Raw genomic sequence first — 121,896 nt, 5'->3', positions numbered from 1 at the left:
AGTCTCTCGCACACGGTGGAAACCGCAGCTGGGCGAGGCAGGGCAGCTTGGCCGAGGCCCCCAGCTCCAGATCTGGGAATGAAACTGTGGCCCCCCCTCCTCTCCACGGCACTCGGGGAGCTCCGCCGCCAGGAGGGGGGGCGCAGCGGGCGGACGCCTCGGCCGGAGGTCCTCGCCCCGCCCCTGCCCTTGGGGAGGTGGGGGTGGGAAGGGAGGAGCCGCGCGCATGTGCACAGCTGGCGCCCCTCCGCCCCCCGCACAGCTGGGACGTGGGCCGCGGGCGGGCGGGCGCAGTCCGGACCTGGCCAGGGACGCGCCGGGGCCTCCGCTGCGGGTCCTGGCGTCCGAGCGTCCGTGCGCGCGGTGGCCATGGCCGTGCGCCCCGCGCGCCCCTGCCTGCTGGCGCTCCTGCTGTGCTGCGGCTGGGGGGCGCTGGCCGTGGGGGCCCAGAGGCCGGGCGCCGGATGCCCGAGCCGCTGCCTGTGCTTCCGCAGCACCGTGCGCTGCATGCATCTGCTCCTGGAGGCCGTGCCCGCCGTGGCGCCGCAGACCTCCATCCTGTGAGTGCGCGGGGGCCGGGAGAGAGAATCGGGTGTCGGGGGGCCGGGCGGGGCCCGCGGGCTTTTGTCAGCGCTGGCCCGGGGCGCGGAGGGCGGACCTGGGCGCCAAGCGCGGCCTCCGGAGTTGCCTTTGTTCGGAGCTCGGAATCCCCCGCTGGCCGGGGAAGTCGTCGGAAGCAGCCAGGGAAAGCCCCACTCCGATCGGCTCGTCCCCCTCCCGCTCGCTCCCCTCCTCCGCCCCCCCCCCCCCCCCCCCCCCGGCTTCTCCCGCTTTTCTCCCTCTCCCCCGCTTCCTTCTGCTCCTCCCCCCTCCTGCTCCGCGTCCCCCCTCTCCACCACTTCCAGGAACCTCCCTCGGCCGTCCTGGGTACCGGAGTTTCCCCGCCCCACGGTCCCGCATCTGCCCGCGGCGCCCGGAGCCTCCTGTCCCGGGTGTCCCGGCTCCGCGGGGGCGCATGGCTCTCTTGGCCTTCCGCTGCGCCCCAATAGTGCCTGGCGGCCGAGGCGCCGGGAGGGGCCCCGGGGCTGGTCTTTGGGGTTTGGGCAGCAGGGGTCCGAGCGGGTTTTCCCCTAAAGCCTGTCACCCACTCCTCTCCATCCGGGCGCCGCGATCACGGGTGGGCCAAACTTCGCGGGTCCCGGGCGCCGCCGTCCGCGCAAAGTTGCGCGAGCGCCCCTCTCCGCGGGCTCTGAACCCGCGCGCACCCCAGAGGCCGGATCCCGTCCCCTGGACGTGGATGCCAGGGTCCGGAGACACGAGGACTGACTTGGACAAGGGACTCGCTCAACTCGAATGCAGGCGCGCATGGCAGGCGCCGCCGCTGCCCGCGCCCCGCAGCTGCCCCTCCGGATGCCGAAAATAGTTTCCACTTCTCTTGGCTGGAGGAGTGCTTCTGGCTCCGCCGCAGGACCTGCAGAAGTTGTAAAATTCTGAGTGAACTATTCAGGAAGTGGGCGGTCAGTGCGCCTACTTTTCAGACGAAGCGGAGGCACAGAGCCGTCTCCGGCGGCTGCGGCCTTCAGGGGCTTGGGTGGGGGTCTGCAGCCGAGAAACTGCCCCTGGGTCAGAAATTAGGCCTGTCCGGCATCTGAACGGACGGAGAGTGAGGTTTTCTGGCCGCAGATAATGTAATTCTTTCGTGAGTCAATGGAAAAAGCTTGGACCCTGCAGCGCTTTTACATCTGGCCGGCACTGAATGCTTGCACTGTGCTCTGCCGGCCAGTCCTCACTGCTTTTTAAAAAGAACAATACGTTAAAGCCGGAGTGTCGCCGCCCCGCCGGGGGTCCTCCACAAAAACTGGCACACTTGCAGGGCAGCGAGGGCGGGGCCGGGCAGGGAGGCAGCGTCCACACTCCGGGTTTGCGTGAACTCACCCCGATGCTGGCCTGCTTTGCTGGGTCTCTGGAGTTTCTTCTGGAATGTTGGCAGTGACCGCGCTTGGTCATCCACTCTGTGAGCCGGGCGGAACGGCAGTAAGTGTCCCCCTCCCAGTGGCCATGCGGGATTCACAGCTGTGCAAACCCAGGTGGTGCTGGGAGATGCCCATCCTGCCGCTGTGGACACCTGGGGGCAGGGACCCGGGGCCACATGGAGAGGCAGAGGTGACGGGCTGGAGGATTGGGCGGGAGGCAGTCCAGCAGGGTGCACCCCAGGGAAGCAGGAGTGGGCTCTGGGGGGTCACATTGACATGACCTCCAAGGTCCCGTCTGCTGGCTGGGACAGTCCCTCGTGTAGAAACACTCGATTCATTTTCAGCTTTTCCGCCAGACCTCTGTTCCCGCAATAGGCTATTATTTTTTATTAGAAGTTATTTGATAGAAATTGGGGACTCGGCCCCAACATCAGGCCACGCAGCCACTGCTCCACCCCTTTGCTTCCATGCCCCCCAGCCCATGAGACTGAATCGGGGTTCACAGGGACAGACAGGACCCACACACCCTGGCCGTGTAGGTCTGGATCGGAGGTTGTGCCTCTGAAAACACTAAGACCACCTGTGGTTCAGGTTTGCTGTGACCCTCAGTTCAGGCCCCTTGCCGGGCGGGAAGGGACGCTCCAGAGCCGGGCGTCCTGGGACCCCGCCCCCGACCCCCAGGAACCTTCAGCACCTACATCTCGTTCCGGCAGCTCAGAAGCTCGCAGTTTGAACGTTACACTCTCTTCATTGCTACGGGAGGGGTTTGGCACCATGTTAATCGAACACTAATGTTAAAGGACAGCTTCCCTTGGCCCCTCCTGCCTCCCGTGCCCTCCTCTCCTGCTCCTGCTTCCCTGGGGCCCCCACGGTGAGGTCACGGGACCAGCCCTTCAACACTGACGCCATCCCCTGCGAGCAGGTCAGTCCAGAGCTGCTGGCTGGTCCCAGACTGCCGTCCAAGCGACAGGAAGGTCCTGGTGCAGGAGGGACCTGGGATGTGGACGGGTGACTCCGGGAGGGGACGCTACAGAGCAGCCCCGGGCTGGCCACCATCCCCCTGCCCGGCAGCAGTTCCCGCTCCCCCATCTTCTGGCCACCCCCTGAGTGCCTGGGGCTGTGCCCTTGCCAGGGGCCCAGAGCGCAAGGGCCTATCCCAGGCGAGGAGGAGGAGCGGCTGGGGCCCCGCTGGGTGGGCCTGCGGGAGGCAGGGGCCTGGGTGCCCCCACAGCCCCTCCTGCCTCCCGGGAAGCCCCCACCCCTCCCATGGGGGCCTCGGCTCCGGTCAAGGCTGCTGGGTGTGGAGGCCGCCTGCATCTCGGGACCTCCGGGCCCCACAGGACATTCACGCACGAGGGGACGGCAGCCTAAGCTGTAGCCTGGGCTTCAGTGAAGCAAACTCCTGCTCTGCTTTCCAGCCCCGTTGCAGTGAAGCCAGAATGTGTACCCGCTCAAGTGCATCTGAAAAGTTTCGTGAGAATGTTCTAAAACACGCAGGCGTGGGGCCGTCAGCCCCGTATCCACCGTTCGGCTTCCGGCGGTTTCCATGACCCACCGTGTCAGTTACCCGCGGTCAGCCGCAGTCCGGAGATATTCAGTGGAAAATTCCAGAAATGAGCAGTTGCTAAGTCTTGAGTTGCAGGCTGCCCGTGAACTCTCCCTCGTCCGGCTGTTCCCCTGGGGCCCTGACTCACCCGCTGTCCCGTCTCCATGCCGCAGGCCCCCCACCCCCAGTCACGCAGCAGCCGTCCCGGTTACCAGCTCAGCTGTCGCTCTGGGGCCGGGCTCGTGTTCAAGTGACCCTTGTTGTACTTACTAACGGCCCAGAGCGCAAGCGCAGCGAGGCCAGCAGCTTGGACGTGTCCTCGAGGATCCGGAAGGTGCTTCCTGTAAGTGGCAGTGAGTCCCGTACAGGACATTCTGACGGAGACCATGGTCACGTCACGTAGTGCCGCGTGTAGCCAGGGTCGTTCTACCTGATTATTAGGGTTGATAGTTTCTTGTTGCAGCTGGTTTGTAAATTGAACCTTGTCCTGGGTTTGTACGTAGGAAAAACAGCCAGTGCAGGGTTCGGTCCTGCGGGTGGTCTCAGCCCCCCTTGGGGGGCGGGGGGTGCTGTAGTTTATCTTTACAAAGTGAGGGGCGAGGCACGTCCTCCTCTGCTCAGTGCCAGCGGGCGGGAGGCCAGGCCGCTGAGGGGCCGCCGTGCTGGGCTCAGGGCTCCCACAGCTGCGTGACGCCACCCTCGGGGAGTGACTGCGTGTCCTCGCCACCATGGGAGAACGTGTAGCTGGGGGTCAGAATCTCCATGGCTCCGCGTGTTTCCCAGGTGAGACCTCCCTCCTGCTTGTAGTTTTTAGTGAGTCAAGGAAATGGCTGCCACGGGAAAGCGGCTCCGGCCCCAGGGCTGAGGGTCGGAGCAGCTCTGCCCCACGTGGGCTTCGCCAGGGACCGCGCACCGCCGACGTGAGACGGTTTGGAAGCGCCACTCACTTGCTTCTCTGCGCGGTTCTGCGACTCAGTTTCCCTGCACGATGACAGGGGCCACATGGGCCCCTCTTCTGGGGCCAGAGCAGCAGCCGGAGAGGCCAGGGGCCTGGGTGCCCACACGCAGGTCCCGGGGCCCAAAGGGACAGCGGTCTGTCCTTCCTCCCCACTCAGGGCACAGGTCTCGCCCCCCAGGCCCGGGCCGCTTGCTCCATGGCCACGGGCAGGCCCGCGTGGGCCCCAGAGCTCATTGCCTACAGGAGAAGACAGCGTCGGGAAGTGAGTGCCGGGCAGGTTGGACGAGGTCCAACATTAGCAACGTCCGCAGAAACGAGGCCAAATTCCGGTCTCCAGAGCGGACGTCATAACGGGTCTGAAACTGGGTGAGAGTTGGCTGTGCAGCTCGCCCGTCACCACGTCCCTGCGTCCGTCCGGTGGCTGAGGGGGCGCTTTCCTGTGTCCCCCGCGGAGGCGCCCTTGACAACAGGAAGAACCTGACCGAGAGGGGGTGGGGGAACATGAGGGGCCCTCACTCAGGAACCCGGCCAGATGTCGGGGGACCCGGGTCCCGTCCCCTCTGCTGTGTGGACTTGGAGAGGCCACGGTGCGTCTCTGGTCTTCAGAGCCCAGCACGTGAGGTCCCCGAGCGTGTTCATCATCATGGCACTTTGGGGTCCACGTGAAAGTGAGATACATTTAAAAATAACCTTTTTTGGTAAATTAAACTTAAAAGCTGTTAAACTTGACTGAATTGAATCCTAGCTGGTGAGTCGGGACGTTCTGTGTCCTCCGCGTGGGCAGGCACCTCCCAGGGTCCCAGCGGCGATGGGGGGGGACACTGCGCCCATCCCCCCCCGGTGCTGTGCACACGGTGCTGGACGCCTGTCTGGTGTTTAAAGTGACGTCAGGCTGTTCTCCGTGTGGGCGTCGCAGCCAGTGGGTTTCATCTGAGGCACGAGGGTCGTGAAGTAACATCACCCGCGGCCTAAACTCCTTCTTGCAGTTGGTTTTGAAAAGTGGGAACCGTTCTCCTCCTCCCCAGCCACTGTTTCCCTTCCGCTGCCACAAACGGCGGCGAAGCCCGAGAGGGACCTCAGCCAGACGGTCCTCCTGTGCCGCGAGGCAGTCGGACAGACGGTGGTTTTCCGAGGGACGTCTCGGGTGCCCTTTCCTGGCTCAGGGGCTGTCCCGATTGGTCGGTCGGTTTATTCTGGTCACCGCCGCTTCTCCCTGATTTCTCAGCACCCTGAAAGGGAGAGCAGTGGGAGGCACTGCCCCCCACCAAGCACTCACCCCAAAGCCGAGAGTGAAGGGAAGTGGGGCTGTGTTCCATGTGCCCGCAGGCGGTTTGTCCCTGATCTGACTGCCCACCGGTGATTGGCGCGTGGAGGATGGGACTGTGGCCCCGTCCTGGCCACCTGCCCTCAGCACGCACGGTCGCCGTCCCCTGCTCCGCACCCGCCTGGGACCCCAGGCTCCACGCCGCACGAGCCTCGCGGCAGGTGGTCGCCGGCTTTGGCCTCTGTCCCGATGAAGCTTCTGTGCGGGCAGCAGCCTCCCGGAGACACAGTGAACGCTGGGAAGGGTGCCGGCTCGGCTCTGACATGTGTCTTCCCGGGGAAGCCATCGCCCCTCACAACAGTGAGCCCCCTCCCGGCCGTCCTGGCGGCGGGGACACCGGGCCCTCTGCGGCCGGGGGTGGGTCTCTGTTCTCCTTTCCTGGACTGTCTCTGTCTGGTTTTGGCAGATCGGGGCCAACTGAGTGGAGGAGCGTCTCCTGGGAAAGTGTGGGCCCAGCTGGTCTTAGCTTCTCCCTGAGTGTCGGCTGGGGCTTCCCTGTGCAGCCTCCTGGGGCTGCCTTTGTGGGAAGAAATTTTTTTAATGTTTTTAATTGATTAACTGAATTGAGAGAGAGAAGCACCGATGTGTTGTTCCACACGTCCGCGCGTCATTGGTCGAGTCTTGTCTGTGCTCCGACCAGGGATCGGACCCACGGCCTGGCCGCTGGGATGCGCTCTGACTCCCTGGACACCTGGCCAGGGCCCACGGGAAGAAGCTGAACTGGAGTTCCAGCTTCTGCAGCGAGAGAGCGCTGTCCGCCCCGAGCAAGCTTTGCGGACCGGACGGTCCCCCGGGTCTCCCGCTGCTGCGACATCTCCTGAGGTGGCTTCCCGGTGCCAGAGGCCTGTGCCCATGTCCCTGTCCCTGCTGAGAGGAGACCTGTCTCTGCTCCTGTGTCCGCGTCAGTCTGCACACAGGCGGCTCCGTTTCACTGACCTCTGCAGATGCCCGGCTTGGGGCAGCTGGCTCTTCCTTCCGTGGCAGCCCCGTCCTGTGCCACTTGCTGCTCTGACCACTGTCACTCCCGTTCTCCACTCAGATCCCATCGGCCTCCTGGCCGGGGCTCCACTGGACGCCCGGACCCCGGTGTCGGTCCCTGCGCCGCGAGCTCCTGCCGCCTCGGTCTCCCCAGGCCATGATGGGGGCCGCCGGGCAGTCGCCACCCTCGCTTCCGGTCTCTCAGGCTGCGTGGCTGGCAGACCCCAACGGCCCCACACGTTCTGCCGGCTCCTTGCTTGTTTCAGACGAGAGAGGAACGCGATCCTGCGTGCTCAGCAGTGATAACACCCACTCACTTTGGGGGGTAACTTAAGTGTGGTTAAAAGTAAACAGCGATTAGAACCTCGTGAGTTCACGTGGCCGAGTTGGGATTGAAAAGAAATCAAGGTCTCTTCCCCCTGCTGCTTCCACGTGGGAACTCTCGGCTGCAGCTGCCGTGACCACCGCGCTCTGCATGGGCAGCTGTGCCCGGGGCCTGGGGCCTGCCTGGTGCGGCCGGTCCTCGGAGAGGCCGGCGGGGTGTCCTGTCTGCACGGCACGTGGTCCGAGGCTGCCTCCTGGCCGCGGAGGCGGAGCTGGGTGGCTGAGAGGAGCCAGGTGCTCACCTGCTGGCTCTCGAAGGGAACGTGTGCTGAGCGGGCGGCTCAGGGACCCAGGCGCTGCCCTCCTGGCCGGCAGGGAGGGGGCTGGGCAGTGCCCGGGAGCAGGCGCAGCGCTCTGCCCGCTCCCCCGGGGGATGCCCCTCTGCCTGGCCCCCCTGCACGCGGGGCTCTGGGACGCAGGCTGGGGAGGGACTCGAGCAGCTCGTGGGTTCCGGCTGTGGGGTACGCGGCCCTCGTGGTCTCACTGCCAGGGGACCTCGCGGTCCCACCGGGACGCCTGGGCCCCGCGACGGGCTCAGTGCGGCTCCCCCATGCGCTGCAGCAGGTGCCACCCAGGTAGGCTCAGGTCAGAAACGCTCCCCGTTCTAACGAGAGTTTTGTCATCTGCGGAGTAAAGGCCGTTTGTTTACCCTCCTCGGGGGTGGCTCAGGGACCTGGGAGGCGGACCCACGGTCACAGCCAGGCCCCCCGGGAGCCCCAGCTGAAGGGCGACCGTCACTGAGGCCAGGGCAGACGCGGGCCCGCGTGTGCTCCCCACGGCCCCGCGGGAGGGGGCCAAGCAGTGTCACCCCAGGAGCCGCCACCGAGGACGGTGACAAACCGGCCACTCCCGTTCATGTCAGCGCACACGGTCACAGCAGGAAAGCGTGAAAACACGGACCGACAGCAGAAGCAGCTCTGTTCTCGTCCTCAGAGGAACCTGTCGCCGGGCCGGCGCCCCCGGTCCGCGTGCCGCTCCCCTGCGCTCCCCTGTCGTCGGCCTGTGCTGTCTGTGCGTCTGCGTCCCTGCCCGTCTGTCATGTCTCATCCTCCGTCTTCTGCCTGTCGCCTGTGTCCTGTCATCCGTCGCTCAGCCGCCTGTCTGTGCGCCACTCGCTTCTCATCCGTCCGTCTTCCACCTCCGACGGCTGGGTCATGACAGGCGTCCTGTGCACTTGTCCACGGTCGCCTTTCAGGTCCGGCAGACGTCGTGGCCACAGCCGGCGCTGTCCTGGTTGTCGGCCGCCGAGGGACGTCCGTCTGGAATTGCAGGGTTATTCCTCCCCGTTCTTACTGTGGCTCAGCTCGTTGCCCGCTTTCCTGCCACCGCCAGCGAGGACTCCAGAGCGCCACTGTGTGCCATTTTGGGGTGACGTCAGGGTGCATTCCTACGCTTGCGTGGAAGCCAGGGGTGGTGTCTGCTGGGGACCGTCCTCGGCTGCCTGGCCTTGCGGGGCGCCCCCGAGCCTGCCGCACTGGGTCTGAGTGGAGCCCGCGCTCAGCCGCCCGCGGGGCTTCCCTGCTGCGCACCGTGTGCGCGTTCCGGCCCCTCGAAGCCCCGTTGTGTCCCGTCTGCAGGGGCGTGTAAGGAGCGGCAGAGGGGGCGGACGTGAGTCTGCTCCCGGGCCGGGTGTGGCCGATGCTGTGACCCTGGACACCATTGTGCCTTGAATCGTGAGGACGGGGACGAGGCCGTGCAGAGGAGCCCGGAGGGGCAGGTGCAGTGCTCGGCAGAGGGGGAGCCCCGGAAGCTGCGGGGCGCGTGCGTGCGGCTCTGGGGCGGCCGCCCCTGCCCTGTCCTGCCCACTGCAGTCACAGCGGACGCTCGCGGGGTGAACAGAAGCACACACCAGGGTCGCCAGTGCACAAGGCTCCGCCCCCCAGCCCCACCCGGGTGTCTGGGGAGCATCTCAGGCACCTGCGTGTTCCTTTCTCGTCCCACCTTGGCTGAGGTGCCATCGCGGCCCAGCCCTGGGGTTTGTTGTTACGGGTGATACATCGGAAACGCAGTCCTCTGAGTACGTGCACCGAGGCCAACATCAGCAGAGAGGGGATAGGAGCTCTTTTTTTTTTTTAATTATTTATTTGTTCACTTATTTACTTTTAGAGAGAGGCGAAAGGAGGAAGAGAGGGAGACGAACATCACTGTGTGGTTGCCTCTCACTCGCGCCCCCAACTGGGGACCTGACGTGCAACCTAGTCATGTGCCCTGACTGGGAATCGAACCAGCGACACTTGGCTCGCAGGCCGGCGCTCAGTCCACTGAGCCACAGCAGCCAGGCTGGGATCGGAGCTCTCAGATGCGCGTTTTCCCTTTTGGGGCAGCAGACAGCACCGTGGCAGCTCTGCATCCCGACACATGTGGGCGGCATCTCCACGGCCACGGGCAGGCGGGTGGGTGGGCAGTGGGAAGGTTGGCACGCGTGTGGCCCTCCCGGGGCACAGGGCTTCCTCTTCACGGCTTCCTGCGGGGAAGCTCGTGGCTTCCTGCAGTGAAACGATTTCTAAAAATCTGTGACCAGCTGAGCAGGACTTTAACTTTTAAAAATAGCAATTAGAGTGGCTACCGTGAGTCATTGTTTTCGCCAGTTCGGACTGGGTGGGATGTTTGTGTTGGCATGGCAACAGGAAGCCAAACGTTACTCCTCAGGGTTTGTTTTCTTGTGCGTGTTCCGCTTTGTGTCATTTTCTTAGGTCATCGCCTGTGTCACCTGTCTACCCCCCCACCCCTGAGTTCTGCCACCACCCACCTGTCCACGGGCGCTGTCCTCCAGCCACTTACCTGTGCGCCTCCCCATCTACCTCTGGCCCCTGACTGCCCATGCGTTCCTCACGCATCCATCCCTCCACCCTTGCATCCGCTCATCTGTCCACCTGTCCCACCATCGGTCCGCCCATCTGCCCGCCTGTCGCCTCTCCCTCCCTCCTGACTGGGACCCTGTGACATGCCATGTGGGTGCCCGTGGTCCAGGAGGCCAGGCTGTGAGGCTGCCCAGTCGTGCTGGTGGGCGCAGTGGGCCCCTGTCCGGCGCCTCCCATTCCTGCTGCTTCCCGCCCTCCTCGCGGTTTGGGGGTGCGGTTGGAAGCCCAGCAGGAGGGCTGGAGAAAGGGGATGCTTTCCCTGTGGACTGAGCACCCAGGACGCACTGGCTTTGAAGGCGGCTTCCGGGTCCTTTCCTTTCCTCTTAGAGAAGCCGCCTCCTTCGCCTTCGGAGGTTTCTCAGCGTCCCTGCCCGTCAGCCTCTTCAGCTTGTGCCTGCGAGAGTGAAACCCCACAGAAAGTGGGGGAGTGATGTCTTCTCGGCCATTAGGCACAGGGCGTGCTATGTTAGGGTCCCTCCCTGCCCCATGGAGACAGACTGTGGACTGACCACACAGTCAGCGCGGAGGAGAGAGCCCCGCGCCCAGCCCGGAGCCGCGGGCGAGGTGGGCTGGGCTGGTGTGGGCAGCGACCTCCACTGAAACGGAGAGGTCCCCACTGACAGCCTTCAGGAGGTGCTGCTGGGCCGAGGCCCCGCTTGTGGCCCCCCTCCCAGAGGCTTTCTTTCCGAACAGTTCGGCCCAGACAAGTCCCTTGCAAGCTCCGCTGTGGTTCCCGTCTGCCCCAGGCCGCCTCTGTCCTGTGACGTTCTCCGATGGACGAGAATGTCTCCGCTAGCCCTCCGGGAATGATTCTCGTTCACCTCTCCCCTCTTCCTGGAAACGTAAGGTCCCGGTGTGTCCGAAGCCCCAGGCCGGAGACGCTGGTGGCCTCTTGGGTGGAAGCAGCTCTTCGGTAGCAGTATTTGCTGGTTCTGCGTTGTGATCCGTTTCCCTGGTGGAGGCCGTGAGACACACTTGGCCTGATCTGAGGCCTCAGAGAAGCAACAAGCTCAAATCGGCGTGCTTTGGTGGATCCCGCAGTCCCGTGGCTCAGCCTTGGCGGCACGCCCAGCAGGGCAACAGGATCAGCCGTTGGCTTTGCTGGACGCCAGGGGCAGACATGGCAGGGACAGCCTCGGTTAACCCGTTCCGTGCCCGGGAGTGCTGTGCTCACTGGTCTGCGCCCGGCCCGCCCGCTGCCTGACGGCCAAGTTGGTGGGTCTGCCTGGCTGGGCCACAGGCCCGGATAGTCGGTCAATTAGGATTCTAGAGATTTCTGTGAGGGGGTTTTGGGTGGGATTCACGCTAAGATCAGTAGCCTTTAGTGAAGCAGTGACCTTGCGCACAGTGGGTGGGCCTCCTGCCTGGGGGGTGGGGGGGCTCAGGAAGACCCCCCTTGCTGAGCGGGGAGGACTCTGCGCCTGACCCTGACCCGACAGCATGTCCCCAGGTCCCCCGCCCACCTTGCCGGTCTCCACGGTCCTGTGAGCCCATTCCTTCAAAACCCTCCTGTCGGTGTCTCGCGCTTCCTCCACAGCGGGTTCTGTTTCTCCAGGGACCCTGACCGCCACGGCCCTGGTGGGTGTCACGTGACCTGGGTGCCCCGAAGCACAGCTGGCTGGACCTGGGTGGGTGCCTGACCGAGGACAGCCCACCGCGTGCTGGCCAGCCTCTCGGGTTCAGGCTTAAGCCAGACAGATCTCTGTCTGTGAACTGGAAGCAGGACAGGACCGGGGAGGGAGCGCCGGCCGTGGGAGCCGGGGCCGCAGGCTGGGGCTGGGGGGCCTCTCCCTGCTGGGGGCGCGTCTGCTTCCTGCGTGGCCGCCCTTGATGCCTGACGCGGGGTCGCCCAGCCTAGAGGGGTGGCCGTCTGTGTAACGTCTGTGGTGTGTCAGGGGAGGGAGCCTTGGCTGGAACAGGAGCGGCCCAGATGGAGCCTCCGGTGGCGGATCCTCACGGAGGCTGCCTTGGTCTGCGTGAGCCTCGGACCGTCCGCCGTGTGCCCTGCTTGGGGCGGGAGCCCCTCCTGCTCCAGGGCGGCCCCCTCACCTTGCCCCTTGCGGGCGGTCCCCCGGGTTTGGGGGTCCAGGAGATGAAGATGAGGTGCTGACTTCCGGACTCGCAGTGGAGGCCCGGGAGTGGGGGAGGGAGCTGGACGCGGCCCCAGGGCCCAGCGGGCGGCTCGCCAGGGCTTACGGACGAAGTGAGGTCATTTCATTTGGACTTGGAAGGACGAGCTGATTTTCACTTGTCAAGTGTGGGAGAGCTGCATGCCAGCCGTGGGAGCCGTGCCTGAAGCAGAGACATTGGGGGGGTGCTGGCTGCGGAGGGGGGGCTAGTGGGGGGGCTGGGATGAGGCTCAGCAGAGGCCGCGGTCGGGTGGAGGGAGCCTTGGACGCTGGGAGTGAAGGGGGGCCACGGGTCAGCTTCCCACCTGGGACCCATTTGCACACGGCGCGGTGGGCAGCTGCGTGTGAGCAGCAGAAGGTGTGAGTGTGAGCACACGTGTGTGTGCGCGGGGAAGGAACTGAGGAAGGAAGGGGTGGCAGCCTGGGGGGGCATCTGATGGCCTCCCCGGCATCGCAGACGCATTCGTGACAAACACATGAGTAAGCGGTGTGAACCTCGAACATGGAAATTGCCTGCCAAGCTGGTAATCTGGTTTTTCTCAGTGTAAACAAGAAAAGGTATTACTTTTAATGAAATATGTGTTTTTCCATCCGTAGCTTTATTTTTCAGTTCATACACATTTAGCCAAAGATTAGAATGCTTCCAAAGGTAGCCGCAGTAGTGCATCAAAAATTTAACATGTTAACATCATCTGATATCCCACCAAAATCTCACCGTCTAATCCTCGTGTGTGTGTGTGCATGGCGCTCATGTACCTGTGTGTGTGCCTGTGCATATCAGTGTGCAGCCGCGTGTGGGCGTGTGTACCGCGCATGTGTGTACACCCATGTGTGCGTGTGCAGAAACAATAAATAGTTGGTTTGTTTGAGTCAGGTTCCCAGGGGTTTTGAAATCTGCTGCTCTGTCCATATTTTATTTTACTGTATTTATTGAAAACGGGAACGGGTCCCGCTTCCCAATGTGGGTGCGTCCTCCGTGTGGCTGTGAGATCTGGGGATAGTGGACTTGGGGGGGGGGTGCCCACGCCCCTGGTGTCGAGTGGGACGGGGCTCTGTCCTCTCTGTGGGGACGTCCTGGTGGCTGGGTCCCGGTGCCCCTCCCTCAGAGCCCCAGCCACTCCGGGGCACATGCCCGAGGCCACGCTGCTGGTCACTGCCGGTCGGCCCGACCTGTCCGTCCACTTCTCCCTCGGGAGGCCTGTGCAGGAGCCTTTCTGCTATTTAAGGACTTTCTGCAGCAACAGTGAGGTCACCCCGTGGTGAATCAGTGAGTCCCCTGCCCAGTCATCCCCAGCAGGAATTTACAGACCCAGGGGCGTGGCGGGAAGCCTTTGTGTGTGTGCAGACTCGTCCATCGGAGGTAATGTGCTCACCAACGCCGGCGAGGCCAGGGGCCCCTGCGAACAGCGAAAACAAAGGGCCTTGGGTGCAGCTCAGGCCGTGGGACCCATCAGGTGCCCCCCAGGGCAGACTCCCCGTGGGGCGGCCAGGGTAAGCCTGCTGTGGGGAGCACAGGGACCCCCAGCCCCTGTCGCTCCAGCAGGTGACACAGACCTCCCACCGCACGGCGTCTGGGGAGGAAATCTGGAACGTTTCCAGTGGCCTGCCAGCCACACAGTCGGGGGGTGCTGGGCACTGCCGTGACCGTCCTCAGACCACGCCAGCTGTGGGGACCCGTGGCCGGCACAGGGGACGGAGGCCCTTTGATCTGGCAGGAACCCTCCGTTGCCTGCTCAGGTGTGAGGCCAGTGCCCAGGCGTGTGTTTCTGCAGCCTCGTCCCCGCACCAGGCACGTCCCACCTGCTCACCACGGCCATTTGCACTGTGATCTGCGTGGCCCCCGGAGGCCGGCGCTGGACCGAGGACTGGGGCCCGTCAGCACATCGAGGAGGGCCATGGTACAACGTCCGTGGGCACACGCTGGGGTCTCCCTGGAAGAGAATGCTCCCGCTCCCAGGGGCGCTGCGCCTCGTGTTCGTAACAGGATGGTGGTGCACAGCCTTCCGCTGAAGCACGCGCTCTGGTTTCCCAGGGTCTGGACCGCGGCCGCAGGCGCTGGGGACCCGCCCGGGCACTGACTGTTTCTAATTAGAACGAGGCAGCTGTGTGCTGCCACCTGCACACCGAGTGTGAGGAACGGAGTTCTCGGGTGTCCACGTCACGGTCTCTGCATCCTCCCACGGGCCCCAGAGACCAGAGCGGGCCCTGGACCCCTTGTCCTTGGACTGACCCTGCGCTGTGGGCCCTCTGGGGGGGAGGACGCGTCCTTGGGAAAGTCTGCAGCATGCAATCCCAGCTTGCTTTTTCACGGGAAAGATGCTGATTTGGCTTTTTGAACAGCTGTGGGAGCAGTTTTGGACGTCCCCAGAGGAGCCATGTGCGCGGGCTGGTGGCTGACATCATTCTCTCGGAAGGCGGGGGCGGCAAAGGGATGGAAAACGGCCTCTGGAGCCGACGGCCTGGGCGCAGGGCGGCCTCCGGGATGGAGGGGCCACGCGGGCCCCAGCTCCCACCAGCCGGACTCTCGCTCGGACCCTGGGCCTGGGGCCAGGCGCGCCGGCTCCTGGTTTCATCAGCCTGGGCTCCAAGGGTTGAGGAACTCGGGGGAGCGTCTCCTGGTGGCGCGTTTTTGAATCGAACCATCGGTGCCGTGAGCCGTGTCACAGGAGCCCCGCTCGCTGCTGGCCTCGCGCTGACTGGAGGTTCAGCTGGTGACAGAAGCGAGTGGTTGCCGTGGAGACCGTGTGGGACAGGCTGGCCGCACCCGCGGGCAGGGGCCCCACCGTGCCTGGAGGAGGTGGTGGCGGTCCCCGGCCTCGGGGCAGCACTGGGTGCGCTGCATGCCGAGCCCCGGCAGCCTCTCCGTCCTCACGGCCTCCCTGTGGGGCCTGCAGCTCAGGTGAATGGAGCCCCTGGTGCACAGCACCCAGCGCGGCCTCCTCCTGGCCCTGGGCTCCCACGGGCCCGGGTTTCTGCCCTGACTCTGCCCCGGCACCTGGACCCTGTGTGACGGCCGTGTCCTCTGAAGGCTCATGAGAGGGGGTGCTCGCTGCCACCCAGCCAAGCTGCAGGGCGCCTGTCCAGTCTCTGCGCCCCCGGGCTGGGTGGGGAGCACAGTCCCGGAGGCTCCTGTGCTGGAGGCCACTGTGGGTCCCTGGCCTCGCGGATGTTACCCGAGGAAGCGATGCTTGAGGGGGTCTGTCAGCGTGCGGCCCCTTTGTCACCAGTTAGGAGCGAGATGGGTAGAAGGGCTTCGGTGCCAGGGGACGTGGCCGTGACACGCGGGAACGTTTCTGCCGTATTTTACTTACAAAGTGTCCGTCCAGGCTGGCAGGCGCGGGGGAAGGAAGCAGATGCAGCGATGGGTCCCTCGCTGACAGCCACCTGCGCCCTGACGGGCCCCGGGCCGTCTCGAGCCACCGTGCGGAGGGCAGGACCCGGCAGCCGGGATCTGATGGCCTCACGGGTGAAAGCGGGAGTGACCGAGAGCTCACGGCCCAGAGCCCTGTCCTGGGGCTGAGGGGACGAACCTGAAGGATGGCCTTGTGCGTGGTCACAGCAGCCCTGTCCTCTGTGTTCCCGACTCTGTGCAGACACGTCAGGGACCCGAGTGGCTGTTGACCATGACCTGATGGTGACATGGAGGTGCCGTCATCGTCCCTTTGCAGAAACACCTCATCCCTGCGCACGCGCCACAGCCAGGCCTCAGCCGGGACTCATCTGCTTGACCCGCGTTTCTGTTCTTGTTACATGACTGGGACGTGAAGGCGTGTGAGGCTGCCATACGTGCAGCAGCGCACGCTGAGGGTCAGCAGCCCTGACCACGGGCCCCGGAGGGAGCCCACTGCTGCCCTGCGGAGTCCACGCCGAAGCCTGGTGGCCCGGGTGTCCGCGGAGGGGCGGGAGCAGCCCCATGGGTCTCCAGGCCACCGTCTGCACACCCCACGCCTGCGGTTGGGTGACCGGAGAGAAGCCACCCGTCGGGCATCAGGCCGGCTGCGTCCCCCAGGCCCGGGGCTGAGGGGGTGTCTGGGACTCAGGAGCCCGGGTTCAGTCAGGGCCTCTGCGCCTGTGTCCTGCCCGGGGGCCCACGCGGTCTGGCCTCTGGCCTCCTTCCCCTCGGCAGGTTGGTGTGAGCGGCTCACGCTGCCTCTCGTTGCCTGTGGAACGCGGAAGCTGGAGAGGAGCCCAGAACAAGCGTAAACGTATTGTGTCTCAGAACTCCCTCATTTCTAGCCCTGACCCCCGTTTTTTAAGTCCCCTCCATAATGTTGAGTCGAGTTAAATTATATTTAAAAGCCAGCTGTGTGGGTTCCAGGTTTTAGGGGGGACGTTAATTAAGGGCAGCTCCTTGGGTTGGTTTCACGCCCGAGGCGGGATGACGTTCAGAGCGTCCTGGGCCCGTCTCGCCGCCGTCCCCTCCTGTCTCGCCGCCGTCCCTCCCGTCTCGCCGCCGTCCGTCCCATCTTGCCGCCGTCCCTCCCGTCTGCGCAGCGTCCCCGTGCCATCCTCCAGCCGTCCCCCCGAGTCGCCCCGTGCTGGCCGTGGGCATCTGTTACGTGCTGGGCTCTGCCTGTCGGGCTTCTGGGCCCTGAACTGAGGCCCTGACGCCCCCCGACCCCCCCAAATCGGCGAACGGCCAGACACTCGGCAGTCGCTGAAGTCACAGTCACCCTGGGCACCCCCACAGCACCCGTCCACCCGCGGCCCGTGAGCCCAGAGTCATGGCGGCGCCTGCCCCTCCGTGTGTCCTGCGGCGGCCGGGGCAGCGGGCTCACGGGTCGGTGACCGACGCCGGCAGCTGCTTAGGCAGCGTTTGTTCCACGTGTGACCAGCTGACGCTGCCAAAGCCTGTGGCCGTGCACGGCGGTGTCGGGAGGTGCCCGTGGACCCCCGTGGGTGGGCCCTGCGCGCGTCCCCGTGCGGAAGCAGCGCCTCGCGTGTTCTCTCAGCGTCTGGACAGTGGCGCTAATGAGAACGTAAGTCATGTCGTTCCAGCCAGACGTTAATGGGACCCATGCGGTCGGGGCTTGGATGTTGTCCTCAGACTCGGCCGCCGTCACGAGCCCCTGATGGCCCACCCGTGGTAGGACCCACACGGGGCGGCGCGGAGGCAGCGCACTCAGCCTTCCCAGGGCGCAGGGCCTGGCGCCGGTCACGGTCCAGGACGCTTGTCGTCAGAGGGGGTGGCATCTGCTCTGTGATAATCAGTAAAGGGCTTCTGCACGTGTCCCCCCCGAGGCAGACGCAGAGCCCCGGGTTTCTGTCGTAGCTGCTGCGTTCCGAGGACGTCCACCCGAAATCCAGGTCAACCAGGACATAAAAACAAGGGTGATTCTGCCGCTGGCCTCGCCTGGTTTTTGACGCTGCCCCCCCCCAATTTTTACGTAACGTGGAAACGTCCAAGCGCGTTACAAGCTCCGTCTGTAAAGAAGGAGCGTTCATAGAAATGCGCCGGAATGGAGGCAGGCCACCTCTGCAACGTGCTGTCTGTAGGGAATCATTTGCAGGCAGCTCCCCCGCTCAGCTGTTAGACGCCCGGGGTTCAGACCGACCGGGAGAGAGCCGTCCTCACGGATCCCAGCGTCGGAAAAGGGGCTGCGCTACCCTGACGAGGTTCAATTTTCCTCTGTAATTGAGATACTGCGGCTCTCAAACAGGACATATATTGTGTGGTTTTGTATCTGTGGACAAATCATTCTTCATTTTTTGCCATTGAAAGATATATTAAAACCTGTCACTCTAGCAAATACGAAAAAGTGAAGATTGTCTTATTTTGAAAGACAGCAGATTGAAGGTTTGGCGAGATGAGCTTTGTAACGGCCTTCAGTGTGGCCTCGTCCCCTCCCGGGCCGGGGCGGAACGCGGGTCCCCAGCTTGTTTCCCTTCTGAACGGTGACTGTTCTGTGATCCGTGACGCATCACGGTTCTGATGCTGAATGGGAAAACTGGACCCGGACGCTTCATCCCAAACCCTGCGACTTCCCAGTTTTTTTTGTTTTTAGCTTTTTGGGCAGGGTTTTATGTTCCATTGAGATTTTGCAACAATGGAACTATTAGAACAAAATAATCACCCTAAGAGTCCTTGCCTTGTAAGTTCAGCACCTGCCAGGCTATGCTGTGTAAACCGCAAATCAGCCGGGTTCTGTGGCAGAGACCGAGTCGAGAACCCGTCCGGGGCATTGCAGGCTGTGCGCCCCGTCCCTCCCTCCCTCCCTGCTGGGTCAGAAGCGGCAGGAGGGGACGCTCCAGGGACGTCCACCAGCGATGCCTCTTGAAATGCTTCCCGCTGCGCCTTCGGGCCTGATGTCCAGGAGCCCCGGCTGTGGGTCCCCTTCCGGTTCTGGGCCTCGCCATCCTCCTTGGCTCTGGATTCTTTCTTGTTGGCCAAGTGCAGGGGGATCCCCCCCACCGACACCAGCCACCTCCCCATTCCCTTGGTCATGTCCATAGTCAGCTAAACTGGACGTGGCCCATGATGTGCACGGTGATCTTGCCCAAAAAAGGTCATTTCAGGCCGCCCCTGAGCGGCTTGCTGCCGTGACTGCGCCCCCCTGAGCGGACGCAGCTCAGCCCTGCACCCAGTGCCCTCAGGGCTGGATCCTCGCGATCCATGGCCTGGCCGGCGACGGTCACCACGGAGGTTCACCCTGAGCGCTACTACTGTCCTTGGTGTTTCGTGGGCTAAGGACCTGCCTTTTGGGGAAGATGGGCCCTCCCCAGCTCACACACAAAGGGGCGCAGGGCTGTCCCGGGGACCCGCAGGGCCTCCGCATGTCACTCCACGGGGACGTTGAGGGCGGTGCTCTCCGATGTCGCTCTCAGTGTTCACGGGGCTTCATGACGCCAGTTGTGACTTTCCTAGAGCTTTCTAGACTCGGTCTCCAGCCCTCGCCGTGCCTGCTTCCTGGAGGAATGTCCGGAAGTCCACGTCTGTGCAGCGAGGCGGCCGCAGCGGCTCGGAGGCAGGTGTCGGTGAAGCCCTGCCCCCGTCCTGAGCGCCTCATCTCCGTGGAGGGGGTCCGCTGGGGTGCGGGACCACGGGGGACCATTTCGGGACTGCTTACTAACACGTGAGTTCGCGGTTTTCTCCCCTTTAGCGTTGCCTGTGGAGGAGGCTGTTGGCTTGTCTAGCGATTCTGCTGTGTAGTGACCACGCCGCACCCGCCATGCAAGGCGGCCGCAGGGACCCTCCACAGCGGGTTCCGCAGGGCACGTGGGTGTCCACCCAGCACACGAGCCATCATTTTAAGAGTAAAAACCACGAGGGGACTCCAGCTGCACCTGGTTTTAAATGGAGAGCCGCGTGTGTTTGCCTTCACCTCAGCGTGGGCGGAGCACACACGGACAGAGCAGCGGGCAGGGTCCACTCATGGGTTTTCTTCTTTTCTATCATTTTAATTTCTCTGCCGGTGGGAAGGGGCCTCTCCCTGCTCTCGGCCCCTGCCCCCCAGCGGGTGGAGCGCGGGGAAGCGATCTGACTGGGAGCAGGTGGGGACAGCCCCTGAGCATGGCCTGTGCCCCCGAAGAGAAAGGGTGTGACCCACACGCAGAACTGCGGACTTCCCAGGCGTTCCACTAAAAAACTACAAATGGCACTTTCACTAGGACTTCGTTTAACTCTGGGTCTCAAACGCACGCGTATTTCAGCATGTGGTCAGCGTGCCAGCTGATCAGGGACAGACTTCCTTCCCAGCATGTGAGGTCGTTGGGGTTGCTGAGCATCGTCACAAGGGCCACCCCCCAGGCCAGCCCCCCGCGGGTCGCTCCCTGATGTCGGGGGGTGGGGGTGCCGGCGACGGTGTCGGGGGGCTGCTCTGCACCCTGCACAGCCGCCGCTTGGGGCTGTTTCTCAGTTGCCGAGTCCTTCGTTCCTCGGTGTCCCGGTTCCACGTCGTTCCTCCGCCGTCCCTGCCGTCGTTGGGGGTTTGATGTGGGTGAGCGGGGTCGTCCGTCTGGACGTGAAGCCCTTTTTTTTTTTTTTTGGCTTAAAACAGCAGAAATTTACTTTATTCTGGACGCCAGGAGTCCAATAGCCAGGTGTCAGGCCGGGCTAAAGGCTGCAGGCGTCCCCACCCAAAGGACCAGGGAGCGTGCAGGCCGGGCCCGCCCTCCGCAGCTCCCGCCGCACCCGGCCCACGTGTCCGCCCCCCGCCCCCACCCCGGACCCCCTCCCCGTAGACCCCGGGAGAGTCGTTTCACCCACTTCAGAGTGGTTTACACTGCTCTAACTCTTCACCTTCCCATGTGAGTCTGGGGGGCACTGGGGTTGCTGAGGGGAGCGCCGGCTCCTTCCCCCGTGGGCACCGGGTGCCCAGCCCCGCCGTGGGCCTGCCCCGCGGGGCCCCAGCCGCCCTCGCGGCCGCCGCGTTCAGTGCGCTCTGTCATTCCCAGCTGACCCCCCCTGGGCCCAGAGAGCGCCCTGCGGTTGCCATTCTTCTAAATGTGGTGCGTTTGTTTGAGGGCCAAAGGGCTCCCGGTTCTTGGTCAGACAGGCCCGCTGAGAGCTGGAGCGGGGCCGGCCCGGGGGACGCTGTCTCAGGTGTCAGCCTGGGGGCCCCGTTCAGCCCTGCAACGCCCAGGGGTGTCCACACGTGGAAGGCGCCGGGGTTTGTGCCGAGGGCCCTGCGTTTCCTTCCTCAGGAGCAACCGACCGGCGTCAGCACCTCCCCAGCTGCAGCCACTTCCAGGGTTCTCAGCGGGACGGCAGTCGGGTTCCCACTTGTTTCACAGCACCCACATCCGTGCAGGGGAGGCGTGTCCCTGGGGGATCATCACAGACGCAAGCTGAGTGAGGGTGGGACCCCCGGGGTGCTGGGTGGGCAGAGGGTGAGCCGCCCCTGCCTGAGGCCCAGACGCACGTCTCCCTGCAGCCTCCGAGGCCAGACACAGGCACCCGGTGGCTCAGACACACTCGGAGAAGCCGCTCCCTGTCTCAGAAACGAACCACGTCTGTCAATCACTGACAACGAGGTGGCTGACGGGCTCAGAATCACCACGTCCCTGAAACCGTCGTGAACATTAAACCAGCACAGCGTCTGTCGTAGGAGAAACACCCACGCGTGGTTAGGACCCACGCTGCCCCAGCGTCCGCGGGTCTGCCTCCCTGGACGACGGCTTACACAGACGCGCGGCCTCTTGGTCCTGGGGGCGGGACGTCCCAGGTCAGGGCGCTGGCGGGGAGGGACCCTTCCGCGGTCACGATGAGGGCTCTGGCCCGCCTCCCACAGCTTCTGGGGGTCCGCCGGCCAGTCTGGGCGTCCTCGGGGGCTCCACATGGCTTCTCCCCGTGTTCACCTCCGGATTCCCTGCTCCCAAGGACGAGAGTCCTGCTGGAGGAGGGCCAGCCCTCTGTGAGGACCGTCTCCAAATACGGTCACGTTCTGCGGCCCTGGGGGGAGGACTTCCGCACGAGAATCTGCGGGGACACGTGGAGCCCATCCTAATCCCTGCTGGGTGGTGTTGGAAGGGGTGGGATGGATGAGTAAGGAATTTTAGTTTTCTGAGACTCTTTGATAAAGAAAGTGGTCTTTTGTTTGTTTCCAGAGACTTTCATACTTGCTAAGTTTTTACATTTTAATTCAAGCTGGAGGAGGAGGGGGTAAAAGCAGACACCTCTGCATGGCTTTGTCCTGAGCTCGTGGGCCCGGGTCAGAGCCCCCCGCTGGCTCTGCCTGAGGGGGACCCTGCGGGGCCAGTCCCACGGAAAACACCCGGTTGGAGCAGGAGGCAGAGATCAGGCGTCAGCCGCGCTCCCCACTCACCTGCCGACGGTCTAGACCGAGACCCTCGGTTTGACTTCCTTGAGGAGGGAACACGGCGCGGCGCCCGCCCGTTCTCTGACAAACAGCAGGACCCGAGCGCCTGCGGTCCAGGGGCCGCCTGTGCCCCGTACCTGACGGCCTGGACTCGAGGTTCCCCCGGGTCGGCGGAGGTGGGGGGCCGGTTAGTGTGGGGCCGTCTGCCCGGAACAGTCGCTCGAACCTCCGCGATGGGACGTCTCCGCCCTGTCGTGCAGGCAGATCCCTGCAGGAACCATTCCCCGCCCGAGGGGACTCTCATCCGGGAACGAACCGCGGGATTCCATCTCTTGGTGGCTGCCTCGCCGCGTTGAAACCGAACCTTCACAGACCAGCCGATGGGTGACGCGCGCAGGTGTCTCTCTTAATTCACGTCTCGTCTCCCCACAGGGACCTCCGCTTCAACCGGATCCGAGAGATCCAGCCGGGAGCGTTCCGGAAGCTGAAGAACCTCAACACACTGTAAGTCCCCGCACCCGGCCAGGGAGCAGTGGACGCGGGCCGCACCCGTGGCTCTGCGTTCACACGGTGACCACGCCGCTTCCCCGCGCTGGCCACGGTCCTGGCTGAAGCGCAGACCCCGGTGACAGCAGATACAGAGAGAGGCGCCCCGTGGTGTGGGATGGGGGGACACTGACCCTTGCTTTCTGAGAAAACTTGGACTCACGGAAGGTTAGTTCTGAAGGTGCCAGTTTTCGTGCTAACTTAGCGTTTACAGCTGTTGACATGATGGCCTGTCGCTGGGTCACGTGTGGCGTCTTTCACGACTACAGGGACGCGTTCTCCTGGCAGCCCAGACCGGGGTGGTGGTTCTCATTCTCACCAGAACCTTCCCTCACAGGCTTCTCAACAACAACCAGATCAGGAGCATCCCAGGCGGGGCATTCGAAGACTTGGAGAACCTGAAGTATCTGTAAGTCGGGCCGTCAGCTCTGTACCCCAACGCCGCGGTGTCTGTGTCTGGGCGTCTCATCCCCGAGCTACACGCTGTCTCGTGATGAGTCACTGTAACTGCATCTATTTTAAAAAGGTTTCATCCTAAGGCGGTGGGTGAAATTCTGGCAGGGGTTTTAGCACGAGTCGTCCTAAGTTCACCTCCGAAGCCTTAAGTAAAACGGGTTGAAAAAAACAAAAGTCCTCTGGAAAGCGGTGTGGACGCAGTGACGCCCCTTCTCGGGACAGGAGCGCGATGACACTCAGCCGCCAGCATGGCCACAGCAGCGTGTCCTGCGACACACAGGCCCTCTGAGGGGCCCTTCCGGCAGAGAGGAGCCGGCGCGCTGGGGGCGCCCCCTCCGCTGCTGCCCCCGCCCACCTCTGGGGCCCGGGCCACGCCCGTTGTTCCGTGGTTGAGTTTCGTTTTGTTTCTGATGCCACGTTGTAATGAAGGACGGTCTGAGCATCGAACGCCTCTGCCTTGCACACGTGCGTTTGCGGGTCGGGAAGCGACCTCGCCGGGAGGCGCGGGTTCTGGCCTCGGGAGGCAGCGCTTCCAGACCAGGCGGGCGGGAGAGACGCTGCTGCCAGGGCTTCGGGGCGCAGCCAGTCCCCCTCTCAGGCCCGAGAAACCGTTGTGACGAGAGCCGTTTCACTGAGGGACTCGTATTGGCATTCGTTGTTATTTTCTTAGAATCTTAGAATTTACATGCTGTGTGAACCTGGGCATCTTTAAGCCAGGCCGAGCTCTCAGCACGGGCCCGTGGCCAGTGTTCCGGCTGCTTCGGAGCCGGTCTGGTCTGAGCCGCCAGAGCTGCGTGTGTCACAGTGCGTTTTCCTTCACGAAGGTCCTCGGATGTGTCGTGCGTGGACAGTTTTCTCCGTCCCTTTCGGCGCAGGTGCTAGTGTTTGACTCCGTGTGAGCATCGCTGAGTCTTGCTTCCCCCAGTTCTGAAATGGGGGCAGGCCCCCCAGTCACCGTTGCAGGTTTTCTGGGTTTGCTTTGTTGTGGTTTTTTTTTAAGTGTAACTCCTGCGCCGTTCGGGAAGGAAGCCTGACTCCTTGGGAAGCAGACTCGGGCCGCTGGCAGCCAGCATTCCCTGTGTGTGTTCAGCTTCTGGTCATTTTCTATTTAGTTTGATTTGAGTGACGTAAGAGCGACTCATTATGGACGTTGCAAACGTATTCAGTGTAAAGGGGGGCAGGGTCTTCGTTTTCACGGAAGACGGTCTCTTTGCAACACTACATTGTAAAGCCCGTCTGCCGACCCGCTCACCATGCCCCCCCGCCCCCCGTCTTTACCCACACACAGGCTGGTGGTGCCCCCGTGGCAGATGCGCCGGGCGGGGGACGGGCAGAGCCGTGCTCAGGAAAGGGCAGGCGCGGACCAGGTGGGCCGGGGTGAGCAGGGACAGGAAGGGGTCCCGGACACCCCGTTACCCAGCCGCTCCCAGGTCCCCGCTCCTCCTCCGGGCCCCTCAGCCCTCGCTGGAGAGCGTCTGGCCAGCGCTGTCTGAGGGGCCGCGTGACGGTATCACTTCAGGGTAAGAAGCCCCCGAAACCTGCGGGAGGTTCCAGCCTGCTGTCGGAGGGGTGCTGAAGCGTATGATTAGCAGTTGGGTGTTCCGTCTGTAGGACCCCATCACTTCTTAATATTTCCTAGTGATGAAAGCCACTCTTGAGACGGGGGAGCATTATTTGTAATTAATTATTAGAAGGTGGTTGTACCCAGCGTCAGGGAAGCGGACAGTATTCCAGTGTCTTTACGGACAGGAGCGCATGCCCACAAGTTTGCCCCCATTGTCTGCAGTGCTTTTCCGAGGAGCCCTTGGCCCTCACTTCTTTTTTTTTTTTTTTTCTCCTCCCCCCACCCCGGCCCTCACTTCTTAAAGCCTGTGCCGGCCGATGGCCACGGCGGAGGCCCGCCTTGCTCTGCGCAACGGCACGGACCCTCCCCCTCCAGGAGCGGTGCCTCGCGCCCACCCCGGCTTCCCACGCGCTGGGCCGTGTGTGAGATGCTCCGACGCGCGTCCAATTGCCGTGATTCTGTCAGGCACTGCCGTCCTCTCTGTCGTCTTTCATGGGGGAACCGAGGCAGGAGGGCCGCTCCCGGGTGCAGACCACGCAGCCAGCAGGCGGCAGCCAGGACCCAGCCCCGCGCGGCCAGCCCGGGAGCCGCGGCGCCAGGCCTCGGTTGCAGGCGGGACAGTCACTGGGCGGGTGCGGGACTTCGGCTAAGGTTTGCGTTAGGGCTTGCGACCCGTTGGGGGTCCCCTCCACACGTTCACTCAGAGGCAGGTGAGAAGCACTCGGGTGGTTTGGGACAGTGAAGATGGCAGAGCGGGTCGTGTGCAGGGGACCCTGGCACCCACATTGTCGGTCAGAATGCAGTGACACATTGTCCAGGGCTCCCCTCCTTCCCGGGACCCCCGGGGTTCCCCGAGGTCCAACAACAGACGTGTGAGGACTGCTAAGAGCAGGTCCTGCTCCGACAGATGGACAGACCCCGCCTGCACGGTTTGTCCTTCGGGAGCCCCAAGCTTCCACTGAGAAGGGCACAGAGGGGTGTCGGGGGCCACGCTGCCACAGCCGGGACAACCGGAACGAGTGGGCGTGGCCAGGTGCCACCAAAATGTCATAGAATTTCATACAATTGTCATGTGTCATGAAATACTGTTCTTTGTTTGACGTTTTCAACCATTTAAGAATATAAAAAGTATTGTAGCCTGCAGACCATCCAAAATCAGGCAGCGGGCTGGGCCTGTGCCTCCTCATGGAAGTCTCTGCTGTCTGTTTCATGAGAACGGGCTTCTGGGCGGGTAGAGAGTTCAAGATACGGTCAGTCTGCATGTCCTCAACTCCCCAGATTGTTCCCTGATGTTTGTAAGCTGTATCAGTTACAAAATCTTCCAGTCCGTGCCTATTACGTACATGTTTGAGAGAATATTGTTTTGTTTTCTGTCTTTTATTTAAAGATTTTATTTATTTTTTATTTATTTTTAGAGAGAGGGGAAGGGGGGGGAAGGAAGGAAGAGAAACATCGATGTGCCGTTGCCTCTCGTGCGCCCCCAACCGGGGACCTGGCCCGCAACCCAGGCCTGTGCCCTGACTGGGACTCGAACCGGCGACCCTTTGGTTTTCAGGCCGGCGCTCAGTCCACTGAGCCACAGCAGCCGGGGCTCTCTGGGGCTTTAAACGCATCAGTTGACAGTAATTCATAGGCCATAGGCCAGTCACCGTGGCTTTCCAGGAGACACAGGTGTGGCTGGACCACCTCCACGTGGCCCAAGCACCTTGACTGCCTTGCGATTTCCCTTCGGGAGCGGGCAGGGGGCGCGGGAGGGGAGCCGCCCTTGCTGCGGGAGTGCCGCTCTGTGTCTGGCCCGGCCGCCGGGTGGGAGACTCCAGCCACGGTCCCCGCACCGCCGGGCCTGCTCTAACCCCCTGTTTCTTCTTGCAGCTATCTGTACAAGAATGACATCCAGTCGATTGACAGGCAAGCGTTTCAGGGACTTTCCTCTCTAGAGCAACTGTAAGTGGCCCGCACGTGCCCTTTGCTTCCAGGTCCCCGCCCCCCGCAGGGACGCGGCCGTTGGCTGCTTGCATGGGGCGTCGGGAGCTGCATGCCCGCGGCCGGCCGCACTGACCCGGCCCCCACCTGACCGTCCGTCTGACCCCATCCGTCCATGGGGGGCTCTCCTGGTCTTTGCTGTTCCCCAGGCCCTGTGCCCGGCACTGGTGACGCGGGACGTAAGGCCGAGGGCCTGTGCCGTGGTGCCCGGTGTGAAGCTGGGGTCCTCCAGGGACAGCAGCAGGGCCGAGCGGCCGGGAGCCACTGTCATTGTCCCGTTTCCTGTTTGTGAATCTGCTCGCTGCCAGTTCACCCCTCCACGCATGAGGTCATTGCTTTGGAGAAAACAAACTTCTCGTATGTTCCCGCTCGGTGGGGGCAGGGCCTGCTTGTTTGGCCACATAGGAATTCCTGCTCCGCAGTGAGGTCAGCGTGTTTATTTTTAAGCAGGATTCCTGGTAAAAGGAGTTTTTCTGGTCCGTTTGCTTGGCCGGTCACCTTTCAGTCACTGAGCCAAAGCCATTCCGAGGAGCTTCGAGTCGTCGGTCCCTCCCAGGACAGGAGGCCGCGTCTGCTGCGGCCGCCTCGGCTCCTCTGCGCGCAGCTGGCAGGCCAGCGGCAGCTCAGGGCAGAGCCGGGTCGGGCTGAGCAGAGCCCCTGGCGCTCCTGCTCCCCGGGAAGGGCTGCCCTCCGGAGCCGCCGTGCGCGGCACGGGCTCTGCGGAGTGTGGGCTGCAGAAGCTTCTGCGGACTCTGCTCAGAGTTCGGGGTATCGCTGGAACGTGGATGCACCTGGGAAATGGCCAGACGGAGGGAGAGCCTAGAGAGGGACCTGTCCTTGTGTCGGCGTGCTCTCGGTGGAGCAGGGGCAGTGAGGTCCTTGGAGCAAAAACGACCTAGAACTAGGGGTGCTCATCCACCTGGGGGGTGCTGAGCCGAGCTGCTCGTGAGGAAGAGGGAGGCAGCAGATCGGCCCCCCAGGGTCTGAGCAGGACTTCCCGGCAGATGTCCTGGAGAGGGCGGGCGCATCCAGCCAGGCTGCCTCGAACCCAGGGTCAGGGGTCAGGGGTCAGGGGTCTGTGCTGCTGGGACTTCAGCCCCACCGGGGTCGCCCAGTCATTGGGGGAGGGAGACATAGGACCGGTCCCCACACGCAGGGAGGGCGCTCTGTAGGGACGTGGGCACCCCACCGGGAGCTTGGGCATCGTGCGGTCCCTGCCGTGAGCAGAGGGCCCTGGGCTGGGCAGGCACTGGGGCCGGGTCTCTGCTGACTCCACCCCCATCTTGTGGAGACCCCCACACCCACCCTGCAGGAGGCGCTCGCCCAGTTGAAGGGGAGGCTGGAAGGGCCGCGCCCCTGGAGCAGGGGACGGGAGGGGGGGGCGAACCCCAGGCCCCTGGGCTCTGCTGAGCCTCTACTCTGGTGGCCGCCCGTGAGGCGGGGTCTCAGGCAGTGCACGTGGGTTAGAACTGGGGGCTCACTTCCTGTCTGTGGTCCGTGGTGTCCTCCACAGTGGGGGGTGTGGCTAGCCCACCAGACTGCCAACACCCGTCCACCCGGCTAGGATGGTTCTCAGTGTGGTCCGAGCAGGACTCAGGGTCCCGCCCATCGGCCCCCTTCCTGGCCACCTGGGGTGGGCCCATGGGTGCGAGGCCGGAGCACCTTCCCCTTCCCTCCCCTCCGCTGGCTTCCCCCAGGACTCAGGTCCCACCTGCCCAGCTGGCCTCAGATCCCCGAGCACCACCGCTGAGCATGTCTGTCCACATGTCTGTCCACGCGTCAGTGCCACGTGTCTGTGCCACGCGTCTGTGCCCCCAACTGCCCAGGCCCGGGAGCTGCTCCGTGGCTGCGGGAGACTCTCGTGTGATTCCCTCTCTGAGCACCGCCTGTGACAGAGGCTGGGGAGGGGCCGGCCTGCGGTCCGCAGGTCCCCGGCTGTGGTCCGTCCGCCCCCTCCTTCTCAGACTCCCAGTCGCCTGTCTGTGGTGTCGTCCTGGTGAGCTGGCCGGGGTAGACCAGGCGCCAGCAGGACAGGGGCAGCGGCAGCTGACATTTGGTGACTTGGAAGTTGCAATGACGTGGAAAAGTTCATGTCTGATGAGGGAGGCTGAGTTTTGAGGACACTCGTTGGGTTTGCGCCCACGGTGAAGACCTGGGACACTGGTGCTGTGACCGTCGCTGCGGTCGGTCCCCAGCCTCTTGGAGAAGCTGACATTTGAGACCTGTGCTTGGTGGGGAGGCGACGGGCAGAGACCCCTTTGCCATGTGGACGGGAGGGGCTCTTGGCAGGAGCACCGGCAGGCGACTCACGGGGTTTCACTGCAAGAAGAACGAGCCCCCAATGTGCGAGGGGAGGGCAGCTGTGTCAGGAGGACGAGGAGGGGGCGTCTGAAACGCACGGAGGGGTGAGCCCGGGCGGCCATGGGAGGAGGCGCCGCCTCGCGGGCTTCGGGCCCTCGTCCCCCCGTGGTTCTGTAGTGGCCTCGTAGCTGTGTCACAGGAACGGGGTCCCCCGCCCCCCGCCCCTGAGCACCTGTGGGGTCAGAGGCTGTGAGCTCACCCACAGACGCACTGCAGTCGGGACTAGGCTGACGCTTTCCCTGGAGGGTCCAGGGATCTTGAAGGGGCGTGAGTGGGGCTGAGCAGTGCCCGCCGCCCGTGACGGGAGCTCGGCTGGGGGGCTCGATCGTGTGTCTGGCCGACGCGGCCGTGCAGCCCGGGCGCCGTTTGCCGTCTGTCACACTCACACCTCCTCTTTCGTTATTCGGTGGTTTCCCTCCCCGCGTAGAAAACCCGGAATCCTCCGTTGACATGTGAATGTGAAATGACTCGAAAACAAGTTCTAGACGTGTAAGATGCCATGTGAGTAAAATGAGTTAGGTTGTTTCTCTCTCTGTTTCCGACTTCTCCAGGTACCTGCACTTCAATCAGATAGAGACCCTGGACCCCGAGTCGTTCCGGCATTTGCCGAAGCTGGAACGGCTGTAAGTACCGCTCCGCTCCTCACCGTGACCTTCCGGCGCCCCCCCCCCGACCCCGTGGCCCCGGCCCAGCCACTCAGACGCCGGAGCCCTCACGTTCCCTTCGTCGGCGCGTCGCGATGCGATAGAACCCACACCCACGTCTCTCCTGACTCGTTCGTCTTCCTTTCCTCGGTGTTGAAGAAATGCAGTCGCTGGGATGGTTTTAAAATTAAAAAGCAGATTTATTCAACGGCCTGTGATCTTTCCTACATGGCTAAGATGAAGTTGTAAAGTTGTTTCTTGTATTGTCTCTCTCAACAGGTTTCTACACAACAACCGGATTACGCACTTGGTCCCGGGGACGTTTAATCACTTGGAGTCCATGAAAAGGCTGTAAGTGTGACACCTCTGAGCGGTGATCTCTCAGCTTCGTGCCTGGTCCTCCCCCCTGGGCGTTGGGCGGTGCGGGACACCCCCCGAGGGTAAATCAGGGGACAGACCCTTGTGAGGAGGGTGGACCACCCACCAGAAGGCCTGTGGGGGCGGCCCTCGTTATCTCCTGAGAAGGTGAATTGCACACGTAAGGCCCAGTGCGGTGGCGGCAGGAGAGGCGTCGTGTCTGCCCTGAGCCCCGCGGAGTGCGCTGTGCGGGGTCATCAGAGCCTGAGCGGGTTTGATCGGGGCCCCTTGTGTGCCCATGGCCACAGCTGCCCTGTCACGAGGGGCCACCCTTGCAGCGGTGGCGCCCGGCCCCTGGGCAGCGACGCTCACCTGCGCGCAGCATGGCGCAGACGCAGGGCTTCCCGGGTGGAGGGGCCCCACCTGTTCGTGCTGCTGGGGACGGGGGTGTCGCACTTTGCATGCGCCTTCCACGGCAGCGGTCGGGGAAGCTTTCATCTGTGAGACGTGCGGCGTACGGGGGCGCTTTGGAAAGAGACCCCCATCCCAGGACGCGGTCGGCGATCGGGTCCTTCTGGGTGTCAAGAGGGGCACCATGCGCTAGCAGCCGTGGCGTGGGAGCTCAGTGACGGTGACCGTCCGGCGGCCCCGCCCCTCACAGGCGCCTGGACTCGAACGCCCTGCGCTGCGACTGTGAGATCCTGTGGCTGGCGGACCTGCTGAAGACCTACGCCCAGTCTGGGAACGCGCAGGCTGCCGCCACCTGCGAGCATCCGCGCCGCATCCAGGGCCGGTCAGTGGCCACCATCACCCCGGAGGAGCTGGACTGTGGTGAGTGGGCGGGCCGACCCCCAGCGGCCCCGGAGGGACCTGCCGAGCCTCGCGGGTGAGGCCCTGCGCTGTGCATCTGTCAGACGCTCGCTGTGCGTCCCGGGCGGTTGGAGCGCTGCCCATCCACCGAAGGCTGCAGGGCCGGTCCCTGGTGGGGGCGTCCGGGGGCGGCTGGTCGATGTTTCTCTCTGCCTTTCTCTCTGAAGTCAGTGGATATTTCCTTGGGTGAGGACTGAAAGGAGAAAAGCTAACTCGCTGCTAATAAACACGGGTTTTATTTTGAGGATCCCACAAAAAAGATAGCAAAACGAATTTCCGCCGTCGCCCCGTGGCGCCCTCGCAGACAGCCGCGCGTGAGGGGCCCTGGGCCGGGCTGGGCGGCGGCCTCACGCGTGCGTGGCCGAGGGTCGCCCGCCTGACTGCGCCCGCGCGGCTGCACGCACGGCCCCCTTGGCAGAGGCCACGGGAAAGGGCACACCCAAGTCCGACCGCAGGGCAGGGCCCTCCTCAGAAATCCCCGGGTTCAGCCTCCTCTTCACTTCAGCCCTTTTTTTGATGCTAAAGCTAATTTTTCAGTTATTCCTTCAAAACATTATTATGGTTTGTACATATTAAAGGCAAACAGTGAAAATTAAGAACCAATATGGGTACCAAACCCAGTCTCTGCCTGGCACTCGAAAGCTGATTACCGAGACCCAGGGGCTGGTGAGAAGGGGACCAGGTTCCCAGGGGACAGCAGCCTGAGAAGATGGGGGGCTCCCGCCCCTGAGCCCACCCCCCCGTCAGAGCAGGCAGGGAGAGGGGAGGGGGGCGCAGAGGAGCCCCCTCCACGCAGACACGCGCAGCCCCTCCCGGCAGGGACCGCGAGGGCCGGGCTGTGCCCTCTGAAGTGAGTTCCTGGGGTTCTCACACAGCGGAGGCCGCGCTTCCAGACACAGGCAGGGCGGTGGGGGGTCCGTCACGATTCCTAAGTGACCTGCCGAGGACGTCCCCCCGCTGCCCAGCCTGCCCGGTCCAGCTCCCTGCTGTCGAGGCTGCTTAGCAGGAAAGGTCTGTTCTCTGCTTTCACTGGACACAGTTACGCGGGGAGTGTGTGTTCTGCGCGGCGGTCAGGCACCCCTGCCGTCCGGGGCTCCCCGGGGAGCCCGACACTCGGGGACACGGGGAGGAGACTCGCCCGTGGAGAGGCCCGTCCGTGGGGCCTGAACCTCTGTGATGGGCTGTGGACGTGGAGGGCCTGGTGCGGGTCCTGGTTCCCTCTACGGGGTGAGACCCAGAAGGTCCCCGTCTCCTTGTTGGCACAGAAAGGCCCCGGATCACGTCCGAGCCCCAGGACGCCGACGTCACCTCGGGGAACACCGTGTTCTTCACCTGCCGGGCCGAGGGCAACCCCAAACCCGAGATCATCTGGCTGCGGAACAAGTAGGTCAGGTGTTTGGCGGACGGGGCTCCGGGCCTCTACCCGCTGCCGGGGTGTGGCCACCCCGCCCCCCGCGGGCGCATTGGAACCCTTTCTCTGCATCGTTCCTGCTTGGAACCAGTGGCGGGGCTGCACGGGGACGGGCGCGTCCTCCCCGCACAGGCAAGCCAGCCTGGATGACACCCGGCGGCCCCGCTCACGTGCTCCAGGCCCGTGTCCTCAGTGGGGCTGGGAACCGGGGAGACCTGCTTCTCCACCCGCCCCCTCTCTCTGGCCACGGCTGGCGAGTGGTCGCTGGGGCTTTGCCCCCGGAGCTTGGGGACCAGGCCTCACGAGATCGGATCCCAGCTCCTGGGGACAGACTCCCTGGGAGGCGCCGTGGAGCGAACATGGGTGCTGAGCGCCCGTGTGTGTCTGAGGCCTCCCCGCGGCCCGCAGGCACCCGGGTGGGGAGCACAGGCGTGGGCTGGGGGCTGGGTCCGTGGCTCCAGGGCCATGAGGGTCACGCGAATCAAGTCCTCAGGAGGGAATCCCGTGGGGCCACACCATCGTCAGCTCCCACGGTTCTTCGCACGGGGACTGAGGCCACAGCTCGGGAGCAGAACCCACACCGTGGCGGCACTGAGAGTCCCCGCGTCGGTCTCCCAGCTGTGCCGCGTCATGACCCGCCAGGCGGCCTCCGTGGGCACAGGAGACCCGCATCGCCCCCTGACCCGGCCGAACCTGGGGCGTGGGGCTCCCGTGCACACGGGCCTGCGGGGGGGACGGGCAAGGCACAGCGCGCTGGCCCCTGGGGCCGCGGGTGCAGCCTGGACTGGTTGTCGGAGCTGAGCTGGCGCCGGGGTCAGGCCTGGGGCCGTGCGGGCGGCACGTCAGGCGTCCTCGGGTCGTTCCGGGCCGGCGGGGAGGTCAGTGAGATTTCCAGTCCGGGGTGAAGAGCACAGGGTCCTCGGCTGTCCTGAGGGTGGACTGGGACGGCAGCAACGACATGGGGCTCAGCTCCTCACACCTGCACGTGGGAGTTAAGGTCACAAGGCCACGCGTGACAGCTGGCGCCGCCTGGGCCCTGCACCTGCGCGGTCCTGCCTCCCTGGGCGCCGGCCTCGCCTGCTGGCTCAAGGGTTTACGGGCGGGAGCTGGGCCATGTCAGTCAGAGTCTGTTTACGGGGCCAGTGGGCACCGTGGCTTCCCGTCAGCACCCCTGCACACGAGGGCGGAGCCCCCTTGGGGGGCTCGCTGCAGGAGACCAGAGTGTGAGGAGGGGCTGGGCGCACAGGTCGCGTCCTCGACGCGGTGCCTGTAGGGGCCCCCGGCCTCTGAGTGGTGACCGCAGGGAAACGCGCCCACAGCGGTGGCTTTGTGCCACCAGTTTTTGTCGTCCTTTGCTTTTAGTGACATAAGTGTTCCTGCCCCGTCATCTTGAATGAATTTGCCAGACACAGAGGAAAAGTTTTAAAAGACCTTTTTTTCCACTGTGTTCCTCATTTTTCCCGTTGGAATGAGGAAAGCTTCTGAAGGGTCACGGAGTGCACGTGTGAGTGATGAACGGGTAACAGGCTTAGTTAGAGCGGCACCCACACAGGCGCGTCTCCCAGAAATACCGGTTCAGCCGCGCTGTTCGGGAAGGAACGTGCCGGAGGGCAGGCCCGCCCCTCAGGCGCCCGGGATGGGACGCAGGGGCCACGCCGGGCCTTGGTGTCCTCTGCACTTTGAGAATTCGAGGGCCCCGATTTCTGTCTTGGCAGCAACGAGCTGAGCATGAAGGAAGATTCCCGCTTGAACTTGCTGGACGACGGAACACTGATGATCCAGAACACGCAGGAGACGGACCAGGGCGTGTACCAGTGCATGGCCAAGAACGTGGCCGGGGAGGTGAAGACGCAAGAGGTGACCCTCAGGTACTTCGGGTCTCCAGGTACGTGGAGAGACTGCGCACGAGGGTCCCTCCCAGAATGCGCGGCGCCCTCCTCCCCGTCCCCGCTGGCACAACACGAGGGAACACGCCAGGCCCCGCGGCCTTGGAAGCACCGAGTCCCCGGGGGAGCTGTGACCTTTGCTCTGGCCCACGTCAGCCCCTCATCCAGGACGGGCACTCAGAGCGAACCCCGAGCAACTGTCCACGGGACACCTGGAGAGACGTCACTCCCTCTCCTCCGGCCCCTCCCCGTCACGTGGGCCTGAAGGGGCAGCTGCCGGTTGTCCCCATTTGGCAGGGGCGTCTTCATTGTGCTGAGAGTTTGGTTCCTGCCAAAGAAGCCCAAATCTGGGTTTCGATGTAAACTTCACACGTCCAAAATGCCGGTGCCCGATTTGAAGGCTGCCCTGGGCAAGTGGGCGCAGCTGGGGCCCCGAGTCGGGCTGGGCCCTGCCGGGCTGCACCTCACCACCATGTTTAGTCTGAGCGCCTGGGTGGGCGGAGGGCGGGCCTGGGGGGACTCCAGCTCGGGGTCTGAGTGCCACGGGGGGCCCCCGTGGGTCTGCGCTGGCACACCCCGCCCTGGGGACGGCCACCGGGACGCCCACCGCCCCGCGCTTCCTCCGCAAACCACTCTGGCGTCTGGGCTTCCCGGTGCTCGCACCCCCGGCCCCTCTCAGGCGGCGCTGTAAGTGGCTCCTGTGGTGTCTTTGTTTAGATTCTTAGCTCTCAGACCTGGGCTGACATGTGTGCCGCGCGGTACCTCCCAGCGTGCACGGCCCTGTTTCTTAGGGAAGGAGAGTTCCTGGTGTCCAATTTCAGCCCGAAGGGCCGCAGTGGACTCGCCGCTGCGGTCAGAGCCCTGGTCCAGCCCCTGCCCCCGCCCCCTGCGAGTCACGGGAAAAGGCCCTGCAGCTCCGCGGGCCACTGCCTCTGAGCCCAGAGGACGGGAGCTGCCTGCATGAGGACGGGGAAGCCCACAGACAGCGAGTAGCGTCGCCGTCTCACTGGGCCGCAGAGCAAAGGGAAATAACGGGACATCAAGAGCAGGCTCGGGGCAGCGGTCACCTGCCTCAGACGGGAGTGACGAGCTGTCTCTCCGGGAAGTCCTGGTTCTGCCCCGGGAACAGCAGCCTGAGTTAGGGGACCACGCTGACCGTGTCGTTCTGGCTTCCCAATGCACGCATGCAGGGCCCCCCCACCCCCGACCCGTGACGAGGTCACAACAGGGAGGGCCGGGCACGCGGCAGCCGGCGCACCTGGCCCAGGGCTGGCAGGCTGTGCCACACGCCCGGCTGGCCTCCCGCCTCTTCTCCTTAAAGTCTGGGACCTGGGGATGGTTTTACACTTTTATGGGATTGAAAACCCTCAGAGCTTTCAGGACACGTGGTGTTTGAGGATACGTGGTGGTTACATGGAGCCCAGATTTCCATGTCTGTCAATTAAGTTTCATTGGAACATAACCACACGCGGGCTCTGGCGAGTGGTCTGTGGCTGGTTTTTGCTGCCGCGCAGAGTTGAGCAGCCGCAGAGGCTGCAATGCCCCAAATGTGGGCTCGCTGGTCCTTCCCAGGGGCCTCTGCCAGCGCCGTTCCCACGCTGCGGTGACGGTTTCCAGCCACTACAGCAGCTGACGTGTGAGCCCCCGGGAGCCATAAACGGCTCGGTGAAATTTCTCTGTTTCAAAACTCTGTTATTAGGGGCATATGAGTTTATAATTTTTATCGTCCGTCTGCATTAAGCTTCGATCATTAACACGTCCACCTGTTCGCGCTTGTGGCCTCAGCGTCACCTGGGCTTCGCAGGGATACAGCCGGCCTTGCGCACACTTGGCTCTGAACCTGTGTTCGCACACGTTGGCGGTTTACTGCAAACAGCGCAGAGCCGGTGGAAACGAGAACTCAGGTGGACATTTTCTTAGAATGTTAGCACTCTCCTTAGATTTATCAATTCTGCGTCTTATTTTGGACTATTTATCTAACTTTTTCTGTTTCTTGCCTTGTTTTGGAATGATTGTTTTTCATCTTCCGTTGCCCAGTTCTGGTTTAGAAGTCACACGTTATTTGTTTTCTTCCAGTAGAGTCTAGAAAAATTTAAATGCGTTTTTAAGTTACATAATCTGTTGTTACTCTCCTTACCTGTGTCTCCAAAATGCAAGCACCCCCTTTGTGTTTTCACCTATAAACGGTCATTATTCTTTTGTCCTTGATGTCTGGCTGCACCCATGGTTTCAGCCACGTCTGACTCTCCTTCTTCCTGCATCTGAGCTCTGGCTTTGGGGTCCCCAGCCTGCTGCCTGACATGGGGTGACTCAGGCAGCAGACCCGTGTGAGGACCAGCTTTCGTTAACAAAGCCTCAAATGAGACTCATTCCTCCCTCCTTCTCGGCTCTGCTGCCGGGGGAGGGGCGGAAGCTGACTTCTCTCTCCATCTTGCCCTTGCCGCGGGGGTGGCACTTGGGGGACCCAGCAGTGCAGGGTGTTCCAGCTGCCCCTCCGCCGCCGTCCGGCCTTCGTGCCCCGCGAGGACAGTAAAATGGCAGGGCTCTGCACGGGCCCCGCAGGTGCGTCTGGCTCCGGTGATCTTCTCGCTGCTCTCGGGGAGGCCGTCTCTGTCCTTCCTGTGGTTTGTTGCTTCTTAGGTATTTCACGCACAAGACTTAAACGTAAACGTAAAATTATGTGGAGGAGGCTCTCTCCTGTCTCTTCCCCTCAGCCATTTCAGTCCTGCGTCCGTCCCCATGTCCCCGAGTCACTCATTCCTCTTCTTCCTTCGTCCTCCCGGGGACACCATCGGCACCGCCGTGCCCTGGAGGCCTTCCCTTCGGCACGTGAGGCTTTCCTGCTGTTTTCCTGTGTAGAGCCGCGTCGGGCCCCGTTATTCCAATGGAACACCACCTACTTGATAGGTTCCCTTTGGGAGAACATTGAGGTGTTTTTCCAAACCTTTTGATGTCACAGACCATGTCCCCTTTATCCAGAACAACCAGACGCTGTTTGAAAGGAAGAAATTGGGGAACTTTTTTCAGAAAGGCTACTCAACATCCTGCAGCCAACGGTGTGACCGTTCATCGCAGAAAGTGACTCAGTGTAGCCTCGCCCTTTATAAACAAGTTAGGAAAAAATATTTTGTTTGTAGCTTTTTTGGATTCCAGAATTATGGATGAGGGTTGTTGGTCCAGAGAAATAACGTAACAATTAAAAAAAAACAACCTCTTACGTCCAGGTCACTTTTCATGCTTGTAGAACATTCTGGGGTGAGTTCCAAGCAGGGTAATTCTGGGGAGAGGGTGTTTGGATTTTCGGTTTTGATATTTGAGGCCACGTCGCTCACCAGGGGGGCCGTGGTGTTCACGGTGCTGACCTGGGAGAGGCGTTTCTGCCCAGGCTCACTCGTCACACGCACCAATGAGTGTGTGTGTTTTTCTAGATTTAGAGGCTGAAAGATATTACCTCAGTGCGATTTTCATTTGTGAGTGGAACTTATTCTTCTATGTGTTCTAAAGATACTTTAAAAACACTGTTTTATGCCAGTCAGAACTGCGAGCGAGGCTGAACAAGACCTATCACGCTTAGGGAAGGGGCAGGTGCCGGCCCCCAGCTTCCAGTCCACGACAGAGGAGAGCCGGCTGTCCCCGGCCTCCCTGGTCGCCGACTGCTCGCTGGCCTCAGGCAGGGGGCCATTTTTATTTGCCGTGCATTTCTTTAAAAAAACAAAGAAGACAGGAGAGTATCCCCTTACGTTGGTTTTCCTCATTTAGAGGTCAGTAGAATTGTAAACAGCATGGAAACAGGAAAACTCAAAAGCAAAAACTTCTGCCAAACTCGAGGCAGAGAATTCAGAACCGGTGTTTCCTCGTGACAGCGCGACCCACGTTTGTGATCCAGCCGCAGAACACGGAGGTGCTGGTCGGGGAGAGCGTCACCCTGGAGTGCAGCGCCACCGGCCACCCCCTGCCCCAGATCACCTGGACCAGAGGGGACCGGACGCCCCTGCCCGCGGACCCCCGCGTGAGCATCACGCCCTCGGGCGGCCTATACATCCAGAACGTCGCGCAGGAGGACAGCGGGGAGTACACCTGCTTCGCGTCCAACAGCATCGGCAGCATCCACGCCATGGCCTTCATCATCGTCCAGGGTGAGAGTCCGCGAGCCGGGGACTCCGCAGCTCCCCGAGGGCCCCGGCGCGCCCCCGCCAAACGCACAGCGGGGCAGGGTCCCCTTGTCCCCAGAACTCCCTTCCTTCTTACCCGTCGCACTTAACACCGCCGTCCGACGGTCACATGCAGCCGAAGCTTCAGGAGGACGGGGGCTGCGGTGTCTGCCTGCTATCCACACACCCAGAGCACTGGCGTGTGCAAGCCATGGGCAGACACGTGGCGTGTGCGTGTGTGCACAGGCATGTTGATTTTGGAGTTTCCTGGGGTTGATTCTTGGGCACAGGAGGCCCTGAGTTCGCATAGTTTAAGACGTGTGCTCCATCTTTCCAAATTTCTTGCTTGACTCTGTCATGCGTTTATTAGTTTTTCAGTAAATTGCGAAGTGGGACCTTTGTCAAAGGCTTAGGACAGCGGTTCTCAACCTGTGGGTCGTGACCCCTTTGGGGGTCGAACAACCCTTGCACAGGGGTCGCCTTAAGACCATCGGAAAAAACATATATAATTATATATTGTTTTTGTGATTAATCACTAGGCTTTAATTATGTTCAATTTGTAACAATGAAAATACATCCTGCATATCAGATATTTACATTACGACTCATAACAGTAGCAACATTACAGTTACGCAGTAGCAACGAGTATAATTTTATGGTCGGGGGTCCCCACAATGTGAGGAACTGTATTGAAGGGTCGTGGCGTCAGGGAGGGTGAGAACCACTGGCTTAGGATGATGCAGAAATGCAAACGCCCCTGGCTTCACGGCCTCTCCCTGCCTCCCCGGAAGCCCCTTCCCGACGTGTGTGAATCCATCCGCTCTCTCTGCGCAGGCAGCTCGGTGGCACTTGGCGTAGTCCCTCCCTCGTCATCGTGACTTTTATAAACGGAATCACACTGGGCACACGGTTCTGTAACACCCCCCTCAGCAGTGATAATGACGAACTCCTGCCACTGTGCCCAGTTGCTCCTTGATGACACTACCCACTTGCAAGTCCTGGCGGGTCGCAGTCCTCGCCGGCCTGGCGGCTGCGTGGCACCCACTGGGTACTTCTGCGCCTCGCCCTGTGGCTCTGCGCTTCCCTTGCGTCTCACCTTCCGCGTCTTCCTCGGCTTCTGCTCCCCGTGGCGGGGGTCCTGTCCCCCAGGGCGCCAGTCTGTGCAGTGTCCTCAGCGAAGCTGTCTCTTTAATGTCACCTTCCCCGTGGTTTCCCCCCCCGCAGCGCTTCCTCAGTTCACTGTGACCCCCCAGGACAGAGTTGTGATCGAGGGTCAGACGGTCGATTTCCAGTGTGAGGCCAAGGGCTACCCGCAGCCTGTCATCGCCTGGACGAAAGGAGGTACGGCACCCGCCTGGCCCCTGGCCCTGTCACCTTCTCCCGTCCTTGGGACACAAACTCCAAAACCAGCCCTGTCTTTCCGCGGACCCCAAACCTCAGGCTTCCGGCGGGACCGAGCGATGAGGGAGCCTGACGTGGCCAGGTGCTGAGAGGGACAGGTGTCTGCTGCCCTGGCCCCAGGCCACCGCACGCACAGCGCAGATCTGTCTTTGCTGAAGGGCCGTGGGCGTGGGCTGCGCCCAGTAGCCCATGTCTTGCCTTAACGCCCACCCGATGCGGATGGAACGGGATTTATAACTTGTAAGATGAACTTCAGAAAACCAGCTGTGCAGTGTGTGCTTTTTTAGGCACCTTTTACTCTCAGTGTGATTCCCGGAGTTGAGTGCTGGCCACGCTGGTTCTCTGCATGGCCCGGCCCTCTGTCCCCTGCAGGGCAGCCCGGGCCCCGCGCCCTGGGAAGTCACAGACTTTCTCCCGGGGTGGTGGGGTGGGGGAGGGCCGCTGCCGGCGCTGCTGCCCATCGGCATCCTGCCCGGGACTCAGCTGGGTGACCTTGAGAACCAGCTGATGACCCGCTTCCCTCCCTGCTTCCCCCGAGGGGCCTGTCCCGGGATTCTCTGGGCCTCCCTGCCCTCAGCCCAACCCCAGGGGAAGCTGTCGGGGCCTCCCTGGGGGCACCCCTTGCCGCTGAGACTCCCTAGTCCCCTGCCCTCGGCCCTGTCACACACAGCGTGGGGGCGGCCCCTCCCAGAACCCCGAGTGCACATGGGTGCCACCCGAGTCCCTGCTGTCACAGCTCCTGCTGACGTAGCTCTTGGCTCGGCCCCGATCCTTCCGGGGACTCGCGTGGGGACAGGGCGTGTGCTGTTCGGCCCTGACCTGGCTGCACACGGCTTGTGCCACCACATTGCGCGGCAGGGGACCGGCACCTGCTGGTCAAGGGACCACATGCTGACCCGAGGGCCGGACAGTGAGCCCGGCCCCATCGGGCAAAGACCGGGCTCTGCGGCCCTCCCGCTTCCGCAGCTGACCCGTCACTAACGTCACGCCCACGAGCCCCCAGGACTGACCCCGGCCTCCACGCCCTGCAGGGGGCCAGCTGTCTGTGGACAGGCGACACCTGGTGCTGTCGTCGGGGACCCTCAGGATCTCGGGTGTGGCCCTCCACGACCAGGGCCAGTACGAATGCCAGGCTGTGAACATCATCGGCTCCCAGAGGGTCCTGGCGCACCTGACGGTCCAGCCCCGAGGTGACAGCGGTGGGGACACGGCCGGGGGGGCGCAGCGGCTGCATGTCGGGGTGCAGCCCCGAGGAAAGGGGGGCAGGGCCAGGGTCACAGTACAGTTGCGTGTCGGGGTGCAGCCCCAAGGAACGGGGGGGCATAGTGGCTGTGTTGGGGTGCAGCCCTGAGGAATAGGGGGGCATGGCCGGAGACACAGTGGGTGCATGTCGGGGTGCAGCCCCGAGGAACGGGGGGGCATGGCCTTGAGGCACAGCAGCTCTGTGTTGGGGTACAGCCCTGAGGTACTGGGGGGCACAGCCTGGGGACGCAGTGGGTGCATGTCAGGGTGAAGCCCTGAGGTCCTGGGGGCGCAGCGGCTGTGTGTCGGGGTACAGCCCCGAAGAACAGGGGGGCATGGCTGGGGGCACAGCGGGTGCGTGTCGGGGTGCAGCCCTGATGTACTGGGGGGCGCAGCCTGAGGTTGCAGCGGCTGTGTCCGGAGGCCCCGCCTCCTGCTCCAGTGCTCACGTCGCTGCTAATGACTGAGAGCCGACGCCTCCTGTTTTGAGTCACTGTCCCTTGTCCTTCTGTCCCCGAGGTGCCCACGCTGTCACTTGCTGTGTCTTGCACCTCAGTCTGCGATAATGTTGGTTTTGTGACATCACTTGTCCTGAGCTCTGACTGGCCGACTGGCCATTGGCTGATAACATCACTGTAAAGAAGGGTCCTTCCATGGCAGCCTTCTCTGGGCCGCTGAAGCAGCGCCGGGTCTGGGAGCCCCGATCAGACCCTGGGGGCGTGGCTGTGTCCCCATGTGCCCCCCGAGCACTCCGAGGTCCCCTGGGTCCTCTGCACTCAGAAGGGCCCGGTCACCCCGTGTCTCTAGAAAGACGGGCAGGCGTCTGCAGGGGCCACGGCTGCAGAGCTGACCTGCAGATGCAGGACGTGGGTCCCGGGTCTCACCTGCGGGCTTGCTGGCCCCGGGTTTGCGGGTTTGCCCCTGCCGGTCCTGACCTGCCAGGACTCCGGGCAGTCTGTTGGGTGAGAACATGGGAGAGGGTCCCTGAAAGGCCACCAGGCCCCTTGAGAAAAGCTCCCTCTCAACCCCGGGGTCCTTCCCAGTCACCAAGGCTCGGGTCCTGGGGCCGCTGGGCCTTCGGCTCCCAGCCCAGCAGACAGGAGCTCCTTCGGGCTTGCGGTCTGCCTGTCACGGGGCACGCCTCGGTGCCCTCCAGCTCCTGCCCTCCGTGCGGACTCCACTGGGAGGAGACAGGCCAGCTGGCCAAGAGTCTTCAGTGCATGGGCCTGCCATGGCGAAGGCAGGGGCTGGGGTTCCCCACGATGGTCAGCTGCGTGTCCCTTACCTTCCAGTCACCCCGGTCTTCAGCAGCACCCCCGGTGACCAGACGGTGGAGGTGGGCAGCAGCGTGCAACTGCCCTGTAGCTCCCAGGGGGAGCCGGAGCCAGCCATCACCTGGAATAAGGTGCCGCTGCAGGCAGGGGGGTGCGGGGAGGGCAGGGGGTGGGGGAAGGGTGGAGACTCCTGCGGGGGGAGGCGAGGTGTAGCTGCTGCCTCCCCTGCTTCTGCAGACTCCCCATAGCGAGGAAAACCCAAACTGCAGGCCTGAGCCAAAGACTGCTGGTATCCTCAGTAATAAAAACGAAACGAGACCCATAGACTCGGAATGGTCTCCTCATGTCCTCCCAGTGACAATAGAAAAAGATCTCGTTAGACCCTTAATCCCGTAATCAGTTGAGAAGGTATTTTGTCATTTTATTTTCCTATTGTTTATATAAAGCCGACGTAAACAATGTTAAACAGAGTTCAAACCCACAAACAAGTGCTTTGACACGGGGTGTGTCCCAGAGGACGGGGTGACTGACCTAGGAAGGAACCGCGTGTTCTCGGACGGAGGAGCTCCATCCTCTCCCGCCGCCCCCCTTGGCCTGGACAGCGCTGTCCTTCCCGGTGGGACTCAGGCATCCTCTTCCGGGAGACGGTGCCAGCGCCTTCTCACTGCCGGTCTCCTCCCCGTGGGTGACCTTGGGTCCCCACCCCTGATCCTGGATGCCCACGAGGGTGGCTTGCGTCTGGCTCAGTCCTGGACCTAGTTAGGCACGCCAGGAAAGCTGTCCCCCTGGGTCTGTATACGGTGACTTAGATTAAATCTCTTTCTGGTTCTGGGCAAACCTCCTCCTCGTTCCACCTGTGAGCCAACAGGTGGGATGCACGGCCCCGCTTCTTAGTCTCACAGCTCCTATGACTTCTGCTTTGCTCCAGGATGGGGTTCAGGTGACAGAAAGCGGGAAATTCCACATCAGCCCCGAGGGATTCCTGACCATTCACGACGTGGGGACCGCCGACGCCGGCCGCTACGAGTGTGTGGCCCGGAATGCAATCGGGCAGGCCTCGGTCAGCATGGTGCTCAGCGTGAGCGGTAAGTGGCCGGCAGACGCCCCGCCGCCAGCAGCAGGGCCCAGAGGGCAGCGCAGGGCCATGCGAGTCCGGGTTCGCCGGGTGCTGGAGGACAGCATGTCCGCACCCATTTGCAAGGAGGCCGCTGCAGCACACTCAGCCAGGCAGGGCCAGGTGGGGCGCAGGGGCCGCCGCGTGCTGCTGCTTGGGACCCCGCAGGTCACCGTGGCCAACTCACTCGGCGGCGCTTCCCCTTGGTTTGGTGGTGGGTGTAGCCATCACCCAAACTACTTCTGACATGTTGCTTACAGTCCTCCTTTGGCAAAAGTGGGGGGTGTTAGTGCTTTACGGGAGGCCAGGCCCTTCTCTGCTCCCTCCATCCTGGGGGTGGCCACGCACATTATGGGGCGCACCAGGTCCCGAGCATCTCCTGCGTAAACCTCCCCTTCCTCACCGTGAGCTGGCCGGAGCCGTTTCAAAGCATAGAAACATTGGTTGGAACAAGGTCATTTGACTTAGCAAACTCTTAGTCCTGGCAGAATATTAAATGAAGAAGAAAGGGGAGGGGCAACTGGACAGGGAACAGCCCCTCAGGTCACAGGTTACACCATATGCAATGCGCTTGCACATGTGAGTGCATGTGTGTGCGTGCATGCGTGTGAACGTAATGGTATCTGTGTCATGACATGTGGGGGGGGGAGCCTGTCAGAAGGGCTGAGCAGGCCGAGGTCCCGGCGTCAGGGAAGGACAGACAGAACCCCCAGGAGATTAAACCTCCACACCAGGCACCCCGTGCCCAGCGGACGGCCCCGGGTTGGCCTGAGTTCCCGCCTCCCTCCTGCGGTCACTGTTGCCCATGAGAGCTGTGTTTCTCCTGTCTTTCGGGGGTGTCACGTGATTCCAAAAACAAAACGTCTGTAACTTCCCTGTTTGAAAACAGCTTCTACTAGAGTTTGCGATGAAGGAACAGGCTTTGGTGTGAGAAACAGAAATAGCACTTGGAGAAGGTTGCCTTCGGCCTCGGTGACGTAGCGTCTAGACGCAACAGGGACTGGGGCCAGCTCCTTCCTGGTAACGTGCAGTTTCGTGTTTTCCTAGTTCCTGACGTCAGTCGGAATGGGGACCCGTTTGTAGCCACATCCATCGTGGAAGCGATCACAACCGTTGACAGGGCCATAAACTCCACGCGGACACACCTGTTTGACAGGTACTGTGCGTGGCGGGGCCGGCAGGGTCCCCCGTCTCCCTGAGCCCTGGGGGTCCCAGAGCGTGGGCTGTTCGGGCACAGGGTGTGACCCTGCTTCATCATCTGCAGAAAATGTTCAGTTTAAAAATCGTAAACAAGGTTGGCATCCACCTTCTGGGGGTTAAGATAACAGGCACCTCCTTTCCAAGGGGAGACTGAACTATGATTCACGAACGAGACCTTCCCTAAACGTTGCAACTCGTTCTCCCAGCTTGTTGCGAATGGTTTGGCAAAAACAAAGTATTTCACAAGCCGCCAGTGTTTGTGCCTGTCGGCCGGCTCCGGGTGTCTCTCCTGCGTCGGACGTGCAGTAGAGCGCCAGTGTTTCCTCCGCGCACCTGACTAACGCTTGTCTTTAGTGTCTCTTGGTCTTGTTTGTTTTCTTGCCTTCCACCTGGGATGAGCAAGGTACGGCCACCCCCATAGAGAGTAGCCTCAGCCACGCTAAGTGGCAGTTCTGACTTGGGATGTGCTGGTTTCTGTCTTGGTCACGGTCCCCACCTTCCCTCTGCCCCGATCGCCATTAGCCGTCCCCGCTCCCCCAACGACCTGCTGGCTCTGTTCCGCTACCCGAGGGACCCCTACACCGTGGAGCAGGCACGCGCCGGGGAGATATTCGAGCGGACGCTGCAGCTGATCCAGGAGCACGTGCAGCATGGCCTCATGGTGGACCTCAACGGCACCGGTCAGTACCCAGCTCCGCCACCCCGCTGCGCCTGCCAGGGCGGGGCGGGGGGCAGCCACCCCTACAGCCCCAGACTTCCCGTCCCAGTGTCCATGAAGGCCACAGTTGAGGTGGCAGTGTGGGTCCTGTTGTTCCCACCTTGGGTCTGATGGGGACATGCGCAAGCAGTCCTCACCCACTGGCTGTGACCACCAGGCCCCGGTGCAGGGGAGGGTCACGGGAAAACTGCAGAACAGCGGCTGTGGAGGATGCTGTGTCCTCATGGCTGCTGGAAGGCTGTGTGGAGCTCCAGCGTCTGACTGTCCCGGGTGCTGCTGGGTGGCAGGGAGTGACTGCCACCATGTGGCCGGGTCCTGGCACGTGGCGTTGCCGGGCAGCAGTGCTAGCTGTGCTGCTGGAGACAGCGGGTGGCCGCGGGTTTTACTGTGTCAGGTCGTCACTTTTACCAGCAACAATCTATTTCAAGTTGTACGTGAGCCCACACGCACTGCTGGGGACGCTGCCGGCAGCCCCCAACCTGAGGATGTGGTGACGGGCGACTGAGTTGCTCCGCTTCCTGGCTTTTCTGTTGTCTGCCTTGTCTTTAATGAGCATCTTTCCCATCAGGACAAAAAATTTACTATTCAGGAACCAAAGCTTATTCCTGAAGACAGTGTGTGAGGTGAGGGAGGCAGGAATGGGAACCGTGGGGCTGTTTCTCCCATCCCCAGAGCGTGGCCACCGCTCAGGGCTGCTGCTTGGTCCTGCCGCACTTGGGACCAGCGTGTGCTCAGTGTCCCGGTGTGGCGAGCAGTGTGCAGACGCCGCCTGCTTCCCCGCCTGGAGAGCACCAGCCTCCCGGGGGACAGGGTAGCCAGTCACTCCATCTCCACTGGTCTCTATGGCAACCGCCAGCCTCAGCCTGCAGGTGCGCCCTGAAGCGTAAGGACCCTTTCATTCTGCCCACGGTCTCTGCTGGGCACAGGGCTGGGCAGGGGGTGTCTGTGGAATGACCCAAGTGGGGGGTGACAGCGTGGGGACCTGGTAGCCTGGTGAGAGAGGTGGAGATAGGCGTGAAGGTAGAGGTGACAGTCACCCACGTGGTCTGGGTGAGGTGAGGCCAGAATGACACTCAGGTGTGCACCAGACACACTGGCCGCAGGCCTGCGTGTCCTTGTCTGTGACCCTGTGTGTGATACCTCATGGGACAGAGTGATTTTTCCCGGTAACAGTGCCTGTCCTAAACAGCCCTCGCGTCCTTTCCCTTGTTCTGGGGTGTGCACCTGTTCTCTCACTTCAGGGCTGTTCCCCAAACTTAGTTGTCTGCGTTCTGAGATCGCTTTCATTGCCAAAGTGAACAAGACCAAGGACATGGCCGAGCTGGTCGGGGCAGTTTGCAAAATTCCTGGTGAATGTCTCGTTTTCCAGACACGTGTGCACCGGCGTTTGTAGAGAGGTTTGGCTTTGCAGCATTTTGTCGGGGAAGTTTTGGGAGGCCCTGGGTCTAATTTGCAGAGGCTCTTTCTCTCTTCGCACCCCTGGGTGTTGGTGGTGCCTGCCCTCTGCTTGGGCTGGGCATGGGAAGGTGGCCGGAGGGGCCGTGGCCACTGCTGTAGACAAAGGGACCGTGCCCCCAGGCCCAGAGGACAGGCGGGTGGAAGCAGCTTCCTTCGATGCTCACGACTGAGAGCTTGGAGACCACAGAGAAAAGCTGAACAGAGGCAGGCTTTGCAGGGTCCCTGTTCTGTCCCCGGGAAGCGCGCACGGCCCACCCAAGTGTTCAGGCCATGATGAGTGAGAAACGGGGTGGCCGGGAGCCCGGTGTCACGTCCCTGGCAAAGCGCTCGTGTTTCCGATCGCTTCTCCAGCCTGTGGGACTTCACCTCCAGATCTTCACCGCATCCATGTGGGCGTTTCGGATACCGCCCCTCCAAAGGGGGTGTTTGTGTGTCGGCCAAATGTCTGCAGCGTGGATCTGTATCCGAGTGACACACTTTAGAAAGAAGATGCGCTGAGGACTAAGAATCTGGAGGTGTGGGCCAGTGTGTTGGGGAGCCCACGCGCCCCGGTGTGCGTGCGCATGGGTAAAGCTCTTCTGCAAGCCTGGAGCGCGCGCCGCTGTGAGCGTGCGCCCCTGTGAGCGTGCGCGTGGGCGGAGTTCTGCGGGTCTAGAGCCCGCCCCTGTGCGCGTGGGCGGAGTTCTGCGGGTCCGGAGCGCTTTGGCTGATGGAGGCGGAGAGGCCTCGGCGCCGCCCAGGAGGTTCCTGCAGACGCAGCCGGGAAGCCCTGGAGGAGGGCCCAGAGCCGGCCGCCTGCCGTGCGGGGGCCGTGAGCTCGTCCCTGTCCGTCCCTGCAGGCTACCACTACAACGACCTGGTGTCTCCGCAGTACCTGAGCCTCATCGCCAACCTGTCGGGCTGCACGGCGCACCGGCGCGTGAACAACTGCTCCGACATGTGCTTCCACCAGAAGTACCGGACGCACGACGGCACCTGCAACAACCTGCAGCACCCCATGTGGGGCGCCTCGCTGACAGCCTTTGAGCGCCTGCTGAAGGCTGTGTACGAGAACGGGTTCAACACCCCGCGGGGAGTGAACCCGGGCCGGCTGTACCACGGGCACGCGCTCCCCATGCCCCGCCTGGTGTCCACGACCCTGATCGGCACGGAGGCCATCACGCCGGACCCGCAGTTCACCCACATGCTCATGCAGTGGGGCCAGTTCCTGGACCACGACCTGGACTCCACGGTGGTGGCCCTGAGCCAGGCCCGCTTCTCCGACGGGCAGCACTGCAGCTCCGTGTGCAGCAGCGACCCGCCCTGCTTCTCGCTCGCCATCCCGCCCAACGACCCGCGCGTCCGGAACGGCGCGCGCTGCATGTTCTTCGTGCGCTCCAGCCCCGTGTGCGGCAGCGGCATGACCTCCCTGCTCATGAACTCCGTGTACCCGCGGGAGCAGATCAACCAGCTCACCTCCTACATCGACGCCTCCAACGTCTACGGCAGCTCGGAGCTCGAGGCGCGCGCCGTGCGCGACCTGGCCAGCCAGCGCGGGCTGCTGCGCCAGGGCATCGTGCAGCGCTCCGGGAAGCCGCTGCTGCCCTTCGCCAGCGGGCCGCCCACCGAGTGCATGCGGGACGAGAGCGAGAGCCCCATCCCGTGCTTCCTGGCTGGCGACCACCGCGCCAACGAGCAGCTGGGCCTCACCAGCATGCACACGCTGTGGTTCCGCGAGCACAACCGCGTGGCGACCGAGCTGCTGGCGCTGAACCCGCACTGGGACGGCGACACGCTGTACCACGAGGCCCGGAAGATTGTGGGCGCGCAGATGCAGCACATCACCTACCGGCACTGGCTTCCCAAGGTGCTGGGGGAGGTGGGCATGAAGATGCTGGGCGAGTACCGCGGCTACGACCCGGGCGTCAACGCGGGCATCTTCAACGCCTTTGCCACGGCCGCCTTCCGCTTCGGCCACACGCTGATCAACCCGCTGCTCTACCGGCTGGACGAGGACTTCCAGCCCGTGGCGCAGGGCCACGTGCCCCTGCACAAAGCCTTCTTCTCCCCGTTCCGCATCGTGAACGAGGGCGGCATCGACCCGCTGCTCAGGGGCCTCTTCGGAGTGCCCGGGAAGATGCGCGTGCCCTCCCAGCTGCTGAACACGGAGCTCACCGAGCGCCTCTTCTCCATGGCGCACACGGTGGCGCTGGACCTGGCGGCCATCAACATCCAGCGCGGGCGCGACCACGGCATCCCGCCCTACCACGACTACCGCGTCTACTGCAACCTGTCCTCCGCCCACACCTTCGAGGACCTGAAGAACGAGATCAAGAGCCCCGAGATCCGGGAGAAGCTCCGACGGTGAGTTGGAACTAACCCGGATTTCCTGTCCCGTCGGTACATGTCCGGCGGGCGAGGTCAGGTGCAGAGGGCGTGGGGGCGGCTCCATCTGCGCTGCGGTCTGTGGGTGTGGGGGGGCGGGGCGGGGGGCGGAGAAGCCCGGGGTGGCTGAGCCGGTTCTGCGCGGCTGGGGCGCAGAGATGCTGCTGGGGGCTCGGCAGGCGCGCGCAGAGCTGCTTTAAAGAGACACAAAACTTTCTTCTAAAGACACTTTGCACGTTCTCGGGCCGCAGCTCCCCCGGGAGTGAACTCTTGTTCTCACGTTACTTACTGAGCACTGAGGTTAAGACGTGGTCCCGTTGGTACCCTCCTGTGTGTTGTCAGGAAAAGTGACTCACTCCCTTTATTGCAACTTGTGAAGAAACTGGACATTCTGCCGCCTGAGTGTAACGGGTTCCAGTGTTTATTTAAATTCTGCTATGAGATGCTGGCGTTTGTCATGTGTATTCCGCTGGTGCGGTGACTTTTTCGGTCACTGTTTTGCTTAATTAGGATTTATCTGAACCACCTATTATTTATGTGTTTAAGTCTCCTTTTTTTTCTGGTCCAGAGTGAGGGAAATCACGTCCCCGCCCTTCCCCTCATTGGCAACCTTATTTCAGAACAGCCAGAAAAGCTGTGCTCCAGCCGGCGCTGCTGGCGGGCGAGGGGCCCTGCGCCCTGTTCCCTGAGCAGGCGGGGTGGGGAGGGGTCCTCTTGCCTCTGGATGAGACGCTCCTTGCTGAGCCTGGTGTCTCCAGCTCAGCTCGGTCTGGTGAGCCTGGGCTGGTAGGTCACCAGTGGGGGGAGCAGGAGGAGAGGAGGACCCCACCTCAGGAGTTGCCTTGGGGAAAAGCCCACAGGAGATTCCAACAGACACCGCCCCTCCTGTCCCGCCCAGCCCCGCTGGGTCAGGACATAGTCAGCTTGAAGACTCTTCCTCAGTCTGTCTCCACGCTCCCACTGGGCGTCCTTGGACTTGGGGGAAGCGAGCACCACCTGCCTGTCCCTGAAGGACGAGCGCTGGCTTCCGCAGCGCAGCCCATGCGGCGTGCTGCGGCCCTGTCCCCGGTCCCTGCCCGTTCTGCGCAAGGCCAAGGCGGCCTCAGCCCGGGCTGGTTTCAGGGTCTGCCAGGGCCCTGAGGGGCAGCAGACACGTCCTTTGGGTGTTGGGAGACGTCTGATAAGAATGATTGGCAGCAGATCGTCAGCTCTTCTCTTGTGTGCACGTATTTCTAAGGAATTGGAGGAATTTGATGAAAATGTTTGTTTTTGAACATTTAAACCTTGCTCTTAGTTTTTTATACTATCTGTGTTTAGTATTTTCTTTATAATGAATGTTTTCAATATGTAGTAGAATCCCAGTTTTTTTAAATGTGTCTTTAGCCATATTTAGGTTATTCATGTTGTTTATGATAAAGGGTAGGGAGAGTTTACAAGTCTGATGCTTTCTGGACGTTTACAAGAGGGGTGGTTTTCACTGCCTGCCTTCCTTACGGCCCCTGGCTCTTCCAAACGCGTGACGTGTGTGTGTGTGTGTGTGTGTGTGTGTGTTCTTACACGTATGCAGGGTGGGGCAAGAATGACCGGCTTATTCTTGCGTTAGCCTTTGTTAGCTTTCGTATTGTTTTCCACACGAACAGCGTACGCCCGCCTCTGCCCCTCCCTGTCTGTAACCAGAAGCAGGAGAGTGGCTCAAAGTGCTGGAGCATTTTGAAGAAACAGGGAGCTTTGTGAAGCGAAGGTCGGAACCGCGAGGAGTGGCGGCGGGAAAGGGCCGCTCTGCCAGGCGAGCTTGCTTGCCAGCGCGGGGTCTCGCTGTCTTCCAGGCTCTACGGGTCCCCACTCAACATCGACCTGTTCCCGGCGCTGGTGCTGGAGGACCTGGTGCCCGGCAGCCGCCTGGGCCCCACCCTGCTGTGCCTGCTGAGCACGCAGTTCAAGCGCCTCCGCGACGGGGACAGGTGAGCGCGGGGACGCGGTGGGGACGTCTGCCCCCTGGCGCGCCACTCTGCGGCCCGGGGCGGGGTGGCCCCATGTCCACGCTCAGCGCTGAGAAGGAAGAGGCAGAGTCCCGCTGTGGCCCGTCTGATGGTGGCTGGCCTGTCACCACGGCATCAGAATGTACGCCTGGCCTGTCCCGCCCGCCCATTCTGCGAGTGTAGCTGCTCCTGGAAACAGTCCTCCCGGCTCCCCGGGGCCCGGTTTGGGGCAGCGGGCACTTCAGCAGGTGCAGAGGCTCCGGCTGGTGCCGCGGTCAGTTCAGTTAGAGGGCGGGAGGCGGCCCCTGCCTGCCCCCAAGCCGTCCCGCCGGGCCGCAGGCCACGGGCCGCATGGCCCCGCGAAGGTGGTTGCACTGGCCTCGCGTGTTTACTCCATTGTGTTCTGTCTGGGTGGGACGCGTGAGCCGCAGGCCATCCTCTCTGAGGGGCCTCGGCTTGGCGCCAGCGACGCCTGCCTGTCTGCCTTGCCGGGGACCTGGGTGGGGTCCACCTCACCCACTCCTGTGGGCCGGGGGCCCGGGCTTTCTCTGACCCGTTCTCGCCCTGGGATGCAGGCTCTGGTACGAGAACGCCGGGGTGTTCTCGCCGGCCCAGCTGACGCAGCTCAAGCAGACGTCCCTGGCCAGGATCCTGTGTGACAACGCAGACAACATCACACGCGTGCAGAGGGACGTGTTCCGAGTGGCAGAGCCCCCCCACGGCTACGGCAGCTGCGAGGACGTCCCCAGGGTGGACCTGCGGGCGTGGCAGGACTGCTGCGAAGGTGCCCTCTCCCCCGCCAGTCCCCCGCCCCGGGCCTGGTCCCCCCCTCACGGTGCGGCGCGCACCTGCCGGCCACAGAGACCTGGGCGCAGCTGACGGACGTGACGGGGCGGCAGGGCGGCGGCCTCGCTGGCTTAGCTGCGTCCAGGCGGGAACCCTAAGGGCCTCCACGTCAGCCGTGACGGGGAATCGTCCGTGACAGCGGGGCAGCGCTTAGCACAGTGACTAGTTCTCAGCAAGACGCATAGAAAACCAAGCGCTAGAAGCTGCACCCCCGGTTTCCCCGTGAAACCAGCTTGTGTCGCAGCGTGAGTGCTTGCGTGGAGTTGGCACATCCGCTCTCGCAGGCGAAAGAGCAAAGGGAAGCTGGCAGCGTAGCAGACACGGGTTTGGTTTTCAGAGAGGTACCTGCGTCTCCTAAGTGCCTGGGATGACCCCCAGAGCGGAGGAGGGTGTCTGTCCTCTGAAGGGGTCAGAAGGCCCTGCAGGAACGGGGAGCGTGGTGGCCCCGTCAGGGTGGGACGGGACTGGCGCCAGGGCGACTCCGGATGTGGCCCGTCCATGCCACTCCCAGGGCACTGCCCTCATGAGGGAGGTGGCGCCTGCTTTCTTTTCGACACCCCACCTCTGGCAGCCACGGTTTTTAATTTCTCATTTGAAAGTAACTGGCTTTATTCACATTATGATCAGAGACCTGCGTAGTATGAACCCGAGGCCTTCAGGAGCTATAACCCTGCCCTTCTGTGGGCAGGACGGTGGGGCATGAGAGCAGGTGACCAAGAGGCCACACAGCCGCAGGGTGCGGCCGATGGGGTGGGGCCAAGTCCTGCCCCCACGCCCTCTGCATCTGGATGTGCGGGGACGCTGGGCTCAGACGTGGAAAACACAGAGGCTGGGGCTGCTGCCGCCTCCTCGTTCTGGAGAAACGGTCTCATCAGTGATTAGTGTTGCCTGGCTGCTGGCGCCATCAGTGCTGGGCTCCGGGGCAGTGGTTAGAGCTGTGTTTCATTACTGTCCGTGTGTGTCCTGCGTGCTGAGCGGGTGGGGTCTGATCCTGTGTCTGCCTCTGTCTGCGTCCTCTCTCCTCTGTGTGTGTGTGTACAGGGCTGGGCGGAAGTGAGCGAGCTGTGGTGATAATAAGTAATACAATAAGTAATAAGTAATGATGCGCAAATAAACTGCTTCCCAGCTGTGGGCACACGAAGCACAGAGTTCATTCTTGTATTGTTATGGGTTAACCCTTGTGTTGTGTCTCACTCTCGTGACCCTGCCTGCCCCCGACCCCGCATGTGTGTGTGGCAGCGGTGACGTGTGTCCTGCAGGAGGCTTGAGTGGAAGCAGAACTCGCTTGCTGACGCCTGGTCTCCAGAGCATTTCCATTCTCTGTTGGGACTTGCCTCGCCTTGGTTTTGCTTTAGCTTTTAAGAAAACATTCCCGCCAGATCACCTAGGGCGAACGCTCTCCCGTTCCCATGGGAGTGACTGGGAACTCGGTCCTCGAGCCAGATCCATCTCTTGGAAAACCGCTCGGGAAGCCAGCTCTCCTGAGACAAACGCTGCTTTCCTGGCAACGTGACCAGGTTCCCGCCAGCTGATCAGGAAGGAGCAGGGCCTGGTGTTCTGTCCTTTTGCTCAGAAAACCCCAGGGGCGCGGGCCTGAAGCCGCACCAGGCTCTGCCCTCACCGCATTGGGAGCGTGTCCGCGGCAGGGCCATGGGACGGGGGGACAAGCAGGCGGAACCAGAGCCACGTCTGAAATGCATGGCAGGCAGAGAAGCAGGCTTTGATAGGACTGAATGTCGCCAGTGACTGACTCTTCAGTTCGGCTGTCTATGAAGATCCATTTAAAAGTAACATTTCCTGCGCTGCAGCGCTTAGTCACGCCAGTACTTCCAGTCCACACACGATCTCTGTGCACAGAGGAAGCGAGAGGGGCCGCAGCAGGGGCAGCCTCCTTCTCTTGACCAGAGTTAGAATCGCAACTTCTCTGAGGATCGGTGGGTCACAGGGACTAACGCGCACACATGTGCACACATGCACACTGGCGCACATGTTCATGGATACACGTGTAGCTGTGTACATGCATGCACCGATGCACCCGTGCACATCATACACGCACACACTTGCATGTGCGCCCCCCTTGGAAACAACTGCAGTCGGCGTTGACCTGTTACAAAGAACTTTTGTCCTTCCCTCGGGCTCATCGGTGGTTAACGTTTTATCTCCTGCTCCACTAACTGCTGTGTTCGTGCGTGTGGACACGTGTCTGTGTGTGTGCGTGTGTTTATGTAGACACTGCGTTTATTCCTGATGCAGTGGAGGAGGTTGCAGACGTCACGCCGCTCCTTGGTAACTTTCCTGAGTCGTTCAGGACCAACCTCAGGAGCTCTGCATGGACAAAGCCCTGGCCCTGGCGCCCCGGGTCACGGGCTCCGTCCTGGCCCCAGTTGTCACCGCTGCCCATGAGTGTCCTGCTCTGTCCTTCGGTGGCCTTCCTGTGGTGCCTCCCTTGGCCTGGATGCAGCCTTGCGGGGAGCGCTGGCGCCCCGCGATGAGCAGGGTGGTCGCCTGGCCACCTCGGGAGGCTCCGGATGTCAGCCTGCCCTGCCACTGCTGCCACGGGTGACACTGACTGGATCTCGTGGGGAGAACGTGCCGTGTGTGCTCGGTTAGGAGGATGCCTGTGAGTTCCCCTGGGCAGCCGGGCCCTGCAGTCCCCACGCGTGAGGGGGGCTCGGACTGCCAGCTGGTGATGGACTTGGGGCCGGGCTCTGCCCTCACAGGCCTGTCCTGGGTGACCTGGGCTCTGTGACTGACTCTGAGCCTGTGAGGTGGGCGGAATGTGACGTAGGTCCCGCCGTGAGCCGGCTGCTGAGATAAGTCACATCGTGTGGAGGACGTGCCGCAGGTTCTGCCGGGCAGCGGAGGCAGCCCCTCCGGGAGCCGCACACGGCTTCACTGTCCTGTGCAGTTGCCCCACCCCCACCCCCCCCAGGCCCCAGGGACGCCCTTGAAAAGGTCCCTGAGTGGCCTCGTGTGACCAGGGCCCATTCCCAGCCAGGCCTGTCCTGGGCCCTGACCCAGGCAGTCGAGGTGGGCGCAGCGTGGAACGGGGCTATTTGTGGGTGACGCGCACGGTAGGGTGCGCTGAGCACAGAGCGGCCTGGCGCTGGGACAGTGACGCCCAACGACCCGGACTCCGAACATAGGTGGGAAACCAGCGCAGGGGGACAGGACAGGCCGTGCCGTGGGCCTTGGGGAGGGGGTCCCAGGGGCCGGGCGCGGTCAGGAGGCCTTGCTTCTGGAGGCGGGGGTACCGCTCACACCCCGGCTTGCGTGGGGAGGACGAGGCGCGTGTGGGGGCAACCTGGCCACTGCGCACTGTGACATGTCGGGGCTCGTCACGGGCTGACACGTCCCTTTGCACTTCCTCCTCAGACTGCAGGACCAGGGGACAGTTCCACGCGTTCTCCTATCACTTCCGAGGCCGGCGGTCCCTTGAGTTCAGCTACCAGGAGGACGAGCCCGCCGCGAGAGCCGGGCCTGGGGACTCGCTGAGGTACGGCCGCCCCGAGGGTTGAGCCACCCACATGGCGGGGCAGGCCCTGGGCCCCAGGCGGGGACGTGCGCGGCCTCCACACCGTCTCAGCCCCCGGACGGCACAGGGGCTGGAGGCCCGAGGTGCGAGTGTGTGCGGTGTGCGCAGGCGTGATGCGCTGAGGTCCTGTCGCTTCTTCCATGTGCCCCCTGCAGTGTCGGGAACCACGGCGAGCGTCCCCGGAATGCCACCTCCACCTCCTACGAGCACCCACAGGTGTCGGGGACTAATGACTTCAGGGACTTTGTTCTGGAGATGCGGAAGACCATCACCGACCTCAGGAAGCAGGTACTGGTGTCCCCTGTCCCGGCTCTGCCCCCGCACAGCGCTTTCCATACATCAGGACAGACGTTTCTGTGACCACGAAGGTGGGGGTTCCGCCGACGCCCCTCCCCTGGCTCGTCCTGGGTGGGCCACATGGAGTTGCTCGGCTTCCCGGCGACCAGGACCCTCGCTGCAGCTGCCACTGTGGCCGGGTGTGGGGGCTGCTGGCCGCCGGCTCTGCAGGTCACTGGTGTGAGCGGGCTCGGGAGTGGGGCTGGGAGGGAGCCTCCGGCCTCAGGTCCTGCCTCTCTAGGGACAACTGTTAAGGCTTGGTCCCCGGAGAGTGTCCAGAGCTACTCTGGGGCCCGGCCCGGCGGGAGGTTGGCTGGATTCAAGTGGAAGGACCACAGGCGTTTCCCAGGCTCTCCTTGGAGAGTCAGCAGGGCTTTCCTAAAGAAGAAAGGGCCACCGCTCCCGCCGCTCAGGGGCTATTGGCTGCCTTCCCGGCCCCATCGGGTTCGTCACCAGGAAGAAGCGCCATCCCCTGAGCCAGAGACACAGTCCAGGCGGAGGCGGCACAGGGCACCCCGGGGCCCAGCCCAGGGAGGTGGGGTCTGCGTGGCCTGAGAATGTGGGTCTGTGGCATGGGGACCTCTCTGTCACCACAGGGAGGGGGTGGGAGAGGGCCTCCCTCAGGAAGGCCTGCTGGTGGGGTTGGTGGCCGGTCACAGCCCGTCGCGCCTTTGAAATGCCAGCGCACGTTTGCCACCTGAGCGGTTCCTGCTCACAGTCCCATGGGGATGCCTTCCCGCTTCGTTTCTGAGGTCTGTCTATGTTTTTCATAACCACTAACCTGACTTTGGGGTGTGGGCACTTCTGACCCAGGATAAGGCAGGCAGGGCCGCCGCGGCTTTGGGACAGGCAGCCATCAGCTGCCAGAGGAGCAAGTCTGGGCTTCCTCCCAGACTGGCCTGGAGGGCGTCCGTCTGTGTCCCTGCTCGCCCCGGCACATCCCTGGACTGACCACGCACGTGTTCACTTCACAGATAAAGAAGCTGGAGTCTCGGCTCAACACGGCCGAGTGCACCGACGCGGCCGGGGAGGCCCACGCGGACGGCGCCCGGTGGAAGCAGGACGCGTGCACCCTCTGCGACTGCCACGTGAGTACGGCCCCGTCTCGGGGGGCTGTGCAGACAGAGGCCCCCACTCACTGGGGGGTGTCCACCCTTGCTCCTGGGAGACACAGGCTCCTCCCCCGGCCGCTGTCGAAGGTCGGCCCCTGGCGCACCACGGGGCACTCGCACCTGCAGGGAGGCTGGTCCTGCCAGGCAGTGCTGGGCCCCCGGGCGCGTGGGCCGGTGCTCGCGGTCCTCTGCAGCTGGGGTCTGATGGAAGCCGGCTGGGCGGGAGCTCAAGGCAGAGCACCGGGGGGACAGGCAGGACCTGAGGGGTCAGACCCGGGTGCGGGGTTGGGCCACGAGCCAGCAGCCTGGGAACTAACCGGTCTGCCACCGTCTGCCCCCAGGACGGGCAGATCACCTGCTTCGTGGAAGCTTGCCAGCCCGTTGATTGCCCGGCGCCCGTGAGAGCCGAGGGAGCCTGTTGTCCGTTCTGCCTGAAGGACGCCCTGGGAAAGCAGCCTTAGACCCTTCGCGCCCCTGGGAGCCCCTCCAAGCGTCGCCTGAGGTCGCGGCCCCTGCAGGGTGTGCAGACGGGGGACACCGAGGACTCCCATGGCTCCCAGCCGCGCCGCCGGGCCGTCTGACACAGCGCAGGGGGCGCAGACACGAGTCCTAACTTCACGTTAGATTCTCAGGTTTTTATTTAATTCTTTTAATGAAGAGTTGGTGCTACTATTAAATTGCACAGTTAAGTCATTTAGGCCCTGAAGTGATGCCCCTGCTGCCACGGTTCCTTCTCGACGGAAAGCTGCCCGCGGCCCGACGCCAGGAGCACGCAGACAGGCCGCCCGGAGGCACGCCGCGTGGGCAGAGCATGTGTCTTCGGCAAGCGGGACAGTCTCTCATGGTCGTGTCTGGGTGACGGAGGCTCCAGCACCCCGGTGACCCCGAAACCTGCCCCTGGTCCTCGCGGTCCACACGCACCAGCCGTTCATTGCTCAGAGCAGGTCCCGCGGCTCCGGCACGCTCACGCCTGCGGCTTCTCTGCCCCCGCACACGGGCTCAGGTTATCACGCCCCATTTAGAAACAGGTTTGCTTTCTCCGTACGTGCTGCCGGGTCGTGGACCCTGTGGGAGGCGTCCCTGCGGCGGCGGCACAGGCACTCGGGCCCCGCGGTGGTGCCGGGCCCGGCGCACAAAGCAGCCGCTGTGCCCCCGGTTCCTCTCCGACGGGCGGCTGGGAACTTGCCAGCTTCAGGCTGCGTGGGAGCCTCTGGGCAGCACCCCGATACCTCACCGGTGCATTTTGTGAAAGTTCACCCGTGTTTTCAGCGTCAGACGCGGTGGGAACATCGTTCCCACTCGGCAGGCGGCCTTCCGGAATTCAGTGAACAGCAACTACCGTACCTCAGGTCGCGCGCTCTGTAATTGACCCAAAACCTCCTGTTTTGTTCTGAAAAGTCAAACCCCGCTTCTCAGACGTCTCCCATCTCAAACAGTTTGATTCTCTACCAGGTTCACGGAGAAAATGTCTCGGTTGTTGAACAAAACTTCAGTCTTGACCCAACAACCCTCCCACACGATACCCGCGTAACTCGGTTTTTGAATAAACCGCTTCTTGGACAGCCTTCCGGAGTGAATTCAGTTCGAGGACTGAGGTTCCACGGGACAGAGTGACGTGTGTCCCTGAACGTGCATGTCCAGTCTCGCAGACGCTTTCCCGAGGGCCCGCTGTGTGCCGGGCACCGCAGGACACGGAGGAGAGACCCGCCTGCTCTTCGCGCGGGAGGCCCCGGGGACATGGCGGGGTCAGCACTCGGCAGGGCGTGTTAACCGCGCATGTCGCTGTGTGGGGCGAGAGGCACGTCTCAGGGTGCAGCAGGCGGGCACTTCTGAAGCCTGGTTTCAGCCCAGTGTGGCCCCTTCCCGCCGTGCGATCCAGTGCTCTGTGCCCCGCTGCCCCATCTCGGGGTGCTGCTCAGGCCGGAAGCACATGGCGGGGGGCATCAGCACAGTCGGTTTGACAGCCTCGTGTCACAGGTCAGGCCGGCGGCGTTGCAGGGGCCGCGGGACTTGGTCTGAAACATCGCGTCAAACAGAGCCGTCTGACCTCAGAGACGGTTTCTTTAAACTGGGAAACGGAGAGCTCGGTGTAGAAGCTGGATGGTTCTGTACATGGCGTGGGTGGGAAGCGGCCACAGACCCCTGTTCTGCGAGCCCGCTGGTGCCTGGGGGGCTTCCCTGTGGCTTCGGGGCAGGGGCGGCGCCCGTGGTGAGGGCGAGGCCTGGGTGCGCGTCCGGCGGGCAGTGTCCTGTGCACCGTGGGGCGGCCACGCAGGATGTCCTGCGGCAGGCGGGCAGCCCGGGGACCAGGTGTGGCCTCTCGTGCCTGCCCAGTGGGAGCGGGGAGGGCGCTGTGGCAGGAAGCAAAGTGTTCCTCACTGTCACACTGTTGCCAACGGCCCGATGCCTTTTCTGTGCTAATGTAACCAGCCCATTACCAAAGAAGTGTTTGCACTATGTAATGATGCCTTTCAGCTCCAATAAACAGGCGCCTTTTCCCATGGAGAGCGCGTCTCTTCCTCGTCAGCAGCTGTCAGGGCTGTGCCCTGGAAGGTCAGGGCATGGGGCAGAGAGGAGGCGGCTGTGCACAGGTTTCTAAGTGCCTTTTCAAGGTATTTGACATTTAGAAAAAACGTATTTCCTCGGAGTTTCAGGAAGTCACCTGATTGGCACAGAGTGAGTTTTACGTTAACTTTTTTGGGAGGGTGGTTTACCACCTCACCACCCAGCTGCATGCAGCCGGGAGACCCTGGGGTCTTGCAGATGGACGAGCAGGACTGAGCTGGTTGGGGTTGGGGTCAGAGATCACAGGCCCCACAGCCATACAAGCGTGAGCAGCTGCAAGGTGTAGCTTGTAATTACAGGTGAGAGAAAGGGGTCCCCGCGGCCCCGGGCACCTGCAGGCAAAGAGCTGGTCTGGGGCGTACTGGTCAGACCTGCGCCTGCCCACAGCCCGTGTGTCCCCACGTCTGTCCCCAGGGTCACCATCCTGACAGCGTGACTGACAGCCCTGGACAGCCCATGTCCTTGTCCCCTCCGGTGTCGAGAGTGAGGCCTTTGTGTGTGTTTGCCGTGACAGACGGAGGCCTGGACGGGGCAGCGGCTGGAGTTCTAGGCACTCCCACTGCCGTCCTTGCGGAGAACCAGTCCCATCTGCCGTCTCCAGGCCCGGCTTCCGCATTGGGGGGCCACGGCTCCGAGGAAGGAAACCCAGCCGGAGACCACACCCCCTCGCCCTTCCCCAGCGGCCTCCCCTCCTGTCCTCAGCGTGGCCCTGACCTCACAAAGGGACCTTACAGGGACCCTAATTCTGAGCATCTGAGTCATGCTCCTCCAGCAGTTCTGCCGGGAAGGCCTGTCCAGGACCAGCTGCTGAGGGGGCTTGTCTGTCCCTTTGTCATCTGCAGTGACCGTCAGCAAGTGGGGTGGCTTTTCCCTGGGAACCCACCGATCTTCATTAGGCACTTTCCTTTTCCAACACGGAGCCTCCGTTCAGGTGTCGTGGGACATGCTTCCAGCGTGCCTGACCCAGATCAACTCCGTTTGATGGTTACCAACCCCCGTTCAAAGCCCTACACGCCACCCTGCACCACCGGCCTCACTGTCACATGCCCTGTCGATGGCTACGTCCTTCCTGCGCACACGGGTTTCTCGTTTTGTCCTCACTTGCAAAACAGACCGGGGCTCGGACGCGCTGCCGCTCTGCCCGGGACGGCCCAGTTCAGAAATCACTGCCGGGAATTAGCCGGGTCAGGGCCTCGGCCGCCCTGCTGACCGCAGGGTCCAGAGCAGACGCACGTGGGCGGGGTGAGCAGCCCAGGCCCGCGGGGGGGCGGGTCCTGCCTCCATGGCAACAGCCGAGGAGGGGCGGGGCCCACTAGGCACAACTCGCCTCCCCAGCCTGACGTCCCCGGGTCTGGAAGACACGCACGTCGACGTCGCCGCAGCGTGGGCCCCGGCGGGTGGCGGCGTTCGGGTCTGCAGGCTGGTAGGTGACTCTCCGCGGTGATGGCGCAGTGAATGCACAGCCTTTGTCCGTTAGTGGGTAGTGGACAGTCCCTTAGACTTGCCCCGTTTATTAAGCATGTCATTGTCCTCCGTGTTTTCTGTCTTCTCGTCCCTTTTACGTGACGTCTCGGCACCGAAAGGTGCTTCCTCCAGATTTGCGCCAAGTGTCCCCGTGGGAATCTGATTTCCTGCCATTGTCACCAAGTGTGACCTTTGCTCAGCGAGATGTGAGTGACCCGAGTGGCCCAGGAGCCAGGAGCGGAGGCCAGGGCCCATCGAGATTCCTGAAACCCCAGCCCGCCTGGCGGCCTTGCCCCCGGGCTTCCGGGGTCTCCCCTTCGGAAGTCACTGGGGCGGCTCATGCTGTAACTCAGTGCTGGACGCTCGGTGCCGCTGGGGCAGTCTCTGCCCCGGCCCTTCTCTGCAAAGCCGACCCCAGCGAGCGTCTCCACTGTCCCCTGTGTCCCTGGCTGCCCCTGCTCTGCCCCCCATGGGTTCAGAAGTTGGGCTTCTGTATCCATTAGGTTAACATCTGGTTCCCACAACAGCAAACAAGCCACTGGCCATGTGACACCCGGCATCAGCCCCATCGGGCCATCATGTGACTCTTGTTGGCAGCTGCCCCAGGAACTCCTTGGGGGTCTGGGGCCCGGCTCCTGGGGCAAAGGCAGGACTCAGAGTTCCCAGACACCCCTTCCACACCTGGCTGCCCACTGGTGGGGCCCCCGGCCAGCACGCACAGCTGCCTAGTGACTGGCGTGGGGAGGGGCCCTGCAGGGGACCAGCCACGAGGCCCTGGCCTCCCCTCGCACCCGCACTGCAGCGTCAGCACCCAGGACTCGGGCCCCACGGAGTCCGAGGTGCCAGGCGGGGCAGGGTCGAGGGGAGCCGGGCCAAGCTTGCCTTCTCTTGGCCACCATTGCCCACCTGGGGCCAGCAGGGGGGCCCGGCGTCCCGGGCCACCTGGCAGGTGCACTCCTGTCCTCAGGGTCGAGCTGCCCCCAGGGTCACTTCAGTGACTGCGGCACCGAGGCGCAGGCTGGGAGGGGCACCTGGGGCCGTCCGAGGCCACCGAGAGAAGCACTGGCCCTGGTGCAGGCTAGGCACCTGGGGGGGCTGCTGGGGCCAGGGAGGGGCCGAGGTGCTGTCTGGGGACACCAACCCCAACTCGACTCGGGTGGCACTGCCCCACCCGGCATGTGGGGATGGGGTCATTCCTGTGGGGAACCCATGTGCCCAAGGACAGCAGCTTCGCGTGGGGACAGAGGCACCAAGCTCCCCGCGGGCGGGCCTGCCCTCCGTGCGGCGTCCCCTTCCTGCGTGAGCGGGGCCTCCTGGGCATGCAGCTGCCGGGCCCGTGGCCCCTTGGGAAGAACCGGCTGTTTTCTGCAGGACGCCACGTGCAGACACCGCCCTCCCAGCTGCCCGCTGCCTGAAGCCACTAGAGTGTCGAGGGGTCAGGGCGGCACTGGGCCCACTGTCATCGGACATGTGGGAAGCCAGGGCCCCCCTCGTGGCTGAGGTCCTCTGTCACCGAGGCACTGAGTCCATTTGGGACTGTGGGCCGTGCCGGGTGGCCTGCCAGGGCCTCTGCCAGGGGCTGGGGTCCGTGGGACGTGGCTGTCACACAGCCAGCGGAGTGCGGTGCCCACGGAGAATGATGGGGGCGGGGTTTGGGTAAAGTGGCTGATGTCAAAGTCTCTGGGACCTCACCGCCCCTGGGACTCGCTGGGGGCTGGTGACCCGCCTCCAAGCACAGCGCCTGGGTTGGCTCAGGTCAGGGGACAGCTGGGTCCCGAGGGAATGTGTGCAGTGGGGTGGGCGGGCTCCATGGGCCCTGGGACACAAAGGCTGCCCCAGGCGCTTGGCACTGCACCCGCCAGGAGGGCATTGCTGGGGCAGGGGCTGCGGGGTGCTCTGGGAGCCCAGGCTCTCCTCTGAGGGGCAGATGGAGCTGAAGGCGCCCGCGGGCGCGGGGCCAGCTCAGCCGGCAGGCAGGTGAGTCCTCAGGGGCCAGGATGGTCCTGGATCACAGGCTGGTCTCAGTGCCGGGGGGAGGGGCAGCCACACAGCCGGTGGTCCACTCTGGGGTCCGGCGGGGGGGTCCTCAGCAGGTTCCTGCTCCTGCCGGGGTGCAGGCCGCGTGTCGGTGAATCTGTCCATCCCCGCGCCCCTCCCCACCCCGGTATGGAATGGCAGGTGTGGCGTGTGGGTGCAACGAGCTGAGATTTGGCCCCCAAAAGGAAGGAAGTTCAGCCCCCGCGACAGCGTGGATGGACCTGGAGGGTCTTTACTGGGGGACTGAGTCAGAGAAAGACACGTGCCCTGGGGTTTCACTTCCATGTGGAATCTGAAGAGCCGAACAAACAGAGTCATAGACACAGGACAGACTGACAGCCGCCGGACTGGAGGGGGCGGGTGGCTGGGTGACAAAGGTGAGCGGGAGAAGCGCTCCCTGGCCCTGACCGAGCAGTCGCAGGAGGTCAAGTCCAGCACGGGGAACACAGTCAACAATGGGGCCAGGTGGGCACTGGAAATACTGGCGGGATGACTGTCTAATGACTACACTGTCCATCTGAAACTAATACAAAGTCATATTGATGATAAACTAATTAAAAAATAAAATAAAACCAAAGAGTAACAAAGCATATAGAACGAGGTGTTTTACATTTTATAGGACAAGGAAAACTAAAATAAACTTGTAACTGAAAAGTAAAAATAACAGAAAGGTGAAATAAAACAAGTACAGTGTTTTTCACAGGAAAAAACATAAGTAAAAGCAGCAGCAGAAACCATGTCGTCGGCCCTGGGTGCTGTGGCTCAGTGAATTAAGCATCGGCCTACGAGCCAAGTGTCGCTGGTTCGAATCCCAGTCAGGGCACATGACTACGTTGCACATCAGGTCCCCAGTTGGGGGCGCGAGTGAGAGGCAACCACACAGTAAAAAAAAAAAAAAAAAAAAAAAAAAAGCATGTCATCTCCGGAACCTCCCACGCGTGGCTGGATTTCATTTCCTACCACGGTGGCCCCGACACAGGGCCTGAGACGCAGCGGCCACACCACGGAGCGTGCGCCGGATCGCAGGTGCCGTGACGGGTCAGAGAGCCGAGGCGGGCTCATCGGGTGGGCATTCCCCACACCCGACAGCAGGGGGCACGTGGTGAGAACTGAGGCTGGCCAGGCAGACACGTGGCGGGGGCTCCAGCAGAGGGGACAGGCCGTACCAATCCCAGGGCTGCGTTTCCAGAGGACAGGGCTGGGCAGCTCTGACCCTAACGCTGTCAGGTCCGACACGATGTGTCTAAGAACTTAGAAGTTGTAAGTCAAGCTCACAAACGTGATTTCACAAGGGATCACAGCCACTACCCCCCATCCCCTGGACCACAAACCTGACTTAGCAGGTGAGGAGAACTAGGCTGAGAGGTGACCTGCCCAGTGAAACGAAGACCAGGGTCCAGCCCCACCCTGACTTCTTGGCTCTGAAGGAGCAGAAGCAACATCTAGGGCAGCAGACATGGCCAGACTTCCAGAGACCGAGTCTGGCTCTGCCACCCCTGCTGTGTAGCCATGGGCTGCTGGATAGGTCTGTGTGCCTCCTCTTCTGTAAAATGATGGTAACAACGGAGCCCACCTCCCGGAGCTGTCGCTGGGTCTGACTGAGAGCAGCGTCTGGTGCCAGGAAGCCAGTGGGTGTTAGCGTCAGGCCCCCTGCCTTCCAAGGGCTCCCAGGGATGCCAGGGAGCAAGGCCTTCCCTCAGAGGGGCTCTTGGCTCTGTCCAATAGAGCGCTGCAGGTTATTCTTAACTGGGATGCTCACCAGCACTCCAATGAGGTTTTTGGGGGCCAGCGTGCACCAACCAGGTCTGGACGCTGAGACCGGTACTGAAGTGGCCACAGTCCTGGGTCCCGGAAACCCCCACTCTCTGGAACATGCTCCGTGCCCAATAAAGTCCATTTGTCACTCACGAGTGGGCAGGGCCCACGATTCAGATGCAATGGGGTCAGAAGCACATTTCAGGAAATCCTTCAACGGTATCATTCTTGTGTGCAGAGGGAAGGGGGGACAGACTAGCCAACAATAAGACAGATTTAGGAGACAAACAGCGCTATCAACCCACTGGACCGACTACCATTGACAGAACATTTCACCCCAAATTGCAGAGCACACACGGTTTTGAAGCATATAAGGAACATCTCCCAAGACTGAAGACATTGCAAAAAGAAAGGTATTCAAATGGCTAATAAGCCCATGAAAGGATGCTGCTGTCAGGAGTCACTGAGGAAACGCAGATTCCTAGGTCACGGGTGCAGTGACGAGGCTGAGCGCTGCTGGCGTGCGAGAAGGGGATTAGGGACGAGAACCTCCCGTGGCTGGGGACGGGGGCCACATGCAGGGTCTGACACGGAGTAACACCCGTGTGTTTACTGAATAGTGGTTTCAGGGGCGGCCCCAAAAAGAAAAATAAAGCAGCTTGTCTGGCTTAGTTAGTCTACGGTGGTGTGGTGGTGAGACCAGGCGACTTTCAAAACTAAACAGAAAGGAGCAGAAATGAAGAGCCTCATGCCACCTGCACCCCAGGAAGTTCCCGGGTCCAAGGAGGGAGGGGCCGTGAACAGGAGGGAGGTGAAACTCAGAGTCAAGGGCCTGCAGTGTGGGAATCGGGGTGACTGCAGGGTCAAGATGCTGCTGGGTCACCTCGATGCAAACGCGTGATGTGGGACCAGGGCTGAGGTGCAAACCCCAGGGGGGTGGAACCCGGCAAGCCTCGGGGGGTGACCGCAGGCCCACCAGGTGGTAACATAGACGTGCTGTTCTTGGTGGCCTGCACTCGGGCGTTATTCCCTAGGGGAACACTAGATGACAGCAGACGAGAGCTCGTGCTCCTGAGCCCTGCTCGGGTCTAGGATGCACCTAGATTCCAGCAGAGAACAGCTTTGCGATGACACACACTCAGGTGTTCACTCGCCGCACACGAGATGGCCGCACAGAAAGGGTGTTTTCCGGTTCCCTCCACCCAGATGTTGGTCCCAGTTTGTCCACAAGATGACAGCAGAGCAGAGCGTTTCCTACTGAGCTCCGCCGAGGTCATTGCGAGATGCATCCTGGATGTTAACAGAGAACAAATTTTTACTTTGATGTGGTATCACTTGTTATTTACTAGTTGCACGTGGGGTGGCGGTAGAGAAACTTTATCTTGTCAGCTCCAGGGAAAACTCGTGTTATTTCCAAGATGTGCACTAAACGGCAGCAGTGAGTTTATGTGACATGCACTGAGGTGCTTGTTATTCACGGCTGCTCACTATATGGCGTCAGAGGTATCATGAGGTATCGTTTCCAAAATGCCCACAAAGCGTCAGCAAAGACCACCTTTTCCTGGCTTAAGGGCTGTGCCTACTCCGCATTATTATTAGAATCCAGAGAGAGAGACAGGGAGGGAGAGAGAGAATCCAGACTTGGTAATATGCTCACTTTGATACAATTCCTATTTTAAGGCCTTCACCTGCTTCATCTTGCCTGTTGCTCCCATTTGCTACATGACGAGGCAAGGGCATTTGTTAACTGCATTTTACACGTATTTAAACTGAAGACTGATTCTAACATAGTTCAAAATCCAGAAGTAGGTCAAAATGGGCCAGAAGAGCATGCACACACAGTCTCCTGGACAAACAGAGGGATCCCACACCGTTGCAGGTTTGGGTTGAAAGTTGGGTCAGACTACAAAGCTGTATTCACACCACGGGGCAGGTGTGGAGGGTGAGGTGGGCCTGAGGGCTGGGTTGTGATGCAGAGGTCACTCCCTGTCCTCACTGGGGCCTGCATGGCCCTCTGTGCAAGTGCCCATCTGGGGTGTACCGTCCTGAGCACTCGTGTGAGGGGCACGTGAGGCAACTCGAAACAGCTGGGACCAAGTGACGGAGAAAGGGCACCTTGTGCTAGTGCTCTGGGTTGTGTTACATTAGACGTCACTGGAACTAGAGTCCTGGGAGCAACCACATCCACAGATGCCACATGTGGTGGCCCCGGCACAAGGCCCTCACCTTACCAGGAACCCCGTGAAGACCCCCAAGTCTCCCTACATAGTGACCAGGCCTAGGTGAGATGTTTGGGACCCCCTGTCCACATGCTGCCCCCACCACTGGGCATCCACGAGTTTTCCCACACCTTTCTGCCTCTATCCTCACTGTCACTCACCTTTCCTCACACGGTCCTAACACTAATCCTGACCCCCTGACCCTGACCCTGACTCTGACCTAAGCCCTAAACCTCACCCTCACCTTAATTCTAATCTCTGACCTCCAATCTCAATCCCTCACCCTAACCCCTAACTTTAATCTCAAATCCTAACCCTTCTAACCTTGACCTTGACCATTTGACCTTAAGTCTGACCCTAAAATCCACTGACTCTGACTACACTGACCTTCTTACCCCCGACCCTAAACCCCTAACTCTAAACCCTATTTTAAATCCAAACCTAACTCTGAGCTAACCCTATCTCACTCACCTCTTACTTCTAAAAGTGAACTTACCTGGTCACCCCAAACTTCACAGCCTGCTAAGCCCGACCTCACCCTGGCCTTCCACCGCCCAGATCCTCCATGAGGCTTTCTTGAGGCTCCTCCTGCCTCCATCTGCCCGATACTCACCCAACTATCAGGCTGATCCCACTGTGGTAGAGTCCTCGTTTCTGCTGCGCCGGCCCCACTGTGCGCGGCGGCCTCTGTGCTGCCGGGACGCCTTGGTCCCGAGGCTCGCCGCCCTCCGACCCCCGCACCCCTCACAGACACCACCCAGCAGCTTGGTAGGGTTTTTATTTTATTTTTTTGCTAAGTTTTATTTTAATTCAAGGACTTTGATTCATACAAAATGTCAGTGTAGAAACAATAGCAGAATCCAAAGTTGGGTTGATAAATATCACTCAAGCAGCAAACTAGTCGATCACAGAGTTTTTTTTAAAATTGAGTCCCAGTTGTGGTGCATGGTTGGGACGTCTCTTTTTTTTTTTAAACACTGTTCTTAAATATAAAGTTTTGCAACAAATTTTTGATTTATATCAAATATAATTAAAAATTAACAAAGGATTACATTGTATCAAAAGTACGAAGATATACATCGTCATGCATATACTTGCATATTGTATATATGTATAAATTTTACATGCACACGCAACTTGTTCAAACTATGGCCACTGCTTGAATGGTTCCAGTGCAGACAAGTGGTTGATGCATTCCAGATTTGGCAACTCACTGAGATTTCAGGGGGACGTGATGGCTAAAAAGAGACAGTGCAGAGACAAAATCCAAAGTCAGGAGGACGGGACACGTTGTGTCAGTCCCCACGGCCTGTAATTGTCACCATTCCCACGTCTAGAGGAATCCAGACAGACCAGCGAGGCGGTGTGGCTCTAGGAGGCGGAGTCCCCGCTCCATGTGGCCTGGGGAAGCAGCTGTGCTTCTGCACAGAGTGAGTTCGTGCCAGCGGGTTGGGGGACCATCACGAAAGGTCCGAATCCAGCACACACCACAGCGATCACATGCACGGTCCAGGCTCCAGATCAACTGCATCAGATTGGGTAAAATACTCTTGTTATCTGAAAGTTTCGGGTTGTGCCTTCCAGTAAGGAAACTATAAAGTGGTTTGGTCCCAATCGTGCTGAAGCCCTAGAACAGGTGGCGGTCTTGTGTTTGTTTCTAGTAAACGTGTCTTTTGTTGCATAGCCCTGTGGGGGAACGGCATCCACTCCCTGGGACGGCTCCACACACAGACACATACACACATCACGTGCCAAGTTTCTTCACGGAGAATCACGGGGTAAAAGGCAGTGGGAACACACACGACACAGCAAAGATCGCCGACATTTCAAAACACGGAGGCCACATGGGAATCTGCTGTGTAAACGCTTTTCTTCACACAAGTCTCTCAGTGTTTTCGGCACCACATCCCACTACGTTCTTCCCTCTGGCCAGCAGGCTGGACTTCGCTTGTTCTGCCTTTGTCGGGGTCGCCCCTGCTCAGCAGCGGGACCCAGGCTTCTCCTTCACGGGTCACGTCTGCCAATTCTGACCTCAGTGCAGTTGGGCTCTCCCTCCCGCCCGACGACCCCTGTTCGGCTCCTGCCCCAGTCCCCCCATCTCCCCCATCTGGCGTGAAAACACACGCCCACAACCACAGGCTCTGCTGGGCAGGCGTCCATCCCTGAGGATCGGTGCGGACCACACTGGGAACGCCCCACACGGCACCTGTGCCGGGGAGCTTTCCGGGAACCTTCCACTTGTGGGAGGAGTCAGGAAAGGGAAAAGCCCCCTCACTGCCAGTCACCCTGTCCCGATGGGCGTGGGCTGCATGCTGCCAGCTGATGGCAGCTTTCCACTCGGTTGCCGTGTAGAACAGTCTCCACGATCCCAGTGCAGCTCACATCGCCTCACGTCACTGCCCCCAGGAGCCTGGTGCCAGAGGGCTTGGAGGTCAGGCACTTGGTCGCGAGCAGCGGGAGCCAGGGGTCATGGGGGGGCCACCTGGACGGGACAGCAGAAGGTCTCCCCAGACAAGTCACAGAGCATCTTGAGAAGCCAAGATCGTCCTGATTTTGAAGTCAGGCTGACATGTCCTTCCCTGCTCATCTGGTTTCCACTTTTCTAGGCTGAGCACACGGAATTGACAAAAGAGGGACAGGAGCGGCAACTAGAAACCGAAGTCAACAGCAGGAAGGTTTCCCCGGTTTGGACCCTTTCAGGGTGGATGGTTTCTGGGGTCAGAGAGTTGGGCTGTATCAAGTCCACTTGTTTAAGATTCAAAGAGCCACGTGGGACGTGTGTCCTGCGGACGCAGCTGAGACCTGCACACGCCGCAGGCAGGGCTCCTGCAGCGGCCACTCTGCTCTGTCGCCTTGGTCCTGTGGCCTCGCTGCTGCTGCTCTGCACCCCACTCTGGGGTAACAAGTGCTCCTCAGGCCCCATCCTCCTCCAGGGCCCACGCAGCTCCCTAGACACTAGGGTCCATCCCAAAGGACTTGGACTCCCAAGACCCTGCTCGGCACACACAGCCACTTCCCACGTGGGGTCTGTGGTACGTGGCCCAGGCAGGGAGCACATGAGGGACAGAGAAAGCCGTGGACCTCCCTCACGGAAGAGCTTTCAGTCCATCCGGCGGGAAGCAGGGGAAGAGCGTCCGCTGCTGCCCGTTTCCCCGAGCGTCCCAGGGGCTCCGAGCAGATGATAAAACTCATCCATGGGAACAGGCCCGCGGGCGGGTGCGCGGCGGTGGGGGTCGCGGTGCGCCTAGCACCAGTGGTCTTGGTCGGGGTGGTGGTAGCTGTGCCGCACGCGACCGCCCGAGCTGAGCCCCAGGGTGCAGTGGTAGCCGTTGGGCACGCGGCGCAGAGGGTGGGACTGGGAGGTCAGGGAGGACACATAGGAAGTCCGGGAGGAGCGGCCGGAGTTGGTGGCTGCAGCCTCCTCGAAGGTGAGCACGTCCTCAGGCTGGGTGTGGGCAGTGGCCTTCACTTCCTTTCCAAATGCAGGGAGCCCTCTCGCCTCTCGCTGGAGCAGTCCCCTCCACTGCGGCCACCAGGTTTTCAGGAGTCCACTCTGAGCAGGCATCTCCATTGAGACCCCATCGCCCCCTTGACAGAATTCACAGGGGCTGCTGGCTACCCCCTGTCCCCTGGCTACAGCTGGTCCACAGACGCCCTGTCTCCTGGCTTCTGACACAGCGTGTGCCCTGCAGCTCAAGGAGCACGCGTCTGTGGGGGCCGGGACACCCATGCAGCGGGCTGGGGGTGAGGGCCCGGCTCTCCCTGCAGAGAGCCCTCTTCAAACACCCTGTCTGATCACCAACAACTGGCCCCTGAGCCCTTGGTGTGGACAGTGGCCACCAGCGTCACATGGCCATGTCCGGGGGCCCCCAGCCCGCAGCCACTGTGTATCAGCCCTGCACACACCCTCACGGGTCTTTTCAAAGCAGTGCCCTTACCGAGCCCCGGTTTACGGAAGGCCTCCTGCCCTCCCTAGGACAGACAGATAGCATCACAGGGCGTGGCCGGCACCCCTTGGGGCCGTGGCGGCACGCGCTGGACGAAGCCTCTGAGGCCCTTTCCTGACCACACCTCCTGCCCTTGGTCTAGTTCTTGCCGCCCCCTCCCCAGAAGCCCAGACCCACATCGGAGTCACGGAGTCATGCGGCCTCCTGCCAAGCCCCAGGGAGCACTGGGGTGGTGCGGGCCTGCCCTGCGTCCCTCATTCGGGTGAGGCTGGCAGGGATGTGACCAGCGCACAGCTATTTTTAGGGTCCGTCTTTGTGGAAATTGTTCCTTGATCTGCTGTAGGGAGAGAACAGCCAAGCTCTCCCTCGCTGCCGCCTTTGTCCCTCAGGCCAACAGAGCTGCATCAGACGCAACTCCACAACGGAACCTCGTCCACCAGACCCTGGGCCAGCTCCCCCGACTCCCCTTCTGCCGGCCGCCCGCCTGCTCACGGGCATTTACGAAGCACCTGCTGAATGCCCAGCCCCGAGACTCACCAGGCCCCCTGAGCCCATGGAGGAGGCACAGAGCAGAGGGTCCCTGTCTGTCCCTGTCCGCCAGTCCACTGCCACACCACTGCAGGGCTCCAGGGGCCTGCAGCCAAGCCCCACACTAGCACACAAGCAAGGATTCAAAGGGACGTGAGCACCGTGTGCTCCAGGGCCCTCCCACCGCAACATTGGCACAGAACACGCCCTGTAGCTACGTCAGACCTAGCAAGCCACCAGCCTGAGCTTCCCGGCCAGAGACCAGCTTCCTGGCTCCCTGGCTCCTTCCCTCCCCACCTCCCAGAGGCCCTGAGGTACTAATTTAGTGGCTCTCAGGCCCGTGGCTCCTAGGGCTCTAGGGGGCAGAAGGTGGCTGGGGGCGGGGAGTGGGGGGGCTGTCACATTTTTAAAAGACCAAGGTCTGCTCAGGAGCAGAAGGGCTTCAGGAAGAGGGAAGCTGAGAGCAACGTGGGTCACAGGCACCAAACCCAGACAGCCCAGCACCATCCTGACGAGAGGGAGGGGACAGGAGAGGCACAGGCTCAGTCCGGCATCCCACGCGGTGACAGCCCTGTCCCTGAGTCCTATACCCTGCCACTGCAGGGACACGCGGCGAGTCATCCCTACCCACAGCTCCCCCTGCCTCAGCCTCGTCTCTCGCAGTGGGTGAAACGCACATAGGTCGTGGGTGAAACAGCCCCCACCAGCCAGACTGGGAGCGAGCTCGTCCGCCTTCGTCTGCAGCAGGAGACCCTTCCCAGGAACCGCCCTTTCGGACCCCTGCCCCCCAGCCCTCCGCTCACTTTCCTAACAGAAGCTGTAGGCCCCGGTCCAGAGCCTGAGCTGACACCAGTCCCCATGGCTCCTGGGTGGGGCTCCGCGTCCACAGCACCACCCACGGGCGTGGGAGCTCCAGGACGAGACTCACGTTGTAGAGGATGTCTGTCCAGCCCTCCATGGTGATGCACTGGAACACCGTCAGGATGGCAAACAGGATGTTGTCGAAGTTGGTGATGCCGAAGTTGGGTCCCGGCCAGTACTCCCGGCACTCAGTGCCACCTTCGCACAGCCGGGCAGGGGCCTCCCTGCCACAGGGGAAGTCACCCACCGGCTCTGCGTCTGTGAAGGAAAACGGGGCTCAGGCCGAGCTGGGCAGCACCAAAGTCTCCAGCCCCTCCTCTCCCAAGCTGGAGACCCCAGCCCAGAACGGCAGAGATCCAGCACCCATGGACATGCCCTTCAACTTTCTGCCACCCCTTCGGGCCCCTTTGCGCTCCTATCTTGTAGTCCCCTCTGGTCTGCAGCCTGGCCCTGAGCTCAGATCCACCCTCCCTCTCTGCCGGCACCAACCGCCACTGCCAAACATGCTCCAGACTCAGTCATCTTAAAATCAGAAGCAGCAAACTCCTCAGTCCCAGGTCTTCCCCCTCCCTCGGCCCAAATGCCACACGGTCCTCCCAACAGGTGCACACCTGCTCGTCACTCCGGAGCCAACACCAGGCTGGACTCGGCCAATGCAGTCCCCCTGCTCATCAGGCAGGGGGCCCAGGGCCCGCCCATCCGGTACCCAGAGGATGCCCGGGAAACACCTGGAAACGTGGCTGGCAGCCCGGACCACCAGCACTGAGCTCGGGACAAGATGCCGGCAGCAGGTGCTAGTCCTCCGCCCCAGAACCCCAGGGGAAGGTACAAAAAAATGACTTTTCAACACAGAGAAGTCCTGCCTCTCGACACGGGAGAACTTTTGAGTAATTCTAGGATGAAACCAGCACTCCCAGGTTTAGGAGGCCAAGCTGACCACATGGGTTTATTCTTCTTCCTTCAAATATCTTAATAAACTACTCAGGAAGAAGATGGCAAAGTCCCTATTTGCAGCCAACTGTTTCTCTTGAATAAGTTTTATTTCCTGCTCTCAAATTCTAGAAGGACTTTCTGCTCCCTTTCTTGTCTCCTGACCCTGAAGATCAGAGCTGCATGACCAGAAGCAACCGACTATGGGTGCCTTTGAAGGGAAAGGCCCCAAAACTTACAACAAAGTATGACATTTCCAGTTTGATCGGAGACTTTTAAAAATCCGGAGTGACTGAAGTTTCAGGAAAAGCTTTCCCCCAGCTCCTGAGATCGTCACGTGGGTCCTCCCTGAACGTTTCTGCAGCTCCAGCTGCCTGTCCTCCTCTCGCCCCCCGCAAAACCCCAGGGGCCCCACAGGCCTCGCCTCTGCAGCCATCCCCAGAGCCCTCAGGGTGCAGCTCAGACCTCCTGCCTTGGCTTCCCTGCCGTCCCCGGCCCCGCTCCCCACGTCCACCTCCTGTTCCTGTAGCAGAAGCTCTGACCAGGTGGCCCCCCAGCTCTCCCTTACTGTGACCACAGCTGTTCACTGGCCACTCAGGCCTCCGGCCACCATCTGTGAGGTGGGCCCCGAAAACCATCCGTTTCTGATACCCTCTGTCCTTCCTGAAAGTCAGTGCCTGCGCTGACCCTCTCGACATGCCGTGTTTATCACGGTAGTTCTGCGTCCCCATGGGAACGTAGCAGCACGGCATTCGCTGGACCCCTGCAGGCCCCCAGCAGCTAGAAAGGGGCCGTCTCCCGGACAGACAGGTGTGGGCCTCACCTGTGCTGTTGGGGAAGCAGGACTTGTGGAATTTGCCCATGTAGAACTCGAGGCCAATGATGGCGAACATGAGGATGGCGAAGAAGAGCAGCAGCCCGATCTGCAGCAGCGGCACCATGGCCTTCATGATGGACTTGAGCACCACCTGCAGACCTGGGCCGGAGCGGCAAGAGGGGCAGGTCAGAGAGCAGGGCCGGGGCGGGGCCTGGAGCCCTGGGGCGGGGCCTGGAGCCCTGGGGGCGGGGCCTGGAGCCCTGGGGGCGGGGCCTGGAGCCCTGGGGCGGGGCCTGCTGTCCTGGGGGCGGGGCGGGAGTCCTGGACTTGGGGGGGGAAAGGACAGAGCCGGGCGCCCTCCGAGCTCAGACAGAGCAGGGCCATGAAGTCCAGGGGGCAGGAGGGCAGAACGTGAGCGCTTGCAAGGGGCAGAGCTGCGGGGAGAAAGCCTAGGGGGTCCCGGGGGAGGTGGGCTGAGCGGTGTCCCAAAGCGGCGAAGGAGCAGGGTGCAGGGGCGTGGGGCGTGAGGACCGAGGCGCAGGGGCAGTGGGGTCTGGAGCGCAGAGGTGCGGGAATGCTGAGAGGGAACGGAGGAAGATGCTGGGAGGGAAGAGCAGGGAATCTGGGGGACTAGGGGCCGGGGATGCAGACGACCCCGCTCCGGGGACAGAGCACGAGTGGGCCTGGGCAGAGGGCGCCGGCTCCCACCGCCCCTGCGTGCAGCTCGGCCGGGGGCTGGATCCGAGCCTGAGCCTCCGCCTGGCCGGGTCGCAGGGCCGAATGGGGGAGCCAAGAAGCGGCCCTGCCTGCGGCGGTCTCGGGGGACACAGCCCTGGGGGAGCCCGAGCACCAACCCTCCGCGCCCCGGTGGTGCCAGCGGCCCCGCAATCCACCCGCCCCCGCCGCTGCGGGCCGACTCCGCTCTGTCCTTGAACCCCAGGAAAAGAGGCCAACAGCCCAGCGCCCATCTAGGGCGGCCGAGCCACCCTCGGGGCTGTCGTGGAGGCGGGGACCCCGGAGAGGCCAGCTCCAGGCCCGTCGCCCAGGCCGGCCGGAGCCTCGCGCTTCCTGCAGACTCACTCGGAACCCCAGACACCAGCTTGAGGGGCCGCAGCACCCGCACCGCGCGCAGCGTCCGCAGGTCGAAGTCGGTGCCGGCCGTGGCCAGGATCCTGGCGGAGACAGACCGGGAGGTGAGAGCACAGCGCGCGCGGGGCCTGCGCCTGTGTCCCGCTGTCCCAGCACAGGGCGCGCCCGGGGCGCGGCTCCTCCCCGGCGCCTGGCCCTGGATCTGCCCTCCAGCTCGTCCAAGGCTGCGCCCGCCCCCAGACCAGCCCCAGCGGCAGCCCAGCTGCCCCGCCAGAGCTGGTGGCCAGGGGAGCAGGGGGGAGGTGGAGCCTGCGCGGCCCTGGGCAGACGGCCCCTCTTCGCTTTGTCTCAGGGGCAGGTGGGCACCAGGGGCCGGAGGTGGGAGAGAGGTCCAGGGGGCTCAGTGAAAGCACCCCAACCAGTTCCGTTCACAGAAACACACGCGCCAGCTTAAAGACAACGCGGAAGGTCCCACGCCCACCTCGGCCCAGACCCCCAGACCCACTCGGGTGGCCGGGCGCTCCCTGCTCCTCTGTCCCTCTGCCGCGGCAGCTCGCCGGCACAGGCCCCCCCTGAAGGCGCTGTCACGAGCCTTCCTCGTCCCAAGTCCAGCACCCGAGGCCTTTCCTCGCGCGGTCTCTTCCCCTGTCCTTTGGTCACCTCTCTCGGCCTCTCTCAGCTCCCCAGGAGCCAGCTTCACCTCCTCTCCCGGACTCAGAGTGGACACCCCAGGGCTCACTCCATATGGGACCCTCCCCCCGTGGCTCTGAATACCACTGTGTGCTTCTTACTCCAAACAGACACCTTCAGCTCAAATCTGGAATTCTCAGCTCAGATATCCAACTGCCTTTTAAACAGTTCCACGTGGACAGCAGACAAAAGCATGTAAACATTACACACCTGAAGAGCTCTGTTTCCAACTTTAATGCAAGTATTAAAAATGTCCCTTTTTGTAAAGTTAAGAGTGGTAGTAACATCACGGTGGCTCAAGAGCTTTTGATTCTCCCTCCCAGTCCTGCTCCTTCCCAGGATCCCCCCTCTCAGTGACCAGCCAACGCCGAGCTTCGTCTCTGATTCCTTTCTCTCTTACACTCCACACCCGAGTCACCAACAGTCCTGAGGGCTGTACCTTCAAAATGCACCCTGGAATCTTGATGAAGACGGCTTTGTGGTCCCTATATGCACTGAAGTGAGGAATAAAATTTGAGGAGGAACTGGGCTCAAAACAAGACCAAAACCCTCAGGGGAAAAAAAAAAAAAAAAAGAACGGCAACAGGAAAATCCATTCAAAACAAAATTCCACTGGACTCGAGGGAATCCGGGATGAGAGACAGTCAACTACCGGAGCCAGCTGTTGGAAGATGAACTGTGTGCAGTGGAAATCAGGAAATCAGGAAATGAAACAGCAGAAACAGCTGGAAGTCTTGGAGATAGACAAATAGTTATTGAAAGTATTAATAATAATGAGTCCTACTCGAGGCTGGAGACGTGGTTTGGGAGCATTAGTGGTTTAGAAAACAGAGCTAAGAACTCACCCCCAGGCGTCAGAAATAGAGAACAGTGAGACTGCAGGTGAACGATACGGAGGTCAGACCGCGTATCTGACACCGAATGTGAGTTCCAGGAAAGAAGAATGAAGAAGCAACACTTGAAGAGACAACAAGTAAGACATTTTTAGAATTAAAGACTTGAGTTCTTAAGTTCAAAGTTCACTACAAGTACCAATCAGATATAACACCACTAGATGTCTCTTTTCCCCAAACCAATCTACATATTCGATGCAATTCCTGGAAAAGTCTCAACATTTCTTGTATGTAGAAAACCCTTAATTTGTAGAAAATCCACCAAAAATTACCAGAGCCAATGAACTCAACAAAGTTTTGGGAAGTAAAGTCAACACCAAAAAACAAAGTGCAACTGCACTCGCAATGAACAATCAAAAAAGGAAATTTTTAAAAACCCCATTTACAACAGCATCAGAAAAAGTAAACTATTTGGGAGTAAAATTAACCAAGGAAGCAAAAGACGTGTGCACTGGAAACCATGAAACATTGCTGAAGGAAATTAAATAACAGAAAGATGTGTCATAGTCATGAATCAGAAAACTTAATATTGTTAAAATGCCAATACCGCCCAAAGCAATCTATAGATTCAATGCAATCCCTATCAATTTTCCAAACACACTGTTTTCAGAAATAGAAAAACTCACCCTAAAACGCATATGGAATCTCGAGAGTCCCTAAATAGCAACAACGACAAAAATCCTGAAATAAAACAAAATCAGAGGACTCACATTTCGTTATTTTGAAACTTACTGTTTTCAGTGAAAAGCCCCTTCACTTCCTTTGTTAAGTTTATTCTCGGTATTTTATTCTTTTTGTTGCGATTGCAAGTGGAACTGTTTTTTCATATTTTTCTAATATTTCATTATCTTGAGATACTTGTAAGCCCAGATTCACAGCAGCATTATTCACGACAGCTAAAACATGGCGGAAACCCCAGGGTCCATGGACGGACAAGTGAAGGAGCAAACTGGGGCCCGTACTTACGGTGGAATGTCAGCCTCAGAAGGAATGAGGGTCTCATGCAGGGTGCCATGCTGGTGAATCTTGGGGACACGAAGTGAAATAAGCCATCACAAGAAGACAGACACTGTAGGACCCCACTTACATGAGGTACTTGGGCCCTCAAAGCCACAGAGACAGAAGTGGAATGGCTGTCGCCAGGGTCTGAGGGGACGGTGCTGGTTGGTGGGACGGAGCTTCGCTTCTGCGAGATGAGGAGTGAGGGGGCCAGACAGAGGTGATGTCCACGCAGCACCGTGACCGCGCCTGAAACCCCTGCACTGGACACTCAGTGACTCAACCACGTTACACAGACTTCGGCATAATTTTTAAAATCAGAAAATCAAAAAGAGATCTTAGTACAGAAACAATTCTATGATTCTAAAGAGAAAAATCACTAACCATAAAGTAATACATTGACAGATGTAACTAAAACAAAATTTAAACTGTACCACAAAAGATACTATAGAGAAAAATAAAAGAAAAACACATTTGGAATATTTATGACTGACGTAATTGGTTTCTAGAATATATAGAGAATTCCTATAAATTCATATGAAAAACACAACCCATCAGAAAAATCAGCAAATTACAAAAGAGAAGAAGATGCTCAAAATTTCTAGCAATCAGGGAAATTCAAATTAAACTAAAAAGGAGACGCCAGTTCACATCCTCCGCGGAGCACACAGCGTGAGAGCCGCGAAGCGCGAGGCCGCTTGCTGGGGGAGGGAACCCGGCAGAGCGTTCCGGAGAGCCTCTGGCTCCTTCTAGAACATGTTACAAGAAGCAGCCCTATAAGCCAGAAGCTTCCCTCTGATTCTACTAGACCCGTCCCACAAACGCCTGAAGGACACACACAGCATGTTCACAGCAGCATCTGCTGGTCACAAGGAGAGAGGGACTGTGACACCACAAGCGTGACGCTGCTGTGAAACGGGGACGTATCTGTGCAAAGACAGGCACAGCGTGATGACAGCACCGTGTATTCCTTATGGACACAGACGCACATCATCGAAGTGGACTCTGCCCCCCACCACACCCCCACCCCAGAATGACGGACATGAGCTAGGCTAGTTGTCACCACCAGCAGGTAAAGGGGAAGGAGAGAGAAAGTATCTGATGGAGGGACTGCGTTCAGGAGATTTCAGTTACACCTGTAATGCTGTGCACGGCTTTCTCGAAGGGAAATTTCCAAACTTACGATTTACAGGGACCTGCAAGGGAGAGAAGCATGCGTGCTGGAGCAGCACGTGGGGACGCTGCCAGCGGGCATGAGTGTAAAGGTGCGAACAGCCGTGGGGGGCCGCGCCGGAGAGCTCTAACGTCCTTCCCAAGAAGAAACGAATTCACGGAGCAGGTCGCTGCTTCCTGTCCACCAGGCATCTGGATACTGACTACAAAGCCTGGGGTGTTCCCAGCCCAGGGACGCTGTCTGAGGGACCATCTGGACACCCGCAGGGAGACACCCCCTACCACCACCCCCGTGGGCTCGGAGAGCACAGACCCCTGGCATGTTCACATACTTGACCCCCAGGAAGCCTTAGAATTAAATCGTCATCGGCAGCCGTCCGTCTCGAGAGACGATGGTGTAGCTTCTTAAGAGTTTATCTGCACCGCCGAGAATGGCTGTGCAGTCCGACTCGGGAGTGACACGGTATCTGTCTCCTCCCGTGTTGAATCGACATCTTGCGATGACGCTGGAGTGTCCTCTCCAGTGAAGCTGAAGCTACAGAGCCTGGGCAGGGTGATATGGAGGGTCTGCTGTTGCCCATGCAGCAGACCCCCCCTCTCTTCGCAGCTGAAGGGTCCAAGGGAAAGACGGAGTCAATACAGCTTGGCTTCAGGTGCGCCGCAGGAGTTGCCGGTATTGACTACAACGTCAAACCGCCTTAGGGACTCCGGCTCCGGATTTTCTGTCGGGGTTTACTCCCTTAGCCTTTCCCCTGAAGAGGTATGCCGCAAGGCAGCGGAGGTTTTTTGGAATCAGAGTTTTTTGAAAGAACACTCTGCTAAAACAATATCGGGCCCTAAGAGTCATCTAAAGAGAAAAGGTAGACTCTGTCAACAATTGTGTTAAAGCTGAATCGCCTAATAGTTTAAACGTTTTACTGATTGATCATGGTTTCCCTTTGGAGTTAAATCTGACTCTGCTTGTTTGGTAACAATATTGTTTCATCACAAAGAACTGGAACGGCTGTCACGCGACCTAGCGGGGACAGAGGGCCAGCCATCAGCTGGACCTGCAACTCTGTCCTGGCCTCGGCATCCCCTGATCTGCGGGGTCACTGCCAGGGGGGCTGGGTGAACACTGACTGCGGGGCTGGGAGTTTGGGCACCGTGACCCGAGATCCCCCGGGCTGGTCCTCCTTGGTGCTCACGTGAGCCACACCCCTCCCGGCTCTCCCAGGTGGGAGGAGGAGGAGGAGAGCCTCGCACCCTGACCCAGCCCGCCCAGAGGCGCTCTGTCCCCTCCCTGCTCCCCCACCATCGGTGGGCAAGTTCTGCTCAGAACAGAACGGTTGCCCAGCAAAGCAGAGGCTCAGGCACCTGGGACATCCCTTCAGGGATCCCCGCCCCCCGCGATGATTGCCCCCGGCTGTCCCGTCCCCGAGGTGGCGGACCACAGCGAAGCACAGGGGCAACTCCCCGCCTGGTCTGCTGATGGCTCTGACTGCCCTCTGATGAGTCTGTGGGCACTCTTTCCAGGTCGCCAAAGACCAGCCAATCCTCTGTGTGCCTGATTTCACGGCCCATGTCACCGGGCCACCAGGTGCCCAGAGAGCTGGACAAACATCGTGTAGCACAGATCAGCATCCAAGTTGGGACCAGCAGAGCAGGGGGCCCTGCGACGAGGGTGGGCGGGCCCTGTCCACGGGCTGCGGGGGAACCGAGGAGCCGAAGGGGCCGCCCCTGTGCCGCTTCCGTCCCTCGAGCTCTGGCTGGTCTGGGCCGCTCCGCTGCGCCTGCGGGTGCTGAGGGACGGCCGTGCCTGCTCAGCCCCCTGTCCCTGCTTGTCACGCCCCAGCAGGTGCCGGGCAGGTGGGGTTAGGGAGTGAGTGGCCAGTGCACGGTGTGCGTGTGCGCGGGGCCCTCGCGGGACGTGAATGGGAGTGGGTGTGAGTGTGAGATTCGGAGCTTGTGCCGGCTCAGCAAGCCCATGGGACGCAGGAAGTGGTCTCAGCGTCCGCGTTCCCTGTGTCGGCCTGCAGGTGGTGCCGTCTGCCTTTGTCACCGAGGAAAGGCTGGTGACAGGGCCCTCCGCTGGGTCCCCCGCCAGCGTGGTCAGGGGCCTCCGAGGCCCAGGAGGTGGCGTGTCCCCCCGCTGGGCCAGCGGTCGCCCCGAGTGGGTTTACGAGGAAGGAGACGCGGTCCCCACAGCAGCCCACGTGGACGCCAGCATTCGGGGGCGACGGCAGCCTGTCCAGTGGCGCCTTCAGACCTGGACTGTGACCGTGTGACTGTGCTGTCACTCTCCCTGAACTCTGATTTGCTGTGACGCAAACGCCCTCTTCCCATGGGGACCCAGCCACCCCTCCACGATGCAGGGGCCGCCCATGACCTCGAGGGCAACGCCCAGGCTGCCAGCCCATCGGGGGGCGAGCACCATGGCCCCGTCAGGCGGCGTCAGGATTGCGAGCCCCCGATGTTTGATGGTCCTGGGGCCCACGTGACACCGGGTGACGATTCTGGCTGGTCATGTGCTTGTTCACACAGCGTATGAGGCCCACGGGGTGGAGCGGACATGTGAGGACAGCCCGAGGCCCCGGCGGCAGAGGGCGCAGGGCTCACGCCGATGCCGCGCACGCGCACGGGCGCCCAGGCCAGGCTCAGCTGAACCACCCCGACAGCAGGGCCCACGGTCCCCCGCCTCCCGGAGCTGGTGGCGACACCCCCCCGCCCCCCGCCGTCTGGTGGGAAAGCTCAGCTGCTCTCCGTCGGGGCGTGCGGGGGTGCGGTCAGCGAGCTCTGCCGGGAAGCCCTCCCTGAGCCGCCTGCAGACGTCCTGTGAACGACAGCCAGCCAGGGCCATGGACTAGCAGGACCTGGGCTGAGAGCGCCCGTGGGCTTGGGTGATGCAGGGAAGCCTGTGCCCCTCCCTACGGAACACCCGGGAATGTTAGGTCCCCCGTGCACGTCACCGGCCTCCTGTCCCCAAGGGTGTAGCCACCAAGAAGTCCTGCCCGCAAGTCACACGCCCCTCTGGGTGCCGGCAGGTTCCGGGGCGGGCACAGTGTCCATGCCTGGTCTGCACACAGGCGGGCTCACCATCTTTGGGGGAGGGGACAGGGCACCTCGCGGGCCGGCGCAGGGCTGCTGTGTCACCTCTGCGGGGGGGGGGTGGGGGGGGCTCCGCGTCTGGGGCTCCGTCACTGCCTGTGCAGACAAGGGGGTAGTAACGGCTGCCTTGGAGTTGAAAGTACAGGACAGAGATGAAAATATCGTGTCCCCGTTTGTTTGGCTGAAAGAAAAGGTTTATAAATGTGTCTGGTACATAACCTCCTCTTCACGGGACCCCGGGAGGAAGGAGCAGACTCGTGACAGACAACAGGCCGATGGGGACCCCCGATGGGGTGGGGGCTTATTCAGCGCAGCTGTGGGGGCTACAACGCCAGGCTGACGTGCCTTCTTGTGGAAGACGGGTGGGAGACGGGGGTGACACGCGCGGCCGCTTTGAAGGATTTGCTGCTCATGTGTTTGCCCTGATCAGGGGTTTGGAACACGCAGGTGTCTTGTCGCTTGGTCTGGTCACCGTCCACGAGGCTCCAGGCAGACGCGGACGATGCCGACCAGAGTCCATGGCACCTGATACCAGACGGAGAGGCGGGCTGGCGCCGCTTTAATAACCAAAGAGCGTGTCCAGGGGAGGCGTCTCCCCTCTTCTCGCCTTGGGACGGCAGCTCCCGGCTGCAGCTGCGAGGAGGCCACGCTCCTCTGATGAGCTGGGAGCCGCGCTGGCTGCGCCGAGTCCCGGGCAGAGGGGCGCGGCTCCTACTCACAGAGGAGGGTCTGGGATCCGCAGGCTGGGTCCTGTGGGAGGGAACGAGCTGAGCGCCCAGGCAGACGGCGCGCCCGGGCTCAGTCCGTGGGTGCTCCCGGCGCCACGCGTGGTGGCTCTGCCAACAGAGGCCTCCCAGGACAGGGTCCTTTCAGCTCTGGGGTCACGAGGTCGGCCATCACTCATGTGGACAGGCCCCAGGTGTCTGCAAGTGACGTTCTAATATAACGCCACCCAGGGTCTTGCGTGGAAGGTAAGGTTGGTGAAAGGTGTGTTTAGACAGACTTCTCCCCACACAGAACAGAATCGTCGCTTTTCTGACAGCAGCGCATTTGAAAAGCCAGCGATTCCTGCCAGCTTCCCGGTCACCCCTGCCCGTCCCCAGCCGCTGCCGAAGCCTCGGGTTCGAAACCCGGCCATTTAATGAAAGACGTCTGCATTCTCTCTGCATTCCCACGGGCCCTCCCGTCTCCTCTTCCGTAAAAGTGGGTTGAAGCGGGGGCAAGTCACATGCTTGTGACACCGAACGAGAAGGAAGCAGAGGGAGGCTGCGAAGCGGTGGGGACCAAGCGGGAAACAGGGCGCAGAGGACCGAGTGTGGCGCTCCGGGTCTCAGCGCTGCCTGCGTGGGGCTCTGAGTGGGGGGAGGCGCCCACCTGCTCCGGGCCCTGGGCTGCGGCTCCGTGCCGGGAGGGGCCGGGGTCCTGGCGTTTCCCACAGCCCGACAGGGGGGCTGCCTTTCCGTCTCTCTCCGTGGTCGGCGGTGAGGACTTGGAGTCACAGCGTGTCCTGGGGACAAGCACACACCTGGTTATCACTGTCGTCGCCCGGAAGAACCCACGCGTGCCTGACACATGTGCGTCACCACCGTCACTGAGGGCAAACGAGAAACGGGCGCCACCTCCCAGTTCGTGTCAGGCAGGCAGCCGTGTGGCCTTGGTGGCGTCACTCAGAACGTCCCCTAAGGGCTATGACGTCACTGCCGGGCGGTGGGGGGAGGGGCGGGGACCACACAGCCCCCTCACAGCCCCGCCCCCAGCCCTCGGCAGCCCAGTGGCGCCTCACGGACTCGGTGGTTCTTCCAGGTAAGAAAAGGACACAGTCCTAAATCCCAGCGACCGTGAGGACATGCAGAACTGCTCAGCTTACTTCCACGGGCTCACCTTCACGCCCCCCGTTCTGCACTTGGACGTAGTTTTGAGCTGCGTGGCTTTGTCTGCGTGGGGATCTGAGGGGCAGCGTTATACTCGCTACCGAGGAGGTTACCATAAAAGGGGAAAGCCCACAATCGAACAGGAAACAACTAATGGGTCAAAGAAGAATTAAAAAAGGTAACTAAGCCCTGGCCGGGTAGCTCAGCCGGTCAGAGCATCGTCCTGATAGGCCAAGGACGTGGGATCGATCCCAGGCCAGGGCACATGCACGAATCAAGCAATGACGCGGCGGTAAGTGGAACAATAAATCGATGCCTCTTTCTCTCCAGTCAGTGTAAGAAAGGAAATTAAAAGCATATTGAGACCCATGGAAATGGAAGCGCCGCACACAGAAAGCACGGCGGGGAGAGCGGACAGCAGCGAGCACCTACGTCAGAGGCGAGGAGACCCCTCACCTGAGCCACTGACCCACAGCCCAGGGCACTGGAGGAGGGGCCAGGACGCTCACGGTACGTCCGGTCCCGGCAAAGCCTGTGTCGCCGCCACCCCTGCAGACCCAGGCGCTGGCCACCCACCGCCCCGGAGGAGCTGCGCTGTCTGCAGACCGGGTTCAGGGCTGCCGTTCCTGCCCGCCGTCCGGGACACACAGCCCTGGAAGCTGCAGGGTCTGTCCGAGCCGCAGGGCCCCTGCCGGGCTCTGCAGAGGAGCCTTCCTGCCCCCGAGAGCCGTCTGAGAAGGACTTGTCACGTGTCGTCTGCCCTTGGCGCCGTTTGGCCGGGGCGGGCGGGACCGCAGCCCCGTGGCACGTGGCTGTCTGACTCAGCACTGGACTTGGAGTAAGTTGTCAGCATGGAAACACACACGAGGCATTCAGTGCCGACACAATTGTTTCACGCACACGGAACCAGACTGCGGAGTGGCATCAAGTCCCAGGTTCATTCCCGTGAGAAGCTGACAGCAGTCACCTCAAAGCGGGACTACAAGTGTGTGTGTGACCGTGTGTGTGTGTGACCACGTGAGCATGAGTGTGCATGTGATTGTGTGTGGGTGTGCGTGTGTGTGCACACATGTGATAGTGAGCATGTGTGTGGTGTATATGAGTGAGTTGTGCGTGTGTGTGGGTGTGAAATGTGCATTGTGTTCATGTGATAGTGAGCATGTGTGTGTGTGCATGTGATAGTGTATATGTAAGTGTGTGACTGCACGTGTGTGCATATGTGTGTATGCATGTGTGTGTCTTTGAGTGTGCGTGCGTGTGAGTGTGCATGTGTGTGTGTGAGTGTGAATGAGTGTGTCTGCATGTGAGTGCGTGTGCCTGCATTTGGGAGGCGGCCCCTCTGTACCAGCCTCCGCAGAAGGAGCAGCGCCGTTCCCCAGCTCCCGGGGAGGGAGTGAGCTTCTGCCGCCTGAAGGGTGGACTCACCACCAGCAGATCGCCGTCCAGGTGAGACCTGCCAGGACGCAGACCAGCAGGGTGCCCAGCACGATGGACACCAGGGACGCCTTCGGGAGCCTCCCAGAGTCTGGAGTGAGAACGAGCCGGTGAGAGAACCCTCAGGCCGCAGGCGGTAGTTGACCTACACGGCCCTGACCCTGACCCCGACCCCGGCCCTGACCCCAACCCTGACTCTGAGCCTGGCCCCGACCCCAAGCCCGAGCCCGAGCCCATCCGGGTCCCGCCAGCTGCCCTGGCATTGACAGCAGGACTCCAAGGGGCACAGACCCACCTGGAAGCAGCGTGTCCACAGACGCGGTCCCTGCACGTGGGGGGGAGGGACAGCTTGCAGGGGGGGGAGACCTTTGTGAACCCTCTTCCTCCCGACCCGGGTACAGCGAGCCCCGGAGCAGACGTCCTGGGGACTATGGGGAGGGACCGGGGGCCCGGGGGCAGCATGGCACTCATTCCCGGTTCACTGGGGCCACTGCCGGCCCAGCAGGAGAGGACGCCCGCTGCTGCTCGGACTCTGACTTCGTGCACGGCGCGTGGCCGGCGCCACAGGCACTGGGGACCGAGGGGATGGCGCTCGCAAACAGCCGGGCCGTCCGGTGCGGGCCTGGAATGCGTGTGCGTGCGTCTGGGAGGCCCTGCTCGCAAGGCCAGGCTGGCAGGAAAACCCCACCCCCATCGAGCCCCATCCTCTCTGCCTTGCCTTCCACCAGCTGTGAACCCCACTGGCTTTGCTGGACTGGGGGCTGCGCTCAGTTCTGTATGGAGCTCCCCCTCCCTGGTTGCAGTCATGTGACTAAAACCTGTCTTCCCATTGTAACGAGTTCTGTGCATTGTTTTCCCTTTACGAGAGCTGGAAGCTGAGTTATGAGTCCTACATCTGTGACCGAGTGGCTGTGTGACCCTGAGCAGGTCGCTCGGCCTCTCTGTTCTGTGCGCAGCATGCACCCTCCTGCTGAGCACGCAGGAGACACTACACGGCCTAGGGCAGCGCCCGGCTCGGAGCCTTTCCCAGCAGCTCCGTGTCTGTGGCTCCGGCTCAGCTCAGGTGGCAACTGCCTGGCTACCTGTCCCTCCAGCGCTGCAGGAAGCAGCAGGGTGGGCACGCTATGCCACCAGCTCAGCAGAGCTCAAAGGGTGACCCTCAGTCACCCCAGGGAGTGACACCCCTCCGGTTCGGGGCACTGGCGTGAGGCTCACCGACACAGGTCCTTCCGTCCTCGCCCAGCACGTAGGGGTCCGTGCACTCACAGCGGAAGCCGCCCCGGGTGTTCCTGCAGCGGGCGGATGCGTGGCAGGGGGGCTCCGTCCCACCTCCACACTCGTTGACGTCTGCAGGGATGACACAGAGGTTGGGACTCGTCCGCGGAGTGACCACAGCCCCGCCCTCCACCTCAGCCGCGGTGGCCAGGGTCCCCTAGCAGCCCCTTCCCCAGGGAGCCCCGCTGCCGCGCTCCATCCCATCCAAGAGGAAGAGGACTGTCCCCTCCCTGCCGAGGCTCTGAGGGTCCCCGAGGCCCCTCCGAGGAACACTGGCCTCCAGACCCTCACGGTCAGCTTTCTGACCACCCTGGCCCGGCCCCTCCTCCTGCCGCTTCTCTGGAGCCGGTGCCCCCAGCCTGGCTCTTCCCACCTGCACACGGCGTCTCTGTGGGGCAGGGCGGCCTAGTGGGCTGCGTGGGGGAGCAGTCAGGACACCCCTGCAGGGCAGGGAGGAGGGGCCTGCAGTTGCTGCTGGCAATGACATCACGCTGAGGACTCCAGAAAAGAACCAGCTTTAATGAGCCCATGGGGGGCTTCAGCCCCGGGAGCCATGCACCCCAACTTGGAGGGGGGCAGGGGCAGAGCTCGTGTTAACTCTTTCTACACTGGAGCCGAGAGGTTCTGTGTTCACAGCGAGGCCCTGTCTGCACCCACAATGCCGACGAGGGGTCCCCCTGGGATGAGACAAGAGCAGCTGGGCTTGTCACCATCACGTGAAAATCCAGTCACAGTCCCTGAAAGTGGCGCCCCCCCAGGGGGTGTGGGCCATGGGCACAGGGCAGGGAGGGCTGCTGGGGGGCAGCCCAGCCACCCTGCGTGACCCGTCCAGGCCCGACCCCTTGTCCAGCCCCCTCGCTGCTCCCCGGCCAGACCCCTCCACACAGAGACCCCTGTAGCCACTGTGACAAGGGCCGCAGACAGAGTCCATGTGTCCGGTTCTGGAGGCCAGAGGTACAGATGGGCCGCCTGGCTCCGGGGGCCCGCGGGAGGGTCCCCCGCCCAGCTTCCGGCGGCACCGGCAGTCTCGGAGTCTCTGCCTTGCAGCTGCGTCTCCCATGCCTGGTCCCCTCTGTGTCCCTTCTCTTCAACTCAGCGGCACCTGCAAAGGCCCCCATTCCCTATAAGGTCACATTCTCTCGTCCTGGGGGCCAGGACTTCAACCTATAACACCTTTTTCAGGGGGACACAATTCACCCCATTTCACTGCAGCTGTGATCAGTGTCTTCTCCTCAGAAGTCCACGTCAGGGACGGTAGAAGCTGGTCCTTTCCCCAGTGGTGGCACCAAGGAGCCTGTGATAGACCCACCCTGGGGGGACGCTGCTCCTCACAGAGAAGGAGAAGCGGTCGCAGGCCCACGTGTCCCCCCTGCCTGAGTCAGTCTGCCCTGAGGCCGGGACTCCATCACCGCCTGGGGAATCGGCTCTGCTGCGTCCAGGCCCCCTGCCGGCACGCACACGCTGGCAGCGTCCCCAGCCCCGCGAGCACATCATGCCGATGGCACGTCTCCTCTCCCTGAGCTGACACCCGTCACACCGCCTCCTGCAGTAAGCTGACCGAAGGGCGGCAGAGGCAGAGCTCTTCCCCACTTTGAAACCACGGCCGGGAGCTCCTCTCGGGCACACGGACACGTGCCACGATGCGTTTGCCAGCTCCTCCTTCCTGACAGCTTCTCGTGCAGCTGAGTTCGAGGGACGAGTGGGACAGAGCGGGGAACACGGTGGCAAACGTCCCTCACATTGTGCCTTAACTGTTCGAAGAAGCCACAGCGCTGCTCCCTGCAGCCGGGACGGTGACCGCGCTGATTCAGCTGAGAACCCTCGGGACAGCCACACCCACACGGCCCTCCCGGCTGCCCTGGAGTACACTCGTCCCTGTGACTAAGTGGCGATTTGGAAACTTCTTGGGTAGGGCAGAGCTCACGTGGAAATATCTGTGCATAATGAGCTCACTTATCCCATCGCTGCTCCGCCCTGAGCTTCTGTAATGGGTTTAGTTGAAAGATATTACATCTTAATTTTGGGTCTAATAAGAAAAACACAGAGTTATATAAATTAAAAAGTTGGTGTCTTCTCTCTGCTCCTCCTATCTCACCGAGCCAAGGTGACCCAGGTTATCAGCTCGTGTCTGGGTGACGATGGTTGTAAACAGGTTACGAACAAACAGGCTCCCCCGCTGCTTCAGCCGCGCTTCCTCGGTCCTCACTCCGCGTGTGGCCCTGGGATGTGCGGTTCCCCTGAGCCCTGGACACAACCCCAGGTCACTCAGCGCGAAAGCTGATCGCGTGGGAGTTTGGACGTGAGCCGGCTGCTCCAGGTGTGTTAGCAACCCCGGGTGTTAAGGGCGTGTCCTGGTTTCTGTTCTGTGCCTGGAAGGAACTTACTCGGACAAGCAAGGAGGTGAATGATCACACCCTCCTCCTCCGTTGGAAACCCTGCGAGTCTGGGCTGTATGGGTCGCTTCAGCCTGAGGGCCCGGGCGGCACCACACGCTGGCAGTCACTCCCGCACGCCTGTCTGGTGTCTGGGCCGCGTGTCCCAATCAGACCCTTGTGCCCCGACTGTCCTCAGTCACGCCTGACGTTGCCGCGGAGACAGCCCTGCTTCTTCGCTTCTCCGCCCTCTCTCTCCCAGATCAGAGGCAGCGGCTAGGCCTGGGCCTGAACTGGCAGCCGATGCAGCGGCTCCCGGCGGCCTTTGCGCCCCAGCCTCTTCGTCTTTCCTTCTGGGCCTGAGCCCAGAAGCCGTTGGCCACTGTGGCCCTCCCAGGACGAAACACCCAGGACTTCCAAAATCAAACAGAGAAACACGCAGCGTGGAGCCTGCCGTCTCCCGTGAGATCGGTGCACACTTCAGGGCACACGTACATTCGCCTGGGCATGTAGCCGTGCAGAGCCTGCGTCTCCTGTGTGTTTGGCCCACACTCCAGGGCACACGTGTGTTCACACAGGCATGCAACTGCCACACTGTTTGTCTCCAGAATCCTCTCATCTCCCCCAGCTGACACTGTGAAGCGGAAAACCTCGGCCCATTTTCATCTCTGCTTGTGGACCAGCCCGATTCCTGCCTGGGTCCACCTCTCTCCTCGCCAAGGCCATGCTGGACACAGCTCGTGAGAAGGAGCCCACGCGAGGCTGGAGGCCTGAGGCCAGCCGCCTCTCTGGACCACGGCTTGCTGCCCAGCCAGTCTGCCTTTCAAGGACAGCGAGGGGTCTGAGCCAGCGTGCCACCCATGGCGCTTGTGCCCGGCTTCCCACGCGCCCTGCTGCCCGCAGAGCCAGGGCCGCACACTGAGGCTGTTGAGAGCATTGCTCAGCGATCAGCACCAGCTGCTCTCACAGGAAGTCCTCAGGCATTTAGGGGACCAGCGCTCCCCAGAACATCCAGAGAAACGTCCTGTTCTGTGGCCTCTTGGCAGGGGCCCCTCACCTGCAGCTCCGAGTGGCATCTCCCCTCCTGGCTCCCCCTCCTGGCTCCCCCTCCTGGCTCCCACACCAGCCCACGCAGTCGAGGGAGGTGAGAGGGGGCCACCTCAGGGACCTTCTCACAGGGCAGCTCATTTCCCACCACAAGTCTGTGCCTGGCTGTCAACAAGACTGGGAAAGGGGCTGCACACCAGGGACTGGGGACCACGGGCGCAGAGACAAGCTCTCTCTTGGTGGGGTGTTCCTGCCCCACCGACCCGTTCAGTGGAAACACTTCTGTTCCTTTAGAGAACTTGGCTCTAAAGTTCCTTCCTACAACCCTCCCCCAAAGCGACTAACTCCTCGTCCCCTCCTACGTCGTCCTGCTGGGCACGTTTGATGAGACTGTCTCGATGCTCCGTGACCCAGAAAGGTGTCAGCTTGGGGACCTGGTTGGCTGAGGGACAAACACATGATTTCCCAGCCACAGCAGTTCCTGGGAGGTAACTGCTCAGAAGCACGTCTCAGTGAGTGGCATTTACTTCCAGTTTGTATTTGGAAGAGGCAGATTTGGGGTGCAGTCATTAAAGACTCCCTGCTAAGTGACTGACCTCTGCAAACAGGGGGCGGGGAGTCCCAGCCTTGGGGGGTGCAGGTGAGCTGCTCCTGGCCTTGCAGCTCAAAGCCGTGGCGGCAGAAGAACAGCAGCACTCGCCTCCCAGCGCCGCCGCAGAGCACGGCATCCCCGTTCTCCACCGTCACCGGGAAGCCACACGCGTTGCCTGTGCGGGGTTGGGAGGTGGGTGCAGTCAGGCACAGGCTCTCCGCCACCCCCTGCCGCCCCCCACCCCGGCTCCTGGGGACTTCACGCCGCACGTGGACAGTGCGGCTTCCCTCCCAGCGTCAGCCCTCCGCCTGCCGTCCAGCGCGGCACGCAGGGCGTCCCGGCCCCTCCATCCTCTCCTGTTCGCCCATGAGGCCCCTCCAGCCAGGCTCCCCGCTCCAGGACTGCTCTTACCAAGGCCGCGGCCAGCCTCAGCCCATCTCGCCCGGGCTGGCTGTCGCCACAGTGGGTGGCTGCCCACTCCCTCCTTGGGGGTCCCTTTGTGGCCTGTGTCCCCAGAAGACAGCCCACCCCCCCCCCGTCCTGCCACGGGCGCCTGCTGAGCGGCCGCATCTCCAGCCTCGTGCCTGAGTGAGTCTCCCCGGGGTGCTCTGTGGCGTCTCCACTGCCCCGTACCCCCCACCCTCCGTGACAGTCCATTCACTCAGCACCGACACAGCCACACAGGACAGTGTCTTCCTACAGGGAGGGCCCGGCTGGGGACACGTCCTCCTGACCCTGCAGACGCCACCGAGGGCGCAGGCTCGGTCTCCCCGTGAGACGCACTCACGCAACCCGCCTCGCGGAGAAGCCTGACTCTGCGATGGAGCCTGCATCGCTCCCGTGAGGGGCAGAAGGCCGGTTACCTGGGGGAGCCGCCTCCCTCCACGCGTCCAGGTCCAGGCCGGGGATGTCCTCGCACGGCTCGAAGTCCCGGGGGAGCTGCGCCATGCGGAAGGCGTCGGCGGGCGCACGGGGGAGGCCCGTGTTATCGCAGATGACCCTGGACAGGGAGTGCCGCTCCAGCTCCCGCCTCTGCGCCTCGGTGAATACGCCGGTGTGCTCCCACCAAAACCTGCACCGGGGGGCGGGGGGCGGTAACGGGAGCCGCCGCCAGACCCGAGCCCCCGTGTCCCAGACGCCCACCAGGCCGCGAGGAGATGGCCGTGCGTGCACATCGTCCTGCTGCGTCTCCCCGGGGCCCTTGGACACTAAGGACGGGCTTGCAGGGAGTGGGGTGGCCGGTGGCCCTCCTGAGAGAATGTGGGTGCTCTTTAGGAATCCGACGTAGGCACAGTGACTACGAGGAAGGAGGGACTGGGGTGGGGGGTGTTTGAAGAGAGGGGCTCCCCGGATCTGGCTGACTTCGGCTGAGCCGGCCGGGGCGCCTGCTCCTACAGGGGCTGCAGGAACGGCTGGGTCCCGGCACCCACCGGTCCCCGTCCCGCAGGGCCTTCATCTGCCTCCCGATGATGCAGGCGAACAGGGGGCCCGTGCGGGCGCCGGGCAGGAAGCCCTCCAGCAGGCCGCCCAGCCAGACGTCGATGTTGCCGGGATGCTCGTACACGTCCAGGATCCGGTCGGCGACGCTCCCGTTGGGGACGGCGCCGCGCAGGTCGGCCCGGGTGAGCAGCTGGGGCAAGCCGCAGAACGCCCGCCAGGCGTTGTAACCTGCAAGGGCACGTGTCCCGCTGTCTCCTGGGTCTGTGTCCCCGTCCCCTTGCGGACACTGTGTCCCCACCTTGGCCTCCCGTTCGCACAGCCCAGCTTCTGGGGACAGCGTGCCACTGCCCTGCCATGTGGACGTGCCGGGACACCCCAGACTTCAGGGGCTCCCCAGCCTAGTTGGGGCCACCAGCCAGCTCCCTAGGCATCCAGGGAGGTCGACCAGAGAGCTGAACTCCAGGGGCCCAAGCGGGTACGGCTGGGGTGGGCAGGGATCAGGGCCAGCAAGGGGAGGGGGTGCATGGGACCGCTGGGGGGGGGCTAGGAGTCAGAGTGGGCGCGGGGGAGGGGCCCAGTGAGAGGGCACAGGGCCTGGCCTGGGAAGACAGTCCCGTCACCCCAGCAGCCAGACTGGGCCAGCTGGTTAGGGGCAGCCTGAGGCCTCCGGGGGCCCCCTTGTCTGAGAAAGCAGCAGCCTCTTCAGGGACGGAGAGCTTTAAAAACCCATTTCCAGGAAGTGGACAAGAGATTTGCGGAAACATCTCCCAACCGATCAGACTCTGCGAGTGCAGGCCCCTCGTCGGGGGCTCCTCCCAGACCTGGCAGGCCGTGGTCCCGGCCGCGCTGCAGGTTCAGCGACGCCAGGTCGAAGGTGCCCTCGCTGGAGAGCACGAACAGCCTGTCGGTCAGCTCCTCGCTCATCAGCTGGGCCGGCACCTGCAGCTTGGCTGGCCGGGCCAGGAGCCCCCGCACAAGGGGGTCCACGCCTCCTGGAAGACACCCCGGAGCAGGTGAGCAGACGTCACCCCATTCCGACCGTAAACTGCACTCGTTACTGACAGGAGTCTGCTGCGAGCCCACAGTTCCCCTGCGCGGCTCCAGAGCTCGTCTTCAGAGGGTGCGTTCCGAGGGTGCTCATCCCGCCCAGACCCGAGGGGACCGGCTGTGGGTGAGGGGATGTCGGGCCTCGGCTCCGAGAGGGCCCGGACGGGAGACCCTCAGACACTCAAGGGTGTGTTTCGTGTTTCTGCAGCGAATGCGTGGCAGTCAAAGGAGGCATTTGCTGAGGTCTGTCGTCAGTAACGGTGGGGGGTGGGCATGGCGAAGGGAGCGCGAGGGGGTCCAGGCCATGCTCCTCTCTCCTCCAAAGTGCCAGCCACCCCCAGGGACCCTGTGGGACACAGGTCAGAGCCCTGACCAGGTCACCGTGCGGCTCTCTCCCCCGTAACACGGAGCCTGCAGGCCCCCAGCACAGGCCTGAAGCGTGCTGTGCCGTGGCCTCCGTGGGCGGCCCGGTGGCCCAGCCGAGCCCTGACCTCCCCAACAGCTACGTGTCAACGTTTCTCCGGGGACAAACACGGTGCAGTGGCTTCACCCCCACGCCCCACAGCCACATGGAGCCAAGAGCCTTCGGGGGCAGGAAAGAAGCTTCCGGACAGAGAGAGAGAACACAGGAAGGAGAGAAGGGGGGACGAGGGGATGTGGACACAACCCTTCAAACGCACTGCCCGGAGCAGGAAGGGTTTTCTAAGAAATTCGCTCCCCACATGGCCCGGTCACAGCACTCAGGAGCCACCCGGCGTGGCACTCGGTCATTGGACGCGGGGCCCAGGGTGAAACAGGCAGCGTGAGGTCCAATTTCTACTCCAGACTCCTGGACTCGCGGGAGGGGAGGGCCCCTGGGCCCAGTACCCTCACCCGCGAACTCTAAGGACTCAGACCCAAGAGGGTGTTTCCAGCACGCAGTCTGGCCTCTGAGAGCTCCGAGCACACGCACGTCCCCCACGGACACCAGTGACCGGGTCGGGTCCGGCCAGCCGCCATCGTGAGTGGTGGGCACACGGCCCCTCCAGGACCGCGAGGGGCTCTGTCTCGGGGAGGGAGGCCGGCGGGGGGGGGTGGGGGGCGCACCTTCCTTGAGGACCCTCCAGGGGCTGAAGAAGGCGTCACGCAGCAGCAGGGGCGGCAGCTGCTCCTGGAAGTGGGCGTCCAGGCGTCTCACCAGTGGGTGCACAGTGGCGTGGCCGAAGCGGAAGGCGGCCGTGGAGAACACGTTGGACACCGTGGGGTCCACGGTGGGGTCGTAGCCCCTGTAGCGGCCCACGTGCTGCGCGAAGGCCTCGGGGCCCAGGATCTTGGGGACGTAGTCCCGCAAAGTGATGATCTAGGAGGAAGCAGACGCGCGAGCCTCTGAGCGGGGAGTGAAGGCGGCTCCGACTCCGCCGCACGTCCCCTGGGCTCAGAGGTCCCAGGACGGGGCGGCACCTCCCAGGTGGGGGCCCAAGGGAGCAGGCACAGCGTGCCAGACAGTCTCAGAGCTCCTGCACGGGTCGGCTGGATGGGCAGGTCAGAGACACGCCCCATGACGCCCCATGACACCCCCAGGGTAGGATGCATGGGAGGCAGCCAAGTATGGGCCACAGCACGGGGACTGGCCGGGGGGCCCCACTGGCTCCTCTCATCACGTGGGGACGTTTCCATGCCAACCACCTTCTGCCCTCACGCCCTTCACCTGTGAGCCCAGGCCCGGCGTCTGCACCCACAGCAGCACCGGAGTCCGGTCGCCGCAGGAGCCCTGGCCCCAGAGGCTCAGGAGCCAGCCCAGTGAGGCCTCTGCCCCAGCCGCACGGCGGTGAGGCTGGGAGGCTCGCCACCCTTCCCGTGTACCGGCAAAGCCTCTTTCAGGGAGTTTGAGGGGAGAAAAAAACCTACATGGTCTAGTATGTTAGGGACGTTCACATCTGGATGTGAAATGCGCAGACGCATGTTTTACACTGGAGACCGGAGCAGCTGGGGCCGCGCCGTCTCCCAGGCTTAGAGGAAATGAGACGTGGTCAAAGGTCGCGTCTCGTCTGGATGGCGCTGGGGAACCTGCGTTTGAGCAGAGACCGGGCTTCCCCCTCTGAGCTGTCTCCCTCTGCTGGTCAGCTCTCGTCACAGCCGTGACGCGGCGGTGGAGGTGCCACTGGGCGGCAGGAACTGAGTGTGTCCCGTGGGCTCCTCCTTCTGTCCCGCCTGAGGGGACATGGGCGTCGTCCGAAAGCAGAGGGCAGACGGCGCCTCCGAGGCCGACGCTCCGGACGGGGCCAGGGGCCGGGGCACAGCCCCTGATCTGCAGCAGAGGCCTCGAGCGGAGCCGCTTTCCCTCCTCTTTCTAGTAATTTATCTACTGATTCACTTCTGTGGAAAATCAGGAGTTCCACCTACAAGGCCGACCACAGAGCGCGCTTGGTCCCCGGGGCGGCAGTGGGCTGGTGGCCTCCCGGGCTGGCTCCCTGCGGGCAGACGCCTCACTGGGCAGAGGTGTCCCGGGCCAGCGAATGCAGATCCAGTGCCCATGGGCGCCCTGCGGTGACAGCAGCTCGACCCTGTGACGCCACCACACACGGGTCCTCGAGACATCCGAGGACGCACTCCGAGACGAAGCCACCGGCACCTGGCAAAGGGCGTGAGCTCCCCGCCGAGGCCAGGCCCAGGGGGCTGTGTGCAGGCTCTGCCTTCTGTTTAACAGGATGGGTTTCAGCGTCAAATCGTCTTCATGTTCAGAGACCACGTCTGGGTCAGAAACGTCACCCGGGGAGCTGTAAACCAGCGGGAACGACGCCACCACCGGACACAGGGCCCCGCCTCTCAGCTGATCCGCCCGGAGAGGAAGCTGCTCGCGTGCTCAGATCGCTCACAGCGTGACGGCAGGCACTGCACCTGCCTGCCTGAAGCGCATCCTTCCTAATGGTGAATGCGCTTTCTCCACGTGACGGGTGCTGGGAGGGAGCGAGCTGGCTGTCCCAGCTGGCGGGAGGTCGCGTCGCGGGGCGCGTGGCATGGTGTCCCCTCTGAGACCCGCAGACACGAAAGCTGGCCCCGCCTGGGGTCTCCAAGCTGATGTGTGAGGAGCACCCATGTCCCTGACAGGCGTGTGGGGCAGTCATGGCTTCATCACGCAGAATCAGCCCCTCAACCTCAGATGCAATTTTGGGGCCACAGCATGTCCGGGACTCCCGCCAGTCACAGGCAGGTGACCGTGGCCCTTCCCACAGCTCAGGGGCAGTAGCTGCGTCTGCTGACTTCCTTCTCCGGACGCTTCTACACACAGCACAAGGGGCGCGAGACGGCGGTCCGTCCAGGTGTGAGGCATGGCAAGGACGCCGCCTCCCCTTCCTGCGCCTGAACTCTGGCCTGTGATCAGGCAGCGAGCGGCACACAGCAGCCCGGGACCCAGGAAGCGCGCAGCTGCCGGCTGACATGCACCTCCTAGCCCCGCGGTGGCTCCTGCGTGGAGTGGGGTCCTCCGAACCAGCCCCAGGTGTCCCCCTTGGGGCCCCACCTCCCTGGGGCAAGGCTCCAGCCAGCCTCTCATGCGACCTCCTGCCTCCTCTGCCAGGCTCAGCGTCGGGGCCTCTGCGCCCTCTGTGGCCCGAGCCGCGGCACGGGCGTCTTCGGTGCTGGCAGAAGGGCTGAGCCCTGGGCACCTGCCCCGGGGCCTGGGAACAGGACAGAACAGGAATCTGCAGCTGCCGCCAGGCCCCTCCCCTGGCGGAAGGACGAACTTCACAGGACACAGGTCTGACTGGAGGCTTGATTCCTCCTCACGAGGGGACTGCGCTCAAGGCTCCTGGTCACGTCACGCTGCTGTCGTCCACACGGCTCAATCTCCCCCCTCGTTCCTGCTCGTTTCCTTTCGTAGATTCCCTTCCCAGTCCCGTCCATCCTCACATGCCCAGGAGGTCAGAGTTCAGTGCAGGAGCCCAGGCCAGTCCAGACCCTACGCCATGCCAAACACATGCCCATGCACCGTGCACATGACACAGCACATACCCCACACACATGACACACCACACACACACACTGCACACATGCCGCATGCCACACCCATATGCACATGCATGTCATACATGATGCATGCCATGCACGCACACCTGGCATGCACATGCACTGCGCACACACCACACACACTGTGTACGGCACACTGCATGTGCACACTGCACACACCACATAGCGCGCGCACACACACACCACATGCACACACCGCATACAATGCACACCCCACATACACACACGCACCGCACACTACACGCGCACATGTACACACCATACCCCACACAGCACTGCGAGGGAGGAACTCTGGGACGTCTTATGTGGAACCACAGCAGGAGGGGGGAGGACAGACAAGTTCTTCCTTTAACACAGCTCGTACCTGGCTCACAAATCTGGTTTGCTTTTCATTTTCTCCCTTGTCCTCAAATACAGAAACGCCAGAGGCGTCGGTGGACAGGCAGCCCAAGGGGTTGCTGGGAGGGTTCCCGTTGAACCCCAAAGGCCCAGAGCACTCGGGGCCCCAGGAGCACCGAGGGCGGACGAACCTGTTGCTGCTGCGGCGGCTGCGTCTCCTGCACACGGTCCCCGCCGGCCCCAGAGCGGGTGAGAGCCCAGACCAGGGGCGGCCCGTCCCCCCGGAGCTGCGGGGCTGACCTCTGCGCAGGGCCCACCGCGACTCTGCAGGCCCACTCCCAGCACCCGCGGTGACTCCGTGCACCCGCTCCGGGCACCCACAGTGACTCTGCCCTCCCGCGGTGACTGTGCACCCCTCCGGGCGCCGGGGGGCTCTGCACACACCTGGTGCAGGGCACCCACGATCTTGCGCGCCTCCTGGTAGGTGGTGTCCGCGCTCCAGTGTGGGTTGCGGGCCTTGAGCGCCGCGGCCAGGCGGTTGTGCTCACGTAGCCACAGCGTGTGCAGGGCTGTCAGGGCGGGGACCTCGCTGGCCCGGCTGTCCCCAGCCAGGAAGCAGGGGGCGCGGTCCCGGGCGCCGGGCTCAGGGGCGCAGGCCGGGGGCACGTGCGGTGGGGCGAAGGGCAGGTGGGCGCGGCCGGCGTCCCGGAGGCGCGCGTTGACACGGAGCAGCCCCTCCGCGCTGGTCCAGTTCCGCAGCTGCTTCTCCGTGGCCGGGGAGCTGCCGTACACGGTGGACGCGTCCAGGAAGGAGGTCAGCCCGTTCATCTGCTGCCGCGGGTTCGCTGTGGACAGGTTGCCGAACAAGGCGCCGTGGGCTCCAGTGCCGCAGGCAGCGGCTGACCGGTAGAAGGGCAGGCAGGGGGGGCCTGAGGTCCGTGAGGCATTTGCGGGGAGCTGCGGGAAGGGGTCCTAGTCACCTCGGGGTCTCAGCACCGTCTACACAGACACCAGGAGCCCCAGACCGGCCAGGGCCCCATGATGGCGGCTCTGTCCTCAGGCCAGGCCAGCCCGGTGGCCATATTGCACCCCGCCCCCCCAGCCAGAAGACCCTTGGCGGGTGCGACCTGCCACGGCGCAGCTCAGCCTGGCCCAGACGCCTGCGCGTGAGGGTTTGCACACGTGTGAGTGAGGAGAGGGGCCCCGTCGGCCTTTGCTCTCAGCCTCGTGCCCAGTGGGAGATGTTTCCTGAAGGGAAGGAACCAAAACCCTGCCTGTTCTGTCTCTCCCTCTGCGTGGAAGAGGGAACGTTCCGACACTATGAAAGCCCCGGCGCCAGCTCTGCCCTGGGCAGCCCTCCCCAGGGAGGTCCGAGCGTGTTCTCAGCGTTGGGGTTTGTGAATGCGTGTCACCTACTGAGGTGCTCGCCAGGGAGCACACTGGCCGCTGGAGCCCCCACGCGTGCACACAGTGGGACACTAGGACGTCACAAGACAGGCTGGTTCCTGTCCATTTAATGACGGAGAGAAAAGCAAGGAACCGTTGCTGAGGTGCTGAGGCCGAGGACGGTGCGTGGGTGGAACACGCGCATGGAGATACAGACAGGCACACATGCATGTACACATCACGCACAGGGATGCACAGATCGATCCTTAACAGCTGCTGCCACTAGGAACAGGGCGAGAGTAATTTTTTCTGTCTGATGTCTCCGAGGGGCACCTACGGGCTCCGCGACACAAGCCGGCGGGGCGCGGGCGGCACCTGTATGGGGAAGCATGGGTGCTGGTTCTCGCAGGTGAGCCGGCAGTCAGCTCCTCCCCCGAAGGCCGCGGTGCTGGCGCTCTGAGGCGTGAACGCAAGGTCGTGGTCGATATATTGTCCCCACGCCACCAGCAGGTCGGAATACCGGTCGTCCTCGGTCACGGCCGCGTTGGGAACGTGAATAGCTTTCTGCGTCACCTCCCGGACCTGGGAGAAACGGGAGCATCAGTGGGTTTGGGTTTAGCGGAGAAGTTGGTCCAGGAGCAGAGGGGCCACCGGCACTGCCGCCTGAATGAGTCACGTCACAGACGAGTGTCCCTGACCAGGCTCATCCTCCGCCTGCGAGGAAAGCAGCTTCTGAGACGCTGGGGTGGGGGCAGAGGGACAGACCTCACTCCACCCGGCCCCGCCCCCGCTGGCTGGGGCTTCGGTCCCGCAGCCCTGGTTCCTCGGCTACGACGTCAGATGTGACCCCCACCCCGCCTCGCGGGGGGAGAGGGTGGAAGGAATCACACACGTGCCCGTACGGGCCTGCCACACCGACCGGGGCTCAGGGAGAGGTCGTGGGAACCTGATTCTAATGTAGGTCATGCAGAGTTCCGGGGTACCCACCAGGGGCAGGGGAACCCCATTATATAAGAAGTGGGGGTTCCAGCCTCGGGGCTCACTGATTCCATCTTCGTAGGCGGGCGGCAACCACCTGGCCAGGGCTGTGTTGGCGGCGCCCCACCTGGGGTGGTCTCTGTGGAAGCAAGGTGCGCGGGGTGAGTGTGGGCGGGGGGCGGGGGGGAGGGGGGGGGGCGGGGGGGGAGGGGGAGGGGGAGGGGGAGGAGGGAAGCGCGTCTCCTACAGTAACCGATTCTGAAGGAAGACGGCCGGGCCGGCGTCCCCCAGGCCCTTGGCCTAGCACTGGCCTGCAGCTGAGCTTTCATGCCCATGGTGCCCAGCAGAATGGCTTCCTGGGCGCCTACAATCGGGGACCCTCTCCAAAGCCCCAAGTTCCAGAGGCACCCGGTCCTCAGCCTGAGGGCCTGCCGTTCCCACCGCCCCTTCCGACAGCACTTCCTGGTCAGCAGCCCCTCGTGTTTTGGCCGGGCAGGGGTCCCTCCCTGCAGGACAGAGACCTGGGCGGGGGCCCCCAGCAAAGACACAGTCCAGCAAATCACTGGCTTCCCGTCCCTGAATCAGGCGCTCCTGCCTCCCGCGCTGACCTCGGCAGCAGGACGCCGCCCGGAGCCGGCCTCGGCCTCGCGGGAGCCGCGCAGACGCTCTAAGTTCGGGAGTGAGAGGCCTGTCCAGGCAGCAGGGACTAATGAGGTTATTTGGACTAAAAATGAGTCAAGCTTTTTCTGAGAGAAACAATCGTGTTTGGCTGATGGATTTGAGAGCGAAACGGGAGTATTTTCCCCACAGACGGACGTGCGGTTTCGTTCTGCAAGTTAAACTGCATTTTCACAAACAGGAGCGGCGCACAAGGCGGTGACGTGCCGTGTCACGACGTCTGGTCTAACACGTGCCCTCGGAGCCCCTGCGCTGGGGGGCGCCCCTGAGCAAGCGGCGCAGGCTCGTGGGGGGAGGCGCGGCCGGCCTGGAAAATGGGGGTGAAACGTCTGCCACGTCGGGAGGCGCCCGATTGTTTCCCAAACGGAAGACCTCGTCTGCTCTGGCGTCACCTGTACCCACGCGTGCTTGGTGGTATTTCATGCAAGAAGCTGCCGTCAGGGTCTCCGCCCTCCTGTCCCGGCTCCGGGGGTCCCCCCACCCGCCGGGAGCTGGGCCTCCGTTGGCTCCTCTGACGCCGGGCGCCGTGGGCTGAGTGGCAGCCCTGTGCCTCCTCTGCACGGGGACGCCTGACCACTTACACACCGAGGGTCAGCGGTCACCGGGCACTAGAATCCCTGAAGCAGATAAATAAAATGAAGAGAAGAGGCCTAACTGGCGCTCAGCAGCGCCCGGGCCGGCTTAGTCTCGAGCGGGTTAGGCTCAGATACAGGTATTTCCCACACGGAGAAGACCGTGGGAAGAAGTATCATTCCCAGAAAGCCCAGGGCATCATCTGCGCCGGACGATTTTATGAATTTAGTCAAAACGCAGACGAGGAAAAGGCCCAGTCACACAAGGTCGCTCCGCGCAGAAACAGGGCACGTCCAGGCGGTGCCCACCAGGGCGGGCTGGCCAGCCTGGGCCTCGCGCAGGGGAACCAGGAATGGGCGGCGTCTCCGCTGCTGTGGGGGCGAAAGTGTCTCCAGGGAGGGGCGGGGTGGGGGGTGAGGGGGGGGGGCTGAGCCACGAACATGTGGCTGCACTTCTGAGGAACCATCCCACCCCGGACTCGTTCCATCCCAGCTGTTTGACTGTGGGACCCGCCGCCCCAGGCTCGCACGCAGCGACGCTTGGGATCCCCTGTGGCCGAAGCCCCGGGCAGAGAGCTGAGGTCGAGACATCCCCCTGCCTCTGCATGACGGTCTCCATGGCGTCCCCAGGTTGGCAGCAGGCTGCAGGCAGGGAGCCACAGCGGCGCTTTCACCGAGAGCAAAGGGCCTGGCCGGGCGAGCCTGTTCCCAGGTTACAGGTGCGGAGACGAACCCGGGGTGCACAGTCGGGGGGCGGTATCCCCACAGCCTCCAGCAGCCAGGACTCAACAGCAGGCGCACGTGCATCTCAGATGCCTTAAACTTTACATCAAAGGCAACAGAAAACATTTTCAAGGCAAAAGTAGCCCGAGGGCTCGCACACCCGTGCGCGGGCTCAGCGGGGACGGAGAGCCGGTCTCGGGACGGAGCTCGGGTTCAACGCGGGGCTGCAGCAGCCGGGCAGAAGCGCGGCGGAGGTCGGAGAAGACCTTCCTCCCCACGTCCCCGACACGTTTCGTGTCTGTCCCCTGGGCAACGAGGCACATCTCAAGGAAGGGAAAGCAGATGTCAGAAGCCACACCTGCACCTGCAACATGCCTGTGACACCGTCAGGCGAGGAAATGGTGGGAACGAAGGCACTTTAACTTCCAATGACATTTGCCTGAAGGACCTGACCTGCATCACACCTGGACGTGACCTACGGCTGTAACACGACCTCGGCTGTGGGGGCAGCAGGTGCCTCAGGGCAGCTCAGCTCCCACCCCCACGCCCCGCTGCACCTGCCGCCCAGCAGGGCCCCTCACAGCTTCCGTGTTCCAAGCCCACCTCTGTCTACACTGAGCGCCTGCGCTGCGGCCCCCGTCCGCGGGTTCGGTTCTCTCCCTCATCGGCGTCCGCAGCAAACTCTCCTGAGCCCACACTCAGCCACATGCCAGCTGCCGGCACGCCCACGCGTGGCCCCCAGGGCCCAGACGCCACGCCGGTCACCGCCATGTGCTCACGGTCATGTCTGTTAGCCCACAGGGGAGTAATTTCAGGACCTATTCCTCCCACGGGGAAACGCTTTGTCATAAAAAGAGGGAGCTAGTAATCATTCACTGGACCCACAAGTGTGAGCCGGGCTCCCCCAGGTGGACTGGGGCCCACGGTCTCCCTCTGTCAGCCCCTGAGAACAGCGACTCTCTTGTTCCCCCAGCCTGGGTCACAGTGCCTGGCACACACGGTGGCTGAAGGCTTTGAATCGACACGCACACGAATGAATGAATGAATGAATGAAAACGGCTCCCTTTGTTCTGAGACCTCCCTTACCTCCTGACTCAACCTCCCCCGGCCGCTTCTCTGCACCTCGCGCTGTGTCTGCCCCTTTAGCACCTGGGCCAGGTGGGTCCCAGGCTGGGAGCTCTGCCACGCACGCGTCACGAGCCTGGAGGAGCCCACGGCCCCGGACCGTCCCCTGTCGTCCTGGTCTCAGTCCCATGCTCAGGGTGCAGGGCCTGCCCAGAGCCGCGAGTGTTTGAGGCCCAGCGTCTGTCTGTCCCACGGCTCCGCTCTGCTCTGTCTTCTCCCTGTCACTCACCACTGTGTTCAGTTGCTCAGTGTGTGGCCCCCCCACTCGCCCCTGCGGGACATGCCGTGCCAGGAGCCTGCCACTCGGTCCCCATGCTGCGTAGCTGGCAGCGCCCCGGGACAGGCGTCCAGACAACGTGCGCAGATGGGTGTGTGGGCCGGCGGCTGGGAAGGAGCCACACCCCGCCCAGTCCCGAGCAGACCCCGCCGGCCGGAGGGGACGAGGAAGCTGAGGCAATACCTATTGTTGCAAATGCCCGTGATGGGCCTGTACTTGTCAGCCAGGCAGGAGGCGGGACATCGCGGGGGCCGCGTGTGGGCCAGGCAGCCCGACACGTTCGCCATCATGCTCAGTGCATCTTCCGGCAGCGCGTCTGCGGGGACACTCCAGGGCGTCAACTCACTGCCTGGACGCGCCTCTGCCCGACGGAGCGCATGTCCCCGGTGCCCCAAGGCTGGGTTCCTACCAACCGCTGCTCTTGCACAAACCCTACAGCGTCCTCAGAGCCCAGAATGTGGCTTTTAAAGTTTATTTCCTCCTGATCTTTCCAAGAGCTCTGCCCGGGCCGCCTGTCCCACGGCACAGCCGCAGGCAGCCACATGACACTCCAGGGCACAGCCCCTCCCCCACCCCAGCTGTGCCTCGGTCAAAGTCACTGACAAACGGCCCATGTGCTTGTCCCCAAAACCTTCCCTCTCCTTCGGGTGACTTTTGGTTCCCCTGTAAGTGTCCTGGATCAGGGTCCCCCCAAAAGAGTCTCTTTTTTGGCGGCTTTTTATTTTTGGCCAGCTCTACTCCTATGGATTCATCAACCTGATTTTGAGCCAATTCTGCAAGGCCCGTCTGAATAGCAGAGAAACAGTCGATTCTCAGATTAATTTTTTTAAATATTGTGTTTTACCAAAGGCTGCCCCTGTCCTGTGAGGGCTAAGGAGCTGCCCCTTCCTGGTGGCACGTGAGGAACACGCCTGGCAACAATCCCCAGCCCCTGAACAGGGTCACGCCGCCCCACGCCCTGCCTGCCCGCCCAGGTGGCTGTCCCACGGACGGCGTCGCGCTCACCCGCTGGGAGCTGCGGCTGCTCCAGGAGGGCCCTTCTCATCGCCTGCACCGAGGCTTCCATGACCTCTGCCGCCCGGGAAACGGCCCAGCTCGCGGGCTCCGGGCGTTTGGAAAAAGACAGGAGCTGAGACGGAGAGATGGCCTCTCTCTTCTGGAGCTTCCTGTGGGACAAGGGGAGACAGAAAGTCCATTCTTCCTGGATGGGAATTTGGTAACTGAGCGCTACTCAGCTAAGCAGACCTTCCCGGGGAACGTTCGGGGAGAACCCTGTGGGGAACTCAAGGTGGGGGGGTGTGCGGAGCCTGGCTCCCGGGCCACGGGCCCCAAATACGGGCGCCTGACGCGGTTGCGGGGTGCAGAACGGCCACTGTCTGCCACTCGCAAGCCTCGGTCTCTGAACCCCTTGGCTCCGCTGACAAGTGTGTAGGGTGACCCTGCGCCCCACACCCCGTTAGGCATGTGGGTTCCAGCAACGGCCGGAGTCGGGGGGGCGGCCCGGGCTCAGTACCGACCGCACGCGAGGCCTCCTCTCGGGAGTATCCGTCCACGTGGGACCGTCGCTGACAGGGCGACGTGACTCAGGACCTATGGTCACCCCCACCTCCTCCTGGTTTCACACAAAGTAAGGGAGCTGGGAGCTCATGACACACATTTTCCCAAGGTTTCTAGAATAAATAAAAGCTAATTTGCAGTCCCTGTGGACAATGGGGAGTTTTCTGGCTGGAATCATGAAAGTTTGGAGTAAGCCAGCTGCTGCCTGGGGATAGTTTGTATCCTGAGCGTTTGTGTCATTAGCCAGCTTCCAACAAGATGCTGCGATGAAAGCTGCTCCTCAGTTTCCTGTTTGCCCCTCTCACAAGCGGCTGAGACCAAGTGTTCTCCACACTGACGTCAGCTGCATGTGATCGCTCAGGCTGTGTTTTCACTGTTCGAAGAGCACAGGGGGCAGATCTACCCCAAAGCCACACGGGCGGTCTGCACCCGCGGGCCCTTCCTCCAGTCGCTGCCTGATTCTCGGGGGAGAAGCCCCCCAGCGTGAGGTCCCCGTCTCTTGTCTTCCCAACCTGGGGGTCAGCCCCGGGCAGGGAGGGGTCACTGGTCTCTGCTGTTTCTCCAGTGAACAGCTTGACACTGACTACTGGTTCTTCCAGCAGCTTCCACACGAGGGCGGGGGAGCACATCAGCCCCTGTGAGCTCCAGGTCGGAGCTTGGGAAACAGACCCTGGGCCGGGCTTAGAGGTGATTGTGGAACGAACAGCAGGAGGATGGGGAGACTGTCTCAGGCCCAGGCACCCGCCCCGCCCCGCCTGGACGCATTACCTCTCCAGGGTGCGGTAGACGGCGCGGTCCACCAGCAGCTTGCTCTCCTCCAGGACGCGGAGCACGCGCACCGCTCCGGACGGCCCTGCGGAAGGAGCAGCAGGCTCCGCACGGGGCAGAGGCAGCGGCCATCCATTCTGTGAGCCTCTCCTTGTGCCCCCCGGACGCAGCGACACCTTCCCAGCCCCGGCCTGGTCTGGCCTGGGCTCCAGGCGCCCGCGTTCCCGCCGTCACTGCTGCCCGCGGTGCGTGAGCAGAGCTGCGGGTGTCAGGGCCAAGCAGGCGCCTACGCCGTCCACGCCACATGCGTGTCCAGGGGGCTGGGCCTTCCCCTCACACGCCCCAACCTCCGTGGATCGCTCCCCATAGTTTTTTCTGAGTATTTTTGTGACTTAGACCCGTAATATAGAAAATTCATGATCACATTTGCCTGTTTTAACTTGTGCTTTTAACGAAAGATAAACTACTTAAAGGTACCAACGGTTTCCAGAGAAAAGACTCCCGTTTTGTTTCATGTTTTAGTTCTCGATGTTTAGTAAGTCTGGGTCTGGTGCCTGCTCTTCCAAGTTCACACGATGACCTTCGGACGCCCTGTTTGATGGTGGCAGGAGGTGGGGTCACAGAGACCCCAGGGACCCCCCACCCTGCATGGCGCCTGTGAACCAGGACGCAGCCCTCACTGGCACCCGACCTGCTGGCACCTTGAACGGGGACCTGCAGCCTCCAGGGCTGGGAGGAACGAGCATCTGCAGCTGGCGAGTCCCCGGCGTGTGGCGCTGTGACCGCAGCTCCGGGGACTGAACCACCTGCTGCAGGCCCACTCTGGGCGAAAACGTCAGCCTCCAAAAGCGTGATGTCATGTCCGATGGACTGGAATGAAGCTTCCACCGCTTTCCTTTCTAAACCAACGCGCCCGCCAGGCCGCTGCCCGCTCGCCCGGCTGTTCACTTGCGTCTTAGTTTCTCCTAAATAAGAACTGGGGGGAGCACTTGTCATAAAGACAATGGCACGTGCATTTTGCCTTTGCACAAACTCCAGAACTGCACCCCAGTCTGGGTGGTGATGACGGCACATGGTTTCCAGGACAAACTCTCATCAGGGGTTCTCAGAAGTGATGCCTGTCAATGTTTTTAGACCCACAACGGACCTGGGAGGTGGGAGTGACTTGATCACAGTTCTGCCGCCTATGAGGGCCCCAGAGCCAGTCTTCAGAGCTGTGACCTGGGCAGTGGCCCGCATGGGGGCCCCGAGGAGCAGGTCCACCTGCAGATGCCTTGGGGCCCAGCGATGGCCTGGCTCCCCTGCCCGGGGCCGGCGGGCTCTGCACACGGACAGGGAGCCACCCACGAGCCTGCCTCACACGGTCTGTGAGCACAAGTAGTCCAAACCTGAACTCCCACAAAGAACACAGGGCCTCGCCACTTCAATTCTGGCCGTGAAAGTTGCAAAGAAAGTTTACCGGTGAGTAATCATTTTGTTCCAAGCTACTGCTGGCTTGTGGAAAGAATCTTCTATATTAAAGAATATATAACTGAAGCACTGTGAGATAATGTTTTCTAAATAAGTAATTTACAAAGGACGCAAGGAATAAGCCAGATTCAAAGCATCCCAATTAATAAGATCAGCTCCAAAGTGCTGATTTCTATTGGACGCTGTGCTGTGCATTATTATATATTTCCTAAAAGTTTAAGAAAACAGAAGTCCCACCTCTCAGAGACGGGGAGATCATAGAAAGTGGCTTTAGCAAAGCTGTGAATACCACATTTCCGCATTTAAAAAAACAATTTGATTCCTAAAACTAAAATCAGTGGCGCGCAGATAGGTTTCTGCCGCTGAGCTTCCCGCGTGAGGGCTTTCCCACAGCCAGCCCCACAGCTTCTGACCAGTGTCACTGTGGTTTGTGCAACTGGGAGCTCGATAAACAACCACACGGGGACAAACGAGGCAATTCATAAAACACCTGCTGTACATCCGTCCCACGCCCGGCACTAGACGGCGATCACACCGGACTCGGTTTCCCCTTTTCCTGGTGGCCCTGGTGGCAGTACCTTTCCTCACGGTGCCCACATGCAGTAACTGTGACAGTGGCTGTCTGGTTCACACGTGAGCCCAGGGAAGGACCCGACGTGCCCCAGTGAGTGGCCGGAAGGACCGGAGCACAGCGGCTCGGACCCACCTGGGCACCCCTCCCGCTTCCTGACGGTGTCGGAAGGCATCACACTCACTTAAGGTGCACGCGTGTCTATGACTCCGTAGTCCTGCTGTGCTGTAAGATCGGAAAATCGGGGGCCCCCACAGGAGGCACGGCTCTGAGTGCAGGTGGGCCGCACAGCCAGGCTCCGGGGACAGGCTGAGCAGACCTTGGGCTTCAGGGAGGCTCAGACCCCCGGGCAGGGTGGACGTAGTGGAGCCTGGCAGCCGGAGCGCCCCCCACACGCCCCAGAGCTCAGCTGGACGCACGCAGTCCCCTTTAGGGGCTGGGAATTTTTCTTCTGTATCTTGTTTACTTGCAAACCAAAAAGCAGACTTTCGATGTGATTTTCCTGCATCCAGATAGCTTTCCTAACCAAGTGTAACGCCTGATCTCAGAAATGCATCCCAGGGTTATTTAGTAAAGAGGGATTTTATAGCAAAGGAACAAACCACAACTCCCAAGAGACACTTCTTTCCCAAGTGCCTGAGGAAGTAAGAGGACATGCCCCCTTGTGCTGTCACAGGAAAGTCACTTCTTTTCCGGAAAGAACTGTGCTTTAATCTCTTCCTGGAAAGCCAAGGGCACCACTGGGGGCTCTTGCCTGCCCCTCTGAGTCACCTGCCTGCTCGCTGTGCTGCCACCGAGCACAGGGACTCAACTAGGTCCAGAGGCCACACTTTGTCACTTACCCCGAAGGAGCTCCTTGATTCTCACGAAAGGGAAGAAAACTTGGCTGCCAGCCACAACCAGGGTGATGCCCAGGAAAGCCAGCGCCCACGGCCTGACGGGAAGGGAAAGCAGAGACACACGCAGTCAGGGGTAGAGCAGCGGGAGGTAGAATCGCTGTCCGCCTGCCCCCACGCCGGGCCCTGCTCCTGTCACGGTGAGAGGGTCTCGGAGGCCGTGCTGGGCTGCCCCGGTTCCTGAACGGTTTCCTGCACCGAGAAAGCGGCCCCCTTGGGCCGTGGGGCTGAGCCGGCCTCACCTGCCCTAACCCTTTCATAGTGAATCTGGCAAAGTCGGCCGCTACAGCCACAGATGATGCTGTTTCATGCTGACATCCAATCACAACGTTCCCGGGAGTAGGTGCTGGGGATTATATAAACCTACTCCCCATAATACAGCCGTGCAGAGAAGAATGACTGGCTCAGGACTCTACCCTTTACAAAGCTGGTGAATAAAACCCCTGAGTGCATATGGGTTTCCCACAGCGTCTGCCTCCTGCTCACAGAACGGTCTCAGAATTCTGTAGCTGTCACGGCAAAAGCAGATTTAAAACCACCCACTTCTTCTTCCCAACTCCCCCCTTTCCTCACCGCAGGCTTCCCGTCGCCACTCTGGGTGGAAGCGCCCGGACAGGACTGGCGTGTTACCTGGCCGACATCTCGGCGGGGCTCCTGGACCACAGCCGTCACCTGTCCGTCACCAGTGCTCAGACACGCTCCCCGTGCTGGCCATGTGGCCCGGATAACAGCCTCCCCTGCGCCCCTTTACCAGTTCCAATGGTGAGTCTCTCCCAGAAAACGGGGGCAGCACATTTTGTAGCCTGAACGTTCCCCCTCCCCCGCGGCACGGCACGGAGCGTGAGTGCCAAGTTCCTGAGGCCGGGGCCGCTCTGATCCGTGAACCCCGGTTGCGTCCAGCGTCGGCCGTCTCCCTATAAACCGGCTCTGCGCTCCGACGGCCACTCAAGAGGCCAAGCCCGAGACGCTGTCCCCAGCTGCGTCTGCGCCAGGCGTCTGCGCACGGGTCAGGGGCCATGTCCGGGGGCGGCTGCATCTGGTCACGGATTAGAAAGAACACGCGGGTGCTGAGGAGGGGACCCCACTGCAAGTGACCCATGACGCATGCACTTCCCTCTCGTCCTTTCCTGAGCTCGACGTTTGTGACGAATGGGGAGTGAAGGAGACGTGACTTGGTGGTGAACACACAGAACACGGGACATGTGACGTGTCACAGAACGGTACCCCTGAGGCCCATGTGACCTCATTAGACATTGTCACCCCAGCAGATTCAGTGAAAATAGAGGGCTTTCACATCGGGGGCTAACCCGCTGGGTCGGGGCTCCAGGACCGGAGGGCCCTGTGGTGTGGGGCCCCCACGTCTGTCTCGGACGGTGAAGCAGCACTTCCCCCGGGCGTCGGGCAGGCTGTGGCCGGACGGCTCCGTCCCCCCCTGTCTGGTCTCCTAGGAAATCACCTTTGCCCTTCCTGCTCCCCTCTAGGAGTTGTTCGAACGTGACGAGGCTCCCCCCGGCGACAGGAGATGGAATTCTAAAGCCCTGGCCCAGGCCCCTGCGCTCAGACCCCGGGTCGGGGGCTATTCTGAAGCAGGACGGTGTCTCTGCAGGTGACCTAAGTTTGGGGGGAGTCCCCCCACCGCCAGCCCAGCAAGGTTACCCTTGGACGGCTGATAAACCCTGACCATCAGCCAGAAGCAGGACCTTCTCAGAGTTTCCCTCAGCAGTGGGTCCAGTCCCGTCATGGGATCTGAGGCAACCGAGGCTCCGGGACCCCAGGGCTGTGCTGGCCACACGGGCTGCGTGCGGCCGCCCCGGGGACTGGACGGTCCTCTGAGGATGCTGGTTCCCAGGTCACAGGTCACAGCACACGCACACGCGGGGACTCAGGACAGCAGCCGGATCCACAGAAAACACCAGAACAGCCGTCTTCAGCTTTTCCTCTCGGGGCGCAGGGGCAGTGACGATGACCCTGCAGCACACCAGAAATGTACTGTTTGCCGACCTGACCAAAAATTAGGTAAAGTCTGGATTCATGCACACCGGACGGCTAGAACTGTGTTGGCTGCATTTTTTATTTGACATCTAAGGGACAAGAGGTCAGTGACCCGGATTAAAAAGTCAGGTGTCGCACGTCACAGCGGATGAAAGGTGCTGCCCTTGAAGAGGGTGATCCCCGTCCTCAATGCTGCACCTCCGTTCAGTTCAGCTGCTGTTAAAGATTCCGGGCAATGGAGCCTCGCCCCCTGCCCCCCCAGGGGAGGGCGGCCCACGGAGACCAGCTGCCTGGGGCCGACTGAGGCTGCTACCCGGGATGACGGGGCTAACAGGTGTCGGGAGGGGACTGTGCTCCTCCAGTTCATTAAATGTTCTTTTGGTTGGTTCTGCTGTTACAGTTGTCCCAATTTTTTCCCCTTTGCTCCCTTCCACCCAGCAACCCCTTCCCTCCAGCAATCCCACCCCCTTCGTTCATGTCCATGGGTCGTGCATGTAAGTTCTTTGGCTTCTCCATTAAATGTCCCGATGACCTCATTTCTATATCATGTGCTAAGAAAACTGATATTTACTTAAAAGAGACCTTTTTTTACTCCTATTGCTTGGAATTTTTTTTCCACAAGAATGCATGATTAGAAAGCCATCTGTTTATATTTTCTGTAAAAGATTAAAAAAGACATTTCTGACAAGTGTCCTTTAGGCTGAGTCCTTAACGACTGACCTGCCGAGACACGAGGAAGAGTCACCGTGGAGCGAAGATTCAGTCCTTGCTGATGAAACTGCTGAGTGAACTCCCACCCATAACAAAAGTGCACATCAGTGTCACCGAGCTGCGCGGGAAACGGCCTTGTCACCGCTCTGCTCAGGGGGCTTCATGCACCACAACCGTTCCCTGTCCTAAGACACATGTGAAGCACAGTCACACGTGGTTTTGGTATTTAATAGTCACTGGCCACAGCTCTGTGTGTTTTCTGTGCCCAGGAGACCCCTGCATTTTTAAAAACATGTCAAAGGTAAGTTTTCTCAGTGTCAGAGGCTCTGGTGCTGTCAGAATGGAAACGAAAGCGACGCAGCGCAGGGCCCGCCAGGGGCCCAGGGACACGCGGCAGCTGGCCTTGCCCGCCCGCAGGGCCGGTGAGAGTGCAGCTCAGCGCGGACGACGCAGAGGCCGTGTGGCCCTTTCTCCGCAGCGATGACCACCCTCTGCCGGCCGTCCCTGCCGTGGACCAGCGCGGCCACAGGTGCCTCTCACTGGCCGGTCAGCACGGGGGTCACCATCACTGACCCCCCGCCCCCAGTGTGACGGCGTGTACCACTCCAGATGAGCAAGGAGAACGGGAGACGAGCATGTGCCCCTCCTCGGCCTGCTCAGTGGCAGTGTGCTGGGCACCTGCCATTGTGTGTACGTAGCGTGAACTCTCAAGGGTCCAGCGGAAGGGAGAGCCTGCCAAGCAGGGACACTGCCCCCCAACACACAGTCGTGGGAGCAGCGGAGACCACACGGCTGATGGAGACCCCGGCAGTGAAGCAAAGGGAGACCCTCTATCTATCCAAACCCTAAACACCATGAATGGTACAGTTAACGGGCTTGCTTTCTGGGGACCCGGACCCCAGCACCGATGCGACCTTCCCGGCTGGGAGACACACACAATTCTATTTTCCATGGAGTTTGCTCTCCAAAAGCCCCGGCATTGAAGTAAAGCACCCGGGAAACTCGTGTGAAGTAGCCCATCTGGAACAGCACCCAGTGGCTCAGCAGAAGCTGAGGGATCAGGGTGCCCCTCCCAGGCCTGGGGCTGTGTGTGAGCCAGAGTGACACCCACCCCCCACCCCCCACCCCCAGGCACGACCTGCAGGGGCACAGCTAGAGCCACACCTCTTACTGTACTGCGTGCCAGAAGCTTCCAGAAGCGTCCCGCAGAGAGAGCCGCTCTCAGGCTCACTGGAGCCTAGAGCCCGTGACACACTTGTGCCGGTTGATCTACTTGCAAAATGAGAAAACAACAAAAACCCTCTTAAAAAAATACCGGCCCTGTGTTTCAGAACATTGTTTCTTCTGAGAGAGCGGAGGACGGAGGTGAGCGGGCTCCGGTCTCCCCCGCTGAGGCTGCTGCCCAGAGCGCTGTCTGTCCCACCCACCGAGGGCCGGGGCCACCGCGGGTCCCTCTGCGCCCACTGACCGGCCCCCTGCCTGTGTGTGAGGCGCTGCTCCCCCAGCCTGGCCGAGCCCCCGACCCAGCGCGGGCCCCACACCAGTGCCCCAGGGACGCAGGCTTCCTGCTCAGTCAGTTCTTATCCAAACTTAATATCTTTGGTACTTTTCTTGAAGGTTCTCCTAGCATTTAGAAAAATTACATGTCATCCTTTTCTTGAATTTCATAAAGAAAAATGGGCAGAGGACCTGAACAGACACTTCTCCAAAGAGGACATACAGATGCCGACAGACACATGACAAGATGCTCAGTGTCACTAATCACCAGAGAATCACAAATTAAAACCACAGTGAGACACCACCTCACACCCGTCAGAATGGCCGTCATCAACTAATCAGCAAACAACACGCGCTGGCAAGGATGCGGAGAAAGGGGGGCCTCGTGCCCTGCTGGTGGGACCGCAGACTGGGGCAGCCGCTGTGGGAAGCAGTGGGGAGGGTCCTTAAAAAACTAAAAGCAGAGGTACCCACATGACCAAGCAGGTCCACTTCTGGGCATTTATCCAAAGAAAATGAGAACAGTAACTCAGAAAGGCACACGCACCCCTGTGCTCACTGCAGCGTGACCTGCGGCAGCCAGGACACGGAGCCGCCGGGCGTCGCGGGCAGACGGCGCAGGAGGCGGCCAGGCGCTGCACACAGCGGCCTATTACGCAGCGATTAAAGGAACGAAACCGCACCGTCTGCAGTGAGACGGACGGACGGACCTAAACAAATGCCACCTGATTCCCCTTACGTGTGGAATCTAAAAAAACAAAACACAGACAGACTCACAGATACAGAGGACAAGCTGATGGTTGCCAGAGGTGGGGGTGGGGAGGTGAAAAAAATAGGGCCGGCAGAAAAAGGACACTTAAAAACAGTCGCATGTCCTGGGCAAAATATGACAAACGACGGCGGGGAGGCGCCGAGAGCCACCCAGTGCCGGGAGGAGAGACGCGATTTCCACACACGGCTGGATCCCACCGTGTCCCCACGTCGACGCACGCGCCTGAATCATGACTTGTCTTGAAACCCGCACGCTCTGAAGTTTGCTAGTTAGTGCACGTGAAACCGACTTTAGTTCTCTACACAAAATTACTCCTCAGAGAAGCCACTTTTCCCAGAGAGACCTGCTCACGGAGCCCTCTGCTCCGCTCACAGGGCCAGACGGCCGCTCTAACGCGCCGGGGCGGTCGGGGAGGCGGCTGCACCCGGGACGGCGACAGGCTGGAACAATCAACCCCGCGTTCCCACGAGCGAGCTCCTCTGGGGCGTGGAGAGGCGTCCCGCTCGCGACACGGGCCACTGACAAGCGTCATGTCATGGCATGACGACGGCCTTGACCGTTTGCTCTGGCCTCATACCAGGCAGCCATGTTGAGAATATCGTGGAATAAATTAGGCTCTCATTGGAAAAGTTATTTTCAGTGTTTTCAGTACAACGAAGGACAGACAGGTTTTGTACTTGACCTTTTGTTAAAGTCACGTTTGACGTCACTTCACATCGATGACGTGACGGGACATTCTGAGCACACTTGTCAACCACGTGCGTGGTTCTGTTGATACAGGTGCTCTGATGTGCGGCTGTCACGCTGCTGAGCCTGTCGCCACCCTTGACTCGCTCTCCCTGGACTCGCTCTGCTTGGAGCTTCCCCCATTCGAGTTTTAAACTTTGAACTTTTTAGATTCACTGGAGAGACTGTCAAATGCCAGTCTCTTGGCGGGAAAGCGGTAATGCTCGGGCATGGCCAGGCGTCCACACAGAAGGAAGGTCCTGGGCCAGGGCTGGGCAGGTGTGTTCTTTGGGGGCGGGGAAGCCTGGAAATCACTGGGCTGCAGACACCCAGGAAAAGCCCTGCAGGAGGCAGCGCCTCCATGTGCACCCTCTGGGGCGGCACCCAAGGCCGGCGGACCCGGCAGCATGTAAATCACCCAGCAGCGGGGCCGGGTGGGAGTCCGGGTGTCCGTGGCACACAGCCAGCGCCTCTCTGCCCCCCTGTTCTCTTCCAGACTGGTCTCGCCACCATCGGGTTTGGCTGGTTGCAGGTGCAGGGTGCCCGCCCCCCAACCCCGACCCCCTGCACCGTCCGCCGGAGCTGATGCTCACAGAGGGGCTGGGCTCCAGCCGAGAGCCAACTCCCTGGCTCCTGCTTCGTCTCCGGCGTCTCCGCGCCCTCACGCCGGGGTGCAGTGGAATGAATCTGAGGGCACTTCAGGTCTCCACGCTCAGTGCATTTGTTCTGAGGAGAACTCAGTGATTGCGTACGCACACATTTCAGGACCTCCTCAGCGTCAGTGAGTGCACAGTGCTGGTTTATCGGCGCCGCGTGGTGTCCTGCCTGGGGTCCTGGGACAGAAAGGGCACCTCGTGGAGAGGCTGGGAAGGTTCGACAGAGTGGCTGACTGAACAGGCAGGCACCACTGCTCAGTTTCAGTTTTCACAAACACACCCCAGTTTCACGAGGGGTGAACGCTGGGGGAAGTGGGGGGAAGCAGACAAGAGTTCTCCCTGCCACAGACGCCACTTTTCAGTCACTCCAAAATTATTCCAAAATGAGAAGCTTATACAAGAAAGCTGTGCTATCCGTAAGAAGAAGATACGCGCTGCCTCCATGTCTGAACGGGAAACCTGACCTGTCCCTTCCTTATAAATCACTTTATTGGGGTACCGTGGGCGGGGACAGGGCTTAACTCATTGGACACGACCTAGTGAGAGGACGGAGGTGAGGCCGCCACCCCGACCTTGGCCATCGTGCAGCTGGCGCCGCCAGGTGTGCGGGAGGGGCGGGCCGGGGCTCGTTCGCTGGGGGTGGGCACGGGGAAGGGGGCGGCCCCTGCGGAGAACGTACGAAGGTTCCTCAAACCGTTGGAAGTAGAACCTGTACCTGCTGGGCAACCCGCTTCAGGGTCCTGACCGAAGGGAATGAGACCCGGGTCTCAAGTCACCTGCCCTCCCGTGTGTTCATGACATTGTTACTCAGCGCCACCAGGTCGTGGATGCCACCCGACTGCCCGTGGACGGACAGACTGACAGACGGACAAAGAACATGTGGCAGAGGCACACAGCAGAACACTTATCAGCCTTAAAAGAGGGGATCCTTTTACCCATTTTTAATGCGGGAAGTTCCATCAACGCCGGAGGTAACTTGCACCCCGGTGTTCAGGTGCCTGATACCAGGTTTCATTCTTTGCATTCCTCACGTTCAGGCCCCAGGACGTGAAATCGTGTTACCTGAGAAGCCCCTGGGCAGGGTGCCCAGGCTGAGGACACAGTGCCGGTAGGAACCGGAAAAAGACTGGACTTGGGCGGACGGGAGCGCTCGGCGCTAGGTTCCCGTGACGGACCCGACCAGGTCAGCCTGCTTGCTCATTTCACCAGAACTCAGACGACATGGGGGAGAGGGGAGCTTTGAAATGTCCCTTTTGGGGAATAAAACAGAAACGTCTGAAGAGAGGGGATTTGTCTGTCTGTCTGTTTTCCGGATTCTTTAACGAGACACAGGCCTCCTGCGCCCCCACCTCGTCTGCGACACAGGAAGATGCTGTCCTACCTTAATGGCTGTTTGAGTGGAAATAAATGTGTTAGTGAATTGATGGATGAAGAAGAAATGCCGAGATGCCCGAGCACAACCCCTCCAGGCTGTGTGGCGTGACTGTGAGCCCTTCTCCTCCACGCGTGACCTCACAGCGCCCTGCCCGGGAGCCCCTGCGTCCTTACCAGAGGAGCGATGAAAACGCTGACTCAGGGCCCTCTCAGGGCCAGGCCCCGGGGCGTGAAGGTCAGCGCACAGTCGGCATCTCCGAGCCTCTCGGGGACCCAGCCCACGTGCGCGCCCTGCTGAGGGAAGCCTTTCAGAGTGAAAACCGGGCCCTCATCAGGGCACAGGGCACAGCTCTGGGGACAGGCACACCCCCACCGACCCACGCAGGGCGGGAGGGGCCCAGGGGTGGCTCTCTGCTGACAGGGACAAGCTGGGATTCTTTTTCTGCACAGAGAGAACTTGTCAGGGTTCGGTGGGCCCTCTAATTGCAACTCAGCACCAGCTTCTTTGGAGATGCAGGTATTGGCGGGACTCTGAGAACCATGCCTCCGGCAGTGGGTGGACGGCAGTCTTTCCTGGGCCGTCCGCTCCAGGGCTGGGCAGGTGCTTCCTTCTGGTACCTGGTTAATAGCCTGCCAGGCACACAACTCCGCAGGATCGTACTTCTAGTAGTAAACAAGAGGATCCTTTTCTGGCCAAGATGGCGACACACAGATTACTCATCAATCACCTGTGAACCTAGTGAAATCCCACGTGCCGTTTAATTCTGCCTGGATTCATTAGCAGAGGAATGCATTACAGCTTAGCTGTTATTTTGAAACATGGGCTGCTTTATGAATCTGTTTTTTAGGTATAGGCAGTTCATACATAATTCTAAGGGAAGCTCATTTTATCTTCTACATTATGAATTTTCTAATAGTTTATCACATGTTCCAAGAACTGTGTATTATGATTTTATGAACACCCACCTGAAAGTGCTACCATCATTACACTAACAGGACATAACTACTATCGTAAAGAAGCACATTTGCGCTCAGCTTTCTGATGGCGTTTCTATAGGAAACGCCTTTCTTGGTTTTCCTCGCCCGAATGAGTCAAGACAAGGAGCTCAGCGTCCACCCGCTGAGAATGAAGTGCGGGCCTCCTCCTCCACGAGAGGGGCCGGAGCCAGCGCGGCTGTGCGGGCGCGTGGCACTGTGTTGCGTTGTGTCTGGGATTTGGCGGGTGAGGCATTCATGTCTCCCTTCTGTCCGGGCTTCTGAGGACACGTTCACTTGGGAAGCCCTCAGCGCTGTCTGCTCTTACTGGGTGGACGTGTGTCTGGTTTGCCTGAGACAGATTCACGCCGGCGCTGCTGCCTCAGTTGTGCTTCTAGGCTGTTCTCTGTCACGGGAAGACGTGCCCCGATTCGGAGGACAGATTACATGGTCACTTGTGTGCCAGCTGTAGGAGTCAGAGCATCCATACTCTGTACTTTTCTGTAACCCTTCTAACTCTGTTCTCTTTTGTGTGTTGTTGGCCAGTTTCAATGGTTGTTAATTACCTTCCCATTTCCATATTTACTCAAATATTGTTTATCTGCTCAATACCAAAATCAAAAATTAGAATAGTTAAAAAAATTCCTGTTTTTAAAGGGTCTAATACCGTAAGTATAAACTCCCATATAAAGGGTTTAGTTTGTGGGGGTGGGGGGGATATGAAATAATCCTCTATGAAAGCCCAGAGAGATGTGGCAGGGATAATTCTTCAATAATCCCACATGGAGAGGCTCCTCTCTGATATGTGAGTTTCCAAATAAGGTAATTCCAGCCCCCAGGTAAATTCAAAGTTACATCAATCTCAAGGTTAAAAAGAAGACTTTAGATTGCTGACCACGAGACTAGGGTTTGGGTGTTAATTTGTTTAAATGTTGCCCCCAGAGAAAGGATTCATTAGGATTAGAATCCAGGTTTTTGTCAAGTGAAGCCACCAAGACTGACGTCACACAAACAGGGTTTCAGGTGATAAAACGATAAAATTTCATGAAGATAAAACGAAGGCCAGATGATCCCCTGCCTGCAAGGCCCGGGACCCATCCTGCACCCATGTTCTCTGTGTGGGGAACTGTGCTCCTCGGATCTAAGTTTCTCTGAACCCAATTAATGATTCTCTCTCGTGAGGCACAGAGAGGTATTAAATCCAAGGCAAAACAAAACCTCTCTGCCTTCCAGAAGAGCGGTTCCACTCTGCCGCGTAACTCAAGTGCACCCACAGAGCCCCGCGGCTCTTACAAACCCGGCGAGCGCCGGTGCCGGGGGCCGTGCGTCACGCCGGCCGGACTGCATGTGCTTTGCAGTCAACTGTGTGCGAACCACGGACTGTGGCTGAGGAGTGGGGAGAGTCCCAGGACAGGTGGACAGCCCCTCACTGTCTCCTGGGCACCCCGAAGAGTCTCGGGTTCACGGCACTGACCGTGCCGATGGGAATCCAGTTTCAAATGCTGAATTACTCTCGGGGACGACACCATCAATTTGGTCCCCTGACCCACCGGTGGGCACAGCCAGAGGGGACGGACGTGCACATCTGTGAAGCAGGGAGAGCTCCGTCCTCAGTGGAAAAGTCTATGAGAAACGACTGTTGCAGAAGCACAAAGTATAGCAGAAAAACAATATTTCATGTATAACACTACGAAATGCATCCTGTATTAATTTAAAGACATTTATGGAAATAGTATTAAGTAGCTAACCACCCTCTCTCAGCTAGGGAAAGCAAAAATAGTTGATCATAAATTTAGAAAGATATTACAAGAAAGAAAAGTTACTTTTAAAAGAACTCTTTGAGTTTCTTTTCTAATTTAAGGGATGTTACTAGACACGTTTAATTTAAAACTCGGCCCTAATTTCCAATCTTTTTTCCAGAAACTTTTGACAGGCAGAGACTTCTTCTCCTGAACGGCTTCCCTCTTGAATTCAAATTTCACTGCTAAGTGCTGTTTAAGGGGTGTTTATAGGCGCTGCAGAAGGCAGACGGCATTGCATACGCTCCCCTCAGCTCGGGGCACCTGCGGCTAAAGGCAGACTTCCTCAGACCCTCGCAAGACCCACTCAGAACACGAGCGAACCGCCAGTAAGGGAGCGCACCCTTCCACTACAGCCCCAACCTCGGCTTTGTCAGAAGGGACACAGACCAACGACGCGGTGGCTCCCAAGTTCATTCACCTGACACGCGACTCGACAGGACAGACTCCTGAGGACGCACGGCCCCAGTCTGGGCCACCCCTGCCTGAGGTGCCGGCAGGTGAAACACTCTCCCCTGCTCTGAGCCTGAGCCGAGCGCCCTGAGGAAGCAGCTCTGGGTCAAGGTCAGAACGTGGACCCACCGAGCACCAGCCACTTGTGCCGGTGAGGCTCCCGCCCACCTCCAGCGCCGGCGCCAGCACCTGGAGAGCGAAGCTCCCAGACCTCACAGGTGCGCCCACCATAGCACCCCTCGGCGGCCAGAACACTCACTCTGCACGACTGTTGGATCGTGTCTCTTACAACAGAAGCGGTCCGCAGGCAGACCCCGCAGGCAGATCCCGCAAACACGCTGCGGCAGAGGCTGTGGCCACGGCAGGTGGACGTCCCCACCGCCACTCCCGCCGCACATGCACGGCTCTGTGGGCTGAGCACCAAGGGCCGGGCCCCAGGCAGCCATGTGCTGACATGTCCCCGTCCAAACTTCCAACTCACGCGCCAGAAACATGAAGAGGCTACCTTGGGAGACGTGTTACAGGATCAACACGAAAACCCCAACCTACCTGGTCGCTCAGAGAGCAGCACTCACCATTCTCACCTGCGGGGGTAGGGGAGCGGGTGTCACTGCGACAGGCCAGGCGCGTTTGTGCCCGTGTTTCCTGCTGGCTCGTCCATCCCCGGCGGGAAGCACCCCGCGGAGCCTGGCGGCGCCACCTGAGGGAGTGCCAGCGCTCGGCCCCACTCTCCCACCAGCAGCAGGTGCTCGATTTCAGCAGCTGAGAAAACGGGGGTGATGATTTCTGCTCCACGTCACCGTTTCCTCCCCGACTTGTTCCCTCGCTTAATTCTCCCGGCATCTGACCAGGGCAGAGACGAAGGCCCAGAGCCACAGCGAGCCCACATCAGCAGCGCCGGGACACAGCGCGGAGGCGCCACGTCCGGCCCGGAGTGTCAGCGCCTCCCTCTCCGCTCTACCGAGCGGCGGGAAGCACGGAAATCCCCTGCGTCTCCTCGGACACGAGCCTGTCCTGTTTCTGTCTTCTCCTTTGCTTTTACCCAGCCAGCCGGCCACGGAGCTCAAAGGTCCAGCTGAAAACTAAGGCCCTCCGGGGCGCGGGAGCTTCTTACTTAACTGGGGAAGGGCGGCCCCGAGGCCTGGAAAAGGGAAATGGAACACGTTCTCTTCAGCTGTTGCTGGGTTTTAAGTGGCTTTTGTATACCTGCCCCGGCACGCCTTCTTTTCCTACGAGTCCTCGTTATCTGTGGGTACGTTTGTGTGCCCCTGTGTGACAGTTTACAGACGCCCGTGCTGTTTGTGTAAGAGAAAACATATTAGTTTAGAATTTAAAAATAAAAACAGTAAAACAATTCGTAACCCAGACACAGCCTTACGTTGGGGGCCGCAGAGCGCCACAGTAAGAGAAAAATAAATTCATTAATTCCTTCATTTCCTTCACTATGTCGGGCAGAGTAAGTTGGAGGAAAAAAAGAGTTTAATTTCTTAACATTTTTCAAACTAAAAATATGGGAATATTTGTCATCCTGAAAATTACTTGTTTTAATGCCTTTATAAGCACCCCCACGTTCAGTAATTAGCTTGTAAAGGTTAGCTGAAACTGACATGCGTTTGTGCCTTGCTATGATGATGAAGCTGCCGTGCGTGTCCAGGGTGGATAACGCGTCTGACTAATCGGTGTTGGGAGCCAGAGGCGCACACACACAAAAGGAAAACACGTTGGTTTGCTTGTTGCTAAATGCCCATCTCTGACCGGCTGACTCCTTCCCGGGTGTTTGCAGGCAGAATTCCCAGGAACCGCAGAGGGACCCACGCCCCTGCAAATGGGGTTCTCCCAGCCCAGGCAGCACGGCCGGGGATTCATTACCTGTTAATGAGCTAATTAACACGAAATGCCTCCTTTGAAAAGAAATGCCTGGGACAGCTGCAGAACACGGATTCTTTCCCTGGAAATGCTCGCCAACTTAATCTTCACTTCCGCTCAGTGTTAAGCAATGAGAAGGTGGTTTTATTTTATTTCTATATGGAACTGGGCCGCCTAGAGGTTGCAATGGATGATAAGTTCTGAAATCCATGTTCCCAGTTGCAGGTCCCTAAGCATCCCTGGGACATGTCACTTTTCAAAAACATACCCGAACTAGCGAAGCTTCTCCTTCCCCAAAGTTCCTGCTGAGACCCCTCAGTAGTTCCGTGCTTTTCCGCGTGTGGAGCGCCCTCTTTCCAAAACACGGACCAACCGCGCCGCTCCCCAGACCGCAGCACCCAGGTCAGCGGCGGGGACCGTGGGCTCGGGGACAGGAGGGCGGTTGTCTACGGAGGGACCTGTGCACCTGCAGCGCCCGGGCCCCGCAGCGGCCACAGCTCACAGGATATCGGGCCGTAGTTCCAGTCTCTTCCCCGGGCAGCCACGTCACGTGCCTAAGGCAGCAGAACTCGGTCTGCCCGGTGAGCACCCTACGACCCGCCAGGTGAGCCTCGCAGGTGTTGGCAGAGCCCTTCTGGTCGAGGCAGGAGCTCTAGAGACTTGGGGTGAAGTTAGGGTCAGGGTCAGGGTTGGGGTTAGGGTTGGGGTGAGGAGCGCACCATTCGTCACTTCGTAAGGGTGCTCAGAGAAGGCCTCCTGCTCCCGGGGTGGAGACGGGCACTTGTCGGGGAGCAGGAGCAGGGAGGAAGGAACCGCGAGCCGGGATGGGGGGGCGGTGCCTCGTGTCTGCAGACAGAAAGCGGGTGCACGGGTCGGGGT

At 61.4% G+C, this 121,896-nt stretch overlaps 2 protein-coding genes across 4 annotated transcripts; one reads left to right on the top strand and one right to left on the bottom strand.

The window, feature by feature from the left end:
* Nucleotides 1–296: 296 nt before the first annotated feature.
* Nucleotides 297–59,224, top strand: PXDN (peroxidasin). 3 transcript variants are annotated; one of them, XM_090280865.1, is made up of 23 exons: nucleotides 297–560; nucleotides 22,344–22,415; nucleotides 22,795–22,866; nucleotides 26,350–26,421; nucleotides 29,373–29,444; nucleotides 29,745–29,816; nucleotides 30,484–30,653; nucleotides 31,958–32,075; nucleotides 33,819–33,988; nucleotides 37,853–38,125; nucleotides 39,365–39,481; nucleotides 40,573–40,731; nucleotides 42,076–42,188; nucleotides 42,986–43,142; nucleotides 44,219–44,327; nucleotides 44,894–45,051; nucleotides 47,387–48,890; nucleotides 50,738–50,872; nucleotides 51,466–51,674; nucleotides 55,112–55,232; nucleotides 55,427–55,559; nucleotides 56,582–56,695; nucleotides 57,061–59,224. In XM_090280865.1, exons 1-23 carry the CDS (start codon nucleotides 370–372, stop codon nucleotides 57,178–57,180), a joined length of 4,431 nt encoding a protein of 1,476 aa, XP_090136991.1. In that variant the 5' UTR covers nucleotides 297–369; the 3' UTR covers nucleotides 57,181–59,224. The 3 variants fall into 3 exon arrangements, with proteins under 3 accessions (XP_090136991.1, XP_090136992.1, XP_090136993.1); XM_090280867.1 differs by lacking the exon at nucleotides 297–560 and adding an exon at nucleotides 3,815–3,862; XM_090280866.1 differs by lacking the exon at nucleotides 26,350–26,421.
* Nucleotides 59,225–82,096: 22,872 nt separating this feature from the next.
* Nucleotides 82,097–108,837, bottom strand: TPO (thyroid peroxidase). Its single transcript, XM_090280148.1, is given in 18 exon segments — nucleotides 82,097–82,298; nucleotides 82,381–82,484; nucleotides 83,148–83,280; nucleotides 85,070–85,169; nucleotides 86,294–86,425; nucleotides 90,369–90,539; nucleotides 91,228–91,436; nucleotides 91,795–92,032; nucleotides 92,626–92,796; nucleotides 93,938–94,190; nucleotides 97,640–98,152; nucleotides 98,957–99,163; nucleotides 99,569–99,698; nucleotides 103,118–103,250; nucleotides 103,940–104,100; nucleotides 105,260–105,332; nucleotides 108,131–108,234; nucleotides 108,827–108,837. Coding segments are annotated over 18 exon segments (3,045 nt in total).
* Nucleotides 108,838–121,896: the final 13,059 nt, after the last annotated feature.

This window comes from Furipterus horrens, unplaced genomic scaffold (assembly GCF_987537825.1).
Source record: "Furipterus horrens unplaced genomic scaffold, mFurHor1.1.pri manual_scaffold_6, whole genome shotgun sequence".
Classification (NCBI taxonomy): domain Eukaryota; kingdom Metazoa; phylum Chordata; class Mammalia; order Chiroptera; family Furipteridae; genus Furipterus; species Furipterus horrens.
This window is presented reverse-complemented; position numbering and strand designations above follow the sequence as displayed.

Bases quoted from the DNA above. Each gene is read 5' to 3' on its own strand.
- PXDN (XM_090280865.1), top strand. From the start codon at position 370: ATGGCCGTGCGCCCCGCGCGCCCCTGCCTGCTGGCGCTCCTGCTGTGC. The intron at 29,445-29,744 runs GTAAGTACCGCT...CTCTCTCAACAG, and splicing joins TTGCCGAAGCTGGAACGGCT to GTTTCTACACAACAACCGGA. The intron at 50,873-51,465 runs GTGAGCGCGGGG...CCTGGGATGCAG, and splicing joins CGCCTCCGCGACGGGGACAG to GCTCTGGTACGAGAACGCCG.